This window comes from Syngnathus leptorhynchus, chromosome 9 (genome assembly GCF_054491065.1).
Source record: "Syngnathus leptorhynchus isolate UIUO chromosome 9, UIUO_Slep, whole genome shotgun sequence".
NCBI classification, from domain to species: domain Eukaryota; kingdom Metazoa; phylum Chordata; class Actinopteri; order Syngnathiformes; family Syngnathidae; genus Syngnathus; species Syngnathus leptorhynchus.
Window position 1 is genome coordinate 7,533,696 of NC_141203.1, and position 144,179 is coordinate 7,677,874.

At 41.9% G+C, this 144,179-nt stretch overlaps 7 protein-coding genes and 2 long non-coding RNA genes across 15 annotated transcripts in view; 6 read left to right on the top strand and 3 right to left on the bottom strand.

Moving 5' to 3' along the window:
* The first annotated feature begins 521 nt into the window (after positions 1–521).
* On the top strand, positions 522–20,207 carry casq2 (calsequestrin 2). Of its 2 annotated transcripts, XM_085919779.1 has the most exons (13): positions 522–671; positions 13,708–13,829; positions 14,821–15,140; positions 16,362–16,446; positions 16,730–16,830; positions 16,972–17,083; positions 17,734–17,807; positions 17,888–18,018; positions 18,256–18,301; positions 18,384–18,438; positions 19,142–19,242; positions 19,316–19,390; positions 19,476–20,207. In XM_085919779.1, the coding sequence occupies exons 3-13, from the start codon at positions 14,904–14,906 to the stop codon at positions 19,662–19,664; spliced, it is 1,206 nt and encodes a 401-aa protein (XP_085775905.1). In that variant the 5' UTR covers positions 522–671; positions 13,708–13,829; positions 14,821–14,903; the 3' UTR covers positions 19,665–20,207. The 2 variants fall into 2 exon arrangements, with proteins under 2 accessions (XP_085775905.1, XP_085775904.1); XM_085919778.1 differs by lacking the exons at positions 522–671; positions 13,708–13,829 and having other exon boundaries at positions 14,697–15,140.
* slc5a3b (solute carrier family 5 member 3b) lies at positions 528–7,649 on the top strand. The gene is made up of 2 exons (XM_085919775.1): positions 528–671; positions 3,695–7,649. Exon 2 carries the CDS (start codon positions 3,925–3,927, stop codon positions 6,037–6,039), a length of 2,115 nt encoding a protein of 704 aa, XP_085775901.1. The 5' UTR covers positions 528–671; positions 3,695–3,924; the 3' UTR covers positions 6,040–7,649.
* On the bottom strand, positions 20,206–28,558 carry LOC147050940 (vang-like protein 1). Its single transcript, XM_085919777.1, has 8 exons — positions 28,443–28,558; positions 27,915–28,086; positions 25,419–25,847; positions 25,097–25,272; positions 24,482–24,615; positions 22,113–22,263; positions 21,522–21,756; positions 20,206–21,435 (listed from the first exon to the last, which is right to left on the bottom strand). The coding sequence occupies exons 1-8, from the start codon at positions 28,502–28,504 to the stop codon at positions 21,175–21,177; spliced, it is 1,620 nt and encodes a 539-aa protein (XP_085775903.1). The 5' UTR covers positions 28,505–28,558; the 3' UTR covers positions 20,206–21,174.
* Positions 28,553–33,456, bottom strand: LOC147050941 (uncharacterized). Its single transcript, XR_015067230.1, has 3 exons — positions 33,379–33,456; positions 31,539–33,307; positions 28,553–28,682 (listed from the first exon to the last, which is right to left on the bottom strand). It is a non-coding gene; the product is annotated as an uncharacterized LOC147050941 (long non-coding RNA).
* On the top strand, positions 33,224–36,376 carry LOC147050942 (NXPE family member 3-like). The gene is made up of 5 exons (XM_085919776.1): positions 33,224–33,388; positions 34,111–34,892; positions 35,148–35,218; positions 35,294–35,500; positions 35,641–36,376. The coding sequence occupies exons 1-5, from the start codon at positions 33,302–33,304 to the stop codon at positions 36,207–36,209; spliced, it is 1,716 nt and encodes a 571-aa protein (XP_085775902.1). The 5' UTR covers positions 33,224–33,301; the 3' UTR covers positions 36,210–36,376.
* Positions 36,377–36,774: 398 nt separating this feature from the next.
* LOC147050943 (uncharacterized) lies at positions 36,775–38,376 on the top strand. The gene is made up of 3 exons (XR_015067323.1): positions 36,775–36,891; positions 37,535–37,685; positions 38,071–38,376. It is a non-coding gene; the product is annotated as an uncharacterized LOC147050943 (long non-coding RNA).
* A 1,469-nt stretch (positions 38,377–39,845) lies between these two features.
* On the top strand, positions 39,846–59,296 carry ackr3a (atypical chemokine receptor 3a). 2 transcript variants are annotated; one of them, XM_085921044.1, is made up of 4 exons: positions 39,846–39,890; positions 47,094–47,177; positions 52,719–52,996; positions 56,069–59,296. In XM_085921044.1, the coding sequence occupies exon 4, from the start codon at positions 56,113–56,115 to the stop codon at positions 57,244–57,246; it is 1,134 nt and encodes a 377-aa protein (XP_085777170.1). In that variant the 5' UTR covers positions 39,846–39,890; positions 47,094–47,177; positions 52,719–52,996; positions 56,069–56,112; the 3' UTR covers positions 57,247–59,296. The 2 variants fall into 2 exon arrangements, with proteins under 2 accessions (XP_085777170.1, XP_085777171.1); XM_085921045.1 differs by having other exon boundaries at positions 52,722–52,996.
* Positions 59,297–77,028: 17,732 nt separating this feature from the next.
* Positions 77,029–78,875, top strand: rpe (ribulose-5-phosphate-3-epimerase). Its single transcript, XM_085920619.1, has 6 exons — positions 77,029–77,213; positions 77,510–77,589; positions 77,671–77,810; positions 78,137–78,271; positions 78,372–78,458; positions 78,533–78,875. The coding sequence occupies exons 1-6, from the start codon at positions 77,092–77,094 to the stop codon at positions 78,653–78,655; spliced, it is 687 nt and encodes a 228-aa protein (XP_085776745.1). The 5' UTR covers positions 77,029–77,091; the 3' UTR covers positions 78,656–78,875.
* An 8,980-nt stretch (positions 78,876–87,855) lies between these two features.
* The window catches only part of igsf3 (immunoglobulin superfamily, member 3), a 65,587-nt gene continuing 9,263 nt past the window's right edge, over positions 87,856–144,179 (bottom strand). For 3 of the 5 annotated variants that reach the window (XM_085920766.1, XM_085920765.1, XM_085920764.1), the window contains exons 3-10: positions 134,709–135,089; positions 115,354–115,773; positions 110,756–111,142; positions 109,223–109,630; positions 106,203–106,628; positions 95,121–95,534; positions 92,560–92,997; positions 87,857–91,496 (exon numbers count right to left, since the gene is read on the bottom strand). In XM_085920766.1, the coding sequence (XP_085776892.1) occupies positions 91,246–91,496; positions 92,560–92,997; positions 95,121–95,534; positions 106,203–106,628; positions 109,223–109,630; positions 110,756–111,142; positions 115,354–115,773; positions 134,709–135,089 (3,125 nt within the window). In that variant the 3' untranslated portion in view covers positions 87,857–91,245. Of the gene's footprint in view, positions 91,497–92,559; positions 92,998–95,120; positions 95,535–106,202; positions 106,629–109,222; positions 109,631–110,755; positions 111,143–115,353; positions 115,774–134,708; positions 135,090–137,258; positions 137,263–138,461; positions 138,531–144,179 lie in introns of those variants that run through there. The other 2 variants (XM_085920768.1, XM_085920767.1) reach the window with 2 other exon arrangements.

The window sequence follows — 144,179 nt, forward strand, 5'->3', positions numbered from 1 at the left end:
TCTTCATAAATCTAGAAGGTTCTCCAGCCTTGATCCGAGGTTATGCGCCATCTAATGAGATTACGACTTCTCTAATCAGTCAGTTGCATGGAGAGTTCTGGTACTTTCTATGATTTCATCAAAACCCGATTATTTTACCATTATTCTTGGAAGAAATAGAGGTGGGGGTAGATGCATTTCACCGTGCCTTTAGTTGAATTTATTTTACACCATTTTTATGATCACCTCTGCTGAAAATAACAAAAACAATTAAGAGATGTTGCATTCAGCAGTGTCTGAAAATGTACTTGCTAAATTGCTCTAAAAAGTGTTGAGATAATTGTATGTTCGTATCGTTGCTTTTATTTTCATTTGATTTTAATTGCGTATGTTTTTACTGCCCTACGCGTCACGGGTGAGCCACACGTGTGGGGCGTGGCGTTAGAAATACGTCCATTCGCTATAAGGAGGAGAGGCGGCGAGCAGCTCCGACTTTTACAAGACAAGCCCGTCATTCAGAAAGCATAACATCCACAGAGAGGCGGAGGGACCACTTCTAACGGGGCCAAGCGACGACGCAACCTGGGCTTCTCCTTCTCCTCCTTTTTGCATCTTGCTGTCCCATCCTCCTCACCTCCTCTTGGGGGGTGTGTTGCCGTCGCCTCTTTGGCATCCTGACGCTCGTTTGAAAGGTACATGTTATTGTGTTCATCAATGTTAGCCTGACCACCACTTTTACTTCTACTATGTGCATCTATTTATGCATATATTTTTGCGATTTTTTTTTTTTTTAACTGCGTAGAGAAATTTATATTCGCTCGTAATGTAATGTTTCCTGTTTCGAGTTGCCTTCACGTGTCTTGCAGAATGTACAAAATTTGGGATTTTACCGTCTTCTTGTCGTGTCAAAATGTGATATTTATTATTTAAAAAAATATGCATAGAGGAGTCTTTTATTTAGATTTACGGAGACTCGTGAGATGCGCTGCAGGAGAAGCCGCGCTGTGAAGTTATTGTTCTAGAAATGTCTCACCTTCTACTACGCAGGTTCCCAACCTCAAGGGCCCGGAACCTAAGGGGTTCGGGTGTCATTATTTGAGTCAGAGAAATTATTTTATGCAAAAGAAAAAAGAAGCTGGTGCGTCTTTGATACATATTCACAGTTTAAAGGTGTTGGGTTTTAATGATGACATAATTAAGGACAAATATGAGTGACTTATTCTTATTTCACACATCAGACTCACAGCTCTGAGGTTTTGGTTTCAAGATTTGCCTCTGACAGTCCTGCATGGAGAAAAAGATTCTCATTATGTATGATTGTTTTAAAAATTAATGAATGTTGTGATGATGTTTTAATTATGTCAGAGTAATCATTTGAAACGCCCCCTAAACTATGTCTGCCATGCAGTTCTGGGTTCTACAGTAGAAAGTTCATGTGGTCATCATCTCTACCTCTCAGTCTGAGGTTCTACATTCAAATGTCTACTTGGGTTTTCCTGCGTGCTCCCCTCAAGAAAATCTTTTTGACATAAGATAGGTAGACACAAATGACTGCTCTAAAACCGAGTGTATGACTTCAAGGTGGATTTGATGTTTGCTGCAAAGATGCATGACTATTTCTCCCTTTTTAATAGAAAGGTTCCCCAAACTAAGGGGCCTGGAGCCAAAATGGGTCATAGGAACATTTTATTAGTGTAGCACGTCACCCCGCCCTAAAATATATTTATTATTGCTCCTTTTGATTGTTTTGTTGCGCAACGTGTTAAGTCTTAGAGACAAACTTTTTAATTTTGTGTTTTGAAAGTCTGCAAAATCCTTTCACAGTCTAACAGGTGACCTTTATACACAATAGTCACTCGGTCACTTCACACTGTGAACTGAAGGAGCATTTTTCCATTCCAGTTGCCTTGCAACCCTGCCAGCCATTCTGCAGGCGTCAGCTTTATTATGCAGGTAGCCGGCCAGCGGGAAAAAGAAAGAGTTGAGTCGTCAATAGAGAGTAAAGTGTGGACATATGCATTGTTGTACCAGTAGGTCTAATCTTCAGGTCTTAGTTAATCGACTTCTGTCAGCTTTGGTTTTGGTGTCTTATTGCAGTTTAAGAAGAATAATAGCACCAGTTTCATAGCTCCTGCCGGGAGTAAGTTGTCAGATCCACCTGACTTTGTGCATCCAGTTTCTAGAAGATTTGAGCGATACTAATTAATTAGTGAGTTGAATTGAAATGTGTCTGGGTTTTTTTGCCCCGAGGTTATAGTGCCGGAAATAATTTAGTTTTAAACCATCCAAACTTGTGCGAGCAGGGCTTTTTTTAGACAGCAGACTAAAGTTAGATTTTGCCCCCCCCCCCCCCTGTATTTGGACATTGGCTCCAAGGGTAAATATATTTTTAAAACTTTCAGGAGTGAAAATAAAAATGCTTCAAATTCTACTGAATCTTCAAACCAACAAAATAAGCTCTTTCAGGATAGTCAACCATTTAAGAGCATTTAAAAAAAAAAAAATCCTAGTAAATTTAAATGATGAGCTGTATTCTCTCTTTCTTTTTCTTACTTCATGAAATAGAGTTTATAACAAAAAACACCAAACCGACATGCTCATGCACATTTGAAGTCTGAATAAAAATCTGTGAATACAAAAATATTTCACTATTTTCAAGAGCATGTCAGCAACAAATGAAAATATAGATATGGGGGGCAAACTATTTTTTTGTCGTGGGCCGTATTGGAGATTGACAACGCCTTATATTATTTACAGTATAGGCTACACGACAAACTAATGAATAACTAGTTTTTATATCAGAGATTAGTAAAAACTGTTCAAATCCTTAAAAAAGCTGAATGGTAGTAAAAGTTCTCTATTTTTAGAAAGTGAAGACAATTTGTAAGGACACAAAGTTGATGCAAAATTTGTCTTCATGGGCCACACAACGTGATGTGGCGGGCCGTATCTGGCCCTCTGGCCCTCTGGCCTTGACACCTATGACATAGATCTTAGCTTTGATATGGTCATGATGAAATGCTAAAAGGAAAACGAAAACAAAGCTTGATTTTTAGTGAGTCACACAAACCAGCACCATTTCGTTAACGCCACAAACAATCTTTTTATTCAAAAAAATGAAATTTTTGCTGCGGAAAACTCAAGACAACAAGCAGTTCAATGACACAAGTTGATTCGATTCTGTCAGGAACAGATTCACTTTTGTTTTGACTTGGGAAAATCAAATGTCATGTCATTTTCTACTGATTTTCTTTTTTATCGCATTTATAGCTGAGAATATTTTCAGAGATTTCTTCCATTTTAACATTACATGCAAGTATACCAATGGATTTTTCGGCATGAAAGTTAGACCTCTCAATTTGTCCACCCAAGAATTGCTCCATACTTCTATTCCTATTTTGACTCTTTGACTGCTTACATAATGTTATTAAGCATCTTTACAAGTTTACACTGGCCGTGCTTAATCTGTTTTGCCAAAAAGATTAAACTGCAAATCTAAGCCAATTGAAACGTGAACCTTGCATTTTTTTTGGTCACTTTTGAGAAAATGTCTATCTTCCATGCTATTAGTCCCCTTATGTTTTGTCAGTTTGTTTTGGATACAAAAATTCTGAAGTCACGTCCATGTAAACATGTCCTAAACCTTGTCCTAAACCTTTCCAGCATAAATAAAATATCTAATGAGGTGTTTTTCTTTGCCTTTGCTGTCTTGCAGGAAGAAAAACTCTAGACTTTCCTAGACCAGAAGCACCTCAGCATCCTCTAAAAGTAGGGCAACCTGAGTGCTGGTGGATAAGCATAGCTAGCAAATTAGACCTGATCGTGGATACTACAGCTTCCAACCAGACAGCAAACCAAAGCAGGGCATTTCTGGGCGGGGTTTCAATAACTGACAGCGTTTTTATTCCTGGCAAGAAGTTTTCATTTTCACGTGATCAGTAAAAAATGGGTCCTGAAATGGAAGCGGCCGACATCGCCGTAGTTGCGTTATACTTTGTCCTAGTGCTCGTCATCGGCTTTTTCGCCATGTGGAAATCCAACCGCAGCACCGTGAGTGGCTACTTCCTGGCCGGGCGCTCCATGACCTGGATAGTGATCGGCGCCTCGCTCTTCGTGAGTAATATCGGCAGCGAACATTTCATCGGACTGGCCGGGTCGGGAGCGGCAGGCGGCTTTGCTGTGGGAGCTTGGGAGTTCAACGCCCTTCTGCTTCTGCAACTACTCGGCTGGGTCTTTATTCCCGTGTACATCCACTCAGGAGTGTTCACTATGCCCGAATACCTGTCCAAGCGCTATGGGGGCATTCGGCTGAAGGTCTACTTTGCTTTCCTCTCGATTCTCCTCTACATTTTTACCAAGCTGTCTGTGGACTTGTACGCCGGCGCTCTCTTCATCCAGGAGTCGCTCGGGTGGAATCTTTACCTGTCTATAGGTCTGCTCATCTGCATGACCGCCATTCTCACTGTCACCGGTGGGCTGGTGGCGGTTCTGTACACAGATGCGCTTCAGGCCGTGCTGATGATCGGTGGAGCCGCGACATTAACCATCATCAGCCTTCTTAAAGTGGGTGGGCTAGAAGGTGTCAAAGCTAAGTACATGGAAGCTATCCCCAACGTGACCGCCATCATGGCTACCGGGAACTATACGTATTCACCCTCTTGCCGTATCCACCCCAAACCCAACTCTCTCCGCATCCTCCACGGCCCCTTGGATGAAGATATTCCGTGGCCCGGGTTCATTCTGGGCCAAACCACCGCTTCCATTTGGTACTGGTGCGCCGACCAGGTCATAGTTCAGAGAGTGCTTGCGGCAAAGAACATTACCCACGCTAAGTGCTCCACACTCATGGCGGGACTCCTTAAGATCCTTCCCATGTTTTTAATCGTCATCCCGGGTATGATCTCCCGCATCTTGTTCGCCGACGAGATCGCCTGCATTGGGCCCGAACACTGCATGGATGTGTGCGGCTCTCAGGCGGGCTGCTCCAACATCGCCTACCCTCGTCTGGTCATGGCCGTGATGCCTGTGGGCCTCCGCGGTCTGATGATGGCGGTGATGATCGCAGCCCTTATGAGCGATCTCGACTCCATCTTTAACAGCGCGAGCACCATCTTCACCCTGGACATCTACCAAACCGCTCGAAAGAAGGCGTCTCAGCGGGAGCTGCTCATCGTGGGTCGCCTTTTTGTGGTGCTCATGGTGGTCATAAGCATCGCCTGGGTTCCCGTCATCATCGAGATGCAAGGCGGTCAGACCTACCTTTACATCCAGGAGGTGGCTGGCTACCTTACCCCGCCCATCGCCGCCCTCTTCTTACTCGGCGTCTTCTGGAAGCGGTGTAATGAGAAAGGAGCCTTCTGGGGAGGCATGACAGGTTCCGTTCTGGGTACCATCCGACTGATCCTGGCTTTTATGTACCGCCAGCCTCGCTGCGACCAACCAGACACCAGACCTGCTTTCATTGTTCAGGTCCACTACATGTATGTGGCGGCCGCTTTGTTCTGGATCTCAGGCTTTGTGGCCGTGGTGGTCAGTCTTCTCACATCTGCGCCGGAAGAGGAACAGATTCGCACCACGACGGTGTGGGGACTCCGTTTTGTGGAAAAATTGCCCGACAACCCAAAAGACACAGAGCAAATGTACCGGCTGACTGAGAAGAACGCCTTCATCGCCGACGCAAGCCTGCACAAAACTTTGCCCCCGGATGTCAGAAAGGAGAAGTGTCTGGACGGCGCCGATATCAAACTCCTGGTCACGTCCACCGACCACGACCCGGCCACCCCCAGCGCGGAGCCATCCCCGGCGACCACTCCCGCGGACAGGTTCGGTAAACTGGACGACGGAGAACGCCATGAAGTCAGCCGCTGTATTCGCCTGCTGGACTGGTTTTGTGGCTTCAAGGAGCCGTCGCAGGACACGCAGCCAAAAACGCCCCAGCAAAATGCGAGGGCGATAGCAGAGATGCTCCACGAACCACCGCGAGTCAAACTTTTCCTCAATCTTGGCCTGCTGTTCGTCTGCTCCGTGGGCATCTTCATGTTTATTATTTTTTCGCTGTAGTCGACTCTTGGCAATCACCTAACTGGTACAGACTGGTGGCCGTTGCAGGGGACCTGTTACAGACGAATTTATAAAGCTTTGAGAATCTCTGTAATATTTACAGTTGTCTTTTGTAGCTCTCTTAACAAGCTTATTCCAATGATTTTTTGTTTTTGTTTTTTGAATGATCGACGCTTCCCCATCAACAATGGACTACTTTTCAAGACTTTTTGCTTATCTGGCATTTGCCTGACCATTTTGTAAAGCGCTTGTTGTTAATCCTGTACTGAATATCTACTTGGATATTGAGGCTCGTTGTACTTCAAGTGCATTTTTGTATTGGCCTTATTTGACATATGCACTTAGCTTTTTTTTTTTTTTGTATTGTGACAAGTTCTGTGAATCGTTTTTCTTTTCTTGTTGACTGTGACTTCACTTAGTTGCTACTGTAGCATTCATGTGTTTTGTGGTAAGCGTTTATTTAAGATTGTAAACCACGAAAATTGGGAGCTAAAGCTCAAGCTGCTTAGATTTCAAATTCAAGGGTGTGTTTGGTAATCTTCTTTTGGCCAATGACAATTAGTATACGTCATGAAGATAAATCCTAATCAAGCCTCTCTTCTTTATGGAGGGAGCATTATGACACTTTAATCCTAAAAATGTTGCCTTTCTATGGGTGTACACAGATAATTCAAAACTTTTGATGACATCCCATATTAAAATAGAAAGCACAAATTTACGAGATTGTTTAGTATGGTACTTAACTGTGTTGTTAAAATGTGTTATTTTTGGATGTTTTGATGATTAAAAAAGTTTTTTGTGCACTACTATAGCTAGCATAAAAAAAAAATTACTAATGATTCTGTATCCATCTATATTTTATGCATATCTCATGTTACGTTCAAAAAGTGTGTTGAGTCTGTTGACTTTTATTCAAATGGCTTGTTTTCTGGTTTCCTGTCAAATACCATTTTCAAGTCTATTTACTGTGTCCGCGTGTACAATTGCAACTTTTGTACAACCTTTTACCAAATGTGTCTTAGTGTGAGTTTCTAGACTGGAAAAAAAAAGTCAAACAATAGACAAAAAAAAAGTTTTACATTCGAATTTGTGTGCTGTGTCATTAAAGCCATCTAAGTAAACAGCTTTCTTGTGTTGTAGCTTTTCCATTAGCTGTATCGTATTAATACGCTCGCTGTTGGATCGAGTTTAATTGAATATGGTTCATTGTCTCTAGATACCAACAAAAACACGTTATTGTGGTGTTTAACAATTTTTTTTTTTTTTTTAATTCAAAGTTAAGTGTGACAGCACAACTGTTTCATCAATGTCAGGTGTGAATGATGGAAGTTTCTTTTGTGACTGTTGTAGTGATCATCACTGGGAAAGAGCTTTAAACTTTTTTTTTGAGAAAGAGACATTGTTATTTTTATGGAGTTTGAAGAGATTTGAAATAAAGAAATTTATGGAAGAAAACACAATTGTTCTTAATTATACTCGAGTATATGATAGCGGTAGACTATGTGTAACTCAACACTCAAAGCAACTGAGATACAAACATAAGTTTCTAACGTCCTGTAAAAAAACAACAACCTCAATTTAACCTCTTCCTGTTTACATATACCGAAATGAAGCACTGATTGAAAAATTATTCAGCTTTTCTGCCACAATAAAAATGATTAAAGTTTTGAAACAGTTCTAAATACATAATACAATAACACTAACCGAAGCCTATATTCTAGTTAAACTGGTATTTCGCAAAAACGTCTCAAAGCTCATTGAGAGACAAACAATCCTGTCAGAATTTTCTTGACGAATCATGTGGTCAGCAAAGCGGGTGAGTCATGATAAATCCAAGCATCAATTTGAACATATCCAAGAACAAGTTCTAATTCGATCCAGATGAGTCGTCGCCTTTCACCTGAGGGAAATAACTCATTTTGTTGCCATGTTTGGCATCCAATATATTTATTCATTGTTGCATTTGACAAGGATTACATAATGCCCCGGGGAGGTTTGAATAATTTGTTGCGCCCTTTATCCTGGATGCATCCCACTGAGAAATCTCCAATTCATGACCTCACTCGATTTCTTAATGCTAATACATTTGACATTTGAATGTCTTCGTAAGGTGACATTTTAAGGAAGAAGCATTAGTAACGGATTTTTACTTAGAAACATACGCAACACATTATTGATAATCATCTTTTTGACACTTCCCCTTTTCATGAAATGTTTAAGGCAAATAATAAACAGATGTCGATTATTTCAAACCACATTTTTTGTAAACCACTTCCCCATTTCCAGTGAGGAAGTGTGCAGTCTATGGTCCCTTTTCTGACCCTAACCACATGACCTGTTTGTTGCATTATCCATCATTCTTAAAATCACAGGCTTGAAAACAATGTGACATGCAGACGTTGAGGGGTAATATTTTAATTGAGCAAAATATGGGACAATATCATTTAATGCAGTTAAGTGTAGCAGTTAGCGATAACAAAAACGATACAAACGGAGCTTTATCTCTGTAATGTCTAAATGTTTGACATTCATATTGGATTTCATTCAAGTGAGCAAGTACACCTAAGGTTTTGAATCCACTTCTTGATACAAGGGGTGTAACCACAGTTGAAGGTCAAATAGAACATTTAGATGCATTTTCTATTCCAATAAAAAATTAATGATTAAAAGAATAAACAGTGGAACTCAATCCATCCATTCCATTCTGAGATGCTGTTCCACCCGCTGATGTGCTCATTATTTTTAAACAAAACTATCAGATATAATTGAAATAATCTATGAAATACATGTAGCTCATTTTTGGACTTAATCCCACAAAATGAGCAGCGCAGGATCAGGGGTGCTGTTGCACCTTGTGAAGAATCAAGAACATGCTAACGTCAGCAAAATTGAAGGGCGAAGAGTCTCGGACAAATAGGAAAGGTCACAAAGCAGGCAGCTATTTAAAAAAAAATTGCACACAAGGTACAATGTGTAGAAACGATCGACAATTACAGTGTTATGTCATGAACTCCTGTGAGGATATGTTTTGTTGTTTTTGAAAATGTTGACTGATATATCACTTTGTTTTGTTGAGGGTCACAACACCTGTAGAAGAAAAATACTGTTGTCAACAATGCCCTATTGTAATGTTTTAGTTTAATATCCCTCAGGAAGAGATACTGCTTGTATTCCCACGAGCAGTATTATATCTTGTTTTGACTGACTTTCATTTGGACTAAATTCACAAGAGTCGCTCAACCCAGCACCTCTCCTACACATTTTGACCTCCGCCCTCCCTCTCTCCCTGACTCTGTGTCTCTGTCAAGAGGAAACTCCATGATATTGTCCTGGTGGAAAACTACTGGCATTCAGACTCGAGCTTTGTTCATTGTCTCATGCTAGACGGGCCCAAAAAACACGGGTGTCTTCTATAACGAATGCAGCAAAAGACTTCACGCTGTTGTGTAAGTGCTTCTAATCAAGCAGCATAAACTTTGGAAGTAAGACAATTCAAAACAAAGCGTAGAGATTGTTATCGACATAGTAAACTCAAGGCGACCCGTTTCCGAGCCTGAAGGCCCACTGAGTGGGACACTTAATCATAGAGGTCGGTGATTTTCTTTGTTCAAAACCTCTGAGACAGATCTTCTTGTGATGTGGTCTTGCTAATTTTATGGGTTTTAAATGGATCGATAGATGATTCAGATGGTGTTACTGTCAGGGTTCAGGTCCATCGGTCCTCATGAAAAAACAAAAGGAGGCTGCAGGGACTATATTTAGCGGGCTCTCATGCATTCCATCACAAGCCGGTTTTTTTTCACTTTGTCATTTGAGTCTCGTCAGGAATGAACAGTAGTTCGGATCAAAATGGCAATTGTTTCCTCAATCAGACTATATTTTCATCCACACATCAATTTCTGTTAGGTTACCAAGCAACAGCTCCACATTCTCAAGGGAACCATCTCAAAGGTAGATGAGCCACTGTACACTGTCTCTTTGGCGTATTCTCGGTGAGCGGTAAAATTCATACATCCATTTTCTAAAGTCCTTGTTCTCATTAGGGGTCAAAAGTGAGCCAACGTTCTGATTGCTAGGTCATCACAGGGCACCTCATGCTCACATTCACACATCTGGACAATTTAGGGTCTTCATTGAACCTAACATGCAAATCCAGAACTGTTACACCACTTGGGTGACAATTGATTTCATGTTATCCCAGAATTTATTTATAAAGTTAGTCCAGATGACCAGTGGGACATATTGCGGTCACAATAACCTTGACAGGTGTGATGGATTTTAAATTCGAATCACAAGAACCCTATCAGGGAATATTTCATGGATTTGTAACTACATTTTTTTTTTTAGAAAAAGGAAGTAGCCGGGGGAAAATCTATTTTTGAAATCATTGATTTGTAACAGGGTTTAAAAAGGAAGCAGACTAATTAGTCGTGTCATCACATGGTAGTGTGATGTGGGGGTGACTTATTCGAATTGTCCTCAAGCTTCTCCTGAATCTTGGTTGTCGGTCAAGAGTGTGACGATGAGAGGATGTCTTCCTTCTGTCATAAACATTTTTATATTCGTGGGAGTGGCAAGTTTGTGGCCGACGCACATTTATTTTGTCCCCAGCAACAAAAACACCGATGAACAAAGTGAGCCTTGATGGTAGAATAAATTACGGAAATATGAAATAAGCAGGAAAGTCGAGATGCTTTGTTCAATTTCTAATGGTGCATTTTTTTGCTGTTATGGCAAAGTTGTTCGAAAAATGGGTCATGAATCTTGAAGAATATAAACAAAGCCAAAATTAGTTTTTATCTCGATGGCACAGGGACTATAAACTCATAACGTGAGAATGTAGGTGAAGGTGAATGGAAAATTTAAAGACACGTGTGCGACGCCTCAGGTTACAGCAAAGTCTGTTTATGTTTCATCTGCCTGATGTTTGGACCCTTATCTTATCATATTCGTTTTGTCTTTCTGACGCATCAGATTGACACTGAAAGCCCGCGGCTGGTGAACTTAGCAGGCCTTGTCAATTTATTCAATTTTATTTGCATTTTGCTAACATCAAAGCATTTATCACAAACGTATGAACTGAAAAAAACAAGAACACTTATCCTAAGAGGCTTAGGTAAAATTTGGATGTTGGTGTTTTGTTGACTATTTAACGGTGAAGGAGAAGAACAGTCTAATACATGGAAAGACATTTCGTTGAAACTAACTGCACATTTTCATTTGAATAAGTAGTTTTAATGTTTCAGCAATCAAATGAGGTTGTCCCATGTTGTCTCACCCGCAAGGCGACCACGATTGTGTGATGTGAGTCACCCCGCTCACACTTTGTTTGATCTACTGCTCTCTGGGAAAAGGTACAGAAGCCTGAGCTCATGCACCACCAGACTCACCAACAGCTTCATACTCCAGGCTGTTAGGATCCTGAACTCTCCACCCTCGGCTGCATCACTTCCTGGCCTGGCTTTTGGGCGCTACATTCTGACTGTCTGCTGTATGCACACTTGCTCCATTTTTGCTCCTCTTGTTCATTCATTCATTCATTCATTCATTCATTCATTCATTCATTCATTCATTCATTCATTCATTCATTCATTCATTCATTCATTCCATCCATCCATCCATCCATCCATCCATCCATCCATCCATCCATCCATCCATCATTTCTGAACCGCTTAGTCCCCACGGGGGTCGTGGGCGTGCTGGAGCCTATCCCAGCCGTCATCGGGCAGTAGGCGGGGGACACCCTGAACTGGTTGCCAGCCAATCGCAGTATTTATTTATTTATTTATTTATTTATTTATTTATCACTCTTTTACTTGAATGTTTTGTTTGTCCGTGGATAGTAGAAAATGAAATTTCGATCTTTGTGTGTCTTGACATGTGAAGAAATTGACAATAAAGCAGACTTTGACTTTGACTCTGCAGGATGTTCCAAGCAGGTGTTTGACGAGCATTTCTTGGTCGTTTTTTTTCAACCTCTTTTTTTTTTTGTGTGGGACTGGTCATGAAGCGCTTGTGTGTGCTTGTGTGTGACTTCTAACAGCAAATGTGTTGATTAATGGACACGTTATGTTACGAATGTGTGTGACGGTAACGTTTATGTAACTTGATGAACCATGCGCTTTTTTCTGCAAATGTCAGCTCTGCCTCGGGATTGCCGTCTTGTCAAACGGGCCTTGTGTGTTATGTCATATTGCCGCTGGTTTGTTGAGCCCCTTGGTGTGTTTGTACCTCGCACGACAAGCCACAGTGCAAGCAATGCTGACTTGGCAGTGCATCACATGCCACGTTTGCTGTGTTTTTGAAAAATATTCAGCACAGACCAGCGGTACATGCACGGGGTTAGAGGTCACACAACAGCAATCGCAATGCTTGATTTGTTCATATCTGTAGAAAAATGACGCTTTTATAGCACATATTTTTGGAAATAAAAAAACTACTGAGCGGAAGTCAGAGTAGAGACAAGTGCTCTACAAAATGGTTGCATTGGTAAAAATTAAATTAAGGAGACGGTTGGGATTGATCACAAGCGAAGGTTAAATTCAGTGGAATCTTGAGTGGAAGCAGCAAACATGCTTTCTTTGTCTCTTTGTCATCTTTAAGAATTCCAAATATTTCAGACTAGTCCCCTGGTGTCCTTTCAAGGCATTTTGTGTTGCAACATTGCTTTTGTCAGTGGGAGACAAGTGTGGAATTCCTGAGGTTGAAAACAAACCGATTCCGAATACAATTAAAATGTCATGAGCCTAGACTAAGCAGACTTGGAAATAAAAAATGTTGAGCAGAAATTAGAGGTCAAAAGCTCAGTTTAATTTCTTATACCAAATATTTGATCAGTTGGCATCAAAAAACTCTGTAATGTTTGATTTAGCACTACAGGAACATTGCTGTGTGCCAAAAAAGTCGCATTTCTTTGCAGCGTTTTTATTGGCACTAGTCATCCGGCCACCACTCCTTGTGGAATTTTCCAAGCTGCGACTTTATTTCCACTTTTAGCTCCTGATGTGTGTGTGTGTGTGTCACAAATATATAAATGTATGTATCTGTTAACTTGTCATTTATTAAACACAACACAAACAATGATCTGGCTATGATCGAAAGCAGTGGTAAGGTGAGGAAGCATCTGCTCGATTACACTCAAGAACCTTGACCTACAAAACACACACACAAGCCTTCTTGTTTGCCAAACTGATGCTGAAGGGTTCTTCAGCAAGACTGTGTGTTGACTTAAGGGTGCCGCTCACATGACCGACTATATTGCGTAATGACCTCGACTTGGTGCATTCCAAGGCCTTGTGTCCCACAATGTGACTTAACTGAACATGCAACGGAGCAAGAAGGACATGGGCACATGTCAACATTGTCCGTGATCGCTGATACACTCGCTTGTCTTGTGTGCAGGCCCCATGAGTTCGATTCCTGCATTGATGGTGTGTGTGTGTATGTGTGTGTTTGTGACCAAAAACAAGTCAACATTTTCTTGTCTTGGGCTCCCCCTATAGGTACATTTGGTTAATTAAAAAAGCAGCAATGCAGTCTGTTTTTTAATGAAATGTAATTGAATAATTTGTCACATAAAAAACTGCATAACACAGTGATGGCTGACTTATTATTTTTCCCGTTTAAGTTCCTTTTTAATGTTCTATATTTTCCTTGTTTGTCTCCCAGCGAGCTGCGTCAACCTTACTGCCCCACCATCCCTTAGGAGTGTTTTGGATCATCACCATGACAACGAGGGTTGCAATGGGACAGCTGGTCCAGATGGAGGAGATCCTTTGGAGCGTCATCAGGTATTTGTGATTCGGGATCACATCTCAGACAAATGACCCCGAGCGCGAGAACTGCACTTCATCTTACTGACAAATCAACTCAAATTCAGAGTTGAGATTCTTCATATTTAGTATCTGCAGGTGTACCTAATGTTGTGCCCATCAAGTGTAAGACAGTCAGTGATCTTTTTCAGAGCACATGAATCTAAAACAGAACCCGTTAATGTTATTAGTCCCTCTAAGTGAAAATGCCTGCTTTGGAAAAACAGCAATACCTCAATTGGGCCATTGCTCTGTTTTCTTTCCTTCTTTGGACTCAAGTGTTGCTTGCTGTTTGTTTATGAGTCTTGTTGCCTTCACTTTCATCTTTGGCATATATTGTGACTTGTTGCTCTGAAGATCGACATCCATCAGAGAATCCCTCTTGAGATGTGTGGCAATGTCATCACACAGCTTCAATATGTGCACGAGGCTCTGTTGAGATTTGGCGTGACTTAAACGAACATTTCCAGGCAAAATCCTTCCATGCTGAGCACCACAGTAAAATATAAACAGGTGTTCAAGTTGCCCTTTTGCATGCACCTAAAATACTCTGCCGTTATCTCCTCAAAGCGCTAAATCACACATTCACTTTGCTTTTGGTCCTCTCCCAAAATATCCAAACCCCCCCTAAAGCTCGGCATCACCGCCATCCAGCCGTCCTGCCCGACACTATAAGCCGCCCCTCTTTCTCACCCGGACGTTTATTTTTAGGCTTCAAACAACTGCTCTCCTTAAAATGGGCCTACCCCCGCACGGGTGGAGGTGGAGCGCTGCTATGTATGGCGTTCCTTCTCCCCGGTCAGCCTCCTTCATGGGCCGGACCGTGCGCTCCTCTGTTGAGGTGTGAAGGAGCGAGAGGAGCAGGGCGAAATAAAGGATGCATGCAAAAGTGGGATTTCTGGGGATAACTCGGGAACACTGATGGACTTTTTTCTCCAGTCTTCACATTTCCTCTCGTAACCTCTCTCAGGGCCTGCGTGACCTTTGCAACTAACAACTCAACGCGCACTTCGGGGGACCTTTTGGAGCTCGTGGACATCATAGTCGAGGACCATGCTCGCCTTCTGGTTGGTTCTCCTCCCGTGCCTGGGTCTGGTGCCCGTGGCCCCGGCTGAGAAGGGTCTGGAGTTCCCTCAGTACGACGGGAAAGACCGCGTTCTCGACATCAACGATAAGAACTACAAGAAGGCCTTGAAGCAGTATGACATGCTATGCTTGTTTTACCACGAGCCCCTGGCGGACAACAAGGAGCAACAGAAACAACATCAGATGACGGAGCTGGTGCTTGAGGTGAGCATGATACGGCAGATACGCTTCATTTAAAGAAAATGAAATATCACACATTTTGTACATGCGATTTGTCATCTCGCCATTGAATGCATCGCTAATCAATCGACTTCCATGTACAGTCATTGGAATGGAGTTGCTTATCATGCAACAGTCAAATGAAAAATTCAAACTGTAATATCGTACGTATGCCCAATCATTTATTTTCAAGTACACACTGACATCTGAAGGCCACACTCCATCAGGAGGAAGGAGTCACGTTGCAGGAAGGTTCAATGCCACCACTCTATTATGAGCTTTAAATTGCTTCACAATGGAAGAGCCCACTAGACAATCTTTGGGAAGGCTCAATAATAATAGTAAAGATAATATTTGCAATTTGATTCCATTTGAATAAAATTTTAGTTCTGTAACTTTTAAGAGTTCACATAGTACTTGGCATTTTATTTTGAATTTAGTTGAACTTCCTTGATTTGACTTTCTATTTGAATCACAATGACCTATAATGACTGTTCAAAAAGGCCTCCACTAAATAATTGCATTTTTTTAAGAGATGATCTTTTCTATTATGTATCTATATTTCCGATTCAAGATCATTCACCGCACAGTGAAGTTAATTTCCTTTTGAAGCATACACTGCTGGAAACAATGTGCACACTGCATCTCAAGTTCCACACAGTCCCGACCTCCTGCTTAATCGCATGCCAGCAATGCACACTTGATATTTTGAAATTTGCTAGTGTTCTTGATTGGTATATTGAAAAAGTTTTTTTTGGGCCTAAAACAGTCACTTCATTTGGACAAACTTATCACAAAAGCACATTTTGTTGAATTTCACAATTTAAATGAATAAGGAAAGCTTAAATTCAGTTCTGATTTTACAGTGTACACATTGTATAGTTCCCTCGTGAGTTAGTACGCTGATGTCGAATAAATGAGGGGCAGAAATGCAAGTCTACTGAACGTATCTTCGTTTGTGATACAAATGCATTGTGATCCAAATATAAATCACCGTGTCGTAGCGGGAGCTTTCGCTTCGGAACAAATGCCACGCTCGTACTTTTGTGCTATTTTTAGAACAATCTGGCTAATTATGTAACTATGTCTCTGTGCCCTCCAGGGTATAATAACAATCTACATCTTCCCACTTAGAGGCTACACCAAATCAATAACACATGACTGTTTTTCGAATTCATCACATGTAATTTTTTTTTTTTTTTTCAGCTCGTGGCTCAAGTCATGGAAGAGAAAGACATTGGCTTTGGAATGGTCGACTCCCAAAAAGATGCCAAGGTGTCGAAAAAACTAGGCGAGTGTACTCGACAACAAGTCAACGAGTGATAATGATGATTTTATGAATATGATGCAACTGCAGTATGTTGTTTATTGATTTTGTATTGAATTGAAATATCAACTGAATATCAAAGGCCATTTGAAATAATTCGACAGAAGTGAACATCATTTTACTTTGTATCATTTCAAAAAAATGTATGTATTTGTCACTTGTGTAAGTCTTTGTATGTGAGGAAGTAATTTATCAGTATTTCATTTGATTTCGTTTTGTTTGATTTGATTTTCGTTTGTTACGTCAGGCCTGGAGGAGGAAGGCAGCGTGTACGTGTTCAAAGCCGATCGTGTGATTGAATTTGACGGCTGGCTTTCTGCCAACACCCTGGTGGAGTTCTTGCTGGATGTGAGTTCAACCACTCACGAACCCTAACTTGTAATCCTATCACCATCTTGAAGCCCCACCCTAACTTGAAAGAATCATTTGAAACCCTCACCCTGACTGAACCTTCACACCTCAATTCCAAAATGTTTTCCTTCTCTGCAGCTATTGGAGGAGCCCGTGGAAGTGATCGACAACGCTCTGGAGCTGAGGGCTTTTGACAAGATGGAGGAGGACATCCGCGTCATCGGTTACTTCAAGGGCGAGGACTCAGAGCGTAAGTGTCGAGAACGAAAAGCTCTTTTTGTTGTGTTGTTGTTGTTCGGGCTCAATTTTAATCAGCTCAAACGCCAATTTAAAAACAACGATAGTATAACATGCAAGATTAGCTAGTAGCTGTACAATAGCCATAACTTTGACGCCATCTTGTGGCATCTTTAAGCAATTACGAAACATTCTGGGTTGGCATAAAATACTGTATGTACTCTGTCAAAACACATTTTATATTTTGGGCCTACAGTAATTTATGGGGGAAAAGCCTTTAAATATAAATGATTAACATTTATGGAAAAAAATCTTCTTTGCTGGAAAGGGGGGCAGGGGGTCATCCACTTACAACCCCAGGCCATCACCTTAGTTTGACACTATAGTAGTGTCCTGGTGCCTTTGTGTCTACTATCTGCTTTCAATTGAAGGAATCCAGTGCTACTTCATCAGTTCAATTTTGCCCCCTCATCTCAGCGGATTTGCGGCTCCATTTATATCCTGTCTAAACAACGCAGCTGCTGTCACATCCGTGACCCATAGCGCACCATGTGTGGGAGTGAAAAGCGAAGCTCAAAGTTCATCTATTTCCAACCAGGCGACGTGCAAATGTCATGTATGTGATGGAGCAGAGGTGGCGAGATAACGTTCTCGCATCTTTAGATTACGACGCCTTCAAGGAAGCCGCTGAGCAGTTTCAACCCTACATCAAGTTCTTTGCCACCTTTGACAAATCTGTGAGTCAGCGAGAAAGCATTCCATTCCATCCATGTTTGTTTCCCCGAAGCCACATGTGTTTTTGTATTTGTCAATGCAGGTGGCCAAAGAGCTCACCCTGAAGTTGAACGAGGTTGACTTCTATGAGCCCTTCATGGAGGAGCCCGTCACCATCCCGGGAAAACCTCTCTCCGAGGACGATCTAGTCGACTTCATAAATGAGAACAGACGGTAAACAAACGATGTGGAAACAGGATGTGACCTATCTTGTGTTCATCTTAGTCAAAATACTACAAGGATTAAAAAAATATAGCACAAGCATAGCATAGCAAAGCACAAAGGTTTATGATGAAGTGGTAAAACAAATACAATACACGGTAGATCTAAATATAACGCACTTATGATCCTTCAATGTCCTTTTGATTGTGTTGTATCATTCATTACTCAGTGTCGTTTGCGTGTCTTCAGGCCAACTCTGAGAAAGCTGCGTGCAGAGGACATGTTTGAGACCTGGGTAAGCCTCGATGGAAACCAAACTTTGAAACAGCTTGTTACAACGCCACATTCATCCCTGCTTTTTTCTGGTTTGTTTTTAGGAGGATGACATTGAGGGCATCCACATTGTGGCTTTTGCAGAGGAGGAGGACCCAGGTAAGTGAGACCTTGTCGTTGTCTGAAACACCGATCATCTCCTTCAGCATAGTTGTCGCCCTCAAAACCCTTGGTCCATTATGTTATATGATTGGTCAATTATTAGAGGTACATGTATTCAGAATGTTTGGGCACAAAGCAATACAGAGGCCAGGGAATGACTGAGAGATGCCCCTCCTGGCCACCCTTTAGCTCCGGCCCTGCATACATCCAACGACTCTTCGTTCAAGAAAGGCTTTGGCTGTATTTTTGTGGGGTGGTGGACAGGTAACAGCAAATAGCTTTGTTCATAAAGGGGAAAGTGAAAACTCCACCAACCACCTTCATTTGTTCCCTTACGATACAAATCATAAGCAGCTCTCAGAAGGCAACATGTTTGACTCCTTTGCCGGACAGTGACAAAATAATGAGAAACATTCCAGCATTTGTTGCATAATGCAGAGAGATTGAATGAATTGCTGCCATTACTATTAAAATAACTCAAAGGACTTCTTGTTTGGACAAACAAGGAGAAAATGCAGATGTTCATCATTATGGCGGATTTCCCCTTGAGCATGTTAGTTTTCCTAGAAGTCGTATATTCTGATAAAAAAAGCTAGTACATTGTAGTTTTCCAATGAGAATCACGGGTCTCCAAATGTTCTATTTCTGTTTCTCGGAAAAAAATAATGAACTTGCTGATTATGTTTGTCGTTTCTCTCAGATGGTTTTGAGTTCTTAGAGATCCTGAAAGAGGTGGCCCGGGACAACACACACGTTCAAGAGCTCAGCATTGTGTGGATTGACCCTGATGACTTTCCGCTGGTGAGTGTTCATACATTTTTCATGCCAACAATAATTGGAAGATCATTCCAATCAATCATTTCAATGCCTCTAGTTGATCCCCTACTGGGAGAAGACCTTCAAGGTGGATCTGTTCAGACCGCAGATTGGAGTCGTCAACGTTACAGATGTAAGTCGTGTGTATGTGTGTGTGTGTCTGTGTGTAGTATGTGACATTATCACATAACACTATGCGTATGTGTGTGTCTGTGCAGGCTGACAGCGTGTGGTTGCTAATGGAAGAAGAGGAGGATTTGCCCACGGCTCAGGAGCTGGAAGACTGGATCGAAGACGTCCTCTCGGGAAAAGTCAACACAGAAGATGATGATGACGATGATGACGACGATGATGATGATGACGATGATGATGACGATGATGACGAAGACGACGACGATGATGAGTAATATGCATCTTTAAACACGAACAGTCTCATAACCCCAACCAACATCCACAATTCCACTTCAGAACATGCAAACAGTTGCTGTTTTTAATAAGCATACATGGATCTTCGATACAGTAAATCGACTAGCTTGAGGTTTCGTGATTGACGATTGACATATCGCCCACATCACATTGATCAAGACAATCCCATCTGTTCATGAAAGCAAAGTAAAACAAGTGAACATGTTTTACCGCCATCTGCACTCACCGGTAATAAACCAAACTGGGTGCTTCATGTGTATTTGTCATTTTTCTGCATTTTGTTCCCTCAGTATTTTCATATTTACTCGCATACTGTACACCTGTAGGTCATTTTATTAGGCATGTTTCAGAAATTCTGCCATTGAAAATACAATGCTCACTTTTCATCGACTGTCACACAGGTATTAATGTAACAATACATTATGCAATAGTGAATATGCAGCAAATGGAGGTCTCCGCTCAGATGCCATTCCTCAATTAATTAGAAAAATGATTTTTAAAAAAATGTAATGCTTGCAAATATCAGTAAAAATGCTTTTTATTCAGCTTATTTTTTTTAACAAATGCATTTCGGACACAGATTCTGTGACGTTCTGTTCAGTAGTACAAAAGAGGCATCAAACGCATAACACAAACTTACAGTACACTTATACACAGTTTGCGATAAATGTTTCAGTCAAGACAAAGTATGTAGAGTCATCAACATTAGAAATCACTAAACTACAGTGACAACAGTACGTAACAGTGAAATGACAATATTTAATTGAAAAATACAATTTTGACCCTCGCAAATTGATGTAGGTTTGACATGTGCAGTTTGTCAAAATGGTCAATAGGTAGCAGCAATGAGACGCTCATGCTGACTACAACCAAACACCACACAATTGAATTAAATCATATGCCTTCTTTTAAAATAAAAATAAAAATGGTCCCTGTAATTATTGAATATTCATATGTAATTTGTAAAGTCTCATGCTGCCGAGAAGTGCTGAAATACTTTTAGATATAAAATGTGATTATAAAACAGCACAGAAATGTGAAACATCGACTGTGGTGATGACAGTGGTTGTCATATACAAATCTTTGCCTGCACAAAGCTAAATTAAAAAAAAGTTAAAATCCAAGCAATCCACCATGTTGATATAAAATGTATGCAGGGAATAATGCACATTCACATATAAATACTGTACATACTGTATACCAACAGCTAATTCAAAACTAGCAGTTGGGTCTTTGTGATTTTTCCAGACACACGTTTGGCAAATATCTCCCATAAAAACACATTTTTGCATCCTAAAAACTTAGTCACACATTCGTCTCCATGCAAACACAACAATGAGTCTTTTTTTTATAGTGCATACAGGATGTCAAGATAAAAAAATCCAGGTATCTTCCTGTCAGATTATGTAAGACAAAAAAAACAAAAGCCTTTTTGAAAAGGTAAATGCAGAAATTGTAAGAGTACCGTAGGTCCAGAGGAGCAGCCGGCCGTTACACCGAAGTTTCCGACTGGAGCAGAAGCACGAATTTGTGCGATTTGGGGTCGACGTACTCCTCACTCACTTGGATGTATGGGATGCTCTTGACGGCGATGGCCAGATTGAAGTCGAGGCACCTTAGCACAAAGTCGCTGCCGTCCTTGACGCCGCTTGTTACGGACGCCTCGCTCACCAGCGTCCACTGATCGGCCATCCAGCGCTCGGGGCCGTACTGCAGGGTGGGGCCCGGGGACAGGTACGTCTCCAGGAAGGCCTGACATCATGGAACCAAGCAAAACATACTTGTACATTATTTGTCATATTTTAAAACAATGGTGTCAAGATTAAAACCCAACCTACCTTGGGGCTCATGTTATTGATGAGACAGAAGGCCAGGTGCTTCTGGATGCTCTCCATGCTGTGACACTGCTGCCTCCTAGTGGTGCGGAGGTACTTCTGCAGTGCACGGGCCATCGAGGGGAAAATAGCCAGAGCAGCTTCCCGCACATCCATGATGTCTGAAGGGGTGGCCTGCTCGTCTTCCTTCTTCATGCGTCTCACGTGCGTGAAAGCCTCTTCCACCGCCACCACCAACCTGACCAAGGGCGTAAGTATTTGGATTACAGTGTTGCCTATGAGTTTCTTTTGTTCTGTAACCTACAGATGAATAATTCACAACTTTTCATGACTCAGATGCAATCATATTACTCATTTTTTAGGAGAGGATGACAGTGTTTGTCTACAAGTGTTGCACCACTGTTTTTGTTCAAATATCCATTGTGTAAAGCAGGTCAAATTTAAATGTAGTTTAAAGCATGAGAGAAGACATTGCAAAATGTTTTTTTTCTACGGTCTTCCAATATTTTTCACCTATGGCTCTGTATTATATTGAAAGGGACGTCACCACGTTTCATGACTGAAGTCCACAAAATAATGGCGTCCTTGGGTTACCTGGCTTTCCGTTTGCGTACTCGTCTTTCGTAGTCGGCCTCCTCGTAGTACAGCTCATTATGGGCGCTATCTTTACGTTTGGCAGCGGCAGCGATCATGGCCTGGGACTGGTTTCCATTAGCAGGCTGCGCCCCCGCCGCACTCCCTGGAGCTGTGCTCAAAAACAAGAGTGAGGACAAGAGCTGAATTGATGATATCACCTTGAGCCTGAGGAAGTGAGCTCTCACAGATTAATGGACTGTGGCTCCATGTGGAGAACAAAGGGTGGAGTGGGAGGACTCAGGAGAGTGTCGACCTTCACACGGATACATTCATTTGAAAACATTTCATATTTAATAACCTTGTTCAACATAAAGATTTGACGAGTGTAGACTGCAATTTTTCTTGTCCAACATTAGTCTTTGTCACTAAAAGTCAAACAGAGAATTAATATCAATTTAGTAAGAAAAAGAGAAAGACAATATAATTTCTAAAATATATATTAAATTCCAACTTACGAAAGCAAAATAAACTTGCGTTTAAACAAAGTATAAATTGTTAAAATGATTAAAAAGAAAATTACAGCCATATAAATTACATTAATTTACATGCAGTTATTTCAGAAATGTGTTTAGTTATATATTCAATCGCTAAATTACTGAATTGACCAGGAATATAAAAAGATGAATTGCTAATGTATATGTATGAGCCATTTTTGTCCTTTTGCGTTTTTGTTTTGCGTTGATGTAATTTACTTCCATGCCACTAGAGAGACTCTCATGCATTGCTAGTCATTGTACTGGCAAGCATATAAAACCCGTGGTGACCTTGAACATGGCAGGGATTGACAGGAAGCCAATAGTTATTTTGGGTACCTTTATGAGTTATTTGCTGTGTTTCAGAAATAGACCTGCACGTCTTTTTTTTTCCTCACAGACAGAGTCATCAATGCTGGCCAACGCTCTATTGAGGTATGGTTTGATCAGTGCTGTTTTTTTTTTTTTTGAATTGCAACAATTTATTGGTGTGCACACATTCACAAAACCCCAATGCATTGGTAAGACTTATGAGCAGAGACGAGTTTGTGGAGTAAGTCAATTCAGAATATTTAGATACAATATATACATTTAAACACTAGACTGCAAAGAGGAAAAGGTCTGCTTTGATGCAGAAATCTTTTTAAAGAGATGCAGATGAAACATTCATGATGCTGCGCTTCATCCAACATTGACAGTTCTGTGACTTTGCAGCTTTGCACATGATCTCATGCAGTAGAGCAGTGGAGCTCATCATCATGAGGATGATAAGTACACCAGCATGTTGAGGGGGGGGGGACAAAAAGTGTTGGGGGGGCTATAGACTAAGATCTGAATAATTAACCTGATTTGCATGTGTGTGAAAGCACATTCGAGCAGGTGAGAAAGAGGGTAAATGAAAAAAAAAAGAAGGTAAAAAAGGAAGCTGGAGTGAGCGTATGTGAGGAATGAGCGCTTCTCTGATGAATTATTTAAGGTTTCAAATCCCACCACCCCCTAGAGGCCTTTCTGCTGAAAGGGGGGGAGGGCCGACGAGGACGTGACTCTCGGATGCGAATATCACGAAAACCTTGTGCATTTGTGGTGTGATAGCCAACAGTGCAACCTTTTCTTTTGACTACAAGTGCAATTTAGGGGGTGACTAAGAAGGATCGTTTGAAGCCCATGCCACTATTTGGTGAATCGAAATTCAGATAACCGATTAATCAGCCAATTCTTTTTAATACAATGAAGAAAATAACTTCTTTATTTTTCCCTTTAGCTTACAACAATAAATATATGAATTACAGGCAAGACTACCTTAACTTTATAATGGAGAGGAATTTAAAACAAAATCATAAATTTGTTTTTTTTTGCCGATTGTTGGTGATTGGGCGCGAATGTCATTATCTTTGTCTTGCGTTGCAATGTGTTATTGTATATTTTAAAAAAGCAGTTTTAAAAAGAGCTGATATTGACTGATTAATCAATTTATTTCTAGCTTCCTGTGCATTTTAAAGTGCTTTGCAAGTGAAAGGCAAATTTCCAAAGTGCAGTACTTACTCTCCCGCAGCAACCTTCTCAGCCTGCTTCTCAAAGCTGCTCAGAGAAGAAGTGGACAAGGACAGCACAAGATCACAACTCGTAATTGGAATTGTGTTTCAAACTTTGTGCTTGTCTTTAGAACCTCTGCTCACTTCTCAGGTTAAGGCTTTCAAAAAACAAACAAACAAACAAACAAACAAACAAACAAACAAACAAACAAACAGTGTTGCTCCGACCTGAGAGCTCCCACAGTATGACGTAACCGCAAAAGCCAACCGGAGCGAATCAAATGCACAACTTCTCTATTATGCTTGAGCTGTGCCTGCCTACCGTCAACGTTGTAGACTTTTAATCCAGCCAGATGCTTGGCGGCGCGATGCTTGGAGGCCGAGAGGAGCGCCGGGTTGTGGAGTGGGAAATCTCGGTAGTAATACTCCAAGACGGTGAGGGCTGCATTCTGAATGCTGCGTGATACAAAAGTGACAGGTGCTGGTGATTCACACTATCAAACGTAACAACCCAGCTATTTGTGCCTTTTTATGCTTTGATTAGCCTTGGATTCACCTCATGAAGCATTGGAGACTTAAAAGTGACCGTATGTAAGAAAGACATGCGAATATCAATACCTTTACTCTATTATATCTCATGCCCTCTTTTGTTGTCGCCCACTCATGACGTGTTCACACACTCCATCAGACGAGAAACCAAAGTCTGACAGCATACAATTCCCTCTAGAATATCCCGCTTGAGGCAAACTAGAGACTGACTGACTCTGTTATTCCGCTTTTCATCTCTCTGGGATTGGCCTCCAATTACACACTACACTACTTTATGCCTTGTATTAAATGAAACAAAATGGAGTTGATTGTGAAGCTTGCAGTATGTGAGGGCCCTGGCTCATGTCATTTCAATTCTAAATTACATTATAATGGAGTCTCTATGTACCTAAGCTGCCCAATGTTGTAGTGACGCGTCTCTCCGTCAGTGGATCGGATGACGCACACGCTGTAGCAAGGTCGCAGGTGGCGGAGTTCCAGCAGGACCACCGCCAGGTAGTGGACAAAAAGTTGGGAGTCCACCAGGGACACAGCAAACTGGACCACACCGTGGTAATCCTCGTCCTGTATTGGAGCACACCATTCACTGTAGTTTGATAAATTGAGTTCTATATAATTCATCCTATGTGAAAAATGACTAATATTAAAGCAGCAAGTTGCACATACCAGAAGGAGCAGCCGAAATGCTTGCGGCAGCATATTACGCTCACCTGTGCCTCGAGGATCCTGACACCGTAGAAGAGCCAGTAGGACATGGTGAGCAGTAGGGTGAGTGTGGTGAGGAAGGCCCGGCACGCGCACACTCTGGGCAGGCTCGCGCGAGCTGGCCGGAGAAACAGTGCCCAGATGGCCGTGAGGAGCATGAGGAGTTTGAAGGAGAGGGACAGGAAGAGACCCTCGCAGGCGGCGCCGCAAGGTTGCAGTCTTTCGGGCCACATTATTACAGGCAAGAGCAGGAAGACCAGCGGGGTGACCAGCACCAGCAGACCTACACACAGGCCCACAGCTAAGGGGAGGTAGCGGCGGAAGTTTCGGGTCCGGTCCTGTATGCCTTTGCCCAAGCCCACCACCTCCTCCTGGGAAATGCTCAGCTCGGAGGTGCCGGTCACTGCCGTGGTGGTTTCCCCCCAGTTGTCATCCTAGAGGTGAGCGACACATCATACCAGTACGAGTAAGATATTTGCCCCCAAAAAACAGTGACAGATCATTTTCTAGCTTCAAGGCTCTTTGTAAACATCTTTCGCTTACCCCTCAAGTCACAAAATGTCGAAATTCAAATTATTAATCGTGATTTTTTTTTTTGTGGGGTTTGTTCTTAATGAGAAGTCTTCAAACATGCTTTGATGTAGATGTTATGTAGGGCGACATGGACACAGGAGGACGGCGCACGCCGAATGACGCACACAAAATAGATCAACTCTTCCCTCAGCCGTCATAACATATTAGAGTCACACTTCTTCGTTCTCTTCGTCTTCTCTGCACCACAAACACTTTTCCTCTACACTTTGACTCATTCTAATTAACTATTCACTGTCACCTCAGTGTGAAGAAGCACTGCATAATTCTCACAACACAGCACGGGATAAAAAAAAAAATACAAATCAAGATATGATTACAAGGGTGTTAATTTTGAGTTTGGACTATGAGAGAAATGTGAATTGTTGGATGAAAGTCTTCCCACCATTTAGGTCCCTGCTTAATGAATTCCTCTATGGTGCAGCAAATGGGGGGGGGGGGGGGGCAGGGAATAACTGCGATTTCATGCGTGAATGTGAAGGTCGAGTACTGCATGCATGTCTCTCTTAATGCTCATTTCATTTGGTGAATGGGCCAGACAGTGAATATTTGCACTCGAGTCTTTGCTGTATTCATAACTCATCACAAATCCTATAATTAATACCACAAATTTAGCGATATCCGACTGGAGCAATTAATGCGGCAGCATTCCTCAACCAAAATATTTGCGCAAATAAGCGTTCATGTGACCAACTGCTAAACAATAACCCTCTGAGCTAATACGCTTCTGCCATTAACTCTCCGAGGACTAATCCTCAAGATTATCACTGCACTAATCAGGACGCCGGATCGCTAGGTCAATGCAAAGAGTGGACGGAAAGGCTTTAGGAAGGAATTACTGCAGTGTCAGGCCCAGTCAAATACTTGCATACATTTACAAACACAAACCATAAGCCTCACTGGTGACCTTGGAGGTTAACACGGTATCAGTCACCTGACAGACCTTCTATGGTTGATGTACACTTTGTTGTTATGACATGGCGGGCTAATACGTGAGGAGCTCCAAAATAAAAATAAAATTGTACTAAGTTTTCTAAAAGCAAACATAAAGACCATACAGTCACAACATAATTCAATAAAATATAAAGAATTAAACACACATTATTTTGGGGCTTCAATTCAGTAGATACAGTGCTGCTCCTTGTGGCCTGCCTTGGCCACCTGGAGACAATACATCAAGAAACAATGTTTTATCCAAGCCCTGTATCCTAATAGTTTAAACAAGATATACAAATAAGCACCCGAATCCCTGGTCAGAAAGAGATGTCTCAGTTTAGTTGGAGCCAGGAAACCCAATCTGCTGCCCTCTGGCATCAAGTCACAACATCCAAGGCTCATAAAGCAACGAGAGACTCAGTGACACGCATGTGAACATGGCGGGTTAGTCCTATCAGTTTTCCCCAAAGTGCCGAAAACTGATGTAAGGCAATAAGAATGTGTCATTCCCTCTCCTTACTCTAATGTGAAGAAAGGGTCCACAACCTGCCGAAGGTGATGGAAGCCTTGCGAGCGCAGATTACCTTACCATGCAGACAAAGGACGGAAGCTACGAACTGGCTACGGCTGTGAGTCACATGACATCCTGGAATGTGTGTTTTGTCTTGGAGGAGGCAGGAGAAGAAAAAATAGGTCGAGTTTGGGAATTCTTCATAAAGTCTGGATGGATATTTATTTTTCCAATGATTATCTCTGGTACACCTGCGCTATTCTGTTTTTGTTTGTAGACAGTGATAGCACAATAATGCCTCTCTGTATATTCTTCTAATATACAGGTCAAGCTGCACAAGAGCAATAATCCTTCTGTGACACTATTGTATATATTGCTTAATATGTTATACTGGGATTAAGTATTGCGAAAAAAAATCACATGCTGATGCTCACATGTTGATGCACTTTTGTCAGATACGTACCTGGCCTTCTTCGCCAGGATCTGCCCCCGGCGAGGGCTCTCCCGGCAGCGACTCGCCGTTGTGCACCGGAGAATCCTGGGAGGACGTCTCCGGGGGATTGATGATGACCGACCTCTCGGAGCGGCTGCTGTCTTTGCTGCCGCAGGCCTTGTGACGCTCGCGGCCTCGCTCGCTGGACGGGGGACGGAAAAGATGGCACGAGGTAAAAAGAACGTCACAGTGCTCACTTGTCAGAACATTGAACACGATCAAATGAGATCCAGAGTATGGCGCTAAAACAGGATTCAGTAAATCATTAAAAAAAAGAAAAATAGGGGTAAATGATGTAAATGTATTTGTTTCATTTTGCAAGGTGAACGACAGATTCAATTCAAATAGTTCTCTCGTTTGCAATCCTGACCAAAGATGATTAGAGCAGCCGGACCCAAAATCACATGACTGCCTGTCTACCCGCCTTCCCGCCCTTGATTAGTTCATCAAAGTTACCAGTAGGCTCAAATAAACACCAGAACTGTCAGGGAAACTCACCCGTGTCGGTTTGACCTCCCCGAGCGGCTGGAGTAGCCCGAGTGGGTCGACTCTGTGTCCATTCCTGTTGCGTTCACGGGGTCACGGTCTCTTTATGGAGTAAATGGGGGGGGGGGGGCGGTTGGCGGTGGTCCTTGCGGGGACCGAGGAGGTTGCTATGGAAACAGGCCTACAAAAGGCCTCAGGAATCCACAGCCACTGACTACAATCTTGTCCAACTTCTTTGGCAACCGCAGTGACCTGAAACACAGACACACCCAAACACAACAGCAGTAGCATCAACACGAGTTACAATAAGAACAAGATACATTTGCACAACAACCTTTCACTGAGGTTCAAGTGTGCATTTAATGACACTCATGTTTTATTCATCTCATGCGGACACACAAGTCATTTCCAATGATCTGTCCTTTCCATTTGCGTACACGTTGATATCCCGCTGTTCGGCCATCCACGACCGTTCATTACGCTGTCGTTCCGCCGTTGTCATGGCAACTGCCCATCTATCACCATTACGAGCCCTGTCTTGAATGCAGGAGATTATTCTCTATACAAATTTTTACAAGGTGCATGTTATTGTAGTTTGGAGATGTTCCTTCCCCATTAAGTGGCTGTCTTATTTTGCTTCCAATCAAATTGATTCGACTAATCATTGTGGAACCGCAGACTCATCAGCAGTAGAGGCTCAGGGATCCATCTTTTAACCAACATCCTAATAAAACCAGTATCATGTTGCATTAGTGTTGGCTCATCTTCAGAAATGTGCTGAGCCATATTTGGTTATGACCTAATACTTGGCAACTGTGATGTCATTTTAAGTCAACAGCAAATACCAAAATGGCCGCCCCTTCAGATGGATGAAAACAGGTTGATATTGCCTGTTTAATTAATTTTTCACAAATTTAAATAAAAATGCATCATAAATCTTGCCATTTCATCATTACATCTAGTGTCTACATCTCATCTTGGCTGACATCTGGAGCGTCCACTGTTACCGTGGCAACGCTGGCGGTAGAGGGCCGCAATTAAGCAATAACAATCAATCAGACTGAGAGATGTGCAAAATCGACTTGCTTGCACGCATGCGAGCGGGGGTTGAATGTGTCAGTGCGTACATTGGCCTCACATCACACGCGGCAGCCGTACACTCAGATGAATAAGATGTTGATTCGATTAAAATCTGTCAAATCCCCCTCCCGGCTGCCGACCTCTGGGCGAGAGGAAGCGGAATGTGGGCCAAGGCAAGAGGTGGCGCCGAACCAGGCCATGCGGAAGAAATGGCCGCCACAGGGAAAGAAAAACTATCGCTTACAACCTGGCAGATTAATATTTACAATAGTGTCACGTGGGACTCCTGATCCACTTCCCTGTCTCTGAATATCAAATCTCTCTGGAACCCCCCCCACAGCATGCTGTCCGGTGATGCATGAGTGCGGATGCTTGCGGTCGAGTGCGCCGGGAAGAGAGTGAGCAGCAAGAAAGTGACACTAATGTAAAACAAACACTCATTATTGCGTTTATTTAGCGGTTGAGGAGCGACCGTCATCACACATGAGCACATTCACTCATCAGACAGCCTATCAAAAGACAAAATGCACATTATTTGTGTACTATTATGTGCAACAAGGTCCAGATTTCTCTAAGCAGTCATTTAGTGGATACATTGGATTTGGACAGCAATAATTTCCCGATAAATGTATTTAACAATTAGCAGATGAGCATGTGTGAAGCATTCCAATGTTAGCATGAAATGTACAGCGGTGTGTATAACAGAGAGAAAAAAAACAAAAGACATTTGGCTTCCCAACAGTACCAAGTAAAAGTCAGAGTGAGGTTTGGAATGTGAGATTTCATGAATGTAATTCCGGCACCTTAAATGACCCGGATCAGCCTCACACTTTATCACATGGTGAGGCCTGGTTGCCATGGCACCTGTACAGCCCCCCCCCCCCCTTCTAAGCTGTCATACTTATGAGCCGTCTGCCCTCCTTCCTGTATTATAACTACATGTTAGAAATCTTCAACATATAACATGCCCTATACTTTACCTGTAGTGAAGCTGAAATTAGTTTTTACATCAAACAAATTTATTTTCATATTAAAATAAAAATTAATGCACAGTTTGAGATTTGGTATTAATTGAATCCTTTACCTAATTATTTATAAATAACTACAAAATTGTTGACTTTCTAAGAAAAATTGCTTCTTTTATAAAAACGAATATTTATTTCTTATTTTACTATTGAAAAAAGAATGGCCATCACTAAGTAAGAATTGACTATACCAAAGTCAGAAGGCTACAACAGTGAGCCAGACTTACATACTTTAGCCTAGTTCTTGTTAAAAATAAATCACTGTATCCAAATATTAGTTTTCCTTTTGAAAAGAGAAATACATTTGAGGAATTTAAAGAATTTCGGCCACGTTAGATGGTATCATGCCAATTATGAGAAACGCTATGCAATGTTAAGTAGGGCAACCTTTAATGTAAAAAACCTTAGTCAAATGGAATCGGTGGAATCAAGACATAGATGTGACGTGTTTTAAAATAATTTCAATACCAGTACATTGCATAGGGCGGGTGAGGGGAGTGAGAGGTGATTGCATGGGGGAGGTTCTATTCTCCACTACACTACACTAGCGCGCACAATAGTCCACTCTTCATTAACACCTACAATACAAATCCCGTCAAGAGGGCAGATCACAGTGATCCGATTGACCGCCCTGATCAATAACTGACGCGTGGAGCATGTGTGCATGGCATGCATGCGTGGTACATACAGGCCGTGTAAAGCAAGGCTCCATCCAGCTGTGCACAGCGGTGCAGACGGAGGAGGCACCCTGCCCTTTTTTTTTTAGCCAGTGATGGGCTGCACCGGCTCCTGAGTTGTAATCTTAAAATGCAGTTTTTTTTGTCGATTTAAAAGAGCCTTTTGCAAAGCGTCATGTGATCGGAGTCCAAATTTCACACGCGTTATCGTGTCGCAGGTAAAAAGCCAACCGTAGCCGCGTTCAACTTGAATGGATCACGAACGCTTCGCGCGGATGATGTGAATCATTAATTGATGGGATGAGGGGGGGAAAAAAAACCCTTACCTTTCCTCCTCATCGTTCCTTCCCCCGAAGAGGTGAAGTCTCTTGCCTCACTCGAGCCCGGCCATTGTGCTGACAGAAGCGCAAGGCACCATGGAAGAAGCTATTCTCTCACACACGCTCATACACACACACACGCACACACGCGCGCGTTGAAATCAATTAGTGTGACATAGTTTTCTGCCGCTAGAGGGCGCCCTTTTAAAGCGGTATGTCCCTTCAGGACAATAGTGAGAAGATTCACAAATAGCAAAAAAAAAAGCACATTAAAAACTAAAGAAAAATAATTATATGAGAAAATAAACTGCCATTGGAGTGCCATTGTATTCAATGGAATTGGTTGAGACCAATTGCAACTGTTTACACAATTTTACATCTTTTTAATAATATATGCTAATGTTAAAATATCATTTCAGAAGGTTTGCGTAAAACCAACTTGGGTTTTGATCTAGAAGAAGTGATCATATATCATAAATACAACAATTTCACCTCAGATATTTTTAGTTGAACCATTTTAACCCCATCCAGGACGGAACAGTTAAACTTAATGACCCCTTGAATGGCCTTCATAACCTCCTCTGTCCCATTAGCGGCCAGCTCTGATGTGGTAGCATGCTGAGGCCAGCCTACCTTGGGTACAGTGTGTAGACAAAGTGTGTCATATTACTCCTGCTGCTGCAGCTGCTGCTATGAACATAAAGAATGCCCCCACCCCCCAGGCCACATCACACAGAAGAGACGCACATAATGAAGGCGCATGAGGAAAACCGTATAATGCCCGAGACTAATGGAGAAGGTCAACAATGAGTTCATATCCACAGCCTGATCCTCACATTAAAAACATAACTGGAAGTTAAGGATTCTTTCCCCTTGTCAAGTATATAATTTCATCACCATGACAGATAAAGTTTAGTGTGAGTCTTTTTGTGCAAGCTTTCTGTGCCTTTTGACTCATTTGAGCGCATGTACATCTGTGTTAGTGTCTCCAGAGAGAAGCTATAGAAGGATATGGTGGATCATCTGGAGAAACACCTGCCACCCCTCTGTAGGGAACCTCCCCGCCATATAATATGAGGAATTATTTGACAGAAGCGCTCAATGGAGTGCAATAAATCACACGGGGCGCTAATAAGCTGCATTAAAAAAAAAAAAAAAAGGAACCCAGATGTTCTGGATTTGACATGACACTTCCTCACTGTAGGTAGACATACACTACAGTGAAGATTTCATTTTTAGAAACACAAATTATTTCCACCACTTTCTGCTCCATGTCCAATTTTTAAGCCTATCATATTAACAATCCTCAATTGCTTCTAATGTAGGCAGTTTCTGAATGATAGGATTTGGCTGCTGTACGGTGCATTCACAAACTCGCCGCTAAAGGGTGCTAGAACTGCACACACAAAAAAAAACCCAACACATTGTTAAGGAAGTATGGCGTTTCCAAGTGTTTCAAAGTTCAGTGATGCTCAAGTTAAAGAACATTGGTACTGTTTCCAATGGTTTATTTACCGTGGTCCCAAACAACTCAAAGAACAAATGGCAAGGCATAAACACACACACACACACACACACACACACACACACACACACACACACACACACACACACACACACACACACACACACACACACATTCACACCCACAAAAATGAACACTGTCCTTTAGAGATGAGCAATTAACTACTAGATCAACCTGCTTGTCAGGTTACCTCATAGTTGTCGTTCATCAATGCAGCGACTGCAGGAGATCAACACGATCCAAAATGTCCCTAAATGTATTGAAAAATCTACTCAGCATTCTCATCCTGTTCGGAATCATCTTCCTGCTGTACATCATTACCATTGGGAAGGTGAGAGAAGTTTGTTAGGTTTGTTCTCAGATGTTCTCCTTGGTTTACAGGTGTCTAACATCTGTAAGTCTACCTCTCTTGAAAGAAAATAGAGATGTGATGACGCGTCACAGTACTCTTGTCTTTATTGGGTGAGAGGGATTGGAGAAGTGGATAGCTAACATGCACATGGCGGACCTTAATTTTTTTATTGAATTGCTTTCAATTAAATATAGTGGATTATTGACTAATTAGAACACAGCAACAACAAGGAATTATTAGAATTCAGGTAAGTGAGAATGAAACAATAATATTGCATTGCACATTTAATAATGACTCCAAAGAACCTATTGAATCAATTATATTTTCAGTAATAATTTCCTCTTAAAGATGATTGCCAACATCACAAGATGTTTATCAGCATCACATCTTATATATTATTTATTTGTATTTACTGTACTACTAGCACTTGCACTGTGTAACCTTACATATATGCCTTACAATAATCTGCGTTTGTAAATTATTCGACCACATAGTTATCATTCATTCAACTAGACAGAGCAGAACGATACCAAACAGCGATAACATGCTTGTCAGACTGGAAAATTGTGTATGTGGAAGGTCACCTATTCCATTGCTTGATGGCATGATAGCTAATGGCCGTTTTTAAGAATAATAAACATTTGTGAGGTGGTGTGATAATTAGAATATAACATAGTATGTATCTCTTGTCATCTCTTCAGAACTGGAACTACAACACCGTGTCAGTACTGCACGAGGTCCAGACCTGGAATCGGTCATCAAGTCTGTCTGAAAGGCTCCTGACATTTCACCACTATCACATCTACTGTCCCGATCTGGCAAAGCCATTGTCACCTGAGGATGAGGTGGAGGAACGCAAACTGTTAAACTCCATCATCTGGCCCCAGCTGCCTTCTGGTTCCGCACCACCCAGCTTGTCCCAGACGAGTGACCCGGCCCACAGCCTGTTTACAATCGTAACCTCCAAAATCAAGCCCAATTGGTATGTGGGAGACGAGCTGGAAGTGCAAATCCAACTGCGGGACTTCAAGGGCCGACCCAAGCGCTACGGCGGCGATTTGCTGTTGGCCCGGTTGCATTCCCCAAAATACGAGGCAGGTGTGGCCGGGCAGGTCCTGGACCATGAGAATGGACTGTATACCGCTCGATTCCCGCTGCTGTGGGAGGGCTCGGCTCAGGTCGACGTCATGATGGTCCACTCGAGCGAAGCCATCGCCGTGTTGCGGCGGCTGAGGGATCACCGGCTCGATCGAGTGCGCTTCACCAGCACCTTTCGCCAAGGTGATCGTTCTGAGAAGATGATGTGCCACATGTGTCTGCCGCCAGAGCCGGGGCCACTGTGCAACTTTACAGACCTTCGCACTGGCGAGCCGTGGTATTGCTACAAGCCCAAAATGCTCAGCTGTGACACCAGATACAACCATGCCATGGGAGGATACGCCAGAGACCTCCTCACCGATGAGGAAGCTTTGCTCTTTCAAAGGTTTGTATTATTGAGTGACACAAGCTATTCCGAAGGTGTTTAAAACAGAACAAGCTACTGAATGACATTTGGGTATTCCTATTAGAACTTGCTTCCATCCCAGTGCAAGCTTTTGTTCTAAAGTTATTCGGATAAAGACAAAGTGGGAAAACCAGTTCCAGAAAGTCATAACCTGCCTTGCATGCATACCTGATGCATTGACCATGGTGTCTTTTTGTTGTTTTTCTCACTCACAACCTTTTTAATTGACATCAGTGGCAAGAATGTCAAAGTTCCCATCCATGCTTCCACAACAGATACCATCAACGTGCTGCCTTCCAGGAAAGGTACTGCGAACCTTCCAACTGATACCTCTGCCTTTTATTTTTTAATTCACATCATTGTGTTGGTCGTCAATGTAGACCAAGGCATTCACAAACCGGATCCGGTGAAGCTAGCGACTTCTGGGTACTACTACCAGGGCTCGTGGAGGCCATTGCACGGCGTCCCCATGGGCCAGTTCAACGACGCATCTGCCATCACTCAGTGTTTTACGAACAAGTCAGTCTACTTGTATGGCGACTCCACTATGCGTCAGTGGTTTGAGTATTTTGGCAGTGTGCTTCCAGGTAAGCGCTTCTCACAGTCGCAATATCGGAATTGACCTTCAGTATGAAAATAGACCGATAAAGTCTTTCAACTCTTTTAAGGTTTAAAGCACATACAGACGATTCTGTAACCTGGGGATTTATTGTATTCTCACCTGCAGGCTTGAAAAAGTTCCACCTGGGGAAACCTATAAAGTTGGGGCCCTTTGTATCGGTGGACACCAAGCACAACATACTTCTATGGTACCGCATCCATGGCCCCCCTATGCGCACTCAGTGGGTCACGAGCAACGACTTGCGCTACATCGCTAACGAACTGGACGACCTGACCGGCGGTCGCAACACAGTGGTGGCACTCAGCATCTGGGCTCACTTCACTACTTTCCCCGTGGAGGTGTACATAAACCGCCTCTGGCATATTCGCAAGGCGGTGGTGCGACTCCTGAACCGGGCGCCGGAGACGCTGGTGGTGATCCGCACAGCCAACCCTCAGTCTCTGGAGCAAGACGTCAGCCTGTACAACAGCGACTGGTTTTCGCTGCAGCAGGACACGGTGCTGCGCGCCATGTTCAAGGGTCTCAACGTTTGGCTTGTGGACGCTTGGCAGATGGTCGTGGCGCACCATGAACCTCATAATCTGCATCCTGTCAGGCCCATTGTCAAAACCATGGTAGACATGATGTTGTCCTACATTTGCCCTCATCGGTCCAGCAACAATGTCAGGACTTAAGAAAGGAAGAACAAAAAATACTTGGGGGGAAAAAAAGATATGAAGTTGTAACTGAAGGAGTATTAAGTATTAGTTCATTGAGATTTTTTAATTTCCAAGAAATGACATACATAATTTGTACTGTAAAATGAGTATAGAATAATTAAATGCAGTTTCCACTGCATCATTTTGAGTGTCATATGAACAATCGTCAATTGCTTCGAATGTGGGCAGTCTCGGAATGACAAGATTTGGCTGCTGTACGGTGCATTCACAAACTTGCCACTAGAGAGTGGTAGAACTGCAGAAAAAGAAAACAACGCAGACCTTTGTCAAAACACATTGTTAAGGAAATATGGTGTTTCCAGGTGTTACTCTGTTTCCAATGGTTTATTTACTGTGGCCGCAAACAACTCAAAGAACAAATGGCAAGGTATAAACACACACGCACACAGGAGCACATATTTACACGCATTTAAGCACATTCACACATACGCAAATGAACATTGTCCTATAGAGATGAGCAATTAACTACAAGATTGACCTGCTTGTCAGGTTAGTTCATAGTTGTTGTTCATCAGTGCAGCGACAGCAGGAGATCAACACAATCCAAATCATGTCCCTAAATGTTTTGAAAAATTTACTCAGCATTCTCATTCTGTTCGGAATCATCTCCCTGCTGTACAACATTACCATTGCGAAGGTGAGAGAAATTTGTTACGTTTGTTCTCAGATGTTCTCCTAGGTTTACAGGTGTCTAACATCTGTAAATCTACCTCTCTTGAAAGAAAACAAAGATCAGGTGTGAAGGAACAGATAGGACAACCAAAAGCGTCACAGTACTCTCGTCTGGGTGAGAGGAATAGGGGAAGTGGATAGCTAACATGCCTATAGCGGACTTTAATTTTTTTATTGAATTACTTTCATTGAAATATACTGGATTATTACTCATTTTTGCTTGTGCGATGTATAATCAGGTGAGGCTTATAGTCTAGAAATGACGGTACTTGTCAGACTGGAAAATTGTTTATGTGGAAGGTCAACTATTCCATTGCTCGATGGCATGATAGCTAACTGCCATTTTGTGAGGTGGTGTGAGGGATATATGATCCATAATTAGAATATAACATAATATATATCTCTTGTCATCTCTTCAGAACTGGAAATACAACACAGTGCTTTACAACTCATTGGCTGTAGGGGGAACCATTTAGCTAAAAAAAACTTTGTAACCTTGTGCAAAGAATTGATTTGAACAAGTAAACCAGTCATTATTTCCACTCGCAGCTGTGTTGCACCCACTTACATTTGTTATTGAACCACTCAAGCGTGTTTTCCACTTGCAGGCCAAGCAGACGATTGACTTTGGATGCTGACAATGAAACTTGAGTGTTTCTCCAAGTGCGGCTTGCCGTCACAGTTCAGTGCACATCGTTTCATCACTTTGAGGCCTGCAACAGATTTTGGCAGTACGACCCTCACAAGGCTGACAAACATGTAAGAGTTTGATAAACTACACGTGGAACGGAAAGCGCGACAGGAAGCGGATGGAAATACACCCAATTACATTTCCTGTTAAAATACAGCAGTTAAGGGCCACGACTGTGTATATGAAGATTTGTAGGTTTCGAGTAAGACATCAGACCAGAGCAGCGGTAAAAAATAAATCATGGGAAAATAAATAAGCATAAAAACAAATACACCTTAATTTTGTAAAATGCACATTATTTGAACAAAAATGATAAAATATTATTCAACTCTTTCTTTGGCAACAAAATGCCACCAGATAGCGCCAAAGCAATATTTCTGAATGAGGCATAACTTGGGGCAGAGCACAAAAAAAGTATAGGGGCTCACTTCTGTACTTCTGAATCCCTCACAGGATCTGCGAGAGGGAGGCCTGAGTTGCTGCGGGAGTGATCACAGCCAACATGGTAACCAGAGGAATTATTTGGGCAAATACAAGACTTGGACTTCAAAATGGGAACACCAGATGTAGTATATCAAACATTACAATCTTGCTTCCTTTACCCATCAAGAAAGCTGGAAGCTCTACACGGTACACTTTAAAGCTAGGTCAAAACCACAATCGGCTCTTCATCAGCGTTATTAATATTTTGTAAAGGCAAACTTGGACATTCAGGTATTTTTCTGTACTGACTCTCATAATGTGCAAGTGTACTTAATGTTTGTGATCATTTTCCATGACTCACATGACTGTTAGCCGGTGTCTCCAATAGGACTCAGTGCTGTCTGAAAGGTCACAGTAAAGGTCACAAATCGTAACACTTTGTTTACATGTGCTCTTTCCAGTGATATTTATCTAGTAAAGGTTGCTGTTTGCATGCTTTAAAACTAAGCATGTTTAGTCACCCTATACACAAAGGCCAAAACACATGAGTCACCATGGCATCAGTGCAGGAACACCAGCTGTAAAAAGGCCCCTCCACCAACGCCCTCTTTTTTTCGGTGGCACTAAAGGCTCATGATCTCAGCATCGTAAACCAGAGTAAAAAATAAATAATAATAAAAACAAGAGTAGGAATAATGCCAACAAAAAATTGCAAATAAATTCTTTCTTAATTCAATGTAGCTTTTGGTAAATTGTTATGAGTAGGTAAATAAGAAAATAAACTGACATGACATCATCATTAAACACCTTTACTTAAACCAACAGTATCATCTAGAGTTGAAAAATACAACAACTGGTTCATGAATCAAATTCGAAGCTTCATTTTCCAAACACTATATACTCATAGATAAATGAACATGCAAGTTTTCAAATGGCCACAAGATGTCTCTATAGAAAAAAAAATCATCTCCCAGAAACTAAGCCTGACGTATTAAGGGAAATGATCACCTACAAGCAGCAACTGCGGTTGTATGCCACAGATCCCCTTCAGGCGAGTCTCCCGTGTGTCTTTCATGTTGTACAGTATGACACAATAAGTGTAAAACATACCAGCGAGGATACAAACAAAACCCATGTGTCGAAAGATTAGCTCAGAGCAAAACACGTGATCCCACGCCATCCACAAATTGTGTGTTGTTAAAACATCAAGTCACAAACAGCACATTTGTTGTAAATCTTGAACAGAGCAGCCAATGCTTTGACGGCTTCCCATCATGCCCTCCTTGACACGGCGGGCTAACTCTTGGCGCACTTGCATAAAGGTTGCATGCTAATATGAAGCAGACACACAGTTGCTGCAGGATAGATGGCACATGCGAGGGATTTGACTTCCAGATGTGTGCCAGCTCGTGTTTGCCTTTGATGCGCTTGCCTTTTTGCTTTGTGAGCGCCCTCCAACTTAGTTCACTTAGAATGGCAAAAGAGATGCAGCTCTTGCCTTGGGCTTCATGTGGTTTGAATATGTCCAGGAAGAACAAAAAAACCCCCACACAAAACTACAATTAATAACCAACACTGGACGAGAACAGGAAATATAGGCACGTGTAAGCGTGCATTTAATCATGGAAATCTTCATACATATTTTTGTTGTTGTATGCTCGCAGTCATTTTGTTTGTTTACGTATCTTATCTGGGTGTCATCTGATTGGTAGATGGTATTATTTGCTGATTACAGCACCTGTGGAAACCAATTAATCTTGCAGTATATAAACCCTTCACAGTTGATGTTGGTCATCTCAGTTGTTCGTCACACTCACTGGGAGTTTTGTGACAGCTGACCTCAGAAATGGGTAAGTTGGGGTCTGGTTGGCTTATGCTTACTTTTAATGATCTCAATGGCAAGCGATGGCAATTTGCTTAAAGTGCTAATTAGGGTTTCCTTTTTGGTTTTATTTCGCTTTGGCAGCAAAGAAGGTACTCATTGTGTATGCTCATCAGGCTCTTTCCATTCTGTTGCCAAAGACATTTTGTTGTGGAACTTCTGACTGCTAAGGCCTGCACGGTGGAAGTTTCTGACCGTTGCTACAGCTGAGGACTTTATAAAATAAAGGAATGTCTATTGTTTGCTTGGATAGAGTTGTTTGATCTGAACCAAAAATGGTCAACAGATTCCATTTATGTGCAATGTGCACTTGAGCATCTACTGATTGTTTTTGCCAAAAATGACATAAGGTGTCCAGACTGCAGCAAAGCTCAGCTTGCATTCTTTTGAATAGACTATAATGCAGGACACTTGGAGCTTCTGACAAACTGAAAAACAAATTTGTCTTGCAGATGGGCCAATGTAGATTAAGACCATGTTTGCATGGTCACTTGTTGCTAGGCAGTTTTGGTATTAATTAACTATTGTTAAAACTAACATGTTGCTTTTTGCAAGTGGCGAGTCTGACTTAATTTAAGGGTGAATTGTTGCTATAGAATTTACTATACAGGAAATGTGTTAACTTCTGTATAATATTACTAATGCAATAATCAACTGTTTAATCATACTTCAAAGTTAAATGTCAAATATAAAAATACATGTAAAGGTAAATTTTATTGCTAATCAAATTCCAACCCTGTAAGCTGTTTGTCTCTGACAACTCCCTCAATATCTGCTTTGTCTTCCCTCCTCTTGCCTTGAGGAGAGCTTTAATGGCCAAGAAGAACAAAGTTTCTTCTTCAGTATGAACCCAAGCTGAAGGATATGGTGAACAAGACTTTCTTGGTTCTTCTCCTGCTCCCCAGCAAGATCTGTAATTCATTTTTAAGGTTTCAAGTTGAAAGTTTGAACTAGTCAATTTCATGTCAGTGCTTCCTTTGAACAAATCATCTTTGCACGCCATCTGGTTTCAAGTGTTTGCCTCCCTATTTACGGCCAGGCCAAGCGTTTTTTTTTTTTTTTTCCCCCCTCCAGCATCTTGTTGCTTTATATGACAAATCACAAGTGGACATGCCGATTGCTTCATTGAGTTTGTTATGGAACAAATGAGACATATACTGACATGGACATGTTTGCTTTCAGCCTCTTGCTTCTATAATGACCTGTTGCCAAGTAGCAAACATGGAGAAAACACATGGCTTTCAATTTATACGCTGTTGCAGCTCACTGTTACGTGAGGAGAACAAATCCAGTATTGAAGATATTTCAATAAAAGGCTTGACACAAATTATTGTCAACAATTTAAAACCAAAGTGTTGGTGTAGAATCGCCGGGTTTTGAAGTGCGCTTTGTTTACAAGTCAGGGACCAGTCGATGGTCTCTGATCTATTGTCCATCTCGCTATGCCATTGTCGAGCCAGTTCTCCCACCATGCAAGTTAGCCAAAGCCATTTTCAGAAGCTTCAATAGTAGGAAGTGGGCACCGTCTCACCAGCGTCCGGAAATGTTAGTCCTGCATCTCTGAAAACCCAAATATACACTACACTCATTCACAACTTTGCAACATGGAGCCTAAACATCACACTTGTTCCAAAGCACACCTCATGCACACACACACACAAAAAAGTAATTGTGTCCACATTACAAAACTTTACCCAAATCTGACCTCATTTATCTTAATTTAAAATGACAATTCTGTTATACATTGGCCGGTCTGTTCATGTCACCCATTGTATAGCCAAAAACATACTAAACCCGCTAGCAGACATTTCCTAAAAGCCTTTCTCTGTACAGTAGAATACTTCAATCAAAAATGAAACATATTTCCCCAAACAACCCAGTGAAAAAACACTTTTACTAACATTTTGCTTTACATTTCCACATTGATAGCTTTTTATATTATCTTAAGGTAAACCCAATTTATTTTTGGTACTATATAGACACTCTAATAGTCAAATTTGATGTGTTAGGTTGCTGTCAGTGGTAGTGCAGATTTTCCACAGAAATGTTTTTCACTAAAAGTGACGCTTGATGATGTCTACATGAGTTTTTAGACCGCAAACAAACGTACAAAGCCACATTCATTTTATGCCCCACCTCCTTAAAAAAAGATTGCAGTGACATTTTATTTTATTTATTTTTTTAGCATACAAGCTTCCTGCCAAGACTTAAACAAGAATCAGTCAGTTTGCACTTGGTGTTTAACACAAGCTGCTCTGACAAAAGCTAAACTTAAAAATGTGTCAATGAATTATACCAGACAATAAACCAAATTCAACAACCTAAAGCTATTAAGCAAAATTAGGAGCATTGGCCAGAATAAAATAACATTTTAGCACCATTTAAATCATTTTAATGAAGGAAATCTATGAAAGCGCAACGGCTTGTTCCCTTACCAGCAAGGTGCCATTTGATTAATCGATTCAATGGTGTCGAGCAGAGCCAGATGTGCTTTGAATGTACCGTAATTGGCCTGTGTGTTTGCGCCACGTGTCACAAGGTTAACAACAGGCCAGCTATTACTCGCCAAGACCCCAACGTCTAGATAAAGTGAAACTCTAAACTGCAAACGAAACTACAGGCTGTCGTTACAACTTGAGGAAATTAAGCACTGTTACAGTATATTAAGAGTGGTGGCAAGAAAAGTTTTGTCATGAAGCACTACTGGTACCCCCAGAACCACTTTGTTTGCTGATTTGGCCCCTCTTTTACCGCTGTGTCACAGTGTGGCCATTGTGCGCTCCCCATCATTACACGACTGAGGAATTCACTTTGACATCGGAGCACAGTCCTCCCCCAAAACTAACTGGCAGCCACTCACATTTAGTTTATCCTTCATCCTGCACACCTAGGGCTTTATTTTCCATCGACTGGCGTCTGCTGTAAAAAATTGTGCATCTTCATTTTTCCAAGCCTAGTTTGCTGTGTTTGAGATTTTGCCTGTTGTCAGCTGAGCTGACAACAAGATGCAATAGCTTGACTTGGCCTCGTCAACAAAACGCAAATACACAAGTTGAGAATGTGGTTTTCAAAACTAAGCTTAAATTTCCACCCTATAGCTAAAGCAATATTTTGAGCCATATGAGTTGTCAAATATGTTATATACAGTAAGTGGCGACGCTATGATGTGTCGATTTCAAGTCATGCTGCGTTATCAGCTATTTTTCCTCAGCAGTCTTTGGTTTCCTGTGCAGTGAAGTGAAGGTCTCCACTTGTTTTTCAAGAAAATGTCTGTTTTTGTTTTGATTGAATGGTCGCATAGCATGCAATGTCTTGGCTGTCCCAGACGAGCATGGCAAGCTGCCTGTCAAAAATGGGATGCAACTTTGAAGTATTCTTTTCCAAAACAAAAGGATGTGCGGTTCAGAAAATGGATGGCTGGAGATAAAACTCAAATTAAACAAATGTCATTCATTTACTGCCGTGCATTATGGTCAGGCTCTAGTATCTTTTGCCGCACATAATTAGCCAATAAATTGTTTTAACAGGGTAATAGTTTTGGTTTTAAAGGTCAAGGGTGATTTTTTTTTTTTGGCAACATAATCATAATCGATTTACAGCGTTTTGTAAAAGAGGACTTTACATGTTCTCAAATTATATTTTTGATGGAAGTTTACCCTGACGACATGATGACCCATTGCAGGGATGGGTGGTCCGTGGGCTGCATACATACAGATTGGCCCCTGAGCAGTTGTAATAACAGTGCTCACCACTAGATGGCAGATGCTGCTCACTAGGCCTTCTAACACCAAGATTTTAGTATGTACAAATAATTGTTTTTGTTGAGTGAATCTTTTGTAGATTCATTTGAACATTAAAATGTATTAAGGTATTGTACTGCACATTAGATCAATTTAAAAAAAATAATAAAAAAGGAGACATATGCACATCTTTTGTCTTCATGTAAAATGGCGTTTTTGTCATACATCTGATTGGGAAGTTAATGGCTCCGCAGTAACGCAGCTGAAATTTTGCGCACCCTTTTGCCAAGTCAGCTTGTCTTATAAGACATATGATGGACAACATCCTTATTTATTTCGCAGTCCAAGTCTTTGTCCATCAATTGATTTACCATCAGTGTTTATCACTTCCCACCAACAGGGGAAAAAAACATTGTCACCCGTTTTTGGTGGGAAAGGATATCACTCACATTAATGTCTTTATTATCACCAAATCCCAGTGTTGAAGCAGCATTGACGCCTGAGAAAACGCTCAGGATGTGATGGTAAACGTAACAGCTGGTTGGAATAATGGTTAAAAAGATATCAGCAGCTGCGGAGGAACAAGCCCACAAATAAAGCCAGCCGAAGATCTCTACCTCTCTCTACCAGGTCCAAAGTGTGTGAAAGAAAAGAAAAATAATAACAATCACAACCTCCTTCCTTTTTTCTCCAAGCAACTAGTGCAGGAAGTGTCTTTCAGGGCTTTTTCATCCTCGTCTCCATCCTTCTTTTGTGTGCGTCTTCAGTGTGAAAATACACAGGAAACTTCTTCCGCAAGCAGACTTTTCACACACTGTTTTTTTTTTTTTTTTTTTGCTCATTAGTGTTGTGAATGTTCACAGGAGGAATTTTTCAACACCCCCCACCCTGCTCCATCCCCAGCGGTTTCACAAGTCAATGCCACCCCCACTACACCAGTTCCCCTTCCCGACAGGCACTTGACTCAGGTTGACTGCTTCTGATAGGATCCAGGCAAAACCTACTCTGGAAAAACTTCCACGGAAGGCCTGCCACTTTGGTTTTGATGGATGGAAATCATGCCTACCCAGCCTTCCACTTAAGACCTGATGTATGGAGTGCCTGATACCGGCTGCCTGACGTGAGCGATCACATTTAGCGGCAGAAGAAGGACTCTGTGACTGGGAGGTCTGGACAAAGATGGCTTAGGATGGTGGATTGGGGGAGTCTAAGAAGATAAAGTGAACTGGGAGGCTTTTAACTCCTCTCAAAATCTGTTCTGTAGCTCCATAATGAGAAGCAGACCTGCCCCGACACACTGCATACATCTGCTTAGCTGTCAGTCTTTTTATTTTTTGGGCCACATCTGTAATTGTCAAGCAAAGCGCATGTGTCACACCTATCAGCTCTTGGAGTTAAGCCCTTTCTGCATTATCAGCGCTTTTCCTTTGAGAGTCAGTGTTATCACATCACTTTGATTTCTGGAAGACACGGTCGGTCAGCATGTCTGGCTCACCAACTCGTTTTAGAATCTTAGCTCTTGCCCGACATACGTGATTTTCATCTTCTCACAATAACTGTATGATAATTTCTTTTTTTTTTTAGCAGTTTTATTCTATCAATTCTAAAATATTGTGTATGTGAGCTATACATATAAATAAAGTTTGATTGATTGACTTAGTGGAAACCGCGGCTCACTCTGGAAGCTTGAGGTCTAAACTCCAGATGCTTCCCTGGTCGTCACATCCTGACTGCTGAAATCTGTACGCTGTACGTGAGACTGCCAATAGGAACCACCTGGTTTTCCTATTCTTTTTTTCATCTTAATTTTCACCTTCAGGCTAGTCTGAAAGGATGCTTACTGTACATCACAGTTTAGAGTCCTTCTCGAACATATGTATTCAATGAACTTAAGTGCTTTGCAAGTTGTGTTTACGTCCAATAAAGCCTGCAGTGTTTGGGTCTCCGTGCAAGCTCAGCATTTTGTCGTGTACAAATGGAATGTCATTTTGTTTACTTTGAAGTGACTTGTGAAGCCTTGATGCGGCTTTAAATGTGATCCAATGAGGGTCTGACAAAGTGATGGTGTGGTTCTAATTTCGAACAAATTGGACATTTTCTAAAGGCACCTGATATTTGCCAACAAGACACAAAAATAACCAATTCATACAAAAGAATAATCATTAGCAAGAATAAGATCCTTCACCCCACATTCTCTGGGCCTAATAAAGCCAAAGATAAATCAATTGTTCAAAATATCGACAAACTAAAATGAATCAGATGCTAATTTGCAACTGAGTGCTGAACATGAGTCGGGGATTGACAAAGAAACCCTCTCAACCTAGAATAGACCCCTGGGGAACACCATCTCTGGCAGCAGATGATGACCTGCTGTTCTAAATGGAGACGTTGAACTGTCTTATCAATAAATATGACGACCCCCAGCACTTCTGTCCAACAATGGTTTTGATCAATTGCATCCCGGGGCCATTACATGGTCATTATTGACCTTCACCGCGGAGGTTTCCATTTTCTGCTGTTTCGAAAAAAAAGATTTTAAGTTGACTCCCGACTATAAGTGCCTTTCTCACTTTGACCTTGAGATTGTGCAATATTGTTGAAAAGGCAGGCAGAAATAAAGCAGTCAAAGGTGAGAAAGGCAACACCTCCAAGTAATGCTAGTAGCTTCTTAAACACTGCAAAACATGAGTGCATTCCAATACAACGGATGGACCCCCCCCCACACACACACACACACAAGCATGAAAAGACAATAGGGGTGAAAGTTAGCAACCTTACCTGTGAACTTTATGTCAGCAAGCACGTATCTGGTATGTGGGCATAGGATTACTAATTTGGCCTCGCTGCTCCTCCGGGCGACTACACAAGATGAACGATATGCAGCCTGTAGACAGATGCTGTCATTCACAAATCCATATTGAATGAGCTCACTGTCACCTGGAGAAAGACCTTTCCTTGGATATCACCTTTTTTGGGAGGTGGGGAGGGGGATACTCCCTCTAAGACATAATATGTGTGCATGTGCGTGAAGAAATGCATGCAAAGGGTACGGTTGAGGGAAAACAGAACTTGGCTTCTTCCATGAGTTACTGCTGCCCTCACAGATGACAGACTTTGTCAATGGAGTGAGTCACAGATGGTCATGGTCAACGGCATAGCAGGAAAACCCTGACAGATTCATTGAGGTCACAGAAAAAGAAAAGGAGAGAGGAGAGAGCGTCTGCATGACTACAAAAGAAAATTTATGTCTGGGGTTGTCACCCACTGATGATTAGGTACAAAGTCACAGTGGTTAGAACACCATTATGGGTATCCTCCAAATGTTTGTGATGAAACTTCAACTGTAATGGAAGCTTTGAAATTCACCCACATGATTTGCTTGGCAAGTTTAATGCTTCCTGAGTATGTGTCTTTTTTTGTTTTTTTGTCAGGCATCTTCATGTCGCGGCCGGTAAGGACGGAAGTTCACAACTGTAGGTTGATCATTACGTGCCAGAAAATCCCTTCGTGAAGAAGTAAGTGATTAACAAGTTACTATTTGTTGTGTTTTGATGACAATAGTTGTGGCAATGTAAATGGGGCTATGGTAATTCTTGCTCAAATGTAACATGGTGGTCGAGTGTTTAGCATGTAAGAAGGTTGGGCCTTCCAGTTGAGAAAGGATCACATGCACACCTGCACATTCAGCATTTATGGTTAAAAAAATTCACTTAACTTCTCTTATAACTTTGATCTGGTTGTTTCTTTAAAACACTTACAGTCTGTACATAAAAAAAATAAAAATAAAACATCAGTGCATTCCAATGTAACTGATGGACCATTAAATAAATAAATAAATAAATAAATAAATAAATAAATAAATAAATAAAAAACAATGCACACTACAGAAATCATCATGTTGTGTTTTTAAATGTAATGGATATTGCCCAAAGGTTAGTCAAACATAGATTTTTTTTTTCCCTTTGGAGAATTCCATTATCAGAATGGCTGGTATTGCAGTGTATTGATATTTCAAGATCAAATAGCCTGTCGGCCTACTATGTTCACTCCCAAAACGAAAATCTCTGCGGAGACGTATGACTACGAAACCGATGTTTCCCCCAGTGAGGATACAATTACCAACTTCTTAGTTTCCCTTTGTGCTATCTCATTAGTGAGGCATTGCCATGTTTAGGCTAATGGATTTGCAGCATAGCAGCTGGAAGTTTTTTTTACGATAAAGTTAGGGACAACTCTAACCTCTGTCATGCAAAAAAACCCCACTTAGTAGTTCAGTGTGTTCCTACAGAGACAAGGCCCCTCACAATTTATAGCTTCTTCCTCGTTTGATGTTACCCTCCTCCTTTGTGACTGTACTTGTGAAATCCCCTACTGAAGAATAAATAACTTGTCTTTCTGGTAATATAGTAAAGTCGCCTGATAATAGGAATTGTCTTTCAGTGGTTTTCTTTTAACATATTGCATGTTCTGAGATGTGTCAAGGAGATAATAGTTCAAGTTCTCTCCCTTTTCTGCCATGTTTTGACAGCCAAGTGTTTCACACATAGATGCTCTGTCAATGTCAGGAAGGTCTTGACAGCTTCATTTCACAAGCGGGACGCCTCCTCGCTCGCTGCTGAGCGTGCACCTGCGTGAACAAATTCTCAAGAAACACAAAAAGGTTGTCGTGTTTATATCATGCAGTGATGAATAACTTGCCTAAAAACAGCAACACAAAAGTTCAAGCAATTAGACTTTAGGATTTTGTTTTTAAGCTGTAAAAACAAAATGTTCAACAGTTCAGGGCTGAATTCCAGCTAATTCAGCTTGGTGGAAATTATTGATTGTTTTTACAGTTATTGATTAACCTCCTTTCAATTTGCATGACAATAGTGTTGAGAAGCACAATGTGTGCTTGCGTGGCTTATCTCCCAGTCCTCTGCCTTCATTAGACATTCTCCAGAAATACATGGGAGGTAAATTGAAGACTGCTCTAAAGTGTCCCTGTATCTCATCTAAAATCAGATGTGATAGGCTACATCTCAGCCGTGAACCTAATTAGGACAACCCCTATAGAAGATGAATGTATGGATGGATAAAAAAGAAAGAGGAAGAAAATGCAGAGGAGGTAGATTGTCACAGACGTATTTGAGAAGGGGATCCATTGAATAGAGATTTGCACAAAAATAGCAAGACCCCCCACGATCGACGTGGGGGCTAGACGACAATAGAAAGCAAAGTCATTAGCAATAAGTCACTCAATCTTTTTCTTTTGCTCGCCTCAACCGGCTCTCCCACACACTCTGACGTCGCCACGGACCCCCGCTCGCCGTCGCACACCCTTTTCCTTCTCCTTATCTCGGCATCGTTCTGTTTATGAATGTGTGTATTGAACTTAAAAACCGCTGGCCCCAAAGAACTTATGACTCGAGAAAAACACTTTGTAATAATAGACCAAAAGGTCAGCAAGTGTTATTTTGAGCACCAACACATAAGAATAGCAAAACCGATTGTGTTTAAATTCAACAACGTAGTCTCAGGGGTTTTGCGTTTAACAACGTGGACTAAGTCGGCGAGAAAATGCGACGCAAACACTTGAACTCTTATCGGGAGTGAACGGAAGCGAGATTCCTCTGCCAAGACTGGTAGACAAGCAATGGGATTTCCTTCTGTTGTTTGCATAATATACACGTGCTAGTACTGGGAACATTTACAAGTACTTATTTGGAATAACAGAGCCTCAAATAGTGGATAGTGGTCTAATAAATGAGTTGCCTCAAATTAACCCCCGCCCCTAGGCCACTATGTTCAAAAACACTGTAAATTTTTTAACACTCGGTTTTGATACTTCACCTAGCAGATTATAGCTCAGTTTAATTACCCCAAAAACTTGAAAGTGGAAGGAGTTGAGAAGGAATGCTAAAAGACTTGTGTCAGATAGCCTTCAAGGCTTCCTGGTTTGTTATCAGGCGTATGAGATCATCCTTAAATGCTTGAAAGGCATTTGTTGGAAACTGCCACTTCCAGAGCGCTGACAAGGTAGCGTGTACTGATGTGACGTTTGACCCAATGACCCCGCCAACATGGGTCTGATTACCTCGCAAGTCAATAGGCGGATTCCTGTGACTGGTTCAATGCTGTTTCAAAAAGGGAGTAGTAATAATAGACTTACAGGGGAATTGTGAAAAAAATATATCCAAGAAAATAGCCGAAAGGTTTCAAGAACATTTCAGTGGGGGTCAGTGTCCCACCATGCCCCCCCCCCCCCTCTAGCTCCGCCAGTAATAGATGGTGGCAGTGAACTCAAATCAACTCATGCCACAACAAGTAGCAATTTGACAGATAGTGAACCCGTCTTCAAAAAGGATGCTTCAGGCTGTTTAATGCCACTCCCTGTTACACTGTCAAACAAAACCGAAAACAAGAACACGTATGTCGCCTGAGTCAGAATGGGCAATGTTTGAACTGTTCAAATTACACTTGAGTAATTTTCACAGAAAACAGTTAGAATATTGCGTTTGTGGGATATCAATTAAGCAGAAGAATCCACTATTTTAGGGGGTAGCCATTTCGACACCTGCTGTCAACTGAAAATGACATCCCAGTTGCGCAGGACTCATGCGATGACCAATCACGGCTGCTCACACGACCAAACTCAGAAAATATTACTTGCCAATTGACATTGAAGGATTGTTTCAATATTGATAGCGGGTACGATTTTTTTTTTCTGGCCCTAACTGAGTGGAACTCGGCGCCAGTTGGAGAAGCTTTATGGCCATCAAGCTGTGGAAGATTCTATTTCTCAACAAGCCCAAATCAGCGCTAATTCAACTTGACCACTCTGAAGCATCCACCGAATCGAGCTTTTGTTGATGCCGAGTTCTTGTGCAGCTTCCCTGACCTTGCATCTGAATGATACCTGAAATGAAATAGAAGATAAAGAAAGTTTATTATGACGTTTACAAAAGCCTTTATACGGTTCCATTCTTGTAAGATTACGTTTTTAATCTCATCGTATCTTTTGTAATCAGAATGGTCCTAATCATAGTCATTCGTGCTGTTTATTCATCACATCCTTTCAGTTGAATCCATTTCATAAGCTGCTTGACGTGTGTCGCAACAAAATCATTTCCTGGTCTTCCGCTGTGTTCATTTTCCTGACAAAGAGCCGGAATGCTTTTTCTCAGGCTTCACACCACACACACACCTGCTTTCCCAGTGTGCCCCCTTTTGTGAATGGGGAGGGGGGTGCAAGAACAGAGATTGGCAGCGGCGTGCGGGGCTGCGGATGTTTCTGTGAGGGGCTTATAAATCCCCCTGATGCTCCTGATACGGAGGACAATGGCTATGCGTGCAGAACGGGAGCTCTCCTTTTAAAAGCCTCATTGAAACTGAATTCACTCCACTGCTCTTTAATGAGGTCACCAAGCAGGCAGGCAGGCTGCTGGCAGTATTTCATCGCCGCGTTCAGCCGTGATAAACTTCAGCGGAGTGACCTGTAACATTCTGCGATAACTTCTTTCTTGGGCAAACATGTTGGATGGCACACACCTGGCGAAGATAACGCTTCAAACATATCAAAATATACACCCGTGAGTTTCTTATCGCAACATGACAAGGCAAATAGTATTAATCAGGCTTATCTAATATTGCTTGGGGTTAATTTCTGGGCTTGAAGAGGTGAGAAGGACACTCGAAAATGACGCCATGTCTTCTTCTGGTTGTGATTCCCCATTAAACACAATGCTGTCGAGGACATCTGTTAACGTTTGAATAAATAGGAAGCTTACGGTTTATAGCGCCACCTGTTGCTTTGGCATACACATGACAGCCATATGCAATAACGCCTAGTAGATGGAAATGCAATCCCCCACACATCCTAGAAAGATCATAGGGTAGCATTTAAATCCCCCCTTGGCCGTATTAATTTCAGAGATGTGCTGTTTTGCTTGACTTGAAATAACAAACCTCTGATTAAAGCCAAACCTCGCACGTAACGATGGTTCGTTATGCAGAGGGCGTTTCGGCCCTTCGCTCTGCTGAGTTTAACCCGTCGGTTGGTTTTGGGTGGAAGCCGATCAACTGTGGATGTGGTTGAATGAGTCTGGTTTCGTTCTGAAGTAACGTCAGGGCGAGGCACTCCCGGGGATGAGGCCCCTCAACCCAAAATGTCAGTCGTGCTTAAATACTTTCCCAGTATGTTTTTGTTATAGTTACATAGCATGGATGGATTATGTGGGGACACAATCTCTGGTATGTGTGTGTGTAAAAATAAAAAGTCAAAACTTATTTCAATTGGAACAATTTCATGTTCTTGCACATACAAATGGATTCATCACTTTTTATTTCTTAAACAGTAAATGCAGCATGACAATAACGGTGCAGAGCAGAATAATAACAACTCCTAATTGTGGCAGATAGCTACGGATGAAGAGGATGCTCTCTATCTCCTTTAGCCACGCCCCTTTAACAATCCATTGAAACGCTTAAGGTGAAAGAGAGTTTAACGCTCTATCTCAACGATTCAGTACATTTTTGTCAGTGTTTGCACATTTTTAGCACTTATCTACAAATCCTGAAAAGGTCTTTTAAGATACTTGCTTGCTTGTGGCACGTTGAGTATTTGGTTAGCACATCTGCCTCACAGTTCTGAGGTTAGGGGTTCAAATGTGGGCTCCGACCTTTCTCTGTAGAGTTTGCATGTTTTCCCACATGCATGCATAGCTTTTCTCTGGCAACTTCAGTTTCCTCCCACATTACAAAACATGTTAGGTCCATGGAATTATCTTAAATACTACATGTTTGATTGTCTATAAAGGTTATTGGCTGACAATCAGTCCATGGTGTGCTCTGGCGCTCCATTTTACTTTTGTACATTTCAGTCTGCATTTAAGTTGTTGAATCACTTCAATTTTTCCCAGTTTCTATTATTTTTTTGTACACGTATGCATATTTATAGTCAAGTACAGAATGTGAGTACTTTGGACTACTCAGGTGCATTGATGCACTTCTTATGAAATTCTTCACATGTGCCAATATATTTTTGAATGGCTACTAGTAGTTTTTCCCTCAAAAAGCAGGACAAGCACGTTCTTCGGCCCTCTCCTGGCCGAAACCCGGCCGTGATGACGTCGTTGCTCCCCCTATCCTCCAATAAGGTCCAGCCTTGGAGGCGTTGCTCTCGCTGTCAGTATCAGCAAGTGCACAGCAAGTGATCGGACCACTTTTGCGCCAGGAGGACTCGGAGGAGAGATCCCAAAGTGCACTTTGGTGGACTTGATGCAACGCTAAGTGGAAAAAAACAAAAACAAACGGAGAAACGTGCAGAGAATCAGCGGAAGACTTCACAAAAAAGGTAAGCAAAACAATTATGCGTTCATGCGCTGCAGGAGAAGTGATTGTTTAGACTTTTTACTGATATTTCCACTTTTATGACACCGTTTGTGCATTTTTCCATATATAACAAATAATGAAATTTAAATGGCTATGTTTGCATAGTTTTGACATTGAATTAGCGTCGTTTTCTTTGTTTTCCCCTCACATTGTAAATTTGGTCTGACAAGAGTACTTTATCCCCAGCTCGCTGATACAAATCAACAATAGTCCCAACCAATTACACTGTGTTGTTTTGTTTAGTCTGAGACAAGCCGGCCAGGATTTAACCACAACGACACTGATGATCGTTCACAAAATAAATCAATGACAGCAGAAACTTGTGACAAAACAACAAAAACATGTTGCACCTGCACCAATCTCGTTGTGCAGAGACATTTGCACATGAAACCCCTTCATTGACGTTTTACTGTGTATTGTGGGACAAAGGCGTTGTTTTGGGCTAATTTGTAACTGGATGCTCGCGGGGACCGAGTCGGGGGAGAGAGACCTACACTTTACGCACTCCGAAAAAGTGAGAGAGAGAGAGACAGAGAGAGGTATTGAACAACACTGTATTGGGTGCATGCGTCTTATGTAAAAGCAAGAATCAAACATTCAGGCATGTACCAAATGCGCTCTTATATACTTTACATTGTACATCTGTATACTATTTATTTATCTATTTATTTATTTATTGCAGCGCTTCTCAACTTAATTGATCATAAATTGTGATTAAAGCCTCCAAGCACAACTCCCTAAGACTATTTGATGTATTCCCTCTTCTTTTTGTTGAATAATGTAGAGATGTTGTATGTTATTTTTGCATTATTTAAAATAAACAATAATGAGCAGGTGGTTTTTTTTGTAATCCAGGGAACTTTTAGAAATTTTATATCATTGAGGAAAATAAAAGCTTCAAATGCGTATTTTTATTCCCCCCCAGCACAAATTTGTTACTCATTCCCAGTGATTTTGTTAATTAAACAGATTAGAATGTTTTTTAATACTATATTTGCGGATTCAAAGATGTTGCAGTGTGCACGTTTGTTTGAGTGCATACTACATCCAATTTTCAACCCTCCAAGCACAAATAATTGCCCTTTACCATTATTCCCTCTTATTTTTGTATAACCAGACTCCCATATGCCATTTTTCATGATTAAAGATGAGAAATAAATAAAATAAGCTACAAAGGCACCAAACTGAAAATTCAGTTGTGTGTGTTTTATCTGATGGCTGCGGGTGTTAAGGGGCTAATTAGTTTGAAGCCTGCCGTGCTACCTGGCTCAGATGTTTTCCATATAATATGAAGGAACTGGAGGCCATTGTGAGAGATTATCTTTGCGTTGAAAATCCCCCCTGTTGCAGAGAATAGCCCTATCTGCTGTCCATCCAAATTAAAAGGCCAAGACTGGAAAAGTAACATTGTATCACAGGAGAAGCATCTAGTTAGTAATGGTAAAAAAAATCTCACAAATGAGAATACTTCCATGATTTACAAGCCTAATAAGTCCCAAATCCACTATAATAATAGTAGTAAACACTTTACACTGACAGCAGTTCTGGTTAGTGATTTGTAATATTATCCTTGATGTTATATTACCCAGCTAGCCACTGCCAGTTTTATTTTCGTACTTTATTACAGATGGATTTATGGCGAATGTGACTTGAGACATTTTAACGTGGACTAGCTAATCATTTAAAAAAAACAAATCCAAAATACTTGCAGCTGTATGATTGGCAAATAGGTGCTTTGAATGACACATGCCTGCTGAAACTGAGCGGCGAATGCTTGTTTAGGTTGCATCAAAAGGGTGAAAAGCCATTATGATTGTGCGTGTCATGTGATCCCAAAATATCTCCAGGAGTTGTGGAATGTTTTTATTTAGTTAAGAAAAAGAAGTGTGGGTGCAGAGATGTCTTTAGGCAGTCACATTGCAACCTGTCACCCTAGTCAGTCGTCATCGGCCCTCCGCTTTCAATGCAGAGGAGAGGCATTTCATTTTGCGTTGTTGATCTCGGCGCATGGTCCCCCTCTGTGGGTGTACAGGTCACAGGGGCATTAAGCAGGGTTAAGTCAGCCATGCTCTGGTTTTGATCCGTCTCCCCCTCAACAAAACTCCCACCGGCTCCCCGGCCGACCTCTCACATCACGGCGGGCGGCTTGTTGGAGAGAGACATCGCAGCACACTGTGAAGCCAGTGCAGCAATGTGGTTTAAATACGCCACCATAGGTTTGCCTCATTCTGAAGGAGGGTGCCGAATTATTAACATGCCACACTGCCTCAAATGTCACCTGTGAGTTCTCAATTAATGTCCATTACCCCCAAAATTGTACTAGATGTTAGTCTCTTCATACTGCTTGTCACTTTCATCACTGCCTTTTTTCATCTATTAGAAATGCTATGCATACTCCCTTTTTATTAACTTCAGATGTTGTAAAAAAAAAAAAAAAAAAAGACGTATTCAAGGTTAACAGCTGCCCTTTCTTTGATCATCTGCATGGCGACAGCTCCCCCGCGACCTTGCAAGAAGAATAAAAAGAAACAGGATTTCTTCTTTACTTCTTCAGACGCGTTATGGGAAAACATTCTCTAAAGTGGCATCAAGTTTCCCGTCCCCCCCAAAAGTGACCTGTGCTTTATTTTGGAATGCCAGGAACGTAACGGAAATACATTGTTTGGGTTTCTCCTTGGTGCTTCCTTATGGCTAATCTGTACTGCGCTCCAGGAGCTAATGTAAACACTTGTTTGTAACCACCTGGCCTCACTCACCTCTTTAATTAAGTTTACATGAGAGGAAAGGTCTCCCTCGTTTTTCCTGCACTCTTTTGATGATGTCCAAAAAGTTCTCCCACAGATCCAAACTCGTCGAATGTCTGAATTAGATTACTTGAAGCAATGATGGGGCATGTCATGACATGTCAACATTTTATAAATCCGTTGTCAACCGCGAATCTTAATGAATTGTCCTTGGTAGTCCTTGGTAGTACTGGTTTGACTCCTAGAGCAAGAATATCAGGAATGATGAGGTCATGTTTTCCTTTTTGCAGGATTCCTCTCATTGTCTCTGTGTGAACTCCCTGCTGTCGTTGAGATGAGTCTGAGCACCAGCGAGTTGGAGGACCTATGGGAGTCCCTGGGATACCTCAACTTCTCCGACACCTTTTCCAACATTTCCAGCGTGGACACCATGATGTGCGCCACAGCGTTCAACCGCAGCGCCTTGCTCCACTCCATGTGCGTCCTCTATACTTTCATCTTCGTCGTGGGCCTGGCGGCCAACGCTCTGGTCTTGTGGGTGAACGTTCGCGCCCAGCGGGACTCAACCCCTCGCCACGAGACCCACACGTACATCGCCCACCTGGCCGTGGCCGACCTGTGCGTGTGCGCCACCTTGCCCGTGTGGGTGAGCTCACTGGCCCAACATGGCCACTGGCCCTTCGGCGAGGTGGCTTGCAAACTTACGCACTTGCTCTTCTCTGTCAACCTCTTCGGGAGCATCTTCTTCTTGGCATGCATGAGCGTGGACCGCTATCTGAGCGTGACACGCCACCGAGAGAACCAGGGCAACGTGCGCAGGAAGTTGACCCGCCGTGTGGTCTGTATCGGGGTCTGGCTTCTGGCTCTGGTGGCCTCTTTGCCAGACACCTACTTCCTACGTACAGTAAAAGCTTCACACGGGGGCAGCATGCTCTGTAGACCCGTGTATCCGGAGGAGAACCCAAGAGAGTGGATGGTGGGCGTCCAGCTAAGCTTCATTCTCTTGGGCTTTGTCCTCCCCTTCCCCGTCATTGCGTTCTTTTACGCGCTACTGGCCAGAGCCTTCACTTGCACGGCGTCTCCATCGTCCACTACGGTGGAGCAGGAGCGTCGCGTGAGCCGCAGGGTGATCCTGGCCTACATCGTGGTGTTCCTGGGCTGCTGGGGTCCGTATCATTCTGTCCTCCTGGCTGACTCGCTCTCCCAGCTGGGTGTGCTGCCTCTTACCTGTGGCCTGGAGAATTTCCTGTACGTGGCCATGCACCTCACCCAGTGCCTTTCTTTGCTGCACTGCTGCTTCAACCCCATCCTCTACAATTTCATCAACCGCAATTACCGCTATGACCTCATGAAAGCCTTCATCTTCAAGTACTCCACGCGGACTGGCCTGGCGCGTCTCATCGAGACATCTAACGTGTCCGACGCCGAATACTCTGCCGTTGCTGTTGACAATCCTCCGCAAATATGAGGAACTTTCCACTCCAGTTTTGCGATTGAAATTCCGTCCATCTGCAACCGACGTCATATATGACGTTAAATGACATTTACAGACATTTTCTGCAGCTATATCGACAAATCCTGTGGACAGGAGTTTATCACTATTGATGGAGTGATTGCATAAAAAGCACTTAGAAAGCAGTTTTATTTGTGAAATCATACATATGGTTAGCGATTTGTAAAGCCAAACCAGTGTGTCCAAATCTTACATTTGTAAGGTTGATTAATGTAGTGTTTCCCAATGTTTATTGTGCCAAGGCACATATTTTACATTTGAAAAATCCCAATGCAAACAATGGCGATAGGAGGATACACGGGTTTATAGTACCTTTGTCATCTATTGGAAAAACATTCAATCTGTTATTACAAGTCTCCGACAGATGAACAAAAAATACACTATTCCTTGACAAGTAATAATTTTGGGGCACTAATGTGCCGCTGCTCAGTGGCTGGGAATCACCGCATTAGTTTATGTCTGTGTTTTGTGTGCGTGTGTGAGTCGAGAGAGAATCTGGCGGGTATTGCGAGAACCGTACTAGCCAAATGGCATGTTTAATCAATCTATTTATACTCACTTGAATTATTTGACATTCACTCACACTGCTCTACCGCACTCGCATCTGTCTGGCTCCTTGTTCATGTACTGCTGTCACACGTTTGGTATGAAAAGCTCATACCGTCACCTCAGTTGAATCATTCAGCCAAAGAAGAAACATGTTTGATCCCATTTGTTTGTTCGTATCTGTCGAGGCTTGCTGTTAGGATTCGTACTATTTTCTTTTTGGCACATTAATGACTCGAGAGCTAAAAGTGAACCATCACTTATGTTCAAATTTACCTTTGTGCTAGGATGAGCGTGCTAAAATGAAACCATTACACGTCTGCCACAGCCGATAGTTATTTTTTTTATTGCCTATCATTAAACAGAAAAGGCTGCCGACTATTAGGTAGCTGTCTTTGTTTACCTTTTTCCATTGCGACTTCAGCGTAGCCGTGCCTTAATGTGTGCGGCTGTCGCCTTTTAAAATGACCTCATCCCCACATTACACACACCATTATCTGGTTTTATATATAGCCATGATTGGCAGGTGAGTTTATTCTTAGAGCCACCTCTGGCAAAGCAAGTTGGCATTGTCTGGAGAAAAGGTCATAAACGGAGTCACGTTTCCAACACTTCCCATTCATGGTGTAGCCAATAAATACCATCATTTGACCCTTTTCCCACAGAAGTCAAAAAGCCACTCATTAAAGGGTGCTGGCTACTGGCTGGGAAAAGGGGGATGCAATAAACCAATTATCTCTTTTGTTTCATGTTGTCTGAAGGCTTCGACGGAGTGCGTCCTCAAAGCGCCTTTGACGCCGTCTTATGCATTTGTGGAATTAATCCTGCTGTATCAGCACATCGGGGCCACACATGCACACTCTTATTGACTTAAAACCAAATATAAATGAATAGCTTTACAGCTCATGTGCAGCAGCAGTGATTTGTAAGTGTTTAGTAGAGGACCAAATGAATGCAGTTTGTTTGATGAATCTGTGTGCATTTGATGGTATTTTTTTTTTTATGTTTTAGCTGTGGTCCAATGTGAGGGGATATCATTTCATAATTATGCTGACATGGTGTCATGTGATCATGATGAGTGGAGGAACATTCAACGGCATAGACGTCGCTTGGCTTAAAAAAAGTTCTGTCAAATATATTAAACAGAGTAAAAATATTTGGTTTCCATATTAGCTGACTCCTGTCATAATATCACATCTACTTCTGTCCAAATAATTTGCAATATATAATGTTATATGCTTTTTTTTTTTTTTTTTTTTTACAGTGCAAAACATTCTAAGCCAATCACATTGCCCCTGCCTTCTTTACCTTTGGGCCAATTAAAATCTCTGATTGTGACATGAAAAAAATCTGACAGTCTTGCATGAAAAAAAATATTTATCAAACATTGTATTATTCCAAGAATACTGTTTTTTTTTAGAATGTTTTTAAGCTTTCTTCTCCTGAATAAAATGTGTAATATTCCGAAAAGTGTTTAAAAAAGTAAATAAAATTGTATTTCTAAATATGACTTTCTTCCCTTATTAAACTTTGACCTTAATTTCATATTTTATAGAACAACTTCATATTATATCACGCTGTGTATAAAACTTGTGTTGTGACATTGACTTTGTCGATTTTCCACCTCCTCCTCTCTCCGGTGTTTATTTAACCTTGTGGTGTCAACACCCTGCCACTGTTGTCCTCAGGATATGTGATAACCTTACAGATGACCTCCAAGCAATCACCCCGCCTGTCCAGTGTGCTTCAGTCTTTCCGCTAATCAGTAGTTTGGACCCCCGCCCCTGTTTGCCATAGTGATGTGTTAATAGTTACTGTTATAAACTTTATTTACAAACTTAAAATTCTATATCAGATGTATCTCTTAAAAAAACATAATCGACATGTTGCTGTTTTAATTTTAAATGTGTGACCACAAAACCAAAGGTATGTACCGTGATTTTGGCATTTCACCACTAGCAATTATAGATTTATGTATGTGGTTTTACTGTTATAGCTGATTCCCTCAGGGCAACCATAACCACGATATGACCTATGTTTGGCATCCTTGATTTAGAGTCTTCAATGAACGTAACGTACATGTTTTTTGGAATGCAGGCGGAAACTGGAGAAAACCCTCTCAAGCACAGGGAGCCCTTGCAAACCTCCCACAGTCGAATCTTGCTGTTCTTTAACTATTGATGGCATCTTCTTGTTGCTTTTGCCATGTTGTAACCTACTGGGCATTTTTGGGAGTTCCATTTGCTATTCTGTCATCACATTATTTCTCTTTTAGAATGACTTCAAGGAGGGAAATATCCATACAGTATTGGAAGTCTCTGAGGTGTTTTCAAAAAGTGTGCTCAGCGTCTTCTTCAGCTGTTGGCACCAGCGGTGGTCCTCGTGTCGAGAAAACTGCCTGGAGGCGATAATGCCTTTCTTACGCTGTCCGACTTCTTTCCTCCCTGTGATGATGCCATCTTGGCCTTGTAGCGCTCCTGCTGTGTGAGGGTCACCACTTCCTCAACCCCTCAGTCCATGTGATATTTTCCAACCTTTTTTCAAAAGCAGACGAGACACCGCCTGCTGTTTTGACCTCATGCCTCAGCTTCTACAAGGCGTTCTTTTTGCACACTGATTCACTTTCACACCAAAAACCCTGCGAGTTTGTTGGTGTACAATATCCTATCTTTAGTTTTCTATGTAAAGAAATATAAATATAATATATATATATATATAAATATAAAAAAATATTTACAAATATTTAAAAATATAAAAATAAAAATCACCTCAGTATCACCATTGCGATTTTTTATATTTAAAAATGGGCATGAAGTAAAAAACTGTGAAATGTGACTCGGACTGTATGTATCCAGACCCAGAAATTAAACCAAACACGATCCAAATGGCTTTACGTAGTCCTCTGGAGGGAAACACTAAGAGCTTTAAAGTTATTTTTCAAAGTAAGTTTTTTCTAGAGCAACAGTTTTAAACAAAATTAGAGGCCAAGAGTAGCATTTACAATGGCAACACAGGGATGGGGGAAGGAGAGTCATTATATGGCTAGTTCATGCTAATGCTTCCTTGTATGTAAATGTTGTTTTCCAACCCAACAGGACTTGTAAATGTGCTATTTCTGGTTCTTGTGCATGCAGATGGTGAGAGGCTTTAGTGTGAAAAAATCACTACAAATGTATGTGTGAAATCTCTGAAGACAGGCCTGCGCGAATCAATATTAGTTTAATCTCTTCTTTTCCAAGCGTCTGATCAGCATTGGTTTTTGTGGTTCATGGACTCAGGCTCACTCAACCAAACAATGGACACTAAAATCCAGCCTTTAGATATTTTATGTCGAAGCTACTTCATATACTTTCATGACAGTCATAATGGGCCTCTCTGTTTGGGCAAGATTTAACAGCAAAGGTTAATTGGCCGGGGATGAAAACCATTAATGGACCGTGGCTTCATGGCTCACTGATAGTGTATATGAACGATAATCCGGTGTGGAGTAATTTAAAGCATCTGTCCTTTAAGTTAACACAGGCAAGCGCCTACATGAAGGTATGTGAACATACTGAACGACATACAAGAACCTGTAATTTATTTGTTTTTGCTGGCATATATCCAGACGTATAGCTCTGCTCCCACTTCAAGAAAATTAAAACCTCTTGGATGAATAATGAAGACTTGGAAGGAATCTCACAAGGAGGTTTTTGAAAATAAATAAAAGAAAGGCTGCTACCAGCAGTCACAAACAAATCTTTCTTGAATCAATGATCCCATTGATTATTCCATCGATTAATCGGGGCGAAATATTGTTTCGAAAACTCAACTCATCCCGAATGATTTGTGTATGATATTTTTGAGCCTGTACAAGAAATGAATGAAAAATTTAAAGGCTAGCTCGACTTTTATACATAAAACCCAACATCTATGATGGCTCAGAAAGAGCATAATTGACTGGATTTGTTCCTGCTTGTCCTCTGGTAATCTCTTTGTCAGGCTTGACTTTCTTTGGCGCTGAATATTTGAATTAGATTCTTGTTTGAAAGAGTCAAACAACAGAAGAAATTCCATCCTGCTCTTCACTGTTTTTTTTTTTTACCTTTTTCAATTCATCTGCGTTTGTAAGTGAATGCCTTAGCTCAACAGCTCCGCAGTTTCATTGTTTACACCGAGGGGGACCGGCTGACTGCTTGCTGGTGGCCGTGGCAACTGCAAAAACCCCCGCAGATGCCAAGCAGGCAAAGTCAAAAGAATCTTGACAGCGGAGCGGCGATTTAATACATGAGTACATACAATTATTCTGAAACATAATGGTATAATGGAGAATTTTAATTGAATTTTAATTGAGAAATTTAATTGTAGATTTTTGTGAATGCAGAAAATGCCTTAGCTGATATTGTTGATTTTAGTTCATAAAAAATTTAAGGAAAAACTAAACTATGGCATTCATCATATTTTTCCTTATAAAATGAGTAACAGCCAGCATCAAAATATAAAATCTGTTGCGACTGTGGACACAGTAAAAGCGCATCCCCTGTGGACAATACTCTCATCTCCAGTCAAAACATACATTGTGTTCCAAGGACAACCTTCACTCATTGAGTGAGGATTCCTGCTGTTTTCTCTGATGCTCAACCATCTGACGGTGGGGTTCAAGACCTTGTAAAATCATCCCGTGACTTTTTGGAGAGTGCCAAAACTCTTAATCTTTTCCAGATTTCCACAATGTAACTGTATAGTGGACCCACCTGAGCGTAAAAGGTTTCCACACAGGGGTCCTGATTCATTTGACACTTTTTGCCAAAACTGCTGGCCCAGTGTTTAGACTACACACCTCCCCATTCATCCAGCGTTTAGTCGGACACCGTGAACTCACGATCAGCTCGGCTGGTGTCAATGAAGATGATAAAACATCCCAAAAGTGTCAGCCAGAAAGAGGCATCTGCTTTTGAGATTAGCAAGTGTGTTGTTTTGCTTAAGAGTGAATATAATATAACGATAAAAAATATCTAAAAAAAATTAAACAAATATGATAAAAAGATATTTTTTAAATTAAACAATAATTACATAACAGATTGATTATATCGAAAGCACATAAAATCCAAATACATTTTAATAGAAAGAATCCCTTCGACTAATCGTAACTGTCGAATTAGTTGACCACTGTATAAAACACTCTATCTGTTAATGACAAAAGAAGAGGGAGGGTATAAAATATGTCAGCACCAGTGCGAGTCAGCGCTTTGCTAGTTATGAGCTAATGCTTAGTTTTTTCTAGTTCGTGGACAGTCCACTTACTTTCATTGCTAGGGCACGCCCTTGACCTGGTGTAGCGCCGTTCCTGCGATAAAATAATCTTGGCTTATTTTGTCTCCTGTGACACAATGTTAGAACGACAATGCTTTATTTTGGTATCCTCCGGAGAAAGATTTATATGTTTTCCCAATGTGACGAAAACCCCATCAACCTTTCGACTGCAAGAGCTGTTTTGTCTGCGATTAAGTCAAACGTAGACAAATGTCCTCCTTGGTTCAAGTCTGGGGTCACTCGTTGGTATTTCACTGAGAGGAAAAAAACTCACGCTTGTTCATTCAGGGAAAAACAGGGTACGTGAACCCGCTTTAATAAGCTTCATAAACATCTTGCCTTGGAAGTATTTCGTCTTTTTGCGAGAGCTGACACATTTATCACACTTCCCAGGAAGCGCCGCTCTTGTGAAATCCAACCCTTAAGCAGGTTTTGATTAAGCAGAAGCCCTTCACAAGATTACATTCGGTCCTATCAGAATAAGTTTGTACTTTATTCTAAAAGACATTTGGTAATTTTGTTTTAACAACTTCTAATAGTTCCCAGGCATCTCTGGCCAACCACACACCGAGTGAGTGAACCATCGGAACAAAAAAAAAATTACAGTCATTGAGTCTTGGTTGCACACCAAGTGATAAAAGTAACTCACATCAACTGACATGCTGCAACGGAAAAAACGTGACCCCGTGTGGGTTTTTGAAGCTCTACATACATATATGTATTATTTATTATCGGACCACAGAAATCTGGCGTGATTGTCAAGGAAGAAGCGGATAGCCATAAAGAAGAGAGTTGCTATTTTGACAGACTCTTGGCATTATTTTTGGTCTGCTAATTCAAATTCCAAATCGTATCTGTAAATTTGGGTCATCTTTGTTTGAAGCTAACTTGACATCAACAGTAAAACAGTTTAAATCTCATGCCAAAATATTTTCTTCTTCTTCTTTTGTGGGTTTTCAAAATAGTTAACTTAATAGCATGATTACCCAAGTCCTATTTCATCATTTTTAGAAAACTGGAAAAAATGCATTTCATAGACACCACATAGAACTAGAATTGTATTTATCTTTCTTTGTTATTGTAGTTCCTGGTCAATGTTAAAATGCCTTGGGCAGTTATGCTGTCCATCTGACAAAATGAAGGAGTATGTATCATATAAAATCTATATCTTGTTGCCTCTTTTTGGCTTTCACTTTTGTTTGTGAATAGCTGGACTGATAGTTTTGGACTCGTATCACTTTACTGGGTGTTTTCTCTCACGGGGAAACGAACACAAGTCACACCCTGAGGCAAAAAAAAAAAAAAGAATGTAGTATGTCATTCAACAAACAAGAGGTGCTCATCTAGATTTCTGTGGCGGCTCTGAAACTGAAACTTCTTTCTTGAGGTTTAACTCTTGTTAGAATGATGTGATACATGGCGTTCAACAGCACGTGTTGAACTACATTTGACCGTCTGCTTTACAATCTGAGACCCAAAAGATCTGCGCGTCACCACAGCCGAGGTCGACTCCACGCCTCTGATGTTCCTCTGATCCGTTTCGGCCCACTGAAGAGAGTTTCCTCTTTGCTGTTTTGCTAGGCACAGTTTCACAGGGCTTGACAAATGAGTTTGTAAAGCAGCTCCTGAGAAATAAAACAAATCAGCGTGAGATGAATGGGTGGGGGGAAGCTGCCATTTCCGGGTGGGGAGGGCGTGGATGGGCCTAACGTCGGGGGAAGCCGAGGGGCAACACGCCCAATGTGTGTGCAATACGTGTGACACCCAGTCTCAGCCATCACCCATACAATCGACCAAGTGAAAACACGCCGAGGGTTGTACTCGCCCTCAGGCCCTTTTTGGTTCTGAATAGCTTTCCAGAAGCTGAACTGGGCCGTTTGTGCTCCGCCGTCCGCTCGTCACCCCCACAGTGGTGTTGAGTCTTCGCCGCATATCAATTACCCGCTTTATTTGCCTTCAGTTGTCAGTGTTGTCACAGCTGCAGCTATTTCATTGTTCGTAAATAGCAGAAAGATGTAGGATTAACCCAGCCGTACAGGTCGCTTTGAACAGTTAATAAAGTGATTAGCACCGACCCGCATCGATGCTGGTGGGGAGGGGTGGATTGTTCCAATGTTTTGCTTAATTGAGGTGCAACTGATCCAGTAGACTCGAGGTAACCAGATGTCTTCCTTTGTCTGGATAAATCCACTTCTGGGGATCTTTTATGAGATTCAACCGCCTCAGTCTGCATGTAAGCATCCTCTGTGGTGGGGCTTTTCCCATTTTCCTGCATGGTCGAATGGTACAGACTTTTTTAGTTGCTGTTCATGCAGCTACCACCACTGTGTTCATCATGTCGGTTGGTGACCTGGAGCTTATCTGGAAAAATCACATCATGGTGGTAATATAAAAAACGGTTTTTTGGGCTATAGTTGTAGTGGTTCACATAGCTGACTTTTTTTTATTGTCCTCTGTTTATTATACTTCTTTGTTGAAGTTATCAGAGGCTTACGTTTTAGGACTTAAGATAAAAACTTTATTGTCTTGTGAGTGAGCTGCAGCGATAGCGAGACAAAATGAAACAATGCCTGTGGTTTATTCATACATTTTCTATACTGCTTTTCCTGTCGCTTTTGTTGATCACAACTGACTTTCTGTGATAGGTGGGTTCCACCCTGTCAATTGGGTGCTAGGCTATGCCTTTACGGCATTTGTTCACTTTTACCCCAAAACACAGCAACTTGGCAGCGTGCCATCTGTTCAATTGTATGATGATATCAATGCCAGAATTTAGTGTGATGTATAAAGCAGATGTCAGACAGTGAGCACTTCTTTCAACAGAACGGCAAGTGTCAAACTTCACACCCCTGTCCCAGCGTTTCACTACTAACATTCTCACAGGCGCCTTGCCGCTTCTAATGCTATATCTGAAGCCGAAAATTGAAAAGCCAGTTTTGACAAGCAGTGTGAAAGGGGCTATTGTGAAAAAGGAAAAGAGTCGAGGGGAGAGTCCAGGCAATGCACAAGCATCTGCTATATGAACCACTTGATGACCACTAACCCACATATGAAAACAAAGTCATAAAAATAGCATTGTGTGGTCAAATATAAAGAGATCCAATGGCATCTGTCCTCATTTAGGTTATGGGTGAGCCAAACCGTATTTCAGCTTACTTTGGGCGAAAGGAGGGGCGAATTGATTGAAGCATTTGCCACATACTCAGCGTGTAAGGACTTCTCTAGATGGCAAAACTCCACTCAGAGGGAATCTATAAATTCCACTTAACTTAGTGTGAAACTGAGAATGTCTTCAAATGCAAGCTTGTGACTGCGATAATAACTGATGGTCAAAGTAAAAAGGTCAGAGCTGCAGTGCTCTCAGAGACACATGCTTGGCCTTAGCAATAGAAGACCAGGAAAAAAATGACTTTGAAAGGTAATTCAGTAAAGTGCTTCGACTCTTAGCACTGCTCCCCTCAGACAGTCAAGTGTACTTAAATACACGGGTTAACCCTCACAAGGGCACTGAGCGGATCATTTTAAATCCCCGACTTCAAACTGCGAAGTGGCTTTGCATTTGAAATGTGAACCCCTAGTCTTAAAAATCACGAATAATCTGAAAATAATGTCCTTGGTTATATCCTGAATCCTGTTTTTGTTTGAGCTCTTTCAGCGTGTTTCTCTTCGCTGTAGACTGATGAATGACTGTTTTCATTGAGGTCGAAGCGGGACAGCAAAAGCCTGCAACCTAAACTTTGGCTCTCCATCCTGACCTTACACTTGGTGCATGCTCCTGTAATTCTAGACGAGCGGTGAGGGGGTCGAACAAACACACATTTAAGGTAGGAGGTGTGTGTCGGTGTGTGTTTCACCCCCTTTTCGCTACAGTATTAAATAGCTTCCCCTCGCTAGCAAGTCACCTTGTAATCAATAATGCCAAGTTAACATCTGGAACGCGTCACACGTACAAACGCATATACGGGCGCAAGCAAAGCACGCAGACACAGGCGAGCCGTCACTCATTCTCTGCAGACATTATCTGCTCACACACTCTTATACATCCATCATCAGTAACAGTGTGGTAGCTGCTCCAACAGAGTAAACTACAGATCCACGGCTTCCAGTCGTCATCCATCATTTGGGCCTACTAAATGGGTGCGGTGGGTCACACACATGCAGGGAGCTTGAGCCAGACCAGGCCACAAAACTGGACATTTGCGAGGGTGGAAGCTAGATATGGAAATGTTGTTATACTCTAGGATTTTTTTCACTTATTCAGTGATATTATTTTTGACTACTATACCCATGACAACAATATGAACAATATATAAGAAATTTAATCAAAATTCCTCAAATAAATACTCAAAGTACGTAAGCTTCAGCTACAAAGTGGTTTATACTTTCTTTTTTCCACCACTGGTGGAAACCACAAGAATGTCAGTAAAGCAGGTGCACTTTTGCATAGTCTGCGCTCTGTTTAATTAATTCCCCCTTGTAATCCACCTCCTACTTTCCTCCTAGCTTCTTCCCACAATGCGGATTATATCAGTATAAATAGTGCTCAGTAGGTGACCCCCTGTAAATGCCAAAGCAGATCTCACCCAAAGATTTTCTTGCAAATTCTTCATTGGTGATTCAAGACTTGTGTTGTGCAGATGGTCTATGCTAGCTTTTCCGTGCAGTAAAATGGGCCGCCTGCACATCGTGGGTGTCGGGGGCAACGCGTGCAAGTGCCAGGCAGTTTTAGACCGCGCTGTAAAATCATCAGGTGGGCTCGTTTACGTAAATAATTAATCACCCCAATGTTTCCGCACAACCCCTTTGGCTGATTTGTAAAGGAGTCAAAGAGTTAAGTGGCTTATGATATACAGCAAGAGTAACTGTGTGAACAACAGAGTAAATTCTTATTCTTTTCATATTCTCATAAATGCCAGTTCAGTCAACTTGTGGTTTGTTTTATCTGAAAAAGATGGTGGGACAAAAAAACAGAAGAAGAAAACTACAGTACTGTACCATGAAAGCTTTGAATACCTTTGAAGACATAACATTTGGAATTTCCCGTAAAAATACCCTGGCCGGTCTCATCTTGCGTTACATTGTATAGCTTTGCGTGTTGTAAGATGGAACATCAGGCCCTCCCCAAAATTAAGCCGTTCCCCTCATTCACTGGTTGTTTTACTTTAGTTTAATTATTTTAGATGGATGGATAAATGGTTAATTAAGATTAGATAGATATCAGTTTGGGTTTCAGGATTATCACAACTGTTAACTCTGATTTGAAACTCCGGACTTGCCAAGTAAAATAGTGGCTCAGCAATTTTGTGCAATCTTGTCTTTTAGTCCCTCCGGTAGGGATGACTTGATGTTATTGTCGTGCTGAAAGTTTACTTTGTAGACCGGCATTAGAGTGTTGCTCTGTTGGGACGACTTGTAAAATAAAAGTCAGAAGTGCTCGAATAACTCAAACCGACTGGCGTGGAGGTCAAGGCTGACTTTTCAGATGGAGAGTCATAACATCTTTGGCTGACACGAGGGCCTCACTGAGGACTTCATATGGGGAATGTATATTTATAAATCTGAACGGGTGTGTTGACTTCCAACTAACTGACGGTGAACTCTATACTCGGCATTTCTCGAGGAGTCACATTCGCAGTGCAGTGGAAGAAAGGTATAGATGCCACGGTATGCGTCCTTACGTGCAGAACATCTGGACATGATGTGCACCTCAGGAATGACTGATGAGGAAAACCAGGAGGGACACCCCCGTGACCCCCACACCTGCACTCCCCTGACATCACTAACTTTTTGAATTCCATCCAATCCTATATCTGCATTAGGGGTCATGTCTCAAATAATCCAACAGATGAGGCTGTGATGAGAAAAGTTCCATTTGTCATATTTTATTTTACATTTAAAGGTGACACAATTATAATATAATACCAGTCCAATATTACTGACTTTCCCATATTTTAGTTTAGTGATTAACAGGAATGCTAACAGTTTGTACAGTAAATATTTTAATTGATTAAAAATAAAGGCCAATTATCTTTCTTTATTTTCTGCAAAGTAATAAAAAAAATATTCTTTTCTTCATATTTGACATCCCCAAAGTCCCAATAACAACAACTCACGTTTTCACACAGAACATAGATGGATAGGGGCACACAAGATTGTGCCCTATGAATTCTGGATAGCAACAAGTTATGTTCAGTACTGTCTACATAAATGTATCTCAGTGGGAATGTTTCATGATTAATTATATTAGTTTATGAAAAGTATTTGTTGTGTGAACTTTTGTATAGTCTCGTAGAGAAATTGTAAGTAAATTTTATATGGCCCAGACAATGAAAGGCAGCATTGTAGGTTCCCTGGTATGGTGGTATGCTACACCGTTATTCAGTCTTCTCATAAAACTGTCACTATATCTCTGAATCCACTTGGAAATAAAGACAAAACGATGATAACTTGGCTTTAATGACAAATAAATTCCATTTTCCATCTGGTATTTATTATATTAACAAAGAATGCAAAGGAACCACCTTAAAAAAAACATTAAATTACAATTACATATCTGAAAACAATCTTAACACTTTTAACAGTGTAACTCGTTAATGCTGTTATTGAATAATTACGCTAATGAAATAGTGAACGCAATTCTCAATGGCGTGGATGAACTCATCCTCACCTCTCCAAGAAAACAGACGGTAAGTGAAGGGGAATTCCTGCCAAGGATCCATGAGTGTCTCAGTAGTGCTGGAATGCACAAGTACAATTTAGTAACTGTCAAAAGACTTGAAGAAAATAAATCCGCACGTGTCATGCCAGATCATGTTGTGCTCTTGATTATGCTCTTGTTATGGGTGAGGTGCAGACAAAGCAGATACAGAGGATAGCCGTGTTCTGCCAATGTTGCGTGACACAGGCCAGAGGCAGATGCCTTTGGAAATATATGACTTAAAAAAACAATCTGTCTTTGTTAGGCCGCACCCGCAATTTGGCTAACTTATCTTCATTTACATGATTGATGCATACATCGTTGATAGAGATGTTCTTTATTAATACCAGGCTCCCTCAATAAAATTTCACAGTTATTATTTGGCTGTGAATCTAGCATGAGATGATGGTTTTTATTGTGCATTTTTATTTATTTATAGCTGATTAGGTTCCTAATGTTTCATGTAATCACATTTAATTCATCTTCTACACGATTTTGTGACACAGCTGTTGTTTTTAGTGTTTTATAAATACATTAAGTTTATTGAATGATAGCGTAGCTGTCATATCTTCCTGATCCCATAGTTAGCCTACCTTCTTCTAAAATTAGATAGAACATTATCTTAATTTAAAACTGTATTTTATTCACCTTATGGCAACTCAAAGAGCTCTCTTGGTATCGTACTTATCTTCTTTTGTAACTGTACTTTATTAATCCCGCAGCAAACTTTTTGTTTTACTTATCTTCATTTAAAACTACTGTATTAAACCTGTCTTTTTCAAAAACCATTTCACACACTTCAGAGCTTTAAGAATATTTTTGAAGTGAAACAGATTTTGTAAAGAGGAAGGGTCCAAAATTACCAGTGTGCAGGTTAGTGGCTCAACCAATTATTGAATCCAAATGTTCACATACATGGCTGAAATGTATTCATAATGATAAAAGCCAAATATTTATTATTTCTTTTTTTGTCCTATGAGACCCGTTGCTCGGCAACCGGCATTGACGACAGTGAAGTCATTGTTCCTGTCCACGAAATGGCCTGGTATGTGAAATGTGTGGTGTTTTTGTATAGATTAAACAGGCCAGCTATAATCTGCTAATTAATGAGCTTTCCTTGTTCCAGTTGGCAAATGATTTGACCTTTGGACACTGCAGGGTCACCCACTCCCACTTCTTTTGCAGTATTTGCAGCCGTGCTTAGCTCACGTCGAGCAGACGGATGAGGATTTCATCAGTGGTCCTGTCCATCCATTTAAACACTTGGCAGGCGAATGAGAACTATAAATCAAGATTTTCTCCGTCGCACGTTCATTGTATCTCTTTTGAGTAATGAATGAGCGCACTCAGAAAAACGTCACCCTGATGAACCACCTCCAACCTCTCGTGCTGACCTTACGTAAGCCAGTAAGTGAACACCCAGTCTGGAAAACAACACTTGTGTATTGCTCCAAAAGGATTAGTTGGGTGTTGGTGAGGATTTTTGATTGTGAGCTATATTTTTCCTCCTCCCACCACTCTCACTCTATATTTTCCTTTTATACTTTCCTCAGGCTGCAGGAAGATGCCAGGCGCGAAGCCAAATGAATCCTCGAGATCTCTTTTATTTGCCTTTTGTGGATAGCGTGATGGATGACATCATAACTTCACAGGATTGGGTTATGCCTGAACTTTGACCTCAAAATCTACAGCATCTCCCTCGCTCCATCTCTGTAGGATAACCTTCTCCGCTCCCCGCCTCGTCCATGCGATGAGCTCTATGTCCATTGACACGCACTGGGCTCTCTGCCAGCATCCACTGCTGGGCCACTCGAAAGAGGCCAACATCCACTAAAGCCTCAAGTGTTAAACAAAAAAGCATCTGTAAAGTCAATATTAGCCTTTTACGCTGCCAATCGGTGGAAAAGAAGAAATAAAAGAGTCGGAAAATGCCTCAAAGGGATACTAAAGGCTAAACGAAAACACTTAAAGCCCAGTGCCCTGCAATAAAATCTGGGAGTGCTGTCTGCTAGGTCCGCTGGTCTCAAAAGGGCTGTAAGCCCTCACTCCACTTCTCTGACTTGCGTCCGTTCTCTGTGGGAGGTTAATAGCTAGAAGGGCGACACAAGGTCAGGATGTGCGTCTTCCAAATATGTCGCTTAAGCAACGGATGTAAACGTACTTGACAGTTTGCCCGGATAACAGCAAGTCACTGTCATGATTTATCGTTGCGTTTCCACTTTTTAATAGATTTTTGTTTGGTTTTATGCCATGAAACTTTTTTTTTTATTATTAAAATATGTGCCTCGACAACAATGAATAAATCATGAGATTTTTTTTCATTGGAAATCAGGTTATGTGAATTCTGCAGAGTGCACTTTTAAGCAAATGTGCTGAGGACAGAATTATTTAAACTCTGGTGAGGTTTTGCGGAACAATTTATCGTGCGTGCTAAGGCATTTTTCATGTAAAATCTATCAGGCACTCTAAAAAAATAAAGAGGGAATCATATATTTCACCTGAGCATGTGGGCCAAGTTTGTCTCCTGACCCTGTCTGGTGTTTCCAACAGCTGTCGGACCTATTGTGGAGAGCGCTAAAGTTGCAACAAATTCCCTCAACTTGAGTGAGGAGTATTTAGGGATTTTGAAGTGCACATCCGAAAATTGGAATCGACCCTCATGCAGCAAAACAGTGTCATATACAAGCTGGAAAAGACCGACTTGTTGACATTTTGTTTTTACGTCCATGGGGTTAAACGCCCTCCTGACGAGAGCTCTTCTCCAGGAAGGAAGGGAGTACACGAACCCGTACTGCCGTGCAGTGAATGATGTAAAGGCTGATTTTATCTGACAACAGAGAAGTTTGTCATGAGCAGCAATGAAAATTATTTATGCGCTTAAGTGTACCAATCTGTTAGAAAATTCTAAATCAATCATATCTTGGCTTTCACTCCATGTTACGAGTCATTAGCGAAATGGCATGTCGATGAAGACTCAGTCGGAGAGTCAAAATAACATTTTACTGTTAGCAGCAGAGTAAGAATATCGTGATTATGAACTGAAGCCAAAGCCACTACAACTCAAAGACCACTCAAACCATTTTTCTATTACAAAATGTAAAAACTACTGTGGAGGCTGAATGCCAAAAATGGGCCATGCTCTCCTCCACAGCTAAATCATGTTTTCAATTACTACAAGATTGAAGTTATGCTTATTTTCCAGAAAAAAAAAACTTGTATAGGTTTTAGATTTGAGATAATTTTGTTAATATTACGACAATATTTTTTATGGACAAAAGGCTGTGTATTTTTATATTTTAAACTGTATAGTTTGAAATTATATAGTTTTCAAAAAGTATATTTTTCTAGATAATACAATTATATTTGAGATGAAAGATTTTTGAGATTTAATAATGACAACTTTTTTATTTTCAAGATAAAAACTCAGATAATGTTTAAATTTTTTAAGGTGCCTATTTTAAGGCTTTTTAAAAAATATTTCCTGTATAATAAAGTTATGTATTTCCTGATGAGAGTCATAATATCATGAGAATGGAGCCACATTTTTATGATGGGAGGTGAAGGAACGATATCAGAGGAGCCATTTGCCGCCTGTGTAAGGAAGAGCAATGCAGAGGATGTCGTCAAGTTTTACTGTCATATTTTCTCAGGAAACAGTGAAAATGATGGCCATGAAGGAAGAGGAACTCTGGGGGTGACTGTGCAACATCAGCACCAACTTTTTATTATTATTATGATGATTATTATTATGTTGATAATGATTATTTCCTTGCTCCAAACAGTGATTTTCTTTGAAATGAGTAGTGCTTACAAAAATTTTGTAATTCTTTGCCACTTTCTTGTTTCAGTTCCATCTTAAAGATAATGGCCAGATGAAAAAAAAAAAAAACTTTTTTTTTTTTTTTACTTAATCTAATTAATATAGCATGTGCAAAAGTAGGTTATGAAATGCACGGAAACAAGTAGAGATATCGCAACACGCAGATTTAAATACATAAAATAAGAGAAGGTATAAATAAAGTCGATAAAAACGTGTCTGTCTCCATCTGACCTGTAATAATAATTTCATAGAGCTGAACTGGCTGTTTTCATAAACCAAGCCCCTGCAGTCGATGAAGAATGTGCATGTTGTGAGAAAATATTAAATCCGGCTAGGTTTTTCGTTTCATCCAGCAATCTCTTTTGCGTCAGCAAAACATTAAAAGTCTAATCTGGCGGATTTAAATTTTTATGAAGTCAAGAAATGAAGCTTTGCTCAGGAATGAAATTACCTGAAATGGTAGGTACATTGTCCCCCCCCCCCACACACACACACACACGGCAATGGAAATGTCACTGGTACCGACCTTGCTCTCATGGCTCGGACCTCTGGAGTGAGTGAAGTGTCCTCCTGCTAAATTATGACCATGAAAGGCTGCAATAGTCCCCTCGAGGACTTTTGCAGGAAATCGTTGTTGTGTGCTGACCTGTGAAGTGTGCTGTGGTCACTGTCATAAGAAAGAAAAAGTGTATGAGTGAGGAGAGGAAAAAAAGCATTTTAAACACATTAACAGATTCTGTCTGATATTTTGAAAAATTATTTTGCTGCTCTGAAGGATTTGCAAGTCACGCGCAATTTGCTGTTTCCAAGGAACGTTTCTCCAAAAGTCAGAGGTCATGCAAGGGTGAAGATTTCTTTCTTTTCTTTTTCCCACCTGTCATTTTTCAAATGTAATTGTGTTGAACATTTGCTGTTATTAAAAACATCCCAATGGAGTCTACACAATCACGGATGCACCATACACATACCTTTCCTTTCATTTTCCGTTCAAGAATGCGACATCTAAGGGCCAGGAAGTGCAAAGTTGCAAGGACACACATTCCAAAACACTTTCCATGTGAGCATCACAAGCCAAACCTTGCAGCTTTTGCTCGGGAGCCCGCAATCAACTGCTGGCAGGAAGCAGGTGAAAGCGCTCTGTCAAGATAATGCACCCCGAATTGGAGCTACACCAACTTTTTAATAATAAGCTGCTGCAGGAAAAAGAAAACAACGGTGTCTCTTGTATCAGTTCCTGTCCTTCTACTGCAAAGGTGATGGGTCAGATAAACCAATCAGGAGTTCACTTCTTGAGAAACACACTGTACAATGGAATTCCTTCCTCCATGGGATGAACAGAGCTACAATGGATTGGTTGCCTTTTTGCAGACAGAAGTTGACTTGCCATCGATTTAGCACACATTTATTTCTATAGTGGGGGAAAAAAAAATGGAGCGGCCCACAATAGCAGAGAATCTGTAGTACTTTTTCTTCTTGTAAGTTTAGTCACGTTTAAGTTGCTGTACCACGGTTTAATTTGGTTAGTTCTTTCTAGTTGGACCCTAATCCAAAATAATATGCACCACTGGGTTGCTGCAATATGTCTCACTTCATCAAATAATAATTTTCAATATACAAAAAGAAATGCATTAGCCAGTTAGCCTGTGTCTCAAATCTAAAATACTACAATGCTTACAGATGCCCAAGGAGCAGGAACAAATTTCACGAGAACTCTTTCATCCGTCGGCTCATTAAGATCATCCAGAATGTATTTATAGTTTACAAAGCGTGAACAGGAGAATTTATACCCAACATTAAACTCCTGTGCACCTTAATGAAGCAAATAAATCCAGCTAGTACATTTGTGCTGGGCCTGCCTGACCTCTTAAGTCTCCTGTGCTTTTTTATTACAAACATCTCATTTCACAACTCTAACTTGTAATTCACACCATTGGCGACTTGAATTATGTGTGTGTGCATATTGTTCACTTTAAAGTTTATTACATGTGTTTAAACTTTCAATCACATTTCTTTAAGAAATCATATCAGTCTCTTCAGGAAACAGCGGTTAACAATGAGCAATAAAAAACAGGCTGTCTGCATCCTGCAAGCTGTACTTGGTGTCCCGCTCGAACGTTCTTTCTTATGATGATGATGATAATGATGATGATGATGATGATAATAATAATAGTAAGGGAGAAAAAAAAATAGTGTACTGTGGGAGAGAGATCAAAGGAAAATATATGAAAGAGTGAATGAGATTGCAGATGTTTATTGTACAAGGTGAGGAATGTGTTACGATAAAAGGCTTGCAATGCATCACCTTTGCGTGCAATCCAGTACATTTTTGGACTACTCAACTGAGGGGCCCTTTGTTTCATATGAACACCCCCATAACCCCTCGGCCTCTCCCCCAAGCAGACCAGCAGACTCTTGGGGCCCCTCTTGTGTTGCCAACCTATTCCAATTCTGCACTTTCTAAGTTTCAAAGATCATCTCTCGCATGCCACCATGTGTTTCCATCACTCTGGCCGTAATGCAAAAAGCGGGCAAAATCTCATAAATGTCGGATTGTGTTTACCCAGCCTGGGAAGACATACAAAGGCTTTCTAAAAAACCTAAAACAAAACAAAAAAAGGCTCAACAGCCTTCTGTCTCAAAAATTATGTTCAAAATGGAGAACTCTCTCTCTCTCTCTCTCTCTCTCTCTCTCTCTCTGAAAATAAATAAATAAATAAATAAATAAATAAATAAATAAATAAATATATATATATATATATATATATATATATATATATATATATATATATATATATATATATATATATATATATATAAATAAATATATATATATATATATATATATATATATATATATATATATATATATATATATATATATATATATATATATATATATATATATATATATATATATATATATATATATATATATATATATATATATATATACACACACACACACATTCATACAGATACACACATTATAAAGTAAAAGAAGGGGAGGTAGTATTGTGTGACTGTCAATAAATGACTTCTATTGTATTCTTTCCTCAGGAGTAACGCGCCATCAAGCGTCAAGGAAGTGTTACTCTCTTATTTTCCAGGCGGAAGTAGAGCACTGGCCTGGTTCGTTTCTCATCTATCAAGTTACCTGCTGACACTACGCTTTATTTCCTGTTTGGGGACATGTCCCTTTAAACTAAATAAAATACAAAACCAATCTTCTTTAAATCAGTTTTATTTTCTTACAGTTAAAGAACAACAAAAAATAAATTCTAGGAAGAGGTGATATAGTACGAAAATGATACATATGGGCGATATTCAAAGAAATAAAAACCTCGACAAAACGTTTGACAGCATTTACCGGAAGTTGCTTAGAGTTGTCTACTCGTAAACATTACAACGCTAACTTTTGTCGCTGTGAGGACTTGGAGTGAAGATCATGTCGTACAGTGCAAAAATCGGGCCGTCTATCCTGAGCAGCGACCTGTCATGTCTGGGCAGCGAGTGTGTGCGGATGATGGAGTGTGGGGCAGACTATTTGCACCTCGACGTCATGGATGGGTCAGTTTTGTCACTACTTTGCAGCCAATTGATTTAGCATGCTAATGGTTAGCCTCAAGTCTCGTGCGCGTGGACAACAGGAGATGCTGAACAGTAAACATATTTCTTTTCTGCCAAATTGCAGAAATCATTTGCAAAATTGCAGAATATTGGGTTTTTATGAAAGCATTTCATTATTTAAAATTATTCTCATGGCTTTTTGTTTTGGTTCTTGCCAGTCACACATTTGAATAGATTTCTATATATCGATCCATCTATCCAAATCTGCAATATTAAGGTATCTGTCTCTTTTGTAGCCATTTTGTCCCCAATATCACGTTTGGCCACCCCATGGTGGAGTGCCTGCGAAAGTCACTAGGCAAAGACCCTTTCTTTGGTGAGAATATGTTTAAGCCATATGTTAAAGCTCACATCGAAAACGTCCACATGTATTCTCATAATTGTGTGGCTGTTGCAGACATGCACATGATGGTGTCAAAGCCAGAGCAGTGGGTGAAGCCCATGGCTGCAGCTGGAGCCAACCAGTACACATTCCATTTGGAGGCCACGAGCAACCCTGGGAACCTCATCAAAGAGATCCGTGAGAGTGGCATGAAGGTGAGGCACGCCAGCGCATCACACATGATGAAAAAGATGCAATACAATGTCACATTTGTATTTTTTTTTTCAATCCAAATATGACTTATAATTTCATTTCTTGTAATGCAGTGCGCCATTGTAATTCCTTCACACCAAAATGCCACAAGCTCATCAAAAATAAATAAAATAAGCAGGGTAGCCTCAGCAACCTATTTGCAGGTTGTAAGCACATGCATTGATCAAAAGGTCAAAAGATTTCAGCATCTTGCTGAATCACTGCTTTTACTACATATAAATCCTACTACAGATAGTTTAACTTAATCTGTGGTGGTGACTGTGTGCAGGTGGGTTTGGCCATAAAGCCTGCGACAACTGTTGAAATGCTGGCACCCTGGGCTAACCAGATTGACATGGCTCTGGTCATGACTGTTGAACCTGGCTTTGGAGGACAAAAGTTCATGGAGGACATGATGCCTAAGGTACTGTCACCAACACAGGAATAGGTAAATGTTAATGATGCATAAGTTGTAATTATATCATAATTCTTTTTCCCCGTGTGTGTTTGGGGTGTGTGTGCAGGTGAGCTTTCTGAGGCGTCAGTTCCCCTCGCTTGACATCGAGGTCGATGGTGGCGTGGGCCCTGAGTCTATTTACAAATGTGCTGAGGTGAGTAACGATGCACCACCACAAGAATCCCGTCGGCCGTCGCCCAACTCTTAGCATTCTACTGTCACTCGTAGGCCGGCGCCAACATGATTGTGTCAGGCAGCGCCGTGATTGGCAGCGACGACCCTCGCTCTGTCATCGCCCTCCTACGCACAGCTGTGGTGGAAGCCATCCAGAAGCGCTCGTTGGACCGCTAGCATGACCTTTTGATGACCTCTGGTGGATGTGGTGGGTGAGGCCAGGCAGGACCGACCGTCACGATTATGTGAAAGAAGCCAGATCGTAAAACATTCCTGGAAATAGTTTTATACCTACTCAGAAATGAAATGATCCCAAAAAACTTTTTCTATATACTGTGTATATACGTGCATTTCTGGCAAAAATCTGTGGAGAGTTGGTTTTGTTAATTAAAATGCCTTCAATACCATTTTCATGTGTGGAGTTTTTTTTCTGGTGGAATTTAACTTAACACAAAACACCATAAGTTGCATTATTACGAAATATAACTACAATTTCTTGTAGAAGAAAATTGTAAATATACACGGACAAAGTTGGACCATTCAAAAAGTATTTTCGCTAAAATAATTATAATTACTGACATAATGCACCCAGCGCAAAGTTGTCAGTGAAGTCATTCTTCTTCTCGAGCCAGTGCAGCATGAACATGAATTCAAATTAGCTGAAGGTCAAACAACGACATACTATATGGACGCCTTGAGCTCATCACTCAACATTTTGCTTCTTTGCAAAAGTTGATTGAAGGTCGCGTGCGATCGATTCGTAATCTCGTACCTGACTGGAATTGTGGGCGAAGAAGCTTGACTGCAAGGATCCCCGTGTCTCGCACAGAAGACGAGTCCCCGCTGTCGATGAGAATCACTGGCGACACGCTTCAAACTCGCACTCAATAATGCAGCAACGCGTCTGTGAGGCAAATCACAGACCGTTCAATTATTGATGCTTAAATCTTTTATTTTTTTTATTTCAAACGTCATATGCCACCGGCTGTAAACTTGCTCCGTCATTACATATTTGTATGTTACATTTGTGAATATTTAAACTAGCATCCCCAAGTGAGCGATTGCGGGGCAAATGTATGTTCTGAAAGCACACGCCTTATGTCGCTGACAGGAAAAGCGGATGTCAGCGCCTACACAAACGTGTTCCATCTTACAGTACTGTATGTCTACTGTTACTGCTTCATCTCTTCCTTCATGCAGCTAGTTGACAGAGACGTGCATGCAAATGTCAGCATCCCAAGCAAGTCGCAGGTACATGCGACCAACTTGTATCTTGGAGTCACCGGGGAGGGAGCAAGAAAGAAAAACTTCCTGCTGCTCAGCTGCCATGGCAACCACATCCACAGGTACTTTGTACACACAACCAGCACTCTTATTTTGCCCATAGCTCAATATTGTGCAATAAAGACATCATTCCATGTTGCGTCTCCCTCCTGGCGTGAACTATGTAAGCCAGAATGTCGTTTTACGATCTCACTGAAACACCACTTCTTTTATGCAAGTTTGCTCCAAGCTGACGGCGAACTTGTTTGCATGAAGGGATGCACTGTTATGCAAAATTGGGGGGATTATGCTTCTCTTTGGGTAATCTTGATTTTACAACACTTATAGTAGTTTTTGAATAAAATGTATGCATATATACGCCTAAATATTTTTATCCAACATATCTACTGTATACTTGGATTGCTGGTTTGTAATTTACTTGTAATATTATTATTTAATATTTATTATTATTATTATTATTATTATTATTATTATTATTTGTTCCCTGCGATTGGCTGGCAACCGGTTCAGGGTGTCCCCCGCCTACTGCCCGATGACGGCTGGGATAGGCTCCAGCACGCCCGCAACCCCCGTGGGGACTAAGCGGTACGGAAAATGGATGGATTATTATTATTTTTAAATAAACATTTATGTTAAAACTTGTCTGGTGTTTTATTACTTGTTTTTATATTCAAACAGCCAATCATAAAGTGGGGGTGAGGGTGGGTGTGGCACTTTTCACTTTCATTTAAACTTTTTCCCTGATTACCAGTAATTAGATACACCTGTGTCCGAGTGACGTCACTGATCCAACAGCCAATCAGAAAGTGGGGGTGAGGGCGGGTGTGGCACTTTTCACTTTCACTTCAACTTTTTCCCTAATGAAGTGATTAGGTACACCTGTGTCCGTGTGACGTCACAGATCAACCAGCCAATCAGAAAGTGGGGGGTTGTTCGGGTGTGGCACTTTTCACTTTCATTTAAATTTTGACCATGATTTTTCCCTAATGAAGTGGCCTGTGATTAGGTACACCTGAAAATGGCGGTGTACCTAATAGAGTGTCCGAGTGACGTCACAGATTAACCAGCCAATCAGAAAGTGGGGGGTTGTTCGGGTGTGGCACTTTTCACTTTCATTTAAATTTTGACCATGATTTTTCCCTAATGAAGTGGCCTGTGATTAGGTACACCTGAAAATGGCGGTGTACCTAATAGAGTGTCCGAGTGACGTCACAGATTAACCAGCCAATCAGAAAGTGGGGGGTTGTTCGGGTGTGGCACTTTTCACTTTCACTTTAACTTTTTCCCTAATGAAGTGATTAGGTACACCTGTGTCCGTGTGACGTCACAGATCAACCAGCCAATCAGAAAGTGGGGGGTTGTTCGGGTGTGGCACTTTTCACTTTCATTTAAATTTTGACCATGATTTTTCCCTAATGAAGTGGCCTGTGATTAGGTACACCTGAAAATGGCGGTGTACCTAATAGAGTGTCCAAGTGACGTCACAGATTAACCAGCCAATCAGAAAGTGGGGGGTTGTTCGGGTGTGGCACTTTTCACTTTCATTTAAATTTTGACCATGATTTTTCCCTAATGAAGTGGCCTGTGATTAGGTACACCTGAAAATGGCGGTGTACCTAATAGAGTGTCCGAGTGACGTCACAGATTAACCAGCCAATCAGAAAGTGGGGGGTTGTTCGGGTGTGGCACTTTTCACTTTCATTTAAATTTTGACCATGATTTTTCCCTAATGAAGTGGCCTGTGATTAGGTACACCTGAAAATGGCGGTGTACCTAATAGAGTGTCCGAGTGACGTCACAGATTAACCAGCCAATCAGAAAGTGGGGGGTTGTTCGGGTGTGGCACTTTTCACTTTCACTTTAACTTTTTCCCTAATGAAGTGATTAGGTACACTTGTGTCCGTGTGACGTCACAGATCAAACAGCCAATCAGAAAGTGGGGGGTTGTTCGGGTGTGGCACTTTTCACTTTCATTTAAATTTTGACCATGATTTTTCCCTAATGAAGTGGCCTGTGATTAGGTACACCTGAAAATGGCGGTGTACCTAATAGAGTGTCCGAGTGACGTCACAGATTAACCAGCCAATCAGAAAGTGGGGGGTTGTTCGGGTGTGGCACTTTTCACTTTCATTTAAATTTTGACCATGATTTTTCCCTAATGAAGTGGCCTGTGATTAGGTACACCTGAAAATGGCGGTGTACCTAATAGAGTGTCCGAGTGACGTCACAGATTAACCAGCCAATCAGAAAGTGGGGGGTTGTTCGGGTGTGGCACTTTTCACTTTCACTTTAACTTTTTCCCTAATGAAGTGATTAGGTACACTTGTGTCCGTGTGACGTCACAGATCAAACAGCCAATCAGAAAGTGGGGGGTTGTTCGGGTGTGGCACTTTTCACTTTCATTTAAATTTTGACCATGATTTTTCCCTAATGAAGTGGCCTGTGATTAGGTACACCTGAAAATGGCGGTGTACCTAATAGAGTGTCCGAGTGACGTCACAGATTAACCAGCCAATCAGAAAGTGGGGGGTTGTTCGGGTGTGGCACTTTTCACTTTCATTTAAATTTTGACCATGATTTTTCCCTAATGAAGTGGCCTGTGATTAGGTACACCTGAAAATGGCGGTGTACCTAATAGAGTGTCCGAGTGACGTCACAGATTAACCAGCCAATCAGAAAGTGGGGGGTTGTTCGGGTGTGGCACTTTTCACTTTCACTTTAACTTTTTCCCTAATGAAGTGATTAGGTACACCTGTGTCCGTGTGACGTCACAGATCAACCAGCCAATCAGAAAGTGGGGGGTTGTTTGGGTGTGGCACTTTTCACTTTCATTTAAATTTTGACCATGATTTTTCCCTAATGAAGTGGCCTGTGATTAGGTACACCTGAAAATGGCGGTGTACCTAATAGAGTGTCCGAGTGACGTCACAGATTAACCAGCCAATCAGAAAGTGGGGGGTTGTTCGGGTGTGGCACTTTTCACTTTCATTTAAATTTTGACCATGATTTTTCCCTAATGAAGTGGCCTGTGATTAGGTACACCTGAAAATGGCGGTGTACCTAATAGAGTGTCCGAGTGACGTCACAGATTAACCAGCCAATCAGAAAGTGGGGGGTTGTTCGGGTGTGGCACTTTTCACTTTCATTTAAATTTTGACCATGATTTTTCCCTAATGAAGTGGCCTGTGATTAGGTACACCTGAAAATAGCGGTGTACCTAATAGAGTGTCCGAGTGACGTCACAGATTAACCAGCCAATCAGAAAGTGGGGGGTTGTTCGAGTGTGGCATTTTTCACTTTCATTTAAGCTTTGACCGTGATTTTTCCCTAATGAAGTGGCCTGTGATTAGGAACACCTGAAAATGGCGGTGTACCTAATGGAGTGCCCGAGTGATGTGATGATGATGTGATGATGAAAAGGGCTACACCCACCCTCACCCCCACTTTCTTGGTGAAAGTCTGTGAAAGTCAACTCCAAAAAGCTTCTCTCCCACAAAGAGCACGCTCACTTTAAGTAGGTGCCTTCTTCCGTCACAAGCGGCGCCACTAATGTCAGCTGAAAGATGGACAGACAGACGGATGGATTTGGTGCCACGTCTCAGTGCGTGTCACTTAATGGAGTCCCTGAGTAATGAGTTTTACTTCAAAAAGTCTCCCTTCTAGATCCTGCACACACAAAGAGCTGCCACACCAAGTTTGACAAGGGACACGCTAAAAGTTTGCTAATGACTCTCTCTCTCCTTGGTGCGATTATATTATGTATGATATTACTCGAATGACTCAGTCAGAGTGCCTTTACTGGAAAGGAATGTGCCTCAGGCCAGAGACAAGTATTGATTCTTTATGAGTTATACCACCTCACTCACTTTCATAACTTTATTTTTGTTAAATCCTATATTTTATTGTATACTCCCAAAAAAATAGTCACAGACACATTTTTTGGGACCACTTTGTTAACCTGGCAAAAGTATAATAATGGAAAATTTGGTAAAAAATAATCAATGCAAATTTAATATTGCATTTGAATTCATGTTAAATTGAATTATTAACTTTAAAATGCAATAAAATCACATCCAACAATAAAAAGCATTTATAGTAAAATAGCAGTAAACAAGTAGACTACATGGTCATTCATTTAAAAAAAAAAGCCTTACGATACATGATCATTTAAATTTTTTTATTTTTACTAAGAAAAGCCTTACTATACAGGTTAATTTTTTTTTACTAAAAAACTTAATACACACATACATGATCTTTTTTTTTTAACTCCAAAAAAGTCTTACAATGGTAATAAAAAGGCGGTTCAAACATTTTGATTTATTGTTAAATTGCATCACTTTGTTTAATGCCTTTTACTTTCAACATTTGTTCTCAAAGTTTTTTTTTTATTTTTATTTTTTTATCGCACTCGTTATCTCGCACCAAACAATATATGATGCCACTCGTGTTTCATTCGGTCCCTCAGGATGTGATGTTCTCTGAAATAACACTGTGTTGTGCCCTCTTACATCAAGAATATAAATTATAAATCAGTTGCAGCCAAAATCTCTTCTTGCGATCCCTGAAAAAAAAAAAAACACTCAATTGAACTTATATGTGCTGTTGACCTGCGCTATGAAACCAGACTGAGTATCACCAAATTCACATGAGGGCTGTGGCAACTATGACAAGTCATCATATATGCAGTGAACTAATGAAAAGAGGCTGTTTGAAGTAGCGCCACCTCCCAGGAGGCCAGACTTACTGCGTCTTTCCTCTCTTTGCTCACTCTGCCACTTTTTTTTCTCCCATCTGTCCCCCCTTGCATTCATTCCCTTTCACCCTTCTTCATTCCGTTCGAGCATTCTATTAAATATCTCTCCGCCTGCCTCCTCCTTCTCTCCTTCAGCACTAAAAGAACATTAGGCGCATCTTTGCCTCCGCTTTCTCCGTCATAATTGCTTGGCCTCCCATAGGAGATGATGAGCTCGCTGCCGCCGTTGTTGTTGCCGCTCTCGCTTGTGATTGAGTGTGCATGAGCATATTAGCAATCAAAATAGCACATGCTTAAAATTCATAACAAAAGACTCCCTTGTTTTACCCCGCGGCGGTGTGCTGTATAAACGATGTAAACGATGATGTTCATTCTACGTATCACAGAAGCGGCATTCAAACTTTATGAAACTGTAAATTGGGGTATGTATAAATAGTGATGAAACTTCTCAAGCTGGTACTGAACTACATTTGGCAACCGGAATACATTTCTTTATAATAAGCCTGGCTGTTATGGATTTTTTTTTAAACACTGATACTGATTACCATATTTGATAGAAAAAATTCGGATAACTGATTAATAGAGCAATTATTTTATTTTTTAAATATATATAACACCAACAAAATAATTTGTTTTTGGTTCCTGGAAGCTTGCATCAATAAAGATATGAATTAATGAATTTTGCCAATTTTAAAAGAGCTAATATTGACTAATTAAAATCGGTCAACCAACCGATTGATAGGCATTATCTTTGTCATTTCTCAAATAATCAGGGAGGCATCACCATTCTAATACAAACAAACGCCTGCAGAAACAAAAAGTCAAAGGTTGCAAAACGAGTACACTTAAATGTTACTTTCAAATGAAAGTGACAACATGTCCATTGCCAACTAAAACAGCACTCCTGAGGCTCGTAAATAATCATCTTTCTATTGCCTCCAATAATGACAAAAAAAGACACTTTAGTTAGTTTGCTAACCAAAACAGCATCATCCTCGGAGCAATGCCTCGTATCCCGATTGGTTGCTAGATGCTTCAATTGGCCATGACGCAAGTGCACCGTAACGGCAAAACCTCACTCGAATGAAAAGTGATTCCCGACGCCCACACGCAACATTCATCTTCAGCTTCTTTTCTCTGCTTATTTATCAAGTGACAACGCCAAGGGTAAAGACAGAAAAAAAACAGGCCTCGTCTAAATAAATTACGCACCTCTCTCCGAGGTAATTCTGTCTAATAGCTGGTACGGACTCGAGTGTATTCTCAAGGCAAAAAGAACAATCAAAGCCTGAAAGTTAATTAGCTTTACAGCTCAATCGTAAGACTTTTGGGAACAAGGGGGAGGGGGGGACTAACCTTCGCAGGTTAATCCCTCTTTGACACACGCACACAAACAAAATTTTGTCATATCAATTATAAATGGGGCGTGGGTATTTCCGTTTGTTGGTGAATGTTGCACGTTTGTACATGTTTTGAATGCATAATACATGCTGCGGGACCATTGATGTTTTTGTTATTTGAATGTCAGATGCGGCTGAAAGAGAGGCTCCGACAAAAATGCGCTCAACATGGGAGCGATGGATCCGACTGAAAGTAAACATTTTGGACATTTTCAAACGATAAGTGGATGTGTGAGGTTGCGAACGTGTGGAGGATGTGATGTGGGATATTTTGTTGATGACCTGGGCCTTGGGGGGGACGCTGGCAGTCTGTTTAGTGAAAATTCAGGACGCAGGCTCGGTTGCTGCGTTATTGGGATTTCCACCCCCAATCCCTGGAATACATACTCCAGGTCTATGACAAGGCGCCTGCAGAAAGGTTAATGCCATGCTTTTTTTTTAAAGTGGAGATGCAGAGAGTGGCTTGACCTCGGCAGAAGAAGCCTTGTGAAAATTGATAGCTACGCTTTGGTGGTCCTGATAGGGAAATGGTAGACGTTGCTATTATATTGGATCACGTTAAAACTACAAGTTCAAAATAAGGTTTGAATATTTAGATCTATGATATCAGAGTCACTGTACCAGAACAAAGTTGCAATTTATGTGTGTGTGTGTGTGGGGGGGGGCTTACTTACCGAATGTTTGTCAAATACCTTGTGACATTTGAAGCTTCCCTTTTTCAAAAGTGTTGTGTTGGCTTTTCAAGCAAATGGATTTGTGAGCAACTTTCGTGCCGTCTCTGAAAAATGAGAGCCTGTTTGCACAAATCGTTACATCTTTTGTTTCCAGACCGATAACGTGCAAACTATTCCCAGCGACGTTCACCATTGTGATTCTATTGATCCCCTTCGGGCGCCGGCGAGCTTGCCGACCGTTGACGTTGCATCAATAGCACATTTCTCCTTTTGCCTCTTTAGAGTGCTTCGTTTGGGAAAGCGAGCCGCTGATGCTCCCGTGCACACTTAGTAACTTGTACTGAACAGAATTTCTTCATCGCATTGACTCACGCTTGCATCACAATGTGACTCACAGCTCTCACAAAGCGCCGTGCTTTCTTACAAAGGTTCAACAGGGCGTCAAGGCTTGCAGAACACTTTCTGTTATGTCAGTCAAAAATGGACATTTTTAGACAACTTCAATGCAAAGCAATGCTTGACGGGTACTTATTTGAGAATAGGCACTTATTCATACAAGGTGATTAAGGCATTTTTATACAACAGTGCAGATGGTGGCTATAGGTTTGGTCACTATTGCAAACTGAATCACTCTCTTCGAGTCCGCTTAAGACACCAGGGGAGAAAAGTGGGGCAAAAAAGACAAAGAAAGAGTGCTCAAAGGAACAAATTTTTTTCTTCCCATCCTAGGTTTGCAAGCTGGCGCCTGCTCACAATACAACAAGCCTTAAATATGCCCGCTAGCTCGAAATGTGCAGCATCCTTTCAATCCAGAGAGATTTTTGTCAGGAGCTGCGCCAAATCTCCAGCAGAGTCTCAACCCTACACCGGAACAGCCGTGCTCTGATATAGAGAAATATATACGTATGATTGATGTTCCCGCGTGTGCTACTTTCCCTTCCTGCCAGTGAGATGTATGAACAGGTGGTGCACGTTTGCTCTGGGCTTCAGTTCTTCAGTATGAGCTATTCTGAATGTATATATTGTTTGCATATTCTGAACAATTAAGAGATTATTTACCTTGCTTAGCAACATACACAAACATTTTCTTTCCCCCTGTGTGCACCTCAAACTCAACTCGTGTCCTTTCAGGGTCCAAAGGTCATCATCCCACAAAGATATGACAAAGGTGCGAATGCAACACACTGAGGCCCGCAGAGCTTTTAATTATTCAGATCTTTAACACTTCATTACATTTGAATATTTTACATTATTTATTGGCCCTTCAAGAAACATTACTTTAGGAAAAACTAAATTTTCTTTTACCATGGTTTCACTCCCTCTATACTTGTACTGTACTGAATGTATTACTGTTTATATTCTAGTTTTACAGATTTTATTTTTATTAAAATGAACATAAATTTTGAATTATTTCCATCAATATTTGGATTTTAAATACAATTTTAAACTACTCATTTATACACAGCATACCACGTGAGGAAAAAAAAAATAGATCTTTGTTTTGTACTTGCAAGAAATCAATCATCTCTGTAAGTATTTTTATTGCAATAAACCGACAATAGCAAAGTGCCTCTTTAAAGGTCACAATGGCAACTATTGGACAGATGAACAGAAAAAAGAAATAAATAAAAAAAAAAACAATAGTGATATAAAAATACATCACCGAGCATCACGGGCTGAACTGAAAACATCACCACAAACTATTTTGGATAGCTAAATGTGGAGCCAGCAAACAGTCGACACATGCAGCCCTCACAAAGGCAGCTACGACACCGTCTCAAAGGGACCCCAAGGGATGGTACTCGTTATTATCGTCATTGTTATTAATAGGATTATTACTACAAAAACACCAGTCAGAATGCGCGTCTGTACAGCTCCAGCAACAGTGGGGGTCCTTCTCTTCCCGGCCACGGGGACCACATGGGGGAATGTGAAATGCAGGTGGTTGGGGAGCAGGAGTACACGCCAAAAAAAAAAGTCATTGAAATTTAATAAGGCGATGTTACAAAGCACCTTGCAAATCTCCACACGGCAGCTTACATGCACACCAACAAGGAAAAGCAGTGTGTGTTCCAGTCTTATATGATAATAAACATTGAACATCCTGGATGTGTGCACGTAAAAAAAAAACAAAAGTACTTTGGTTTCATGAAAATGGAGGCCATTGGGGAATAGTAGCATTGTTCGAATGGGATTTTCTAATTGGATGTGAAGCTGCCAATGTGGGAGGCTTGCATGAACGCAGCATTATGTCCATGTCAATGATTTTGGTCCTGCGCTAAAAATCACCAGGTGTAAAAATAATAAGATGTCCCAATTTAGTAGGATTTGGTACGAACATGATGCAACTTAAAAATATATATATAGTATACCTAAGTACTGAGTAGTATGTGTAAGCAAGATCCAGCTGCCACCGCACTGCCAAGCTGTACCAACACAGTATATACAGTCAAATTGTTTTACAATACTGAACTATACTTACAATTTCTGCATCTACAAAGCAAAGCGCGGAGAGTCTCTGTTGCCGAAATACAGTCAGTGAATACGGTGCGATCATTCATTGCCATAACCACTCGCTTCTTTTCCTCTTCGTATTATTCCTTTCCTTCCTTGACAACCGTACCGTGATTTAGTGGTTCGATAAGAAATACAGTTGCTTGGTCTGGTTTAAATCAGCGATTGGCGTGGAGCCGCATCGGCTTGTTGCCGAGAGCTGTCCGGTATCATTGCTAGGATTCCACAGAGCCAACTTGTCGTACCATTTCCTACTAAATTCTTGTGACACAACACTGTACAGGATTGTGAGCCATTATCCCCATATGGTAGGTTTCTTCATACAAATCACATTTGGACGTACATAACTTTAGTTGGACAGCGTCAATATACAGGGGATCCTCAGTTTATGACAGTTCTAAAAATAAACAAAAAAACAAAACAAAACCTAAGCTATAATGCAGTGTTAGGTTTTAATTAGAGTCAATGTTTGTATGAAAAATACTTCTAGACCATAAATATAAAACACATTTTGCCTGGCCCGTCATATAAAGAGGACCCCCTGTATTAAGAAATATTACATGGTGTGGTGGTGGTGGGGTAGTGGAAAGGGGGTGCTTGTTAAATATCAGGGCTCAAGAAGTCCACTGGGAATTTGGGGCGGCGCTCTGTCACACAAACACGACGCTCAGGAGAGTTCCAAGTTTACAAAACATCTAAAATGTCTCCTGTGGTTTTGTCATGCAATATACATGTTGACACGACTGAGACGACAAAGTTGGAGAAAGGGGGGGTTCTATTTCTAACCCCCTCCTCTCCGTTTTAGGTCCAGTCTGGCAGTGAAAAGATTCGAGTCTCAGTTTGTTTCCGTCTCTTCTCGGGACGGCAATGATTCCCCCCCCCCCTTCTGCCTCATGCCCGTTGAGCCACCTTGGAGGGGGAAAAAAAATACAGGCAAATAAAATCATTCTGAAGCGAAGCGTCACAAAAAAATCTTGGAAGTGAGCAAGAAGCGTTTTTTTTTTTTGTTATTCTTTTCTGAATGTACACTTAAAGCCACTAGTCATTTTTGTCCTCGTTGCATTGTGTTGTAACACTGACTCACTCTCAATTCATTTGATGCGAAATGGAGCAGCTTTGAGCACATGGTCGCCATCAAACAAGCCTACTGGCATCAGTTGCCAGGCAACTGAAGCAGCCGAGATTCTCAAAGCAAAAAAAAAAGAAAACAGCTATGCAAACAAGGTATAAAACAATAAATAGAAAACTCTTTAAAACAAACACATTTCTCACCACCTACGTATTTGTGTGTTACAATATCTACACACTAATTCCATTCAGACAGATGCGAGCTTTTTTTTTTTTTTTTTTTCAATCAATGTAAAAAGTCAGTTTTCACCTATCTTTTGAAGACAAAAGTATGGAACGAATTGAAAGAAAATGTGCTAGATCTTCATTTCAGTCTCCCAATCCCACCGAGTAATTTTCAATTGAAAAGAGCCTAAAAACATCCACAGCAGGAGGTAAGCGGACGTGTTTACTAGCCGCCTTAGGACCAATCAGCTTTTTACACCACAAGAGTGGGAATACGGTCTTGGCAAACGATGCAGAAGATCCTCAGCAGGACGTAGAGTAGGAGATGCTTGTTTGCTCGCAGTGTGCGTGTGGCAGTGTGGAAGTAGAAAAGTGGTGCGCTTGCACTTGCTTGTGGGCCAAACTCTTAGCAGGGCCAGGTGGACCTTTCCTTTGTCTCTCCGTGAGGCTGCCAAGTCACCAGCTATGGAGTCAGTGGGCTCGGAGCATCACCATGGCAACCAACTTAGTAGGCCAGGCTGCTCTTGGATCGGGACCGTCGAGAGTTTTTTTTTTTTTCTTTTCGGCCATCCAATCAATGCTTAGAGTTCCCTCTCTTAGGTGTGCTGATTTTTTTGTTCTCCTTTTTGAAAAGAAGACCACTATTTAGGATAACTGAATCAAATGCAGCACTGAGACACGCGATAAATGACAACGCCGCTCACTCACACACTCAAACACACACAGAAGGGAAAAAAAAAAAGAGACAGCCGATCTACTGATGGATCAAGACAGCAGTGAACGACAGGGAATCCCGGAAGTGACGTCCTGATCTGCTTCCCTCGTGTGATGGCCGACGCGACTGGAGCTCTAATCCACGGAGCCGGGGTGCAGGCTGAGCGCGGGCGGGTCCAGGCAGGTGGGCGAGTAACTGAGGTGCGGTTCCTTGATCCACAAAAGGGGGGCGCCGTTCTTGCCCTCCTGGCTCTTGCTGTTGTTGCGGCTCTTGAAGCGCACCAGGAGCAGGGCGATGAGGAGGATGCCGAAGATGGGGAACGGGTAGAAGAAGACAAAGTAGAAAAGCGCGTCGTTGGAACACACCACTGACTTGACGGTGGACTCTGTGAACAGAAACACACGGCGACATGAGGTTATTTCATAGGGGTGTGTAGACATTTTATATCATCTGGAATTGGGTCGGATTAAAGAACAGAACTGGTCACATGTAGCTTTCAGGTAGAGCTGTCTAAATTAATTGACAAATAATCGGTTATTAAATTAATCGGCAACCATTTTAATATATCTACATATAATATTGTGTTATTTGCTTGTTTTGCCAAATAATGGAGACTAAAGGGGGAAAATGGTTTAGTAATACACTTTCATGCAAAATAAAATTGTGTCCGATTATTCGATTAATTGATGGAACAATCAATAGAATCATCAATTGTAAAAATATTCTCTAGTGACAGCCCCACTTTGCCCATCCCTGCTTTACATGCACCATGGAAGTTTAGTAAAACAACCACTGCTTCAATAATGAGCACATTTTCAGCGTCTCTCGTATGACAGAAAAGGTCAGAACCACATCAAACGATGTCCAGTTCTATGCCTCTCTATTGGCACCATCTGGAAAAGCAGAATTTTGTCAATTGAACCATGAAGTGTACATAGAGCCTGCCTTAGAAGTCAAGCTATATATGCCGAGCATGAATACCGCAGATCAAAAGGAAAGTGCACTAACACAAGCTCCATTTAATGTTTGATGTAGGTTGTAAGAAGTTGGCAAACCAGAAGATGCATTTCTATGCAGCCTCGTCCGTCCTTCCATACAACAAAAATGCGCATCATTTTATTTAAGTACTGTACATTACGCCAACTGGACAAATATCAACTATTATCTAAAATACTGTTAGAGACGCTGCCATCTGTGATAGTGGAGAAGCACACTAAATGTCTCTCGGGTCTAATGATCGGAGATTTTCAACCTAGGACTCAGTGACAAATGGTGTCACAAGTGGGGTACGAGGCCATCTGTGCGTGCCCAGTTTGAAGGACGCTTTGGATGGGTGGCTCATTTGCGACAGACCCCAGAGATGGCTGAAGCAATAGAATGATTGCAATGTGTGTTGGGAATGATCCAGATTCTTTCTAGAAAGGGGACATAGAGACAAAGAAAGTCACCTTGTTGGAGTACATTGACCGTAATGAAGCCAGAGTTGTTGGTGGCCAGGCGGTACCAAGCTTTGCGAGGGTTGAGCAGCCACTCCTCCACGTGGCAGTAGTAGCGCCCCCTATCGGTTGGGCGGGCTCCTTGAATGGTCAGGCTGTACTGGTCCGAAGTGCTCCTCTCAAACTGCAGGCGGGAGTTAGGCCCCGCCTCCTCCCTGGGGCTGCAGTTGCCATTCCCGAAGATGGCGTCGTGGCCGATGGAGAACACGCATTCCCGCTCTTCTACCGTCGACAGCTCGTCGTTGTCGTCCTCGGGTCGCTCCACGTACCAGGACACGGAGAAGCGGGAGTCTCGGGAGGACTGCGAGGGGATGTTGCAGCCCAGGCGGATTGAGCCGGACTCTGGGACGGTCACGTTTGACTCTGTCTCCTCGACCTGAAGTCGGGCCTCTGAAACGATACACAGGATCAGTTATCGAGTTTCAGCCTTTTTGGATATTGATCAGTTGTTGCATCTGCAATGTTGATGTTTGAATCAAGACAATTATATGAAATGTATTTAGAAAAACTTTCACTTTGCAGGGGCAACACGTCACAAGGTTAAGTTTGAACAACAACTGTAGAGTTGCAAAATTTGGAAACAGACTAAAAACAAGATGTCACAAAAGCATCACGCAAGACCACATAACACAACATCACAGAAGAGGAACTTCCTGCGAAGTCGCTCAAGCTCAGCACATGCAAATTCATCAAACCCATTGTTTCCCGGGGGGAAATTGCTTCAATCCATCTGAGAACTTCTCCTTCTGATAATGAATAAAGCATATGCTATTTATTTTATTATGTCTACTCATTAGTGATAAACCAAGCAACCAACAAAAATAGTCATTCAAACACCACAAGATCAAAGCTGACAAATCAAAATGTTTATCACACGATTGACTTCATGTGATGTTAATTGATCATTAAAGATCTATGATTTTTGCATCATGAATAAATGACCATCGACATGCGTGTACACGCTGCGCATTTCTGATTAAATGTTAATAAATAAATGCGAGGTACACATAGACACCAAATATAAGGTCGCCTATACCGCAATGTATTCTCATAGTGAGATTTATCTTGCTGCTGGAGCCCAATTAGTTGAAGCAGCTTCACATAAATCACTTTTTTGTTGGGTGACCAGTTGTGTTTTTTTTCCTTCGCCGTCTTCTCTTCCTTGAACTAATGCTGCATTGATGATTGCACTTAACGTTATAAAAAGGACATCTAGAGATAAAAGTTCAGAGAGGCGAAATAAAAAATCTTGTAATCTAGTCAGACAAGAAAATGGGTTATTTGAACATCTTGTTTATTTGGCGGCAACAGAGGTTATTTGGAGTTTTTTTGTTTGGTAATAAGCAAAGAAAGGGGCAGTAAAGTTTTTTTTTTCCTCCTAACACAAACCTTACAGATTTCCCTGAGGGACTACATCTTACTTTGAGGTTGGCAACGCATGAATGCACGACGCCTTTGAGTGCTTTTGGACACTTCTTGTGACCTGATGAGAAAGCTTCCGTGTGGTGCCTGACAGCTGCCGTGGCTTCAAACCATTTGGTGCCAGCTGATCTCTTCTGCGGATTTGACTGCTGTCAGGATATTGAGCTGCTTGTTATCAATGCTACTGGCTGGCTATTAGCGCCCAGGCAAGAGGAGGAAATGAGATGAGGCCTTTTTATACTGTGCATTGCAAGGAGGTCCAAATTTGACTGAAAGGCAGGTAGGCAGCAAAGGTTGGGAGACTATGGTGGCACAGTCCTTTGATTCAGCGCATTTAAAGTATGGATCTGGAGCCCTCTGTGTTCTTACACAAAGAAGCTACACATCATTAAAATAAAAACTGGATAATGTATATAATGTAAATCTTCCAAAAACAAATGTATAGTGAGTGATATCTCAAATCCTTCATTTCATTCGGCATGCCTGCCTCCAAAAAGTAATATGCTCAGTTTTGATCAACTGTCCAAAAGGTATTCATTTTACAATAAATGTGGTATTAGTGTTATTTGTACACTACTGCTGCCAGCAATTTTGTGGTTGGTGCTTCACCACGAGAAAAAGAAAAAGGCCCTCTTTGAATCGCTTTTTTTTTTTTACCCAAAATAATTGCCTACTGGGCAGACTAGCATGCTTGGAAAATCGCCAATTTGCAGAACTCAGTCTACCCTGGTTAAAATACGAAGTTTTAGGGGAACATAACAAAAGGCCCCTTCCCCACACCCACACACATAAAAAACTGAACCCTTCATTTACATGACACTGAATCCATGAAAAGGAAAAAAGCATCATAATAGAAGAAAATGAACTTTTGGCCCACCTTGAATTTTGTAAGAAACACACACATTCAGTTATAATGGAACCAAATAAAACTAACTTGTGTTCTGTGCACAAAAATATCTATGGAGGCTGGATGGCTTTGACATATCTCCCATGGAATGGAAATTACTCTAAAAATATTAAGTCTAATAAAGGCCAGCAAGTTGACAGCTGGTTCCTCCTCCTAAAAGAAGCACCTTGTTAAATACACTGACCTGGCTGTCTAACCAGAACCTCGGTGAACCCGGACTTGTCCCGCGAGAGACGGTACCAGGCGCCATCTGGGTCACTCAGCCACTCCTCCACCAGACAGTAGTAAGTCCCCGAGTCGCCGCTCTCCGCTCTGTTCAGGGTCAGCGCATAGTTGCGAGGGGAAAGCCTCTCGGCCTGCACGCGGCGTCGCAGCCTCTCCTCGTCGGCGTACGTGCCGTACTCCAGGGCGCCTGATCGCTCGATTCGCAGCAGGAGCTCGTCGGCTTCCGATCCCGCTGCGGCGCGTCTCACGTACCACAGAACGGCGTGGTGGGAGTCCGGACTGGTCTGGGAGGTGATGGAGCAATTGATCCGGACTCGACTGTCCTCCAGGTTGACCAGAGACTGGTTCTTCTTTTGCACTTGGAGCTTGCTATCTGTGAAACAAAAGAAAAAAAGGAAATTAATGGAATTAAGAATTGGTTTGGGGGTTGAGCTGGTGTTCACTCTGGCCCCACCCGCGCATTTATTTACACTGTGCACAAACAAATTGAGGAATGTCAAGATACCATCTTGCAAAAAACATCCTTGATCAGTGGCAATATTTAACAGCTTCTTACGCCTCCACAAAGTCTGAAATGTCATGTTATTCTTTAATCTAAGCCACTTATAAACAACGCTGAAAAGGATGACCTCCTTCGCCGCAAGTTATTATCAACACATCCAAAACAGCCCGCTGCCGAGTTCTCTGCGCAATGGCAGGGAGGTGACACGCCGACGCTGCGAGGTAGCGAACACATGAGACGTGTCAAAGTTGCCGGGGCTGCTGAAGTCAAGGTAGAAAGATAGAAAGAAAAATGTGACAAAAGGCACTTGAGTGCAAAGGTGGTGAAGCTTTTGTAAGAGGAGCGAACGCAGGCATGATTTAGACAAGGAACGAGGCCAGGCTGTCTATCAAAATGTCAAACAATCACAAGGGAGGGAGGGAGGGAGGGAGGGAAAAAGGACACCATGTCAATGTTGTGACATGATTGGTCACAGTAATATTCATAATGGGATGGAATGAGCTGCAGATACCTTACGATGCATATTGTTCAAATTAATACCTCTGGCAGTATCTGTCAATCAAAGCCAAGTATCTACTCTTGTTTTGGATCTCATTTGAATGAGATGTACGTAATATTATTGTGTATGAAATAAATACAAAATCAACCAGTAGTCAACATTGTGCAATGTGTGGCCATCATCAATAAGTTAAATACTTGCTCACGCACGCTCCAAATGATTGGCCGATATTATCGATCAATAATGCAATAATAATAATGACATATTGATCAATAATGTGTGTGTGGGTGTGTGTGAATTGTGGCGGTGAGTTTTCTTCCCACTAGAGGGCACAAAACAAGTCCCCTGTTGGCAACAGCCGTCATCTGACAACGGGGTACCTGAGGATGGACAGAATTCTTGCTGCCACTGAAAAGCTTTCTTTTAGCCTTTTGAATGTTTTCTTCACCTAACGGTGGCAGGCCAATCAACCACCGGAGGAGACTAATCACACAGTAGTGGAAGACAGAGAATGCTTAAAAGGGTTGACACAAAAAGGCTAAAAAAAAACACTTCCATCAAGTACACTAACAATGAAGAGATTAGGCAATTAATTTCAGCCTTTTAAAGTCAAAGCGTTTTAGCGTTCTGTTTTTCCATATTATTTAATTAGCCACTTTGGTTGTTTAATTTACCCACCATGGTTATTTAAAAAATAAATAGATTCATGAACAAAAAAGGATAAACAATGAAGTAGGCTTACTCTGTATGACTCTTCCAACTGTATACCAATTTTAGAACCCCCTGTATACATTTATCTTGCATTAATGCAAAGATAATATCATCCTGTAGTCTGTATAGATAGAGTTGATGCAATTAGCCAATCATCGCAGCAGAGACGAATGATTTTAATACGACTAATTACCGTTGTTCCAGTGCTTAAGACTTGCGCTAATATTGCTGTTACCTGATTTAGCTTTGCACAGCTCAGTATGATGCAAATTACAACCACAATAAGAAAGCCAACCAATACCTCTCTGACAAAGTCACAAATAAAAATGATTTCTGTAAATGATGAATTTTTGTTAGTTTGCTAACCAAAATTTTTCAGGCAAGCTTTCCATGCCCAATCATTGAAAAACATACAAAATAATATATTGATCATTTAGATTCCAGTTTAATATAAATGTCCATGGCAGTGAATGCGTTTAGCAAGATACACAAAGTTTTAACAGGAAATCCTAATTAAGGATGGGATCCTGCATTCGTCTTCATTGTCATGGCATCCGCATGCGTCCCAGATAGGAAACCTCATCTCCACAGAAATGATTGCAAGAACCCTGGAGAATCCTGGCAATCATTTCTTTTACAAGGAGAATTACCTCTGAACCTTCAAAAGGAGAGCCATGCAAGATTGAGTTGGCACAAGAGTGGGGAGGTGGGGACAAGTTTTCAAGTCTGAATCCATAGCCAGGAGAAAAGGAGATTGAAACACATGAGCTGTATAGCAGTGTTTACAGAAATGTCTTTTCAAAGACAAAATATGCTAATTATTCAAGCCCTATTAAGAAGTGTGACCGGCTATTACAAGTTGTTATAATTAAGCATTCGCTCAAGCAGAGGCGGGACAGAAGCGCCACAAACAAGCCGGGGTGAGCGAGAGACGCAATAAAGCAAAAATGTGGTCCTCTCCCGTTGCAAAACAACCTTCACGTCTCCCCCTAGAATAGTCTGGCAGTGAAATGCGACATTAAGCGAGCAGCGACTTCACAGAGCAGCCGCTAGTCTCGTCCTCACAGGAGTCCATTCCCACAGATGTTTCTGCATCACAATGTTGCACGGGAAAACACACTAAAGCCATCCGTACGATCCGAGTACAGTAAGTGGAAGTGAATGTGCCATTGATTAGGACCGGAGCAGTTTGTGGGTGGGTAAAGAGTAAAGAGCCAGTTCAATCACAAAGAAACAAGGCAGGCTCGTCATCTACATGCCTTCCCTCGGCAGAGAGCGGAGTTCGCATCGGCGCCGTTCACTTAATGAGGCTCCGGGGGATGTCATCAAAATGGGATTGTCAACATTTCCTCTGTTCCGCTTGAAGTCGGCATTCTAACTTCAAGTACGGGTTCTTGCGCTCACCTGTTTTATCACCTACGCCAAGAGGCTTGTGTTCTCATTGAGGTTGCTTTGTCGTTTAGTTTAGAATTACACACACACACTTAAAAAAAGGACTTCCACTTTGTTTTGAATAGCCACTTTATCCAATTCCCAAAAATACACCAGAGGTGTCCAAACTTTGGCCCATGGTCCAATTGTGGCCCACAGACCGAAGTTTGGACACCACTGTTAAATATACCATGGAAATAAGCATTGCTGATTACTAACGCCGCCGCTCTACTCTCATCCTGTGCAATGCAAAAATAAATGTTCACCCACATCGCCCTCTCTTTTTTTCTCCGGCCCAGTAGAAAGTTGTGCAGCTCAGCGGTCATTAAGTACATATTAGGCGAGTATATCTAAATAAGAGCCGAAGCGTTCGCGGAAGACCTACTGGCACCTCTGGAAGAGTACTTTAGGTGCCATCCATATTCATGAGCACAGGTGAGGCTTCTGGAATATTCATGAAGCTGCTGTCAGGTGATTAGACAGAACTTGATCAGGAGACACATAAATCATAGTAACAGCCAGAAAGCGGGAAGGTGATGGCTGGTCAAAAGTGTTTTGACGAAAGGGGGAAAATAGGAGATAAGCCTATCCGGTATTAAAAGACTCCACATGGAGCGGAGACGGGGATTGGAAACGAGCTCTAGCCCGTTCTCATTTGAAGAGTCGGGCTGCATCCAGTGCTTCCCAACACTTGCCCCTTCCAGTTTTACTGCTTCTTTGAAAATTTTTCATGATTGATAGTTATCCTCACCCGCTCCCTGTGGATTCCTCCTGTTGTTGTGCAGCCTCAAAAACAAGTGTTGTGCAGTGTTGCTTTTGGGGGTTCAATTTGCTATCCTGCTTACTTATCAAAATTGAGCAGAGCCTTAGTGTAAAAAAAATAAATAAAAAAAAATACGTGGGGAGGAAAAAGAGGAGATTTTAGCTGCCATTAAAGGAGACAAATTGGGCCCACATGAGATGGGGTTGAAATGAGGGTTCAATGAGCCAATTAGATCCTGCAATGTGTGGATTTGTGTGTGCCCTGTGTAAACTGTAATGACAGCACGTGTCCAAGAAAAGTGCTGAGGTAGTGGAGCTGTTAGACCGCAGGAGGCACAAATGGGATACGGCCCATATCGTTAGATCTCCATTTTGGCCCTATGACACATTTTAATACAATTCGCAGAGCAACAATCACACTTTTAATTAAATTTTGCTTAATCGTTGCCGCACTTTCTCAGTAGAAGATCAAATCCCTGTGGTCTTATTTAAGTTATCTTGGCCACGTCGTGATGTTCACCCAGGTTGCCCTGGAAACCGCAGCAGCCTATGAAATGTATGGCAGCTTGTCAAAGTAAAGTTTATGGCCAACTTTAAGTCTGCTATGAGTTGCCCGCTTAGTTATGGTCAGCGATGTGTCGAAGGATCAAACTGTGGAAGATAAACAGTAATAACTTTTTTTTACGTCGATTGTGCTTGCATGAAGCCGTCTCTGGTTGATTTGATCGTATGTCAAGTGTAGCATGCTGCAATCCACAGAGAAAATTACAGTCTTTCTCCACTCATTCCTATAGTGCGAGAAAAATGGGGAATCTGACCTAAAATGGAAGTATCCCTGAATTCAGCTCTTCCTCATCTTCAAGCACACAGTGAAGTGGCTTTCACTTAAAGGAAGATGGAGAAGATGTAAACGTGAGAATAAGATAACATACCCTAGGAGTGGCGGAAGGATTTTGAAAAGCAGCAGACGGCCTCTACAGCTCCACTCCACAAGACTTACTGAGTCTTAATGGCAGCCTGCGCAACCTTTAGCTTTAGCATTAGCACGCTCTGGGGTTAATCCGTGACCGGGAGTCGGGACGAGTATGACATGACTTGATCCCCTGCGCAACATCTTATTTTGGCTGACTGCCCCTTGCCAAAGCCACCTCATCCCAAATGCAGTAAGCTGGCCACACCACTTGGAAAGGAAAATGAGGAATGTCAAACAGCCCCCGCTCAAACTCCCTGATGAATTGGCAGACTAATTTCTGTGCTAATGACAACAATACATTGATGATCCCATTGTGTCAGAGGGATGTTCTATTCTTGTGCTGCTGAAGACCTTCTGTATAAGAGCTTGCTTTTCAATATCAACAGATTTTTTTAGGATTGTTACAGTTAAGAAGTTCACATTGACCAATAAACAGAACAAAGTCCAATAAACAAAGGAATTCCATTCCTACGGTGCAAAATTGGATTTGTATGTAAATCAGATTGCGCCTTAGCCTATTGCTCACCGACGCTGACACAGTAGTAAAATCATAAAAACAGTCAATATTTGTCGGTAGCTAGGAATTCCTAGGCCATAAATATAAAACAATCAAAGGGCAATCCGCGCACTGTTTGTAACTTGAAAATATTATACGTCGGTACCCTCCTATGCAGTTGGACTCTTCATCTATCATTCTGCTTAGAAGTAAAATAAAATTACCATTTAAGTTGGTAAGAAAATAAATTCCCCTTTGCAATAAATCATTTGCACAAGACTCTTATATCCTTTGTCCATTTTTGGAATTCACTAACACCAGAGCGGATGTTATTTGGCCTGATGGGAATCTCATGCACAAGAGATGAATGGGCCCCAAGATGCAGAGAGCAAAAAAGACTCATCAAACTGAACCTCGGGCATGTTTGTATAGGAAAGGGTTCTTCCGATAAGCATAAAACCTGCGCTCATTAAGCGGAAAGCGGTCATGCGAGCTGGCCGAGGCTTGACCCGCTCTGCTCTGCTGCTCAACTACTGCTGTGCATTTCTGTAGCTAGCGCTGACTTACGACTTCAATTACGGCTGCGGTAGTGGTCTGCAAAAAGAGGCATGCAGAAGAGAGATGGAAAGACAGCACGGAATAGAAAATCGGATAGGATTTGCATGTCTTAGCCACCACGCAGGTTTGCTTTTTGCGAGGACGTCAATAATGAACTTGACCTGGAGCGACCTGAAACCAGCGTGAGGAATTAAAAGGCTCTCACAAAATTAGTTTCTGGTTCAATGCACGCCTGGAAGACTCGTCCCTCGCCACCCGTTATGACCCCTGCGCATCGGCGGGTTGTGTGTTTGTAAACAGGCGGTAGGAAAATAAAAAAATGCAAGAGTGGCATGAATGCAGCCTGTGCGCAGAGTGCCGCCTCAGGTGAGCTCGCAGGCAAAGCAAAGTATAGCAGCCGAAAAACAAAGAAGGAGATTTACCACCATGTCAGTGGCAATAACCTCGGCATAACAGCAAACACAACACCGTAGCGTTATTATTCATGAAACACCGGCGAGGAAGCTGCTTGAAGAAAAATGTAAACATAATGGAGAGAATTACGAGGAGGAGGAGGGAATCGGGGAATTATAAAATATTGAAAAATCACAAGCGTGCAAAAGAAGCTGGCGCGGAGGGGAGGAGGAGCGCACTGAGGAAAAACATGCTGCTAAGTGAGAGCACGGGGACCAGTGAGGACATTAAAAGAGACTTATGAGCGGAGCGAGAAGAAAAACGCATGAAGACGGAGATGGAGCGGCTAAGGAGAGGGCGGGCCGTAATGAAGACGGACAGCTTCTATTCATGGCCTGATAAGCGAGAACCTCTGATCGCTGCAGTCGCTATCAATAACAGCTTGGTGGCAAGTACTTCACCGCGTTGAAAAGGGGTGAACACGTGTGGCATCCGCTCGAGCCATCCCATATTAAAAAAACGAGGATAACCCCAGAGAACTATTAGAGAAAGGGAGCAGGGCGTGATAAAGATGCGAGGAGTCGACGACATAAATCCTCAAACTCGAAGTGCGGCGACAAGATAACACAACAAGGGAGCTAGATAAGAAATAATGAGGAGAAGAATGAAAGGTAGTCAAGAGAGCTGAAAGGTGTGAGCAGTCGGGATGGGCGTATGAGCACATTTGTTATACATTAATTGAGTGGTGATGTGTTTGTGCACAATTGATTGGTGTTCAGTGAGTTATTTCTTTGACCAAACTCTTTGGGTCAAAAAATAACCCAAAAAAATTGGGTTGTTTTGAGGGTTAAGTGGTCAGGGATGCAATTAAGGATAGAGATATATAAAAAAAACACACACCTGAAATCTACACATTGAAGCAATATTGATATGATCCAATGAAACTAAGGTTGAACTTTTTGTCCATAATTTCAAATGTTATACTTGGCACAAAACAACCACCTAAAAGAAAAGCATAGCGACATAGAAGCACAGTTGTGACAGCATCACGCTAAGGGGCCTGTTTTTCTTCAGCTGGGTTTAGTCAAGGTGGAGGGGATTACCAACCGTTCAGAAAAACTGTAAATGTTAGCACAAAACCTTCAGGCTGCTGCTAGAACCCCCCCACTAGAACATCTTAACTTCATTTCAGGTTAATCGGAGGCACTTTAAATTGTGTCAGGTGTGTGACTCCAATTTGACACGAGATGAAATGCAAGTGGTTAATTGTGAACACAAACACATCCCAAACAATACAAAAATCTCTACACTTGTGTACCACAATCTATTTTACTCCAATTGAGTTTTGGTTTTAATGATTTATCTTGTATACTGTATTAAAAAAATCTGGCATATTTAAAAAGAGATGTGTAGACTATATATCCACAGTATATCAAAATCATATATATGTCCTAAAATTGAGAAAGAACCAATTAACTTTTCATTTTCCTTATGGTTGAGCATGGAAATGTAGTCAAAGGTTCATCGGCGGTGCGGGGTAAAGTGGGACAGCCCCTTTCTGCTCCCCCTCTATCCTCCCCCAGGCGACATCCCCATCATCCTTCTGGCCCGGCCCGGCCCGGACAATAACCTCTTAATGTCCTACTCCACATGCTAGACACGCGCCGGCTAAAATGATGAGAAAAAAATGATTGAACTCCTCAAACCATCATTAATCTAAACGCCACTTCCATTAGGGAATATTCCGCATAATTATCTGTGCGTGTTTTCTGTATGCATATTAGTGTGTGTATGTGTGTAGTTTGTGTCATGATGATATGAAATTGTATCAGGGGGATGAAGGCTTTCCCGGCGTGCCGCCATGCTCAACATATGTTTGCCATTATTGTGCTGCAGCGAGACACAATAGCGAAAACCCAATCAGGTGAAATGTGATGAGACAGCCGCAGTAGATGCAAAAGTGGATCGCATCTTCTAAAGTCTTTTTGGGGGATTACACTGGGGGAGATCCTCTAAGAAAATTAAACATGGGCCGCGGGAGGTCAGGTCCCCTCCCTGCTGTGTTTGCATGTTGCGTGCACACATTGGATTGATGGTGCTAAGCAACAGACCACCCGCCTGTGCTGGATAATTCAAGTCGTACAGAAATATAGTACGCACACGCGTGTAGATGCTGGATGTGCGGCCACGTGACTAACGGCATATTATCATTTGGCGGAATCAAATGTACACAAAGACAAAAGTATTGGGACACCTGCAGATGATCCCTTATCAAAATAAAATATGCTTGGTTTTACGCTGACAAGATCATAAACATTTCTTAAAGTGGTAGTTAAGTATATTTTTTTACATTACAATATGTTCTATGCACTTGCATAAGTCCAAACGAGGCATTTTGATTAACGGTGCGTTTGTAGGATATGAATTAAGCAGTAAAATCTACTTGCTTTGATCCATTTCAGCGGGCGGCCATTTTGTAACTTGCAATGACATCACAGGGCTCAGGTAGGGGCCGCCTCACCTGGACATGTGAAGTTCGCAAGCTGAGCCTGTAGGCACTGTGATGTCAATTTGTGGCATCTCAGCCTGAACACTAGGGAATACTATGAAAAGGACTGCATGAAAAAGAGATGAAGAAAAACTTAGAGTCTAGTGGATTTCAACAAGTAGAAATATAGATGCCATTTTACCTCTGGGTGTTAAGTACAAAAAAGTACAAAGAAACAAGACTGCTTCTTGAGAATAATAACAAGACGGCACAACATTTGCAGTCAGATCAAGTGTTGTCATCTGGCTAGGTAACCAAAGTAATACATATCAAAAAGTAGAATTTCCTCAATAAAACGTCCCCTTTAAATTGAGGACATTGGCGGAATGAAGCATCAAGAAGCCGACAGATATAATTCCACCTCTGCGTCGCTGGGAATCGAGGGTGAGCCGGGTTTGCTGCGAATATGCAAAGCAAGCGGAGAAAAAGCTTTCCCAGGCACACTGCGAGGAAGACACGCGAGCATGCCAGCGCGCCGATGTATACGAGCACACGTCGAAGCGCATGCCACGCGAGCCAGGCGCCTCATGCATATTAAGTAGCTACCGGGAGAAGAGCGATTTAGAGTCGCTCAATTATCTATCTGGTCAGTTGCTGTGTTTGCTCACACCTCATTTCATACAAGGCCTTTGTGAGGGATGGAAGACTCTGGTCTGATTGGCCTGCGCTCGGGGAAAAATAGAGAGGAAATGGAAACAAATCATCTGTGTGAATGAAGGTCCCCGGACGTGGCGAGGACTGAAGGAATTTGCCGCACAAAATACACAATGATTGCTTTGTCACACTTGCTGACTGACTTCCACTTGACAACTTATCACATGATCATGGTCACGGATGGAATAGCAGGGTGGTTGAACACTTTAGCCCAAAAGGAAAAAAAAAAAAGGACCTTGAATGAATCCCCCTGCAGACAGTGCGGGTTACAGCAAAAGTAAAGTGCCCACCGGGGGGAAGTAAATGAGCTTTCAGAATGATGAGGCGATTTCCAAATACGTCCTGAAGGGCCCGTAGACGCGGCGTCTTCGGTGTGGATGGCTAAGGTCACAACACAGACGCGGCGCTATTTTGCAATGTCGTTCTCCGGCATGTGTGTATGTGCCTCCTTATTTCTGCGTGCACGTGTATGGGGATCAATATTGCGCAATGAGAGACGGTCAAGTCTGCTCGCATTCCTCTGTCTCACTGCAAAAGACTTATTGATCATCCGAGTGTGTCTTTGTTAGCACAAATGTCGCCAGCAGACACGCTAAAGGACACGAGCAAAAGTCACAAAGGTGCATGCTCATAATCTACTTTTATGAATATCATTTTTTAATCAGAACCAGCCCATCTATTTTTTTGGCCAGCAGACCAGAGGTTGGAGACCACAGCTCTTACATTGCCTCAAAAGGTGGCATTTTATGCAAGCTGTGCCTGTTGCCGATGTTATGACAAGATGTGCTGGGTAATCATCAACAGAATAGAGCAGTGGCCTTTCTTTGTGCAATTTCATTCATATTTCTGGCGAGAACGCAATGCATTCTGTGCCAGCAATTTGCCTTTCAGATGATTGCTGATCATAATACCTAACGGCCAACCACACGACTCAATCATATTTGCTTCAAATTGGTTCTTTGGGTACCACAGGGCCTTTTTCCTTACCTGCATTATGAATTATGTATTGCGCTGTTGAGCCATACAAGACTGTGTTTAATTGGGCCAGTGTGTATCAGTGTGACAATTTGTTGTTGGACTTTAGCCACTAATTGGGAGTGTGTGTCTGTGAGTGTTCGTTTGTGGCACAGAGGCCCAGTACAGGTAGCATGGACAGTTTAATGCCTCCGCTGAGAAAAAACAAGTTCAAGGAGAGAAGGCTCGCTCTCTTTATCACACTTTCCTACTCTGACCCGACTGTCTCGGGTCTTTGCTTCCCGTCTTCCTGCCTTCTTTCCACTCTGTTCTTTCTTCCTGTGGGATCTTTAGCCATCCATTCGCCGAGCTCCATTAGGAGACCGCGCCCCGACGCGTGCAGAAAATGCCCACGTCTGCACACACACGCTCCAATTAGTTGCTAAACTGGAGACCAAGAGCAATTAGAAAGCGGACACCCTCTCAGCTCATCCTCTCAGTGTGTGTGTGTGTTGATCTGTCTGCCAATCAGGGTGACAAGAATGTCTGCAGCATTTTACCTGGTTGGAGGACGCTGATTCCGAGCAGGTTGGATGTGCGGTTGGCCACTCGGCTCCAGCTGTTGTCGTAGTTTTTCCTCCACAGAACGGCGGTGCACTGGTACTTGCCCTCCTCGCGACGCCCCGCCCGCGTCACAGACAGCCGGAAGTTGGTGTTGGAGTGCGAACGATCCACGGTGGTGCGGGTGCCCAAACCGAGCAACTGTTCCCCCCACTGCAGCGTGCCTTCGCGGGTGAAAGTCACCAGGTCCTTGAATTCGCCCTCGTCCTCGTCGGAGGCCTCCGTGCCAGTCGGCATGAAGCGCCAGGTGACCGAGGTGGGGACGCGAGGGTTGTGACGAGGCTTGACCAAGCACAGGAGGTCAAAGGAGTCCCCGTAGGTCACAGATGGTGTCCGTGATGAGGCAGAGACCATGAAGGAGGACTCTAGTGGCGAGAGAAGAGAAGACATGATGATTAAAAACAACGTAAAAAATTACATATTACATCCCATGCATTTCTGCAACAGAGACTCATTTGTTCAACAGAGACTCTCCACACTTCACTTTTTTAGCCACAGGTACATGAGAAATTAGAAATATAGTAAAGTAGCATTGCAAAATAAGACGCAGACATGAACATACATATCCACCAGGAGAAAATCAATGCAAACCACAGCGCTAATTCATCCACCATCAACATGTTCTCTTGCGTTGTGATAAGTGCAGAACGTACAAAAACTGCGATAAGACATTGCTCATTTCGGCACGTGTGTCAGCATCTGCGCGAGCGCCTCGTTCAACGGCAAGAGCGTGCCTCAAAATTAACAGCGATACAAAGAAAACACAAGGGAGAGATTGTTTTTAAGCACCCGTGTTCAATCTCCGCCCATCTCGCCGCCAAGTGGAAAGTGTCCTCATTAGGTAAAAATGTTGTATCATCATACATTGTGGTCAAAATACACCTTAGGGAGGCATAAGATAAAGATCCTGAAATGATCTGTAGCGATGTTTGTGTCAAATATGAAGCAGAAAGCAAACAACAAAACAAAAATTTGAGGAAATAGGACGATTTATTTGGGCTATGATTTCTCCCTCCTCTTGTTTTTCTGACATGTCCTTCTGAGGAGTGAGTGTAATCAATGGTATTCCACAGTTCGGTTCACTTAACCACTGCGGTAGAAGCTGCGGTAAAATCTTCATTTTCTCACTGACAATATATATATATATATATATATATATATATATATATATATATATATATATATATATATATATATATATATATAAAAACCTGCACTGCTATTTTCACGCAAAGGGAACAATTTCACAGCATAATAAGGTGGCTAGTATATGTATTTTGTTTTTGTTTATTTTGATGAATTTTGTTGTCAATTCCAATCAAAAACAATTTCAACAAGTTTCTTCTTTGAGGTAGCTGGACTTTGAATCAATTGCCCTGAACTGCTTGTCGATTGATGTCAGCAAATTTCTAATGGGTGGTTTTTTTGCATGTAACATTAGAACGTAACAACTACTGTACAAGCCACAGTAAGCCTAAGCAATACGATACATTGAGAAGGATATGTACCGAACTGTATATTTGTAATAGCTTAATAGAAAAACTTAATTAAACATGTAACCCAAGTCCGGTTATTTCTATTGAAAAAAAAAATCTTACATTTGAAACTAATCAGCCAGAAAACGAACTACTATGCCATGGTGCCTACTCTTGGCTGTGGCAAACAAATGAAAAGAATAAGTTTCCCAGTGGATGTCTTTCTAGGATGCCCTCCAGGATTTTGTTAGCAGGCAGCGGGAGTCCATTAGGAGGCTATGAATTCAATTAGGTTACAGTGACCGTATATAATATATGGAGCATTAGGCTGCCTATCGATTCAGAGGGCAGGTCACAGTAGAACCCATCTTGTGCCCAGTAGGCCACCAGAGGAAATTATTTCTTTTCTCATTTTTTTTTTTTTAGACAAAACCAGCAAGCCTTATCACAAAATAGGAAAGAAAATAACATGTCTATACAAAAGGGATTTGAGTCCTATTATACTTTTTGGGAAGAAAAAATGAGATACCCACACACCAAAATAAATAGAAGATAAAGTTCAACTCAAAATGACGGCCGCAAAAAAGCACACAATATTCATCTACACAGAAGAGAAGAGAAGAGCGGGGAGAGACAAGAACCTCTGGACTTGTTTGCTCCAATCTACATAACACGCCTCTTGTTTCTCAACCTAATGTGTCTGCCTGAAACTAACAAATAGCCACTTAAAAACGGACATCTCCTCTTTGTTGCAAGATAATCCGCGTGTGTGTGTGTGTGTGTGTGTGTGTGTGTGTGTGTGTGTGTGTGTGTGTGTGTGTGTGTGTGTGAGAACCCCCCTGCTCTTGACCTGCCAGCTCCTCATTGCTCCGCTCCAGTGGTTTTCTCAGCCTGTACTCAGAATGTTCTGCTTAACTCTGCACTGACTGAGGGCAGACCCATACACTGTGAAACACATCGCTGCTGAATTTCCATTCTAATAAATCCAACTAATCTATGTATGTGTGTGTGTGCGTGCGCTCGTGAGTGTGTGCATAATGATTGTCACCACAGCACGCAGCACTTGACGTGTGGCAGGTGGTGTGAGAATGTATCCTAATAGTTCTTTACCCCCAGGCAGAACATGAATAAACCATGGGGGTATTCTTCGAGTCGCCACGGACATAAGTAATGGGACACGTGACCATTACACCTACAGTGGATGAAAATGTGCAGGTGGAACAGCTTGTACTTTTTTGGGAAGACTTTCTCCAAGATTTTGGAGCGTGTCCATAAATCTTTAAACCCTGCGGCTGACAATCTCTGTTCTAGCTCAGAATATGATTGATGGATGCTGATTTTATCTGTAAACAAATAATGACTGATTCGTCTTTCTGTTGTGATGCCACATTTTGTCGGTCTCCAATTCCACGGGTTGAGTATATGCTCTCTCAGACAGTGAATGTTCTTGGAAAGATTTTGAGAAAAAAAAACAAAAAACTTACCGACAGTTTTGACTGTGACCATCTTCGTGTCTGACTTCTCTCCAATCTGCTTCCAGCTGAGTTCTGCTTCAGCGCCGCTTTGAAACCACTCAGTTGCAATGCAGCTGTACTGCCCCTCATCCTCTGGCAAGACGTTGTAGACTGAGAGTAAGAAGGTGTCAGCCCTCGACCTTTCAACTCGAATCTCGCCATAGGTGGAGCGCTCCCTGTAGGCGTCGCTGTGCCGAACTGTGCCGTCTCTGTCCAGAGAGGCCAACCTCTGGGCGGGTTCGTTGCCCTCCTTGTCTGTCCATTGCCACACGACAGACAGAAAGCCAGCGGTGGACTGCACCAAGCAGGTCAACTGCATCACGTTGCCCTCCAGAACCTCAGATGAGTTGCTAGACAACAAGACGGTCATGTTGCTCTCTGGAAGAAAAATACAATAAAGGTCAGCAAGTGATAAGATGGAGTCCATTTTTAAAAATGCTTTCCCAGACTGAATCCAAAAGACAAGAGGAATTCCACTTTGAGTATTCCAAAGAACACGAGCCCAGGGGCAATGAGTGGTTGATATCGCCGGGTCGCTTGTGGCCCCAGGCGCATCAGAGTGACGGCTTGAGAGCAGTCCGTGGCGGTTTTGGGTTTGTGTAGGGAGGGGATGGCGCTGTTAGTCTTTCGGAACCCGCGGTCGTTTATTCACTGAACTAAGAAGATCACAAGAGGCAGATGAAGAGGAGGGTAAGAAGTCCTTCCAGGCTCTCTTGCTTGCTTTCACCACAACCTCATCACTTCAAAAACATCACAAAGCTCCAGTTAACCCAAAAACTAAAGTGATGTCACTGAAGATCCCCCAACCCTCCCCTTTTTTCTCCCCTCAGGCCAAACTCTGTTCTTCCTTCCTAATAAAGCCGCGAGAAGTGTATGAATATGGATTGCGTTAGCCTCTTATCTTCTATAACACTCAAACCTAGAAATCCTATTTTTTTCACATTCATTCCAAGACTTTCATACCTGAGATGATGCCACAAAAACAGATTGATCACAGCGCTACGACGCATGAGGAAGAATATGGATATTTTTTTGAAGCGCTCGAGAGTAAATTTACAGTGATCAACCAACCCTCACATGACGCTCTTCATCCAGCCTGGGGAACCTCTTGGCAGACACTGATGCGTCTTTCTTTGCGTCTTTTTACTTCTTTGTCGTCTTATTTCATGGCTGTTAGTTCAACCTCTGTAAGTCTAGACTCTGCAGCTTTCCATTATACTGCCCCCCCCTCCAACCCTCTTTATGGGAAGCGCCATAATTCTACATTACAATTCCTTAGTAATCCACTCAAAGGGAAAATACATTAGGAACAAGAGGAGCATTATCTGATCGCTACTTACTCACAGCTAACAATAGCGGCTATCTGTCAAGGCACAGGGAGAGAGGTGGGGACATTCAATACCACTAAAACTGCTCTTATGAATAGCTCATGATTCTTAGTGTAATTGACAAGTAAGGACAGACCAACTAAGCCAGTGGCCTTGTGACCGGATTATGACTCACTGAGCGGCTGCACTGTGATCTGAACGTTGCGGGACCGCTTGCTTCGGTCGATGAAGTCTCCCGTGGGTGTCTTTTCCCGCTCCGTCACGCGGCAGATGTATTTGCCGGCGTCGTCGAGTCGTAGGTGCTGCAGCTTGAGCAGGTGTACGTTGGGGCTTTCCTTGCGCACAGTCATATGGCCGGCGGCTTCGCGGGCCATGTAGTCGGGGCCCAGGACGGGCACGGCACTGGGGCCCACCACGGCCACCGGTGAGCTGCTGAAGACCCACGACACCGAGAAGAATCGCTCGGGGACGTTCTGCGCCTCAATGGTGCAGCGGAGCTCCAGCGGCTCACCGGCCGTGAAGGACCGTCGCTCCGTGCTCACCTGGATGCTGAAGTCACGATCTAAAGAGAAACCACAATCCCACTTTTTAGTATTAATCCAGACATACTCCCTCATACTCAACTTTATTTTGCCCATATTTTTGCATCCCATGACTATAATAATGGCACTAATGATGGGCAAATGAAGCTTCAAGATGATTCATGAACCCGTTGTTGTGTTTACTTAGATGGCACTCTCTGTTCACCGAAGAGCTGAAAGCCCACCGACTTGTCATTTCTTAAAACCCTCACTTTACACCATTTCCATCTAGAGGAGCCAAGGAATACAACAACTGGTTCATGAAGCGTCATTTTCCCTTCACTGCCATTATGGCACATCGGTTCAGTCTTTTCATCAATGCACAAAGCATTAAAACACTTTCCATATTGATTTTACACCAAACATATGCAAGCACGCCTTGCTTTATGCTCTTCCCCATACAAATTGTCTTGTCAGGGTAGACTCATGCAAGAAGTCCTATCCATGACTGATTAATTGATTGTGATGCATGTCCCAATACTCTAATCCATAGAGTACATAATGCGCAGTACATAATGACTGGCTACATGTCACTATTAACCTTCCTGCCAAGTACAGAGGAGAAGGCTTCCAACATTTCCACACCAGAGTGTTTGTCAGGAAGTGCGTTAGTCGTCGTAATTACACCTCGAGGCCAGCGCCAACGCTGAGAGGAAAAGCAGCCGTTGCCCTACCGCACTCATCATCAGCAAATTAATACAGCAAATACCACACGCACGCACGCACGCGCACGCGCGCGCGCGCGCACACGCACACACGCGCACACGCGCACACACACACACACACACACACACACACACACACACACACACACACACACACACACACACACACACACACACACACACACACACACACACACACACACACACAGAAAGTGAGCGTAATTTGAATAAGTGGAAGCGGAGTAAGCACCACCAACTTTGCTGTGTGTGAGCAGGTGGAAGAGAGCGCTTGACTCCCTGTCACACTGCAAGCGAGAATTCTAATTAGGTTTATTTTTTATTGCCGAGGTGAAAGCGAAGAGGAGGGGAGGGCGAGCGGAGCATTCTGACAAATCAGCGTTTTTTTTAAGAATTATTATTATTTTATCCGCATGGCGTGACCTCAACCTTTCCTCTTTCCTATTCTCTTGGCGTCTTCTCTGTGGTTGCAACTGACACCATTTCAGTGCCCCAAGAATCCCTTTAATATTCTCGCTTCCTCATTTTAGTATTCAGCCTCTGCACCTAAAACTGTGACTAGGCACAGTCTTCCAGTGTTTGTCAATATCTAGCCTTCAGCTAGAGGCGATGAGGACTTGTTTGGGATACCGACAAGGCTCTCAGGGGTGGACTCTTGAGTCCTTCTTAATTAATGTGCTTTCGCTGCATTGGTGTGCGAGGGATATGCATTTGACTGTGTTTCCTTGATACTGGAAAAGAAAGAAAGAATTGAAAGGGTCAGGGGTAGTCTGTTCATGAAAAATGATTCAAGTTTATGAAGGAGCTAGTGAGTTGGCACAGTGACTAAAATCTTGCCAAAAGCAAGGAAGTGTTTTTCATTTGTTTTTAAATTATGGACTAGAATTATTTTCACATTTTTTTGTATAATTATAACTATTGCAGCGTAAGCGTGGGTTACTCTGTAAAAACTCTTCAAACAATCTCAAATCAAGGCAAAATATGCTTCTTCTCATTATTGACTGTTTATCAATGGTCTTAAAATAATTCTCGAAGATCAATATATCAACATCTCTATCGAACAAGCTATAACAAATACGGTGGGCAGTGTAGCACACGACCGTCATAATCGTAACATAAAATACAAATGTAAGAAACCAAACATTGTTCTCCTGTTATGTTTTTTTTTGTCGCCTTGCATCACAGTGTGTGGTATAATAAATTCAATGTGTGATGTGCTGCAGCATAAGCAGCCATGATCTCACATGCCGCTTGCAGATTGATTGTTCACCGCAAATAAATAACAATAATCGCCCGCACATATTAAGATGTCAGGGCCCATCTCATCGGACCCAAATCTTTTTGTGTAGATACTAATCAAGAGGGGGGTGATGTATACTGATACGACAACTAAGAAATGATGACAGCTCACTATTCATCTTGGCACTTTGTGCTCTGCCTTCCTGATGAGGACAATCAAGTTTGGAGTCATGTCATTAATAAAATCTAATAGAAGTGACAGTTCAAATCCCATATTGTTTGGTCCAAGGCTTCAAATGTGAGGGAATCTAATTCATTCCTCTCATGTTGTGCATACTGCATTTGAAAATAAGGTGTCAAGTCAAGTTTATTTGTATAGCCCTAAATCACAAGCAGTCTCAAAGGGCTTCACATAGACAATCAATTGACAATAATTCTCAAAGCATCCCCTGATCTTAGGCTCCCAAAAGGGCAAGGAAAAACTCAAAAAACCCCTACAAGGGGAAAAATGAGAAACCTTGAGAAATTTGTGAAAAAAATGTGATGCAAAATGTTAAGTTTATAACCGGGTGAAAAAAAGCAAATGTTTTTTTTTTGCGCTTAAATGTGTTCAGTTGTGGAGGCAATGGACAAGGGGGGAAAAAAAAAAAAGAATTTTTTTGGGGGATTTTTTTTTTTTGTTGTTATTGAGATTTGGACCCATAACCTCTCAACTGTGAGGGAGGAAATCGAAAATAAATAAAAAAAAAAGTTGAAAAGTCTTAAGAGAGAAAGTTGATTTTAAAAAAATAATAGAGGGGGTAAAAAGAAAAGTTTTTTAAAAACAGGGAGTTAAAACAAGATTCCGTCCAAGGCTCACTTCTTTGATGCTGGCTGTGGCTGATTAGTTAGTGATGGGGCTGTCTTCCACTCCATCTTTTATGATGGGGAGCTTAATGGAGGTGCTGTGCCCTAGCTCCTACAACATCCTCCTCCTCTCGCTGTCAAATATGCACAACTTGACGAATTCGCCCCAAAAACTTATGCAAGCTTCATCCTCGCCTGGCAGTAAGGAAACACAAAGCCATCTAAAAATCACACGCATCAAGTTTGCGCGCTAACATAAGCACACCTCCGCTGTGTTTGTCGTCATGCAACAACACCTCCATCTATTATAGATTACAGGGAAGACGGAGAGTGACAAAAGGTTCAGAGAGGGAAACTCTTTGTGCCTTTTGTCTCCTCCGTGAAGAAGTAGGGAGTCGTCTGACAAGCGTGTTTCACATCTCTCTTCCCACCAGCCGACGCTATCTGGGGCGCCATCGACGTGTACAGCTCCGGAGCGCATGTAAGACTTTTTTGGGAAAGGCTACCAAAAAATGAGTTTAATTTGAAGAGATTCGCTTGTAGCCGTTGTGCTCGGATAAAGGCGTTAATGTGGTCGCTGTTTACCAGCCAGACATGAGGCCCTTTCCAGTAGACGCACAAAGAAGGACTTCTTCCGAGTGGGTGACGGCACAGCTCGAGTGATAGGGTGAGGAGGTCGAGTTGGGTGGGAGGTGCGGTGACGAGCTATAAAGCTGTCTTTGTGTCTGATCCATCAAGCCCGGGGGTTGACTACTTATGAGATAATTATCATGAGGCGTCGTCCTCCGACAGCCACGCTATGGTGTTACTTGACCCGATGTCCTGCCTCCTTTCTGCCTCATCATCCTCCTCCCCCACTTTGTCATCTCCATTAGACAATCAACCGACCGAACGATCTGAGTTGCCGATAGCACAATTGCTTGCACTAATGTACTCAGGAAAAACCATAACTGGCAAAATTTTGCAATGGTTTCCCGACCGCAAAGCCACAAAAGAGTGAAAGTAAAGGTGTGAAAATTAATCGATTAATCGACAACAAATTTTCTGGCCTTTTTGTAATGCGTAGATCATGACAAGATACAACCATGATACAAGTCATGGCAAAAAGGAAAGTAGTAATTGGTGTCGTATATCGACTGTTCTAATCGTTTGTCAAAGAGGAGACTGTCCACACTGTAGACACCTGTTACGCTCACTTGCACCATTTAAAGCTCTTCACATTATCACCGACTCTGCTTTTAATGTTGTTCGCCAAAGCGACACAAATGCATCAGTGGGAGGTCTGTGGAGGTTGAATAAGCCCTTTTTAGTGAGTTAATGAGCTTAGTGACAGAGGCTGATCAGCAATCAGAGGAAGCCGGCCCACATGTGCGATGTACATCTGCTCACTTTGAAATGCAATCTGAATCCCTGACTTCACTCACCGGTGGGCTGAATTCGGAGTGGGGTCTTGTCGCTCTGTTTGCGGGTCATCGCAAACCAGCTGCCGTCTGCGTCCTGAATCCACTCGGCAGCTTGGCAGTAGAGCAGGCCTTGATCCACCGGCTGCAGCTTGTGGATGGTTAGTCGGTAGGATGTGGCGCTGGTTTTGTCTAGTCTGAGGTCCCCCGCCGCCATCCTCTGTCGGTACGGACCCCCGGACCGCAGAACAAAGTCCTTCGACAGGGTGAGCAGCTCCTGAGGCGGGGCCGATGCATCATCGGGCGCTTTCAGGTACCAGCCCACTGACAAGTGAGTGTGTTGCATCGTGGTCCGGGAAACTTCACAGGTCAGTTGGAGGGTATCTCCTTCCACTTTGGACAGAGTCTGGGCTGGAGCTGATACTGTCAGTGAGTCAGCAATAACTGCAAGAAGAAAATGAAAATCTCAATCAGAGGTGGGGAAAATGTCATATGGATAAGATGAACAGAATGCATCTAATGAATGAGCTGACAATTAGGAATCTGGCTCAGTGATGGAATAGAGAGTCAGTGGAGTAAAAATCAAAGAAAACACTGCAATGCTATCCATTAGCCATCTATTGATTATTTTCTATATGACTTGCTGCATCCCAATAGAAATATTTTTCTTTGACTTTGTTTTTTTTCTGTGTTCCCGTTTTCTATTGAGCAGGTTCCTGGCGCAACAAAGGGTTACAGCATATACAATGTGCAAATCCATTTATGGGGAATGCACAGGTAGGAAGTGTTTAACGTCAAAATAAATGTGCTGTAGAGGCCATTTCGGGTTAGAATGATCCATTATTTTAAGTGTTCTGTCTCAGTCCATAAAGAAACAGCAGGTTGCTGTTAAACGTGCAGGACCGCCTTGACTAGAGCAGACAATTTGGGTTTATGTCTCTTCGTAGTGAAAATAAATAGACATATAGATACAAGCTAAAAGTGCCTCCTAATCTGATTTGCAAGCAAGAGGAGGAAGAAAAATACTTTTCTCTCTCTGACATGAGCATCACCAGTATCCTTCCGTATGTTCAACATGCTATAGTGTGCTGACACATCACCGCAACACAGCCCACCAGAGAATTGCATGAATATACAAATACGCATACAGTAGAAGGTCATGGGGGAAAGAAAAATCTGTGTATGCTGAAGGAGTGAATATTTTAATCGAATGCTTCACAATCGTGAGGTGAAATGTCTTCCTATGTTATGCACATATTGTATGCAGGCACGGTGCCTTGGAATATTCTCAATGCACATTATGTTAAGACAGCGTGACATCAAGTTAATTGAGCAAATGATGCGTGTGGTGGATCTCACTAGAGCTCAAGATACAGTACCCTGTAATTTGTGCTTAAAATAAACGCATCCACATCACCGTGATGCTTCGTTGGCATGGAATAATGTGAAATTGTCTTTTTGTTATTGGCATGGCAACCACACACCAATTCTGTGGACGAGCTGCTCGGCTGAAGCGCCAAAAACTCAAATTGAATCGGGGTGCCTAGATTGTTTATTTTCTAAACTGCTGAAAGTAGACGGTATATGTCAAATACTTTATTTTAAACAACTCAGAACGCTGAGCGGCATTCTAATGCACTTTCTCTAGTGAGGGGCGAGTAATTTACATGGCTGTCAACCTTGTCAGTCGTTTAGCATTTTATGATAGATGTACGTTATAGTCCATTAAGCTGAACACTAATAAAATATACATATGTAATCTATTTTGGCAGCCTTTTTCTGTACTATGGAAATTTGACTTTTCAATTGATTATATGACATATTGACGACATACTGTATGAGGTATTGGATTTCTCCATGTTTGGTCACTTCATGAATTCAAACAGTTTTGTCTTTTCGATGCATTTAGTGATTAATTGCGTCATATGTATTAGTGTTTACTTGAGCAGAGGCAGCCATGTGAAGATATTATATTCCACACTTAAAAAGACACCCGCAATACTATTTTTCAAAATATTTCAAGACGGATCGATGCAAGAGCACAACCATTAATACATATAACTGGGCTCATGTTGATTGCGTGTAATAACAGGAGCTACTGTGATAGCAGGGCCCGCCAGAAAACGCAAAGCAAAACTAGGCCAAAGTCAGACAGATCACAGAGAAGAAGATCGACAAGAGGGGGGGTGGGCGAAGAAAATATTGTGGTTAGCTCAAGTGAGAAATGCTGCTAAAATAGACGTCACAGGAAAACAAAGTGGCCAATAAGGGAGGGTCAAAGTCAGCAGGCCTCTAATGAGGTGCTACATTCTGCTGCTACTGTATACCCGCACGTGAAGGAGCAATTTGCTGCACTTCTTTGACTCGGTACAATCTTCGCATTCATTTCTCGCTCACCTCAAGTGAGTTATTATGGCAATATTAGGCATGGGTGCAATAAAGCTTTTCTGCTGATATATGCCTTTGTTGTTTGTATGATACAATTACTAATATGGGACCGTAAGTAGGCCGTTGCCTGTGTTTATAGTGAGAGGCTCTGTTTATAATGCTTTCTGGCTGGGCAACCTCACTCTCTTAATGGGTCTTACCGCTGGGCAAGCGGATTTCACTGGAACCGTATTGACATGATTTAATCCTGTTGTTGTCCCGCAAATTAGTGTCTTCCAAATTAGGGACCCCGAGCAATAAAGGGTACCAAAAATCCTAAAATAAGTGAGTGAGATAGGATTATGTTTTTAATCACTTTTTTGGGGGGGTGCGCGGGGGTTAGTTAGCCAGATTAGGACAGATTAGAATATAATGGTAACTTTTGATTTATTGGATCGATGCAAAATGAGAAAAGAAACAAAAAAAATATCAAACAGTGGCATTTAAAGGAAAGATTTGGCTAACTATATTTCAACGATTTTGTTAGTATTTTGTTTGAATACTAACAGGAAAATGTCTATTAAAAATAATACAATGAAAGTAACTTGATCAACAGAAAGTGTTACATTTGGGGAAAAAAACAGTTTATCCTTTTGTCCTATCATTTGATATTTCTATAAATCATTGACAATGATTTCATAGGCCTTGGCAGTGGTCTACACAGATAACAGAGAGCCATTGTAGTTTCCAAGGATGTTCTAAAACATTTATTACTGCGTGAGTACAGCGGTTCTACTTAAATTGTCAATTGCTGTTACACGCATGGAGAGCCTGAATGCCTCGCGATCAGAGCCTGAGCGGCAGCCGCACGAGACTGTTACCACAACAACACACCTACACTACAACCTACCATCGCCATAGCAACCCTCCCACATGATGCTTGGGGCCTCTGAGAACAGCTCAAGCGTCACTGGGATAACCTTGTGCCCCTTGCATCCTTCCAATATCTTTTGTGAACCCCTCTATAAGTCCCGGTTAGACTGAAAGAATTCAGTGAGTTGATGCTTTACGGCTCATGGCCTCAATTCTTTTGGAGACATTTAACATTGGGACAAGTCCTCAGTCCAGGGGACCAATCAGATTTAGAGACAGATCAGTCAGGGGTAGCAGACCAATCAGTGAGCGTCACCCAATCTCAACATTTCTGAGGTTGTGGAGATTTTGTAGTGGCCCCACTGACCTCAATCTGGGAGCGGATTAGGAACAGAATGAAATGGCATTTCTGGGCACAAACACACACATTATCCTGTCACTTGAGAAAACATAGGAGTGACTTAAACTACCTCAACTTTTGCGGTCAAGGTATATGTCATAAATAGTGCATGTCAACCTGAAGCATGATTGTTGGGGCAAATGTGGCGCTTGAGGATCAATCCACACTGAAAACAAAATACTCATTACGTTTCCAGTATAATTCCCTTTTTTGTATCGAGAAATTACATTGTTCTAATGGCGGTGTCTCCTTTCACTTAAAACTAAGCCAAACGTGATTTCCTTGTCTTGTAAATGTCTCCTTGAAATAACTCTTAAAAGACGTTTTTTTTTTTTATTTGTCTAATGCGTTCATTTATTCTGGCAACAGTTTATTTTATGTAGCAATCTGGATTTTTTTTAAAATTATTCTAGGTAGGTATTATTCAAGAATGAATCCATTAAATGGCTTCAATCAAAACATTGATGATGTCATTATAAAGTAAAAAAAAAAAAAAAATCCTACATTATTCATCATCGTTATATGAAAATCTTTATTTTTTTGTTTTCTCTGATCTGTGCTTGTCCTCCTTAGCGGACGGGTGGCTACCTCAGCTGACTGGGTGATAGGTGGTATTGACCCTGGACTGGTCGCCAGTTGTTATAGCTAGACAGTCCATTCATGCACTCAGTCACTCCCATAAATGATTTAGAGTCGACAACAAGCTAAGGCGTGGCCCACTAAATAAATTGCATATTAAAATGGTATAATACTAGTATTTTTTACCGATTGGCTGGGTGAACTCATATGGCTTTTCGACTGCCTTATAGTGAGTTATGCGGTGCTTTTTGTTTTTTTGCTAAATGTGGTTCCTTGCCTTCTAAGGTCTAACTGCATAAAAAAAAAAAACGTATTGAATAGGTTCAGTATTTTTCTCCCTGGATTCCTTTTTTAATATTGAATTTGACTGATCATCCTTCACATTTTTGGTTTGGTGAGTGAAGGCAAAGAATAAAAAATGTTTATTATTTTGTCTTTTTGACAAGCACAGAGGCTTTCAGTCCCCCATAACTCTTCCCTCCCAGTCTACCTCATTTACATTTTTTTTTTTTGGCTTTAATCTTCCCTCCTAGCCCATCTTCTCCTTCGTCAAACCTCTGAAGTGAGCGACGCTCGTCATTGCTCAAGCTGCCCTTTTAAGTCCAAGCATGAGGATGTGCAAGTAGGAGGGGAGGAGGACACAAAAACAGTGAAAAAGCAGACTTTGGCAAAGATGAGACGGGTTGAGAAGAGATGATTTATCCAATGTGACCTGTATATTCCATGCATCCAAACTTCTTTCCTCACACTTTGTTCAATGCTTTTTTTTTTTATATTCCGTGCTACGTGTACTCGTTTTAGTTTGACATGAAAAAAATTCTTTTAAAAAGTATTTTCCGCTCCATTGGTGTACATAACATATTGATGTCAACAAGCAACATAGTGGGCGTCTCATTAGGCCATGGTGGCTGCCATGCACAAACATCCGGCAAAATATATGGTGCCGCACAAAAGTGGCAAGCAACCATAATGTACCTGTATGTATTTTTCCCCACTATGACTTTTGTGGAATGCAACAGCAAGCAGTTACGTTTTACAGTAGAACCTCAGAATTTGAATGTCACGCATGATCTTTCCATTATCAGTTCAGACACTAACTAAATAGCAATACATCCACTGTTGAAGTACTCTCTAGTATGTACTTGTATGATCTGGGTCATGGCGCAAAAAAGGTTGGGGCATATCTAAGCTAGAATGGGCCGAGAAGCAAGGTACCTGAATTAGTCTGTGACCTTAAAATCAAGGTACACGCCCAACCGATTTTGGGAGTACTGTTAGAAAAGACCCCCGGAGGGTAAACATAATTAATGGGGGTCGGTGGTGAAAATGGGTTTTACACCCTTGGAATTAAATAGCTTTTTTCTACTTGGCCTGTAAAGTTCAGAAAGGTTTTATGATGGTGACAGTTGGATCCTCTAATGGATCAATTTAAAATATAGGCCTATCCAGCAGGGGGAAAATTCAGAATCCGAAGTTGACTGGCGTCTCTGTATTCCAACTTTATGTGGCCTTTAACATGGAGTAATAAGCAAGTTTAGATGTTTAAATGTTTTATCTCATTTAAAACATCAATGCAAATGACTAATGAGTCTATCTTGGCAAGAGAAGCATTTCACGGGGGGGGGGCGAGTGTAGCAGATGTTCAGACACAGCTGAAGTAGGTACCGATTTAGGTAGCGTGGCAGCGTGTTAAGTGTCGTTGGTGCAACTCAAACGGCCGTTTGGCAAAGCCAGCAGGGCAATTAATGTTAATTTCTTGGTGAAACAGATAAAAGTGCTGAGAGGACGACAGAGCGCGGGGGAAGCGTTCCTCCGCCGCAAATCACCGAGGCAAGATGGCGCTGACTCAAGCGGGCGTATCGGGTCAGGATGAAACACAATTAGGGATGAATACGCCAACGGCCTCTCCTACACCTGTCACCGACATCCTCGTTATCCATCGTGCTTCAAATTCTCCATCGCTGAGATTGCTGTCGAGTTGCTCGATTGGCCGATGAGGAGGTACAATGGGGAGATAGTATAATTGGGGTTTAAATGGGAGCAAAGAAAAATTTGTCAAACTCAAGGCGTTGAGCGAACACAAGCAGAAAATAATGTTGGATTACAGTGAACACCCCGTTTCTTGGCGAAGATAGGTTCCAAACCACCCATCCGTTTGATCCTTCGCACATATTTTAGACTAGGGCTACAGCTAACGATTTCTTAAATAATTGATTAATTTATTCATGATTTCAAATTGACAGCACAGAAAACACACAAACAAATTAAAAGATTCAGTTACTGGTTGATCTGTAATGTTTTTGCAAAATAGGCAAAATGTTGATCATTATTTTCCAAAGCAAAAACAGCGACTTGGAAATGTTTTATTTTGGTTCAACACAAATATAATTAGTCTGCTTTCATGGAGACCGACAGAAATTAGAGACTTTATTGTAGAGAGGTTGAAATTCAGAGGACCTGAACTATTCTTAAATTACTAGATTACAATTTTCTCATTTGCTGATTTGTGAGGATGATCTGGAATGCAAGCCTTGCGATGGATGGGGTATATTGTATTCTCTTTGTAGTCTCATGGCAAGATATTTCCTCGCAAAATAGCAAATCCAACAGGTCATCAAACCAAACACCAACTTTGACAAACGAGTTGTAAACCTAATAAGGAGCCATGCCAAACAAGAAATCAGCAGCAGGGAAGGGAGGGGGTGATGGGTAGGGTCAGGGGGTTTTCGTGTCAAAAAGTTGGAGGCTGCAGTGTGCGATCGAGGCCCTCGGCAGGGGTTCCATCCATAATACAACACATGAGCATGATCAGAGGAGCCCGAGCAACTTAGTGGAACCTAGATGAAGCGCATCGCTTCATGGCTTTCACTGCTTTTAAGTGTCCTTCTCAAATCTTGTGTCACACAATTATCAGACACAGCCTCAAAACCATGCTGGCCATGTAATATTTTAATGCAATCCAGTGTAGCCATATTATGTATCGTGTATGATTGGTGGGCGCTGCTGCCAAAATGCTGCGTGTGATATTCTCTTGTGAATTTATGATGCTCTCTTTCCAGCGTCTTTCCGGCAAAATGCCAGCATCCATCAAAACTACTGGTCCAGAAAGGAGAAGTTACACTATATTCTATTGTAAATCAATGCTGGTTTCACTCAGCAGGCCTTTCGGAATTTGTTGACATTTCTCACACTAATTTTATTTTTAATGACGTACTTAGTATGTCACGCAGATGTAAATTCAAGTCGGGCTGTTCTTGAACAAAGTGGTTTAAGCTTTCCCAAACAAATAAGTTAATTGCTTTCTAATGTTCATAATTCATATCAGTGATTTTAGTGAAAAAAAAATCAGTGTAGGGGGAAAAAAAACAATGAGACCATTAATAACCCTTGCAGATAATTGGGTCAACAGTGAATGTGTAGAGAACCATAACAGCGGATTTATTAGCTTGCTCACGGATGTGCACAAACACCATTCAAACAGTCAATGTTGACATTGCCGATTTCTTTTGAGGCAATAAAGAGCTTCACATTGCTGAAATTATTTGAGCAGAGGAAATCGGGTGAGAAATATGCTATACCATAAGTAGCAGTGACTTCTCAGCTCAGTTTATGGAAATCAAAGGCTTCTTTCTACAATATTGCAATAACAATGCATTAACACTTTGCCCATAAGGACCACGGGCTGTGGAAGGAAATATTCCATAATGCAAACTTGGCCAATTTGGACGTTTTATAAGCCAAACGTCCCAAATGAAAACAAATGGATTCCCGACTCTGCTTAACAGATGAGGCGCTGTGAGCTAAAAGTCTCGTACGCATGAAGCAAAGTCTGATTAATGAGGTCTCGGAACATATCTAATATTTGGCAAATGTGAAGCCAGATGAAATCCCAAAAAGTGGTTGGATATGAGCGATCATACAGAAGCTGATATGAGATTTTCAGTTAGAAGGTGGGAGGTCTATCACTAATGGAACAGCACTGAAGCGGGAGGGGGGGTTGGTTGAGTCCCGTGCAACAGCTCAGAGGTCGATGAGGAAAAGGAAGGTTTTTCATTTAATAAAAAGGGGTCTCGCTAGCTTTCTTTCTGGTGTCACCAAAGAGTCATCCCTCTTTAGGCTCTGTCCCATTTTCTCCTCACTGGAGCTTTCTTTGTCTGTCTGCGCACCCCCGCCTCGTCCCCTGTACCCTTCCTTTCCTCGCCTACTAGCTTGTCTGCACCCAATTATCACATATTTCTTTGTCTACTTCCTCTATCAGCGTGTCCTCTTAAAAGACTTTCTTAGAACACAGCGTGAGGAGTTTTTATTGAATTCCAGGACACTCACTAACTAATCGTTTAATGACTCCTTGATTCTTTTTTATTTGGGGTGAGTCATAAGACTTGGAAAAACAGTAGCAACTGTATAGGAAGGATACACAAAGCTTGACCTCCTGTGGCTATTCCAGCTCATTATACCTGCAGATATACAGCGAGAGAGGTGCATCACAACCGGCTAGCGTGTCCCCTCCTAGCAGGGGAACACACACAAGGCTTTCATGTCCAAAAATTCAGCAACCCATTGAGTTGTATGTATGACTGACGCAGTGCTTTGAAATTGAGAACGTTTGCTTTTAAATGGTAATGACTAATACCATAATATTCCGTACTGAAGGATTTGAAGGGGTCAGGTCTAAAGTCAAATGAATATCCCAGAGAAATAGTAAATGGACTGTTCTTGTGATCAAGTACTGTTCCAATTGAAAGTTTATATCAAGAACGCAATGATTATCCAATTGTTGTTCTTGCCATCTTGAATCGAGAATGCATCGATTGGCCTGGCTAGGAAAATATCCCAAGATGCATTTTTTGCTGCTCTTGCGGAAATGTGTTAGACTCCGGGGTAGGGTGGGGGAGTTAACAAGTACACAGCCGTTCTAAAGCCCACTTGAACGGAAATCTTTACAGGGTCTTAGCTCAACCTCAAAACTAACTGTTTTCTCCCATCTGGGGTTGCCTACAAGTCAGTATTCATTAAAGATGTGTCAGATCTCTCGGTTAGCATTTTCCATTTAATAATCAAACACTTGACTGTGGGCACAGCTTGCATCTTCAGCACTCAAGTGCTCTTTATTGGACTCCTCTGATCACATCTTATCTTCTGTCCTTCTGATTCTCATCAGTAAGATTATTTTTTTTACCTATTGGCTTCACGCAGGGTCCACCTTCATGCCCAGAAAGGTACCTTTAGTTTCCAAAGATGTCATCCATGTCTAAAAAGTGCTATGTCAAGGGCTCAGTCACTTTATCTAAAATGAGGAGCCAAATAATCAGCCCTTTGACTTGTTGACAGACTTTTCCCTGCATGCGACAATGTGAATAATTTGAACCGACACTAAACGCCTCTTCTCAAATATAGCTTGTCTTCCGCTTCAAATAAACAGTGGCACACTAAGAATGAGAAGACAAAATGCCGCATGTCCTCCAATGTTATCCATTGTTTACAGTGTCACATTCCTTTTTTGTCAAATTCTTTGGTGGGTTAATTTTCATTGCGTTGCCATGATGTTGTACGTTTTATGTAGCTGATGCAGCTATCACCATCCCGCCTACACGCCTCATATTTAAATGCAGAAAAGAGATCAGGATTCTCCACTCTAATTCCTATTGTGTCAAGATGAACCGAGCAGCGGTGGAAACGTGACACCTCAAATATGTCTGTTGTTAGATCCTTGATAAAAATGCGCTAACATTTGAGGTTTCTGGCAGTCTTCATTGCACAGTCACTATTTTTAGCTTTTAAATGCTTCAAGTCAGATCAGGTGGGAGTAGATCAGCAGGCTTTTTCACCAAGAAGTGAAATTATTAGTCAATGTGCTTGTTGACATAGTATTTAACAAAGCCGGTGTAATAGCCCCGAGAACTTCTACGCACATGCAGGTTTATCCAGCATAGCGTAACTGCATAATTGTTGTTTGCGTATATGTGAGGGGCTTATGTTTTCCTCATTAATGTAATACAGATTGATTCCATAGGTGGCCTGATGGTAAGCCCACTAAGCGCTTGATGGAGACTTCAACGGCCACATTGGCTTTGTATTGTGCCAGGTAATCCCATGGAGATATACTGCCTGATGGCAGTTTTAAATTTTGCAGCCTTGTGAGGCTGCCAATGAAGATGTGTAAAAGTATTTATAATTTTTTCATAGACTGCAAAACATTTATTGGCGGAACATAGTAAAGCGATTTTCGTCCGTGAGAAAATTATTCCAGATTTTTTAGAATATACTTTAATAGGAGGTTTAAAAAAAAAAAGTCAAGCAAAGATTTGGCTATATGCCTGGCTTTAAGTGGTGCACTCTTCGGTCATCCCACAAGCTTGAGCCAGTTTCATGTCTGGAACCTCGCATACGTCCACTTTTCTAATTGAACCGCACAATCAGGCGGTGTAACAAAGGCATAAAGTGGGAGAGGAGTGAAATGTGCGCTGGGCAAAGAATGAAGCGGTGGGCTTTTGTTATTGTAGAGCCTGAATGGTGACGTGGATTTATAAGGCTGAGTACTGTGATAAGACAGGGATTCACGGTGAGAAGACCCAAATATGAGACTCTGTTTATACAAAGGCACAAGAGTAGGATTTAACGAGATGCGTGCACAACATGCACGCACGCGTGCACACAGGTATATAAACAATTATGACATTACCTCTAACTGAGGCCCAGCCAGGAAATGAGGCTGAGTGAGTGTGTTGGGAAGATGGAGAATAAGCGAGAGATTAAATGGTAAAGCGTGAGGAGGGGTAGTCTGAAGAGAGGTGGGAGTATGAAAGACAAATCTTCCTGAGTGTTTGAGACGAGCTGTGCGCAAAGCTATCGTTGACTAAAATCCTTCATAACATCAAAAATGTATTCCCCGTCCCTAAAACATGCGCAAAATACCCCTCCGTTTAGCATCACCCGCCCTGTTTTTCCTCCCTGCCATCTTTCCCAGCTGCAACTTTTTTCCATCAGACAGCCAGCACTGACTGTTTGTCTTCCACGTCCCTGCAGTCCCAGAGGTTGTAGGGACACGTGGGATTTGCCAAAGACTGCCAACATCCAAATAAAACCTCACCCTGACATGCAGAAAAGAAGAAAAAAAAACTAGACAAATCCCACGACAGCAATTACCTAATCTACCCAAAGGCTTGCACCGATGCGCACGGGTACTCCATGTGCAGTGGTACGCTGTGACATTATAAACAGCATTGCTCAAGCATATCATGATTCCCACTGCAGACGGGGTGCCGGTATTAAACTCCTAATAGGTTTCATCCCTGCGCTGCTCTGCCTTTCCTCTTCTTGATTTCTTTGCCGGGATCCCCGCATCCCTACATCCCTCCCTCTGTACGTCACACCAACCCCAGATGGCAAAACGCTGTGACCAATTAAAGACTTCCCGGAGGACAAAACTGGTTATAGTCGCGGCCATCTGACCGTTTTCGTGCGCATACGTATGTGTGTGTGTCTGGGTGAGTTAATAAACCTTATAAATCATACCGCTGTGTTTTAATCAGTGTACACAGCCTTGTCATTCTGCCAGTTCTACAAACCTCCCCTCTAAATAAAGGGGAAGGTAGCATACAAGCTAAACTGGCACGCCTGCCACCTCCATTTTAAACGAAGACGACAAGGGCAGAACCAAATCATTTCTGATCCCATAAATTGTTCTAATATTCATGGAGGTTATGCAGATATCTGCTAGGCTAATCTGTCAACAGCTGGAAACGAATCGGACCTGCAGCGTAAAGCACACAGAACAGCACCATTAAGTGGAAAGATGACGAGAAATAGCAAAAGTCAGCGCTACTTGGTAATCACAATGTCATAGTAGTTAGTCTGAATGCCACATGGTCAAGAGGTCAACCCTCAGCTCAGACCAGGAGCAAGCTACAGATGGAATTGTAGCTGAAAAGCAAAGAAAAAAAAAAAGAAAAACTAAGTTGAAAGAAATGGTTCTTTGCTCAGTCAGTCACCCGGCTGCCATCCAGCAAAACAGCAGGTGAGGCAAATGAGCCATTGCCAATCTGCGCTGCCAGACATTCTGGGAGGGATAAACAGATCATCACTCCACCCTCACTTGTAAAAACACACCTCTCTTTCTACCGTCAACACAAAAGTCAAACAAGCCAAACAAGTCACTGTTTCAGTAAGTGCCGGCATTAGCCGGCTTCTCATTTAGATTGTTTTCAAATGAGATCATGAGTTAACTGCTGGGAAATTGTGTCAATTGTACATTTGTCCAGAGCTTAATTTTGGGGGGAAAACCGAACAAGCAGCAGGGGACAACAGCCTAAGCTGCACACAAAGCCCTTACATCATTTCCACTTTTACATCAGCCTTTCTAAGGCGACCTCTGCAAACAATGAGATTTTGACTAGATTCGACTGCTAATGAGGTAGCTGGTTTACTAATCTATAAACCAATACAAGCAGCTCTGAAGGGCCTAAACTGAAAAGAAACGGTAGAAGGGGAACTCGTTTGCCAGTAACTCTGTGAAATCACGTTTGACCTTTTCTTCAGTTTCTCCTTTTGCTATTGATGTTTTGTGTGTCGCATGGATACCATATCACAGCTGGCTCCTCATTGGTTGAGATTTGAGGACGTGATTATAAAGGAAAAAAATAAACACTCATGCTTACGCTACCCTATTATGTCTTACTCTGGACGTTGGCGATTCATATATTTTCTTGCCGCTCTCAGTCTCTTCTGGAGTCAGATGTGTCTTCTTGTGGTATAGTAAAAAATAAAAATAAAATCTGAAAAAATAAAAGCAATTCCAAAACTACTTTTACAATACAAGCCAGGGAATTCATATTATGGCACCTGCTGACTTACTCGCACTTCACGTCTTGGTAAAAAATGCACTTTTGGGGCTCAACTAACCACGACTTGACACTGCAGTGTTATCCAAGCAAAGGTTACTGTTGAACAAATCCAGTGTTCCCGCTTCTCACGCATGATTGAACATCCCTGAGAATATTTATCTCGCGGCATTCGCAATGTGTCAAGTGTTTGAATAACCCGTCTTTCTTTCGCATGTACGTTTTTGCTGATATGTTGTCGAACACAAACAGAGAAAGACTCGGTGACCCCGCCGTGGCACAGATAAGGCTTCAAAGCGTCGGAGAATACGCAAGCGGCCCATCTCGAGACGCCCAACCGTACGTTTCCTGGAGGCAATTATGCAGCAAGTTCCGCACTTGTGCACGTTTTAAAGACTCGAACACAAATAGTCGTTAGCACATCCATATTCATGTTGTATTCATATTCAAACTGTGGCTGTGCTCTGGTAATCTCACAGAGAAGAGGCAGCGGGCCCTGGAGGGTTGGTGCTTAGCTTAACTAATCGAATCAACTGGAGGAACAGAGCTGCATCTTTAGCCAATTATATAAACATTAATAAACATATAGATGATGGAGAACACACACCAACATATAGGGAAACACAAAATCCCCTTTCATCCTCTCAAACCTCTTACTCAGTTCGGTGGGTGGCTATTGGACAAAGCTAAATGAGATCAGGGTGTCGTTGAAAAATAATTTGAGAGGTAAAATACGCTTAATACTCGTATTACACCTTGATTTCCTGACTGCAGCAACCTTTGGAGCAGAAAGTCCGGAAATGTAGAATCACTTTTTTTCATATACTATATTTCTGTAATGACATAAATATCGAGGTGCAAAGTGGTGAGAACTTGGCAATCTTTGAAAGCTACCTGAACAACACCTGAACCAGATGTGAATTAGCATTTTCTAATGAGATACATGCATACAGTTATAGCATGTGATTTTCTAGAGAGCAAACGTCATGGGGAGTAGTGTATTAACATACTAATTTAAAGCTAATTTCAATTTCCTTACAAATGTAGCCTTTCTCGACAAGCGCTAAAAAGCACAGCTGGTCGTGTTGGGACTGGAAAGTGTGGAGGTGTCTGATTTGTTAAAATGTTCAATGGCTACTTTTCACACCGCGTTCCAAACATATTCAGCAGCTCTACTAAGATCCACAAGATTGTTATGGCCCACATCCGAGAGAGCACAGCGGAGATCCAAAGAGAGGACGACTGCACAGTCTCAGACTCAGTTGTGGGGAGGGGGGCGACAGCTGTCTGTTGACTGACAGCTAACCGCAGTGTGACAATGAGGCATGTGTGTGTTTGTGCGAGCCTCTCGTGTATGGCACGACACAGTGACAGTAATGTCGCAGCGCCTGGCCGCTAAAGTAGATGGGATGAGCGAGGAAAAGTCGAGCCAGGCAACGGCGATAAGAATCTATTTCCATTTGGACTCCTGCCTGGCGCGCAGCTTAGAGTTCTCAACAAGAAGCCGAGAGGGGAAATGAAACCGAGAGGTGAGGGTGAGGCCAGAGTGAGAAGCTGGCAGTGTCCCTCCAAGGAGAGACGAGAGATAAAATGCTCCGCTGTCACACGGGCATCGAGTCCCAATCAATAGCAACAGACTCAGAAATACAACTTTCCTTGTCTATTTATCTCTACTTTCCATTCTCAATCCACTCTTCTGCTTTTACCGATCCCACTATTTCTCCACTTGTCAACATTAGGTTTCCTACGAGTCTCTCCAAAGATGCTTATCAGCATTTTTCCATCACAATCATTCTTCTACCGTGGTGTCTATTCAATCACTGGTTCCCTCCATCACCCTGCACTATGAAGTGCTTCAATCAGCTGTATTGACAAACTTGCACGCCGACCTGGCCAGCGCCAGCTTAAGGCTGAGGCATGGGCTCAAGCTAAATTGATTCGAGAGATTTGGATTGATGGAGAGAGCAGTAGTCAGATGCAGGGACACATCTGGGAAATTGGGAGATAGGGTTGCATTGTCAGTGACCAGCTTAGGTCTTGATATTTGAGCGGGACTTTAGTCGGCAAGCATACTTTCCAGCCATCCATGAGAAAATGACTTTTTATCATTTTAATACGAATAGTTGGATGTCTTGTCAAGAATATCTGCCAAGCGATCAGATACGAACTCAAACAACCAATTAAGGCTCATGTTAGCCTGTTTCAAAACTGTTATAAAACAGCATTGTACTCGATTATTGCTGAGTACTGAAAGGTTTGTGCAGGGAAGATATTTAGAACTTGAATTCATCCTGAATGAAACTGAAGCATTCTGAGGAGGAGCAAAGAGCACATGCTAATGTGAATGCAATGCTTTGCTTACAACAGGGTCACATTTCTGCATGTGAATAAATTCATTTGCTCCAAAGAGAATTGTGTGCATGTGTGTGTGTTCCGGCCATAAATTTGAAGAAAATCAATTGCGCGATTCAAAAAATGTGGTATTTTACAGGAAGCCTGGCAGCCAGGTTAATAAAATAAAAAATAAAAAGATTTCCCCGCCAGCTTTGGTGCGCCTCCATTGAAATTCCCAACCTTTCCATCTACTTTGTCTTCCTCTCAATTTGCGCAGGCTAATGGCAATTGGAAACCGTACGGGTGGGAAAGTTACCACGTTAGCAATCACATCAGGCAGTGACTATTTAAAATGCACCCATATGGTGCCGGTTGTAAGGCGGAAAATGCCTAGGGGAGGCGTAACCAATCACATCGTACTTGAGCTGAAGAGCTCATCATTTATTGGTCACACGCGACTCAGTATTGGCCCACCAAGCACGAGTGCCACTTCTGCCTCCCCATTTACTCTTTCTCCCATTCAGCGTTTATTCTGCATACACCTATTTCCCCAAATACATGTTCAGAAGATGGACACCCTTTCTCTGTCCAATTAGGCTTTACGGACTAAGGGAAAATCTTTATTTTCCTCTACACTGGTATGACCAGTTTCATTTTGTAGGTGAGGGATGAAACAAGAACAGGAAGAGCGTCCTACTCGGTCATCCCACTCCTTGTTGGACTTGCTTGCACGCAGGCTGGTGCGTAGGATAAGGACGGCCATGACGACCATGTCAGCCTGTTGTCCTTTTCTACGCCAATCTGACGTGTAGGAGGAAGTCCAACAGACTTGAGCATAAACGGAATGGAACAGATGGTGCTTAGTCAGTCTTGTGGGGGACACAAACGTTCATAAGATTTGAAAAGGAGCTGTGTACATCGAAGTACAAGCGACCTCTCGCCTTGCAGACCCTACTTGAATTCTCACATTTCTCCACTGACGGACCGAAAACACAGCTTGAGCTATAACACATTTAAAGTGAGAAGTGCTGTACTGACAGTGCAACCGCTGATATACTAGAAGACCCCTGAGCTGCTAAAATTTATTATGAAAACAAACCTAAACACAACCAGTATCCCAGAACAGATTGTGCTCAACTTCAATAAAAGTTTTGAGTCAGATTTTGAAACCTTGTCGAGGACAGCAGGTATGGTTTACTGAATGGAGTGGAACTTAATTTATTTATTTTAGTCAGAAAGAAAAAATGCTCAAAGTATTATATGGTACAGAAATGGGGCATAGACTTTTTAAACTATGGATTCATTTAAACAAATAAAAAAATAAAAACACACCAACAAGGTCATTCACCTGCCTTGCATTATATTTTGTGAGACACTCTCACAAATTCAAAGCACCAAAATATTCTTTTAGCAGTTTATAAGTCTGCTATCCAGATCCTTCTTTTCAGAGATACTAGTGTCCTCTATGACGGCAAGCCTGCACTATATCCGACATAAACATAATGCAGCATTGACGTTTATTACCTATGACGACAAAACAAATCCATAAACAATCGTGTCACGCTAACTACACGCAGATGATAAACAAACCTAAAAACCTATACAACGCCACTGCATGACAAGTGTTTCTAATATTTTGGCAACCCTACTGTAATTAGTTTCATACCACCTAAATAATGAATTTCTATCTCTTACACAGTGTAGGTCAAAACTGAGGATTATTGTGAAGGACCTTTGGTTCAGTCCTTGTATTACCTTTTATTAGCTTGTGTAGGTGTACATAATATCGGCGCATACCTTCAAACTCATCACTCTGTCATCTTTAATCGCAATCAATAGAAACCACAAAAATGGTTACAACAATAACATTAAGGTAACATTTTCAGGGGCAAAATCCAAAATGAATAGTGAAACGTAACCTTTTCCAGCATTACGGAAAGGTGATGTCCCCAATTCAGTGGAAATAATCGTGCATTTGTGCCGTGATAACCAATTACAACAATCTCATGCATATTACTACTAACGCCCCCCCTAAGGCAGCAAGCACGGGGCCACAGCACAGTTCCATTTTTATTTGATTGATCTAAGTTTAGACACGTGGATAGCTAGCGTGGATAGCATGCTCACTCTTGAACACACAATGCAGGTAATTAGCTTCGCAAACAAATCCATGGAAACAAGGGAGACTTAAAGCTCAAATCACTGGATTGGGAAGATTTCCTGCTCATTTCTAGTACAGTGATAGTGAAACCTCTAAAGCTCGCACACATTTCACATGTTCTGTCAATCTATACAGAATTGCAACCCAGGAAAAGGAAAGGGAAAAGAGCTGTTGATAAGTGACAAGGTCACACATGCTCTTTCTTCACATGTTTTTCTTTGCTAACACTTCACAATGAGGCTGCTCCTCATGGAAAAAAAGGTGTCACAAAAAGCCCCCCAAAAGATGCAGCCCTTTAGCTCATGTGCTGTCTTTTGTACGTGTCAATTTCGGGATAATTTTGGTTTAATGTCAAATTTGATGACATCAAGTTGCCCCAGTCCTTCCTTCACAGTGCACGGTGGTCTTTGTAATACAGTTTCTTCATAAAAGGGCGTAAATATCAAACGAACCTAAGCAGATTAGAAGAAAAGTCTAGGACTGATGAATGTAGCCGAAACAGTGAGGGGCAGAGCCAAAACAGGTGCGGGGGGGTTGTCAAGGTCTCATTTGCCCACAAAGCTTGAAGAAGGCGAGCAGCTGTTTTTGGATCACAAAAGAACAGCAGAGCCCAGCCACAGAGAACCACAAGACCCGGTGGCCCCGACTTCCAAAAGCAGGTTAAGAGGTTATGGGTACGGAAAAAGAGAGAGATAAAGTCCCACAACAGCTAGCGTCTATAAATAATGTGCGCTATCAGGAGTCAGCCTACATTCACAAAACACACGGCAAACTGACAAAGTTCTGAGATAAACTGCCGTAACCGCAATAATTCACGTGATCTAGCTAAAGACACAGATCATGCTCATGAATTCTCATCGTAGTTATTAATGACTGAACAAGGTAGGAAATATCAATAGGAAGTGATACTTCTAGAAAGCTCTGCAAGTGTTAGATTTTTTTGGAATGCTCATTTCTACATTAACTTTGAACTCACAATCACAAGGCCTTGGTTTCGTTCACTTGCATGTCTAATTAGGACCGATGTGTTCAATGTGGCGGCGTTTTTACAGTTTTTTGGTGACTACTGAGGCGGTTTGGTTGGTTAATTTGCTCTTTGACCCTAAGAGGAAGGTCAGCAAAGGTCTGCATTCATTACGCCGACATGAATGGGAGGGAGTTTCCAACTATGGCAGCTGTCCTCACTTGTGTGGGCCTGTTGGACAGACGCGCAATATTTGTGTGTGCGTGTGTGTGTGTGTGTGTTTGTGTGTGTGTGTGTGTGTTTTGTGGGCAAAATCCGGTTAACAGGTGACATCCCGCAGTGCATCACGTCCTGTCACCGCAACCAATAAGAGTTGAACAAAGTTATAACAGTTGATGAGATTCCATTCCGGCTAACACAATCTGGCTCTCGCATATGTTTAGAGTGGCTGCCAAATGCTTGACCGCACTTGGACACACAGGATGTATCCCGGTGTGGCCGCACAATACCATAAAAGGCGCCCAATCATCTAAATGTGCCTCGATGCTAGGGCTATTACTGTAATCCCATGAAAAAAGGCCGAAAGGAATGAAGCAGTTTCCCAAAGTGGGAACCATTATAGGACAGCCTGCACCTTTGAGCGTTTGTGCTTGAGAAGCGCTTTGAGGGCATTTTTGAGGTGAACTCAAGTGCTTCATCTGAGATACAACTTTAATTTAGAGTTTCAGGGTTCCCAAAAGAACTAAGTACATCGAAAAGGAGCGCAAACGAGACCTGAATTGACATATGAGCAAAAAGGTTTGGTAATATTCCACGTTCTGTAAGAATGTGCTTGAGTGCTTGCTTTCCAGTGAGACTCACCAGTGAGGTTGGTGCGTGCACTGTAGGAGCCAAGGTAGCGACCATCGGTGTTGGGCGTGTAACACTCAAACAGGCCCTGATCCTTGGCCTGCACTTTGGTGATGTGCAGCATGGCCGAGTCGCGGCTCAGCCTCTCCACGTAGATGTCCTTGCTGTTCACTCTCTGGGCGTAAACGGAGTAGGCGTAGTTGGGCTGGGCCGTGCTCACGATGCGGATCTCCCGGTCGGGTGCGGTCGGGAGGTACATGGACCACTCGAAATCCTGCTCCACGCCTTCCTTGTAGCCAGTCACGTTACACCAGATTGTCACGTGCGAGCCCTCGGTCCGGATCAGCGGCCCGCTTTGCACCGTCACCACTCTCTGAGCCACAGCGGCACCTGCTACAGAGAGAGAGGGGGGGGGATAAAGAAAGCAAGAACACGGGTTACAAAACGACACTTTGAAATATTTAGCACTGGCTGTGTTTGCGCTCGCGCACCTCTCGCAGGAAATAAAGAAACATCTGCAGGTACACGTCCTCGGGAGTGAGCTTGAGGTGTACGCGTCCACACTGTTTTTCAATGCTTGAATTATTCACTTAGTCTTTTTAACAGCTGCTATCCAATCCTACTCATCGCTCGACAGCTAAACGGATGCACCAAGTGTAAACTGTGAGTGGAACGTAATAAATATGCATTTTTGGGACGATAAACGTCTCCTTTTAAAGACACATTTACACATTTAAGCTCCAACATAAATAAATCATGTTTTCATTTAATCATGAATGATTAAAAAATGCTCAAATGATAATAGCAAACTGAATGCCGCATAAATGAAAGCTGTTAATGACTTTTCGCTACATTGTTGGACTATTTGCTGGCACACGGTGTGTGAATGTTGCCTCATCCGTGCACGCACTCGCTTGCACTCAGACACGCTCGCACACAACATTCTCCATTCAGCCAACAGCTACAAACACCCCCCCCCCCTGCTCTTTTGGGGTCCGGACACAACAGAGCAGTTACACATGCCCAAAATCCAGACAGAGCGACAAGTATGTCGTTTCCTGTCTGCACAAACAACTGGGATTTGCAGCTGTGTGTATGTCTTTAAAGAGGCAGTGGACACAATGCTTGGTCATTAATAATTCACCAGACAGCTTTTTATCTTCTACAGCCTACTATCCCGGTCATAGTAACTTTCCCCTACACTTATGCAGCCCTGTTTTTTATTCTGTGTCATTAGTGTGTGTGTGTGTGTGTGTGTGTGTGTGTGTGTGTGTGTGTGTGCGTGTGTGTGTGTGTGTGTGTGTGTGCGTGTCTGTGTGTGTGTGATCATGCATTGTGTCTGTTCGCAGTGCATTTCGCTTCAATTCTGGCATATCTCGCTGAAAAAGGACGACACCATTGCACATTTGCCGATTCAGTGAGCACAAGCGGGAGAAATGGAAGTGTTTTTGCTGTGTGTGCAGACGTACTTTCACAAGTCCATGCGTGGTGTGCGTCATGCAAATTTGCCCGGTTAGCTCATTTATCATTTCCTTTTTTGTGCTTAAAGCATCAGGTCTTCTGTCAACTACATTTGAGGTCCATTCAACTCATGTGCATCTTAAATTCACTCAAATCTTGTATTTCCTTTATGAGTCCTTGAATAGGATTTAAATTGAGCTGCCATGATAACTCAAAGCCAAAAAAACAAAAAAAAAAGAATGATGACAGTAATTATGATGTATGCTTATTTTTCTGAAAAAGACCCCCACTGGACTTAACAGGCTATGAAGGTTAGTACTCACAAATTGTATGATGTTTAAAATGTGAAAATTACAAACAGAGAAGAAATCAAAAAACCTGAATCAGGCCAGAGGATACAAAAATCTGCACATCAGCTGCATTGAAGCGATTTCTTAAAATAACGCATTAATGGAAGAGGGCTAAAACGCCCACTTACGCAGGTACAGAATATTGACAGATAAAGCTCCAGGGAATAAAAGAGGGCAAATGATTAAAGGCTTAAGATAATGAGAAGCTAAGTGCTTTGTAATTGTATTGTGCTCATTATTAGAACTGCTCATTTGTACATTACGGCCCAGCTGGAAAATGTATTGCTCCAAACACAACGATAATGAGCGGGAATTGATAATAATATATATTATAAGGATTTTCTTTACTCACAACAATATAACTATGAAAGGAGTTCTATGTTTGGGAGTAAAGTTACTTAACTACAGCATGCACATTCTGCCCTTCAAGTACAATATACATTAATTTAGTGTTTTGCAAACTTTGTTGAGCCAAAAGCACCCATTTTACAGGAAAAAAAAATCCCCAAAATGTATTTACACTGAAATTATTGTTTCTTCTCAGTTAAGTCCCAAATTGATGCTCTCTGCTGTGCTCCATAAAGTCTCATATTGGCATAATCCACATGAATTTTTTTTTTTTTTTTTTTTTTTTTTTTTTACAAATAAATGACAAAGGAAACAAATGCATTGGATGTGTTGGACAGGAATCATAGATCCACAGGATTGAAAATGAAAATAAAGACTGTCGAGCACACAATGTAAGAACCACTTGCCTTTAAGCACTTGATTCATGTTTACACACCTCTACCAGGCCACAAGAGATTGAAAGTACAATTCCAGTATTAGTAAAAGTTTAATGACACGTAGATGCTCAGAGAAGACTCCAAAGAAGAGAAAAACATGAGCATGCCTGAAGGATGCAATAATTTTTTTTTTAGCACATCAGAAATCTTTTTTATCTTCTTTTTTCTTTTTAGAATTTCTACACAGAAACAATACCAACTCAGCTCAGAACTTGCCCGCAGCGTCATTTGACCTGCCTAACGAATGATGAACTCAAGACTGGGGTAAGAACTGAAGACCTTTTCGGAAGCCAGAGATTTGGGACTAGGCAAGGTCCCTCTTTTGCCTTTATGGTATCACTTCAAGATCACTGATCTCATTTCAAGTTCTTTGAGGCCTGCATTAGGCAGAAGAGAAAAATGATTCAAACAAATTGCAGATATGGATACTCCACCAGTGATGAGCCATCATACCCCAAAAGGCACAACGACACTTTGACTCAAAAGGGTGTTTGCATTAGAGTTTCCAACTCTGTCTCAAAGTTTAGTAAGCCTCTGAGACAATGTAAATATAAACGCCGCCGCACATCGGGTAAAAGGATCCACCGGCTATTCTGACTCAGACCCCATTCCCGTCTTACTGTGATGTCAGAGCGCTCATCTGCTGACGGTAGCTTCGACTCACCGTCGCGCCGCGTCTGCATCAGCGCTTCTCATGTTGCAGAACTTCCAGCATTACCCCATGCGTGGCATCTGCTGAGGCAAAGTTGCTTTCTCACTTGTGATTATATTTGAACCCGGTTCCTCTGTGTTTCAACCGCCTTCAATCCCTGCTTCTACAGCTCAGCCCTACAAGCCTCCTCCTTACGTCTCCTCTATTTGCCTTGCGCTTGTGTGTCTTTTCAGGCAGAATTTAAACAGCTCTACCAGACTTCAAAGTGTCTGTCGCTCTGTGGGCTGTTTAGAGGCTGACAATGACAGAGCGAACCCCGAAGACCTTCAACTGATCGCTGCATTCCGCTACCTCCCAATCGTAATAATCCAACTCTACCCCCCTTCACCGCCACTCACGGTTTTTCTTCAGCTCAGGCAACGCTCGAGTCAATCCCGGAGCGGCCATATTTGCTCGATAAGGCCTCACATTTGTCTATTATTAACGCGCATCTCCATCGCTCTCCTCCTGCCTTCACTGCCTCCGGTGTGTCATAGTCGCATCCCACACTGAGCATCAAGCATGCGTTTCGTGCAGGATGCCGCTTCATCTCCGAAGGCAAACCCCGCGCACGACCTCACTGTACACCAGCCGACAAGAGACGGAGACAGATGACACAAACACACACACATCCACACACATTTAGGATGCAACAAAAGAGGATTAAAGGGTGGGGGGGTGCACTAATCCAATCATTTGTGGCCTCTGTCTTATTCTCAGTGGGTTTCAAGGCAACGAGCACTCAAGCCTACTCGCATCACTCTTCCAGGACATGTGATAATTACACACCTAGGAAGGTGTATAATAAAAGTCCCGCAGGGCGTAAGTGCTATAGCGGGCTATGAGAGCACAAGAGCAGATGCACTAATATGCGAATTTAGAGCTCCATGGTGATAACTCCGATGCCACATGTCGTGCCGACTCCAAGGCAAAATTTTCAATTTAAGCGATTTTGAGTTTAGATTATTGGCAGTGACGTTCTCCGTCACGTCATTTGTATTTTGGAGCAGAGGAAGGCTGCACAGTCACGGTCTGACTCGACTGCTGTCGCCTCGCTATTCCAGACTCGACACGCACACAGTGTGATGCATATGATGCGTGCGTTTGAGTAATTGCAAAGACACTCTTGATTCTCGTCAAAGTCAATGTGCACGCGGCACCGCTGACAAAGACTAAGTGCATTTTCAAGTGTTGGGATCCAGAAACCAAAAGATGGAATAAAAAAAAAAAATAACACTAGAAGACTTTTTATAGATCAGTTTGATTCCGTACTGAATTGGCAACAAAACAACTTTCTGTTTCGGACTTTGAAAGGGTGAATCAGATCCTGTCGTGTCTTGGACTGCCATTATTTATAGGCCATGTCAAAATGTCAGAAATTGTTAAGTGATGTGTGTATTTTGAAGAGATTATGTGGTGATACAAAAATGTTATCTTGTATAATCGGCCCAAATGTGCATAATTGGCCAAACTGCTATCCTACATTTGAGATGATCGTTTTTCAGATCTAAAACCGGTAATAAGCTTCAAGTATTACATTATCAGCCATCAATTATTAATTCTAAAGGAAAGTAATCTCAAACCGGACTTGCTGAATGCATTTGTTGCAAAAATAACACTTGTCACAGAAAACAGTAGCAGAAAGACGAGGTTGTTATTAGATTTCTGAATCTAGCCTGCCTCCTATTGTGTGAAAGAACAGTTGCCTCCATAGTCCTCTCTCCCCCACACCCATTAACTTTTACAATAAAAACTTTTGGCAGTGACATGGAGCAGAATAAACTTTGACCGGTAATGTTTGAATTAACTCCAAACATGCCGAATGAAGTCAATGTCCCACCTTCCCGAGAGATCTTCAGACTCATCTTCAAGATCTAAGACCCTATGAAGTTTCTCAGACAGCGAGGTAGCAATGAAGTGAGGAAAAGAAGTAATGTGTCGGGAGCATATGAAAGTAAGGAAAAGGGTGAAAGCCGGCGAGAGAACGACAGCCGCCTCCAGGGTGCTGAACAGAGAGAATCTTGAAGCATACAACCGCCTCATGCGCCGTACATGTGTGAGACACAAAGGGAAAGATCAGGAACATGACATTTTCAGAAGAAGTTCCTCTCCTTGCAGGGCTCAACGGCATTAAGACTGTTAGTATTATTGGCATGGCGCAAAAGAAAGCAATGTGGATAGTGGAGAGTGAACAGTTTCGTAGATTGCAATGATCAACCTTAAGAGACAAAATAGCCATTCCTTGAAAAGAGTCTGAGAAACGCAAGCATCCAAAATGTCCTCATTAAGGTATAAGAGAGTCAGTCGAGCCTGACAAAATTAGTCTGCTGGTGTCTATATATAGCAAGATCAATCCTGATTCGACAGAGAGACACTACTGTCGCCGCTATGTTGCTTTCTGAGCGGTATGAAGAAAGCAAACATTTCATTTTAAACCTTTATGTTTCAACAAAGCAGTATATATAAATAAAAAAAAGAATATTTCACTTTTGGTTTGTCATGCGTGAAATAAAACAAAGAAATAAATCATATCTGTACTTGAGTACGAAGCAAACCAACTGGCTCGAGATTTCTGAGCAGCCTGTGGCTTGAAGGCTTTTCAACAAATTTAACACACGTCACCTTTCTGGTAAGAAATTATTTTGACCTTGATACAATGTGCAGTTCAACAAATCTGATTTCACCCTGAAAAACAGTGGCACTTTACCATTTATGCGGTTGGAATGTCATCTGATTGCACAATGTCAAGGAGGAGCATTTGCTCAAGACCCTTAAAGTGCATCTGGATTATCCGTTATCCAGCAAGAACGATTTTACTGCAGTTCTTCACTCACTCATCTAAAAACCAAACCTTGTCCCTGTAAGCATACCAACCAATCAAATTATTTGGAACAAAGCAATCAAATTTTACATGTGTTTGATATGCAGGGACAAAAAGGTAACCTAACGTCACAGAAGACACAATTGCCCTTTCATATTTGCCCCCACAAGCAATCTGAGATTCTTGAACCTTTGATTGATGAGCTCCCTGCAGCATCTCATATTACAATTCAGGCTGTGCCCTCCCAGTTACAACGCCATGTCCTTCCGGGGGTGATAATCACCCACAGCAATAAATTGCATGGATCAACGTTGCAGATCTGTCTTAAACTACTGACCAACTTCCTGAGTTAGAATAGTCACAAAATCCCAATCTCTATTTACTATTTTATTACCTTCATTTATTTTTTTAAGAAACAGCTTGATTTTCTACTGTTGAATGAAAATATCAAAGGCTGTGGATGCCTGCTAGCCACGGGACAGGTGCTTGTGACATGGAGAAACAAATCGAGGATGAGAGGGCGAGTCTTCAGCTTCCATTAGACGGGCCGGTCAACAGCTGACAAACACTTAGAGCAACTGGCCATTAGGGCCTCAATGGAGGCAGAGAGGATGACATTGCCTTCAATGGGAAGATGAAGTGGATTCCATTATAGGTCAGCATTTCCTGCTTGCATGGAATTTCAAGTAAAACGAGGCAGCCAGGTGGTGCGCATGGTGCGGGGATTACAAGATTTACATGCTGGGAAAATCATTTATGGAGGGAGGCTTTATAAAGCCAGCAGTTTGATGAAGCAATCTATGTTCGGTTTGGCCAAGATAGACTTTTCCAAACAGCTCAACAATTGGCAGATGCTCTGTTTGTTTGTTTGTCTGTAAAGAGAAATAGTTCCGTGTACAGAAAACATCCTGGTCAATACGATGCAATCTATAATTCATTTCTACAACAATCGAGGTAAATAATGGAACTCGCACAAAGTAAGATTTTGTGACTTCGGCGGGAGCAGGATTCGAAGGTGTCGATATTATAATTTACAATGGCAGTGAAAATAACCTCGAACTGACTAGTTTGAAAATACATTTGATTTATTCCTTAATAAAATCCTTTATTTGCCTTTTCAGCTCTGCAGCCTTCACCATTCCAACAAATATTTTGATTGCATTTGAGGTCTATATTTCTGGGACATTAACAAGCCCCACTGTTGATTTCAGTTTTAATGGTGGATTCGACCCAACTTTCTGGGTCATTTTGAACAAAACCAACTAGTTTTTTGTTTTGTGCAAAATAACAGAATACGTGATGTGAATGCACAACGGCACAGACTTGTTTTCATTCTGTTTCTCTTGAGCAATATTGATGAACGGCTGCTACTTTGTTTGTGCCGTTAATAAATGTCACAGCAACCACTACAGATCGTTTAATTGTAGTTTATTCACTGCTGTTATGTTTAAGACTCAGAGGACATTGGAACAGCAAAAGCGCACGACCATAATATGTCCCGAGTCGTGGTTCCGCTCAGTCAGAGGCACACCATTAAATTAGGGAAGCTCAGAGTGCCAAAGTTATTGTAAAGACAATTTTTTGCAATGTAAAAATAATTAAACGGGTTTCTTCATGGACCATGCTTCATTTATACACCAAGCTTTCTTGGAAGAGGCAGTAAAATGCCAGTTGTAGCTGATATACTGCATGCATTGTCTCCATTACCTTGTCCTGAAAATGCTTTACAATACATCACTTCTGAAAATGCCAAATGTGAAAGCAAATCGTGTTTGGTCTTCAGTATAGAAATAATCTACACCTGCCACATCATTAGGTACAGATACATAACAGGCTAAAAGTAGCAAACAGACCGTTTCCTCATTCCTACGAACAGAAAACAGAGAGGGAAAAAAGTTTGGAGGTTATGACAAAAGGCCTTTTATATGGCATATCAAAAAGCTTGAAATCGGACCCCTGCTTTCTGTTACACACACTTCGAGTCATCCACCCACCTCTTGTGCTAGGCTAACTATTGTTGAATTATGGCTCCCCTGGGCGAAAGGCGCCATGACCCCACCTGTGTGGCTGCACATAACAGCTGGTGAGAGCAGGACGGGAGCAGCGGGGGCTTTTTTACGCCTGATTCCAACTTCTAAGTGTGTCGCTTCTGTGCACTGAGGAAGGGTGTACATGCAGCACACTGAAGCGGCAGTGCAAGATGAGTGCACTCAACAACATTTTCCTGTTTGTTACAGGGCCATGAGTCCGTTTCCTCAAGTGACTACAATGAAAACTAACAATCTACAAACACTATTAAAATGAATTGAATTTTGTATGAGCAAAAGCCTTTGTTCCAAAGGGCACCTAGATAGCCTAACTGTTAGCATGTCTACCTCACAGTTCTGAGGTTCAGTACTCAAATCTTGGCTTCCTGTGTGGCATTTGCACATTCTCCATGTTGGCCGTGTACTCTGCCTTTTTCCCAAGTCCCAAAAACATGCATGCTAGGTTAATAAGGAAATCAAAGTTCTTCATACTCATAGTGATAGAAATATTTTAAGAACACCAAAAATCTTTCTGAACAGGTTTAATCACTTATGTTTGTTGACGGTTCCTTTTTAAATTTTTGACGTGTGTTCCGTTTTTATGTATTTTACATACTGATGCTTTGTTTTACCAGGCACAGAGTTCACCTGGTTGAATAGAGGTAAAACATGCTTGAATTTGCTGAATCTAATGCGGGAATGATGGAAAACACAGTTTCAGCAGAATAGTACTGCAATTACAGTAATTGTACCGTCCAGTACCTACAAGCTTGAATGTGCTTTTTTCGGGTCCAGTGAGTTCCTCCCACAAGGCAAAAACATGCATTTCTTAAAGATTTTAATGTGTCCACAGGAGCAAATGATTGTGCCCTGGGATTGGCTGGCAACCAGTACAAGGTTGACGCTGCCCTTCTGATTGACCCTAAAACAAGGACATGCGCTATGGACAACAAATGGATGGAAGTTAAACCAACTCTTTTTCAACTGCAAATGTATTCCAAATGAAAATTTTCTGTCTTCACACTGAGCATTTTGCAAGTGCTCACAGTGATTAGTTAAGTGAATGCTGAAAGACGAACATTCCACGGCTCTTTGCTGAAGAGACTCCTTTCTTCCGCCCACTCCCACAGCTGATTTGCCTCTCAGTTGGACCGTGATGTGGATGATCCTTTTTTTAGCGTTGTTTGAAATGGATAATCAGCATTCAGCGAATCTTTGGAACTCTTTAAATGACATTTTCAAAGATTTCCAGTTTAATATCCCCATCAGTGGCACCCAATTTGGTTTTGCATCTGCTCATGCAGGAAAGCCAACGTTACTTAAATCGTATTACGTCTCTCTGGAACCT

Bases quoted from the DNA above. Each gene is read 5' to 3' on its own strand.
- LOC147050940 (XM_085919777.1), bottom strand. From the start codon at position 28,504: ATGGACACAGAGTCGACCCACTCGGGCTACTCCAGCCGCTCGGGGAGG. The intron at 25,273-25,418 runs GTGAGCGTAATA...GCTCCAATACAG, and splicing joins TCAGGATCCTCGAGGCACAG to GACGAGGATTACCACGGTGT. The intron at 21,436-21,521 runs GTAGGTTGGGTT...CCATGATGTCAG, and splicing joins TCAATAACATGAGCCCCAAG to GCCTTCCTGGAGACGTACCT.
- ackr3a (XM_085921044.1), top strand. From the start codon at position 56,113: ATGAGTCTGAGCACCAGCGAGTTGGAGGACCTATGGGAGTCCCTGGGA.
- rpe (XM_085920619.1), top strand. From the start codon at position 77,092: ATGTCGTACAGTGCAAAAATCGGGCCGTCTATCCTGAGCAGCGACCTG. The intron at 77,590-77,670 runs GTGAGAATATGT...TGGCTGTTGCAG, and splicing joins AGGCAAAGACCCTTTCTTTG to ACATGCACATGATGGTGTCA. The intron at 78,272-78,371 runs GTACTGTCACCA...GTGTGTGTGCAG, and splicing joins TGGAGGACATGATGCCTAAG to GTGAGCTTTCTGAGGCGTCA.
- LOC147050942 (XM_085919776.1), top strand. From the start codon at position 33,302: ATGTCCCTAAATGTATTGAAAAATCTACTCAGCATTCTCATCCTGTTC. The intron at 33,389-34,110 runs GTGAGAGAAGTT...TCATCTCTTCAG, and splicing joins ACATCATTACCATTGGGAAG to AACTGGAACTACAACACCGT. The intron at 34,893-35,147 runs GTTTGTATTATT...AATTGACATCAG, and splicing joins GAAGCTTTGCTCTTTCAAAG to TGGCAAGAATGTCAAAGTTC.
- slc5a3b (XM_085919775.1), top strand. From the start codon at position 3,925: ATGGGTCCTGAAATGGAAGCGGCCGACATCGCCGTAGTTGCGTTATAC.
- casq2 (XM_085919779.1), top strand. From the start codon at position 14,904: ATGCTCGCCTTCTGGTTGGTTCTCCTCCCGTGCCTGGGTCTGGTGCCC. The intron at 16,831-16,971 runs GTGAGTTCAACC...CCTTCTCTGCAG, and splicing joins TGGTGGAGTTCTTGCTGGAT to CTATTGGAGGAGCCCGTGGA. The intron at 19,391-19,475 runs GTAAGTCGTGTG...GTGTCTGTGCAG, and splicing joins GAGTCGTCAACGTTACAGAT to GCTGACAGCGTGTGGTTGCT.